The following is a 144,179-nucleotide window of genomic DNA, read 5'->3' on the forward strand; positions in this document are numbered from 1 at the left end:
ATAAAGGCATGTGCCACCATGCCTAGCTTCTCCTTCTTCTTGAGACAGGGTCTCACTACTTAGCCCTGGCTGACCTGGAACTTGCAATAATCCTCTTACCTCTGCCTCCTAACTGCTGGGATTACAGGCATGTAACTCCGTGAGGTAGAGGTTCTGTGTTCTTATCAGCCTTTCTTTCATATGTGGTGTGGGCAAATGTATTCTGAGATATTTAATACAGTCAGAGTGGCATGCATATTGAGCTGTGAGCCTCAGATTCATGCCCTTTTCTGTATGAGGACAATATCTCAATGACCAGGACTGATAATACCATGATGAGACGAGACCTAAGCAGCTTTGTGACAACCACCAGGCCCATGACAGTAAAGGCCACGCGAATGTAACTGGAACACAGGGAACTGGTTTTCTTGTGCCTTGATTCTAGGAATGCAACCCAAAGTTATAATGTTCAGAATCCAGAAGAGGCTAAAGAAGGAGAACTTGTCCACCTGGAGGTCCTCAGACCTTGCCCGCCCTACACACCCTAAGATCTTCCCCTCAAAACCTGCTCCATTCTTGCTTCCTGCCTCTAGCTTCCTCCTTCCCATCTTCCCATCTGTCTGCCTTCTCTGCTCCTTTCTTTCCTCTCTCATCTTTTTCTTTCTCCCGAGGTAAGGTCTCGCTCTAGTCCAGGCTGACCTGGAATTCACTCTGTGCTCACATGTGCCACTTTGTGTGTCTGGATTTATGTGGGTACTGGGGAACTGAACCCAGGCTGTCAGACTATCAGGCTTTGCAGGGAAGCATCTTGAATCACTAAGCCTTCATTCCTGCCCAGCCTTGAACTACCCCCTCCCGTTTTTTTTTTTTTTTTTAAAAAAAAAACCTTTTATTGATAGCTTCCTTAAGTGTAGACAATAGAACTATGATAATTCCCTCCCTCCATTCCAATTCCCACCTCTCAAATCCACCCTCCATCAAATCCCTTTTCCCCTCCAATTGGTCTCTCTTTTATTTTGATGTCATCATCTTTCCTCCTACTATGATGGTCTTGTGTAGGTAGTGTCAGGCACTGTGAGGTCATGGATATCCAGGCCATTTTGTGTCTGGAGGAGCACGTTGTAAGCAGTCCCACCCTTCCTTTGGCTCTTACCTTCTTTCTGCCACCTCTTCCGCAATGGGCCAGCCTTGAACTCTTGATCCTGCCTCTGCTCTACCTCTCGCGTCAGCATTACATACCTGACTCTATTTCTTTAATGTTATTGTTTGCCTGTTTTATGTTCACTGACCTAATTTTGGATCTATATGTCTTTCTTCCACCTTTCCACACACAGAAAGGAAGAAAATGTGATTTTTTTTCAATGCAGTCTACCAAGTTTTGTTTCATTATCATTGATCTGGATTATTGCTTAGTTTCTGTGATGGTTCATTCTGTCAATGTGGCAGTATCGAACATCACCTAGAAGACGAATTTCTGGGCATGTTTTTGAGGGAGTTTCTAGATTAGATAAGAAGAAGGGCTAGGACTGTAGTTCAATGTTATAGCAGCTGCCTGACACATTTGAGGCTTAGGGTTCCAATCCTCATGCTGAAAAACAAACAAACAAACAAGCAAAACAGCTGGGAGATGGCTCAGTGGAAAAAGAGCTTTCTGTGTAAATGTGAGCATCTGAGCTGAGTTTGGATCCTCAGAACCTGCAGAAAGTCAGATGCTATGATGCCGGCATCTATAATCATGGCATACCTACAGTGAGGGGAGGTAGGAAAGCCTAGAATCTCTCAGAAGCTCAGGAGCCAGTTAGCCTGGTGAATGGAGCCATGAACAGAAAGAAATTCTACTAAGGTGAAGACCAACCTCCTAAATTGACCTCAGACCTCTACATACAAGCTGTGGTACACATACAGGCCAGCACTCACATACATGGACACATGCATACACATTACACACACACAGCAAAATAAAATCATGGAAGAGCTGGGCGTGGTGGCACACGCTTTTAATCCCAGAGGCAGAGGTAGGAGGATTGCCATGAGTTCAAGGCCTCCCTGAGGCTACATAATGAATTTCAGGTCAGCCTGAACTAGAGTGAGACCCTACCTTGAAAAAACAAAACAAAACAAAAATTACAGAAGCAAAACCCTCCAAAAGAATAAAATTAAGGCACACTCTCCTGTTGCTGTGGTCCACCTTATGTTGGCCACGGGGTGATGTCCACCCTCTGATCATGCCTTTGTTTTCCCCTGCCATCGTGGAGCTTCCCTTTGAGCCTGTAAGCCAAAATAAATCTCCTTTTTCCCAGAAGAAAAGGAAAACCAAAAAGAATAAAATTAAAAAAATATATATATATATTGAATTAAAGCAGTGTTTTGTTTTTTGTTTTTGAGACAGACTCTATGTCAGAGCTCCAGGTGGCCTTGACCTCTGATGCTCCTGCCTCTGCCTCCCAAGTGCTAGGTTCCCGTGCACTCTGTCACACTTGTCCAGGACCATTGTTCACATGTGCGCACCATGAGAGGCCATCCACTCACTCGTTCATCCGCATGAGCTCAACGGCAGGCCACCCACAGTGGGGGTTTCCATGTGCGTGGTACTCACGAGTGCAGGGGGTATTGCTGGTATCGCCTTGTCATTATTGTAGTAGTTGGTAAATAAATCACCACCCGCAGAGACTCCAGAGTCTCCCCTGGAGACCCTCCACCATCCTTTATGTTTCATTTCATTTTATTTTTTAAAATATTTTTTATTTAAAAGAGAGTGAAGCCGGGCGTGGTGGCGCACACCTTTAATCTCAGCACTCGGGAGGCAGAGGTGGGAGGATTGCAGTGAGTTCGAGGCCATCCTGAGACTCCATAGTGAATTCCAGGTCAGGCTGGGCTACAGTGAGACCCTACCTCGAAAAACCAAAAAAAAAAAAAAAAGAGAGAGAGAGTGAGGGCTGGAGGGATGCCTTAGCAGTTAAGATGCTTGCCTGCTAAATCAAAGGACCAGGGTTCAATTCCCAGGACCCACGAAAGCCAGATGCACATGGTGGCACAAGCTTTTGGAGTTTGTTTGCAGTGGCTGGAGGCCCTGGTGTGCCCATTCACTCTCTTTTGCTCTCTCTCTGCCTCTTTCTCTATTTCTCTGTCAAATAAAATAAATAAATAAAAGGTTTTTTTTTTTTTTTTAAAAAAAAGAGAGTGAAAGTGGGAAAGAGAGAGAAAGAGAGGGAGGGGGGCTTGCCATGGCCTCTAGCCACTGCAAACGAACTCCAGATGCATGTACCACCTTATGCATCTGGATGATGTGGGTCTTGGGGAACTAAGCTTAGGTCCTTTGGCTTTATAGGCAAGTACCTTCACTGCTAAGCCCCTCATTTTATTTTATTTTATTTATTTCTTGAAACAGAGTCCTTTTTCTATATAGTCCAGAGGCTGGCCTTGTGTTCACTGTGAGCCTTAAGTGACCTTGAACTCTTGGCTGAGCCTCCTGAGTACTGGGGTTACTAGTCTTTGCACGTGTCCAGCCTGGTCCTCCTTTGGGACCCAGCAACTTAACGGTTAACCCTGGGCATGGTGGGGAGGACCCTGGAATTTGTGTTACATGTGTTGTGCCACCACGTATTGCACACCTGCTGTCCCATGGGTTATTAAAGGTATGTGCTGTCACCTGTGTCTATGGAGGGAAAGCTGTCGCAGGCTCCATTTTACACAGTGTCTTGTCAGGTTCCCGAGAAAGCTCCTGGTTTTCCTGCCTGAGTATCCGGGTTTCTGCCTAGGACAAGATCAGGCTTCCTTGTGAGTCTCTTCTGTGTGCGGTCACACATCTCTGCTGACCAGATCCTGTTCCAGTTTTGACACAGTTCTCTGTGCCAGGATGAGGTTTAGGGTAGCCAAATGTCAAGGCTTGAGAAAGGTCTTCTAAATTTACCTAAGCTTAAAATTCTACACCAAAGCCAGGTGTGGTGGCACTTGCTCTGAGTCCCACTCAGCAGTTGGGAGGCTGAGGTGGGAGGTGGTGAGTTCAGAACTAGCTTGGGGCTATAGGGTAAATTCCAGGTCAGTCCTGGCTAGAGTGAGACCCTGCCTCAAAACAGAAGAAAACCAAACAACACAACACAACACACCAAGCATGGTCTTCTCCCCTGCACACATACCATAAAGGTCTTTGTGTATTTCTCAAATTCAAGATCAACCAAATTAAATTTAGTTCAACTTGTTTGAAAAAAATTACATTCACAGCCAGGTAGTGGTGCAGGCCTTTAATCCCAGTACCCAGGGGCAGAGGTAGGAGAACTGATGTGAGTGTGGGGCCAGCTTGGGACTACAGAGTGAATTCTAAGTCAGTATGGGCTAGAGTGCCACCTTACCTTAAAAGGGGAGCTGGGCGGGGGTGGGTGCTGGAGACTCTGTGTTTAAAGGCACTTGTTTGCAAAGCCTGCTGGCCCAGATTTAATTCCCTAGTTACCATGTAAAGCCAGATGCACAAAGTGGTGCATGCAACTGGAGTGTGTTTGCAGTGGCAGGAGGCCCTGGTCCACTCATTTTCTCTCTTTCAAATAACTAAGTAAATAAAATAGTTTAAAAAATTACATTCAATCTAGGTATGGTGGTGCAGGTTTTCAATCCCAACACTTGGGAGTCAGAGGTGGGTGGATTGTTGTGAGTTTAGGGCCAGCCTGGGATGACAGAGTGAGACCTTACCTTAAAAGAAAAAAAAAAGAAAGAAAACGTCACAAGGAGACCTTGTTCCTGGTCTAAACTTGTATTTCTCTAGGTTACACTGTTTCCCGCTGTTCTCTGCAAAACTCAAGTCTCACTTCCAAATCTCACTTTGCTGAGGTGGAAGCGGGGACATTGGAGCCAGAGTTAGAAGTACCATTTTTTTTTTTTTTAAATTAAATAGGTACTTTGTACGGACACATCATGTTTTGGTACCATCCTTTCCCTCCTCCCTGCCCCCATTCCGCCGAGGGCCGTTCTTAGTGGGATTGCTGGTATTCACTTGGAGGTTGTGGGTTATTAGTTGTGAGAGCAGCAGTCAGTCATGGGGGGGGGGGGGGAGGCAATGCCTCTGGATATTCCCTCCTACCTTGTGGCTCTTACATTCCCCCCTGCCTGCAAAATTCCCTGAACCTTGTTGGTGTGAAGCACCAGATTTATTGCTGTTTTCTGAACAGGTTCTGTATCAGTCAGGGTTCTCTACAGGAACAGAATAGATAGAATGAACATACAATATAAAAGGGATTTATTAGGTATGCTTACACAGTAGGGGCTGGGCAGTCTGACAGTGGCTGTGTTGTCTGCCCAACAGAGAGTCTGACAGCCCAGCAGCTGCCCAGTCCATAGCTTGGATGTCTCAGTAGTTTCAATCTGGTTCTAAAGACCTGGGGGATTCCTGTTGCGCCCTGGTCTCCACTCCCTGCTTGAAGGCAGAAGGAGCTGTGTTCTGATGTCCATGAAGGACGACAGCCACAGGCAAGTAGTGAGGACAGCTAGGAAAAGGAGCCACTCTAGGCTGCTGTCAGAAGGGCTGCTCACTGGATTGAAGTCTCAGCTCAGTTAATCTCTCCTGGAAATGCCCTTGCAGACCTGCTCAGAGGCATGTCTCGTACCTGATTCCTAGGCCAAACAAGTTGACAATTGATGCTAACCATCACAGGGTCCACAAAATGAACTCACAAATACCAAGATGCTTCTAAGGGCCAACAAGTGTGCTGTGAAGTTCATGGTCTCCATCCGGCTCTGCTGAGTATCAGGAGGTTTGAAGGACTCCGCGTCCACCTCCTATCTGTGGGATAGCACCCCATTCTGGGTTCTCTCTTCCACTAAGAACCCAAAGGCCTAGTACAGCCCAGCTTTGCTGCTTCCTTATCTTTCTGGAAATCATGGATCTAAAAGGAGTCTGAGGCCATATGGAAATGACTACTGTCACCTTCTTTGGTTATTTCTTTTCCTTTTTTTTTTTGTTTGTGGTGCTGGGTATTAAACTGAGAATTTTGTATGCTAACAAACACTCTGCCTCTGAGCTACATCTCCAGTCCCTGTTTTGTTTTACTTATTTATTTTTATTAAATACAGTTAAATTTCATTATGGTGTTTTCAAGCAAAAATATTTTTTTTTGAGGTAGGGTCTCACTCTAGCCCAGGCTGACCTAGAATTCACTATGTAGTCTCAGGCTGGCCTTGAACTCATGGCGATCTTCCTACCTCTGCCTCCCAAGTGCTGGAATTAAAGACGTGTGCCACCCCACCCAGCTAATTGTTGATTTTCAAGAAGGGGTGGGGGAACGGGCATGCCAGCGCCCCCAGCCATTACAAACATATGCATTACTTTGTGTATCCAGCTCTGCATGGGTACTGGGGAATAGAATCCAGGTCACTAGGCTTTGTAGGCAAGTGCCTTAACTGCTAAGCCATCTCTCCAGCCCTATTTTAGTATTTATTATTATTTATCGACAACTCCATAATTATAGACAATAAATCATGATAATTCCTTCCCCTTCCCCACTTTCCCCTTTGCAAATCCACCTGCCATCATATCCTGTGCCCCTCTTAATTGGTCTCTTTTATTTTGATGTCATCATCTTTTCCTTCTGTTATGAGGGTCTTGTGTAGGTAATACCGGGCACTGTGAGGTCGTGGATATCCAGACCTTTTTGTGTGGATAGATTGCATTGTAAGCAGTCCTACTCTTCCTTTGGCGCTTACATTCTTTCTGCCTATTCTTCCACAATGGACCCTGAGCCTTGGAAGGTGTGACGAGATGCCTCAGTGCTGAGCACTCCTCTGTTACTTGTCAGCACTATGGTGCCTTTTGAGTCATACCAGGGGTCACCACCGTCTGAAAAGAGAAGCTTCTGTAACCAAGAACATTAACAAAAGTGCTTACAGGGCAGTTTGGTGAGCATGATACATGTGTTTAATCCAGCAACAGCAAGGCATTACGCTTCTAGGGCCCATGGTCTCTCCCACCATAGGCTTTTGACCAGGTTTTTTTTTTTTTCCATTATTTAATATTTTTATTTATTGATGCCCGATTTCACTTTAAATGAAAAGGAATTGTTGAAAAATCACATGGCAGTTTCTAGCTTATCCATTTTGTAGGTAAATATTCATCAGCATGCTAGCCAAGCGAGACTGACAGTCTATGCTCTAATGGACTAGCCTGTACCAGAAGAATGAACATGCTCCTTCCCTTTCTCCCTCCCTATTTTCCTCTCTCTGTTTCTGGCTCTCATGGTCTCTTCCTCTTTGAGATGGGGCCTGCCTTGGATCTTGACCCCAGGCCAGCCTCAAATTCACAACAACCCCCCAGTGCTAGGGCTGAAGGTGTATACAATCACACCTGGCTCTTTTCTTTTTAGTCATTGCATGTGTCTATTCATGTGTGTAAGCGAGAGCACGTATGTTCCATGGTCAGAGGACAGCTGCAGGCATCGGTCCTCACCTCCTGCCTTGTTCTCTGATTAGGCCGGGCTCACTGGCCCTGGGGCTTCCCGAGACTGTCCTGTCGCCATCTCTTATTTTGCTGTGGAAGCCCCGGCACTAAAGATGTGTGCTGCTACTGTGTTCAGTTTTGTGTGGCTTGAGGGGACCCACACCCAGGACTTCATGCTTGTGCAACAAGCACTTTTACCCATTGAGCCATCTCCCCAGCCCCCGAGCTCTGTTTTTCAGTGTGTGAGAGTGTGTGTGTGTGTGCACACGTGCTGGTGGGGGAGGAGGCTCTCTGTGTCTTCCAGGCTTCCCTAGAACTCCTGAGCTCCAGCGATATTCCTGCCTCAGCCTTCTAAGTAGCTGGAAACTGGCACATGCTACCACACCCAGCTTGAAGAAGTCCTTTACTAAGTAGAAAATAAAAATTCCTAGTGAGGGCTGGAGAGATTGCTCAGTGGTTAAAGGTACTTGCTTGCAAAGCCTGATAGCCTGGGTTCAAATTCCTAATACCCACATAAAGCCAAATATACAATGTTGTGCAGATATCTGGATTTTGTTAGTAGTGGCAGGATGCCTTGGAATGCCCATTCCTACCCTTTCTCTCTCTGCTTACAAATAAATTTTAAAAGTTAATAAAATAAAAACAAAAAAATTCCAAGGGCTATAATTGGGAGTACTTTTTCTTTCTAATACAAAATAATGATGAATTTGGGCTGGAGAAGTAGCTTAGCAGTTAAGGTGCTTGCCTATGAAACCTAAGGATCCAGGTTTGATTCCCCAGTACCCATATAAGCCAGATGCACAAGGAGGTGCATGTGTCTGGAGTTTGTTTGCAGTGGCTGGAGGCCCTGAGGTATCCATTCTTTCTCTCTCTATCTGCCTCTTCCTCTCTGTCTCTTTTCTCTCATAAATAAATAAATAAAATATTTTTTAAAATGATGAAGTTAAAAATTAACTGGTCTTTTGTACAACTTGGTGATCACAGTTAATAATGAAGTGTTGTATGCTGAAATTGCAGAGATTTTAAATGTTCTCACCACAAAAATGACTAAGTACATGAAGTAATGCATATGTTAATTAGCTCAAGTGAGCCGTTCTACAATGCCTGCATATTTCATGTCCAATGTTTTTATAGTCCTGGGGCTTTACACATGCAAGGTAGGTATTTGACCATGGAACTATTCCCAGTCCAACGTCTACCTATTTCAAAACATCACATTGTGTATGAAAAACTATTTTTGTCAGCTCTTTTGTACATGTGTGTATGCAGAGTATGTTTGTGATGTGTGTAAAGTGTGTGTGTGTGTGTGTGTGTGTATGTATATATATATGTATGTATGTATGTGTGTGTGTATATATACACACACACACACACACACACACACACACACACACACACACATATATATATATATATATATATATATATGCCCCCCCACATGATGTGTATGCTGTGTGTGATGTGTGTGGTACATTTGATGTGTGCAGAGTGTGTGATATGTGGCACATGCATGTGTGTGCAGATGCAGGTGCCTGTGTCTGGAGGCTGGAGGATGCTGGGTATACGCTTACTCCTCTCACATACCTGTTTCTTTGAGAAGGCATCTTTCCCTCAACCTAACGCTGCTGTTAGTCAGTGAGCCCCAACAATCTTCTGGTCTCCATCCTTCCTAGACTGGTGTTACGCACACGTGTGGCCCTGCCCATGTGGGTTCTGGGGAGTCTCGAGCCCAAGGAGCCATATGTGTAAGTGGCAAGGACTCTGACCCCCTGAGTCATTGCCCCAGCCTGGCTTTTTTGTTTTATTTTTTAGACAGGGTGTTATATAGCCCAAGATGGTGCTACTGTGTCCTGAGGGTGATCTTGAGCTTCGGATCCTCCTGCCTCCACCTTCCAAGTGCTGGGATGACAGAGGAGAGCCAGCCTGCCTGGTTTGCTGCAGTGCTGGGACTCAATCCAGGGCTTTATGCGTTCTAGGCAGATACTCTATCATCTGAGCTATATTCCTAGCTCTTTTTGTCCATTATTTATTTATTTATTTGAGAGCGACAGACACAGAGAGAAAGACAGATAGAGGGAGAGAGAGAGAATGGGCGCGCCAGGGCTTCCAGCCTCTGCAAACGAACTCCAGACGCGTGCGCCCCCTTGTGCATCTGGCTAACGTGGGACCTGGGGAACCAAGCCTCGAACCGGGGTCCTTAGGCTTTACAGGCAAGCGCTTAACCGCTGAGCCATCTCTCCAGCCCCTAGCTCTTTTTGAGTATTTATTTATTTATTGATTGATTTTATGGCAGGTTCTTGTTATCATAAAATGTAGCCTGGCTGGCATGAAATTCACGATGTAGCCCCGGTTGGCTTCTGACTTGTGGTGAGCCCCCTGCCTCATCGCCTCAAGTTCTAGGATCACAGCATGAAATGCCACATTTGGCTGAAAGATGCATATCTCTTAACCTATCAGTTAAAGTAGGTAACATGGGCTGGGGAGATGGCTGTGTAGTGAAATGTGCTTACTTGTAAAGCCTGCTGGCCAGAGTTTGAGTCCCCAGTACCTATGTAAAACCAGATGCATAAAGTGACATATAAGTCTGGAGTTTATTTGCAGTGGTTAAAAAAAAAAAGTAGGAAACGTGATCATACACATCTGAAATTCCAGCAATTGGGAGGCTAAGGCAGGAGAATTGTCCTTAGTATGAGGACAGCCTGGGTGCATAGTGAGATCCTCTCTTAAAAACACAAAGTAAGGGCTGGGGTTGTAGCTCAGTTCACAGTGCTTGCCTAGCATTCATAAAACCCGGGGTTTGAATTCCAGCACTGCATGGGAGTGCAGGTGAAGGCAGGAGAATCACAAGTTCAACGTCATCCTCACTTATATAGTGAGTTTGAGGCCAACTCGGAGTACATGAGGCCCTACTTTAAAAAAACAATCAAACACATAACCCAAAATAATAAATTAATACAAATAGCTAAGTGAGCAAAAGCTTTTGGAAATTAACAAAAAATAGCTTTCCAATTTGGGCCTGACAGAATGGTTTCTATACAGAAGGTGTTAAAAAAAAAAAAGAGCTGGGCATGGTGGTGCACGCCTCTAATCTCAGCACTGGGGAGGCAGAGGTAGGAGGATCACTGTGAGTTCGAGACCAGCCTGGGACTACAGGTCAACTTGGCCTAGAGCAAGATCCTACCTCAAACAAACGAAAGAAAAAAAGATAAAGAAGAGACTATTGTGCCATTAGTGAGGTGGTGACCTGAAGACACCAGCAACATTCACAGGCACACCCGTGGAGTGAAGACACAGGACCACAGATGTTCACATAGATACCATGCTCAGCAAAGCTGTCTGGGCCAAGTGAATAATGCATGTTCCATATTGCATCTCTCTGTGTGTCCAGAATACATAAAGGAGGTGAAGACTCACCAAATCCAGCTCTATGTTTGGTGACCTATGTGCCTGTAACTGTGTTCAAAAGTAAATTTAAATTGGGCATGGTGGCGCATGCCTTTAATCCCAGCCCTTGGGAGGCAGAGGTAGGAGGATCATTGTGAGTTCGAGGCCACCCTGAGACTACGAAGTAAATTCCAGGTCAGCCTGAGCTACAGTGAGACCCTACCTTGAAAAATGAAACAAAACAAAACCAAACAAAACCCCAAACAAACAAACAAGCAAAGTAAATTTAATTTAGTTCACAAAGCTGTTCATATCAGAAATATTTCCTTGGCCCTTTCTTTTTTTAAACTTTTATTAGCATTTTCCATGATTATAAAAAAAATCCCATGTTAATTCCCTCCCCCCCCACTTTCTCCTTTGAAATTCCATTCTCCATCATATTACCTCCCCCTAACAATCATTGTACTTACATATATACAATATCAACCTATTAAGTACCCTCCTCCCTTCCTTTCTCTTCCCTTTATGTCTCCTTTTTAACTTACTGGCCTCTGCTACTTAGTATTTTCCTTCTCATGCAGAAGCCCAGTCATCTGTAGCTAGGATCTACATATGAGAGAGAACATGTGGCGCTTGGCTTTCTGGGCCTGGGTTACCTCACTTAGTATAATCCTTTCCAGGTCCATCCATTTTTCTGCAAATTTCATAAGTTCATTTTTCTTTACCCCTGAGTAGAACTCCATTGTATTAATGTGCCACATCTTCATTATCCACTTGTCAGTTGAGGGACATCTAGGCTGGTTCCATTTCCCAGCTATTACAAATTGAGCAGCAATAAACATGGTTGGAGCACGTACTTCTAAGGAAATGAAATGAGTCCTTTGGATATATGCCTAGGAGTGCTATAGCTGGGTCATATGGTAGATCAATCTCTAGCTGTTTTAGGAACCTCCACACTGTTTTCCACAATGGCTGGACCAGATTGCATTCCCACCAGCAGTGCAGAAGGGTTCCTCTTTTTCCACATCCCCGCCAACATTTATGATCATTTGTTTTCATGATGGTGGCCAATCTAACATGAGTGACATGGAATCTCAATGTAGTTTTAATCTGCATTTCCCTGATGACTAGTGACGTAGAACATTTTTTTAGATGCTTATATGTCCTTGGCCCTTTCTTAACCTGAATTCATTTGTTCATCAAACATGGTCGTTGCATGAGCATGCTTCTGGGGACGTGCCAAGAAATGCCTGTTCTCCAGGCTTGGCACTGTCAACAGGCTGAAGGATGACCTCACCAAAGTTCAGTCAGGTGATCCAAAGAGCTTATTGAGATTCCTTACAGAGCCCGAGTGAGGGAGCAGTTACTTATAGGGATGTGGGTAAACAATGCTGCGAAGCATCATCACGTCTCGCCTCAGTGTGGATGACAACCTCCCCATAGTTGTATAGATGGAGCTCCCTGTGCCTTGTTCTTCCACCTTCTAAGTACTTTATCTTCCCCAGAGGCCAGAGCCATTTGTTTCACCTCATATAGCTGGTGTAGGTGAGGGCAGGCGTCTGAGATCTCAGGTGAGGGGCCAATGCACACCTTCGTTCTGTGAGGGAACAATCACCAGTCTCGCTCTCAAGTATAGCTCCCACATGGTCACAGCTGATTTCAATAAAGATGATGCCCATTTTTCTTGGAGGATAGTGTCACATAACTGTATATGTTCCAGCAGAAGTGTGACAGGCATAAATACTAGAAGACCTATTTTAAAAAATTGTGTTGGGCCGGGCGTGGTGGCGCACGCCTTTAATCCCAGCACTTGGGAGGCAGAGGTAGGAGGATCGCAGTGAGTTCAAGGCCACCCTGAGACTACATAGTGAATTCCAGGTCAGCCTGGACTAGAGTGAGACCCTACCTCAAAAAACAAGCAAAAAAAAATTGTGTTGGGCTGGAGAGATGACTTAGATGTTAAGGCACTTGCCTACAAAGCCTAGAGATCCAGGTTTGATTCTCCAGTACCCATGTAAAGCCAGATGCATAAAGTGGCACATGAATCTGGAGTTCATTTGCAGTGGCAAGAGACCCTTTTCTCTCTATCTCTCTGTATCTGTCTCTGCTTGAAAACAAATAATTTTTTAAAAATTGTTTTGACATAGGAAAATGCAAGATAATCAATTGGTTTACATGTTGTCACAGATCTTTTATTCTTTCTTCTTCTTTTATTTTTTTTTAATTTTTTTTTTTTTTTTTGAAGTAGGGTCTTACTCTAGCTCAGGCTGACCTGGAATTCACTATGTAGTCTCAGGGTGGCCTTAAATTCATGGCAATCCTCTTACCTCTGCCTCTCAAGTGCTGGGATTAAAGGCATGCATCACCATGTCTGGCCCAAAGGTCACAAATCTTTGTATAGATCTTACTAGAAATGATTTTGGGGGTGATTGGATATATAATGTGATGTGTGACTAGCTGTCATCTCTATAGATCTATAGACAACGGAGAACTAGTTGTTCAGCATCAAATAAAGTTATAAAACTACCAAAAAAATATGTGTGAGCAAACTAAGCCGAGTGAGATACAGCATGTGAGAAGCTAGAGCCGGGGAAGGCAGAGCGGAGTTGACATTTGAGCTTGGAACTTGCAGAACGTGTAACAGGGATACAGCCTCAGATATTGTAATCACGGGGAGATGCAGAAAGCCATGAACAGGCCTGCTCTGGGGAGAGAAGAACACTGCTCCTAGACCACTGTGGAGAGCCACTGGTTCTTAGAGACACACTGAAGAGTTTGGCTCCATTCAGAGGAGGGGCATGATCACACCCGTACAGTGGAATTAGTGTCAGCCAATGTTTGGTGGATGAGGGGCTGGAAGGCTGGGAAGTGGTCCAATAAAGAAGAGACCTGGGGGCTAGGGGTGGAGCTCACTTGGTAGGAAGCTTACCAAACACTCAAAAAGCCTCAGGTTCAATCCCTAGCACTGTTTGAATCCAGGGTAGGGGTGCACAGCAATAATTACAACTCTGGGGAGGTCCAGCAGGAGGCTCTGACGAAATTCCCGGTCATCCTCCGCCTTATATACATATACAGCTGACTGGCTGTCACGTGTCCTCACAAAGTGGCACAGTTGTGGGCTGTGGCTGTGGACAGGGGCCCTGTAGGTGCCAAGACTGGGTTAGTACACCCACCCAGGCCCACTTCAACTCGTAGGGCTGGAGCTGCATTACTTAAGCTTTGATCTATGGACACTTACATTACGTTATGTGAGGCTATAGTATAGATTGACTTACAGTGAAAACAGAAGCATTCAAGTGAGGATAACACCTGTGTTTCTGGTGTGTTTTTCCTTCTGGAAGACCTGTCCATGGGAAGGCAGAGTCTGATCATCAGGTTACCTTATGGGCCTGGGATGTCAACAGTAGAGTAACCTACTTTTCCTGTTCAAGGAGTCAGCCTCAAACAACAGGCTTCATCCGCCGGCCAATGGGAGCAGAAGGTTCAGGAATCTCTCGTGAAGCCTCTGCCCGGTGGTACTGGGCTCTGCTTCTATGCCTCACAATCCACCCTCAAACCCCAGGATAATATTGGAGTCAATCTCCATGCCATGCCAATCTCTGTATGTGATGGGATCTGCCTGTATGTCTTACCTCAGCCTTGCCGCCATCTACGAGGCCCCAGACCACCAGCTCCCTGTTGCCTTTATTTCTCTCCACTGCCAACCCTCCCAACACCAGACTCTTCACAGCTTCTCCAACACTCCAGCCCTCCTTCTCTCTGAAATTGCTACCCAGCACACTCTTTATATTATTTATTTATTTTCAGAGAGAGAGAGAGAGGAGAGAAGAAGAGAGGAGAGGAGAGGAGGGGAGAAGAAAGAGACAGACAGACAGAGGGCCTCCAGTCTCTACAAATGAACTCCAGGTGCATGCATCATTTTGTGTGTCTGGCTTTACATGGTTCTCTTCCTTACACACCCAAATAGTTCACTCAACTTGGAGCCTTTTGCTCAGTTGCCATAAGCAACCTTTTATTTATTTATTCATATTTTTTGTTGAAGTAAAAGAGCTTCTAATTTCAAATTCTATAAATGGGTAAAGGAAATCTTTTGATGGAAAGAAACAAGAAAAGACAGAAGGCTGGAGAGATGGCTTAGCAGTTAAGGCACTTGCCCGCAAAGCCAAAGGATCCAGGGTAAATTCCCTAGGACCCACATAAGCCAGATGCATAATGCACATCTGGAGTTCTTTTGCAGAAGCTGGAGGCCCTGGTGCACCTATTCTTTCCTTCTCTCTCTCTCTCTCTTTCTCAAATAAATAAATGAAAACAAAATATTTAAAAATTTGTGAAAAAGGAAAAGACAGAAGAAAAATGATTAGAATGAGAGCTCAGACTATACAAAGTAGCATTCAACCTACAAAGTGTTCATTTTCTGAACCCCCCCCTTTTTTTTTATTAAAGTAGAAACTTTGTATGGACACATCATGTGTTGGTACCATCATTTTCCTCCTCTCTGCCACCATCCCACTGAGGGCCCTCCTCAGTGGGCTTGCTGGTATTCACCATGGCGATGTGCGCTGTGTGTTGTGAGAGAGCAGTCAGTCACTGTGGAGGAAGGAGGGAGAAATGCCTCTGGATACTCCCTCCCACCATGTGGCCCTTACAATGTCCACCACCCCCCTCTGCAAAATTCCCTGAGCCATGGTGTTTTAAGTCTACTTTAGTATTGAGCTCCTGGAAGCTTCTATATTTCTGCCTTGGTACTTTTAAAAATATATTTTTAGGCTGGGCGTGGTGGCGCACGCCTTTAATCCTAGCACTTAACTCCATAGTGAATTCCAGGTCAGCCTGAGCTATAGTGAGACCCTACCTCGAAAAACCAAATCCATCCACCCATATTTTATTTATTTGAGAGAGACAGAAAAATGAATAAATGAATGGGTGCTTCAGGGTTACCTTGTGCATCTGGCTTTATGTGGGTGCTGGGGAATCAAACTTTGGCTTTGCTGGCAAGCACTTTAACCATTAAGCCATCTGTAGCCTCTCTTTTGGCCAAAGACTAGTGGGAACTTCTTGTTGGAGTCCATAATCTTGGTCTCCATAGGCTTCTGACTTGGTTCCCAGTTCCAGCTATGGGTTCCTTTCTACTGAGAGGACCTCTTAGCCAATCACAGAGCCATTGGTTACCCACCTAGGCTGGGTGCCACCATTGCACAGGTGTGTACTTCTTGTCAGGCTGGTTGCTTTCATAACATTGGCCACATACAGCTGTTTACATAGGATCTGGAGATTTGAACATGGGCAGTTTCAGACCCCCTCAGGCCCGCCTGCTTGCTCATCTCTCCAGCCCCACAAGCAGCCTTTTATTTTATTTTTATTGCAGCTTTTAATTTTATTTTTATTTAGTTATTTATTTGAAAGAGAGGAGAGAGAATGGGTGTGCCAGGACCTCCCCAGGACCTCCAGCCACTGCAAATGACTCCAGACATATGCGTCACCTTGTGCATCTAGCTAATGTGGGTCCTGGGGAATCAAACCTAGGTCCTTTGGCTTTGTAGGCAAACACCTTAACCACTAAGCCATACCCCCAGCCCATAAGCACCCTTTTAAAAAACTGCCATCATCCCTCTACAGTCCCACAATCTGTTCTTTCCCATGACAAGCTGATTTCTTCATAGCACTTACCATCCTTGACCTGTAATTTACTTTACTTAGTTATCTTTCCTTATTGTCTGACTCCTTTATAGATTAGAAACTCCATAGAAGCAGGATTCTTGTCAGTTTTCTGCACTCTATAGCCTTAGGCCTGTAATCATGCTCCACAGAGGGATAGGAATGGTGACTATATGGTGAATGAGTGAATAAATGAACTAACTACTTTTTCTGTGGGTCTGAGACTGACAATGTCCCTTCCCTTCAGTCCACCACCACCTTCCTGCTGGCCACATTCCTTCTTTAGATATATGCTTCTTAGCTCCAGCTTCATTTTGCCTATCTCTTCTCTACTGCTTTAGGGCATATCTATCTGACTCCCACCTGTGAAGGTCCTTTGACTGGCCTGATGTAGTAGATAGGAAGGTCTTACATTCAGGCCCCAGGACATCCAGGTAGTCCTCCCTGTCTCTGGCCCTGCTTGTAGGTAGAAAAAGGCTAGATGGGTTTAGGAGTTCCTGGAAGGGAGGTGAAGGAAAAGAGCGCCGACAACTGGGACCAGGACCATTGCACAGTGGGACATCAGGGGCAGCCATGTGTCACTCCAGGAGGGCTGGGCCCATGGCAGTCTTTTCTGGTGAGATCTGTACTCACTTCTGGGCAATGAATTTCATCTGAAGAGCTGGCAGGTGACATGGCTTCTGAGGCACAGATGTGGGGACCTTTAGCTCTGCAAGCCTTATCTGAAGGAACTTCTCCGGTGAGACTCAGGGGCTCTCTGAGATGCCTAGCCAGGCTGCAAATCTCACAGAGGAGGCTCACTGCCTCCAGAGAACCTTCTACACCCTGGGTTAGAGGAATTCCAGTGTGATGTTTTATCACATAACTTTGAAAATGCCTCTGTGTGCATGTGTGTGTATTTTGAGACCGGGTCTCTAGCCTTGAACTCTGTTATGTAGCCATAGCTGAAGACGACCTTGAACTTCTGATCCTGTGTTTACCTTCCATGTGCCGGATTACAGGCCACAATACCAGGTTTGTGTGGCACTGGGTATGGAGCACAGGGTTTCATGCATGTTAAGCAGGCATTCTATCAACTAAGGTACATCCTCATCCCCAGGCAAGTCCTTCTTTTTTTTTTTTTTGACAAACCCTCGCTATGTAGCCCTGGCTGAAACTTGTTATGTTGACATCAGGCTGGACTTGAACTTGTGATGATTTTCCTGCTTTTGCCTCTTGAGTGCTAGAGTTATAGGAGTGTGTCACCGTCCTTGTAATATGTATGTATTTTAATTTTTGGAATATATTTTTTAATTTTTAAAACTGGTAAATGACATAAATGACATACTGATTACTATTTATACTTTCTTAATTTTTTTCTTACAACACTAGGAATTGCATCATAGCCCCATCATGCTAGGCAAGCACTCTGCCTCTGAACTTCGTCTCTAGCCATTTTTAATTTTCTTTTGAGTCAGAGTCTTACTATGATTGCTCAGACTTGCCATTCTCCTGTCTCAGCCTCTTGAATGCTGGGATTGTAGGCATATGCTACCATGCCAGGCAGCAGAATGTCTTTATTTTTGTTTTTGGAGGCAAGCTTTTACTCCAGCCCAGGCTTACCCAGAACTCAGTCCAGGCTGACCTGGAACTCACTGTGATCCTTCTGCCTCAGCTTCTCAAATAGTAAGACTATAGGTGTGAACCAGCTCTACCATCTGTTGTTGGGTTATACCAGGTCCACAGCACTGGGTAGATATTCAGTGAATGCATAATAAATGAATGGAAGGAACTAGAATCATACCTTCGGAAGGGCTGGGGTGGAAGAGAGTTGGAGGAATCCACCCTCCATACCCTCAGAGCAAAGTTACCATCCAGGAGGGCTGTTATCACTCCAGAGCTGAGGAATGGCGAGTGGGTGACACTGCTTTGTCACTTCCCGCAGTGATCTGCACCCTCGAGAGCCTGTGGACCCATGTCTAGGGAAGATGAAGAACCCAGGACCAAGGCATGCCTCTCTCAATTACAGCCTGCTCCAAGAAGAGGCGCATCAAGGTCAAGTTGTAGAATGTAGACTTTTGCCAGATGTGGTAGTGTCTCATGTCTATAACCCCAAGAGGTTAAGGCAGGAGCATTGCCATGAATTTGAGGCCAGCCTGGGCTACATAAAGCATTACAGGCCAACGTGGGCTATAGAGTGAGATCCAGGTTAATAAAGTAGGCTAAGAGAAGATGGGTAATTGATTCTAGAAAAACAGTGGGAACAAATGGGCTATCACCCACATTATTGCAACATCTGAGTCTCTCATTGGACTACATTCCCGGCCTGGGAGGTCCAGGCTCGTGCGGCCCCACTAGCGAGGTCTTTCTGGATCAGATCTCTCCCCTACACCAACCAAGTGCAGGAAAATGAGTAGGGCTGGGCTTGGTGGCTGGTGCCTATAAATCCTAGCAATGGGAGGCAGGATAGGAACATTGCTGTGAGCTTGACGCCAGCCTGAACTACAGAGTGAGTTCCTGGTCAGCCTGGGCTAGAGTGAGGCCCTGCCACAAAAACAAGCACACAAGCCAGGTATGGCGGGGCATGCTTTTAATCCCAGCACTCAGGAGGCAGAGGTAGGGGGATCACCATGAGTTTGAGGTTACCCTGAGAATACAGAGTGAATTTCAGGTCAGCCTGGGCTAGAGTGAGACCCTACTTTGAAAAGCCAAAAAGCCAAAAAACCAAAAAAAAAAAAAAAAATCAAAAACCAAAACCAAAATCAACCAAACAACACACACACACACCAAATAAAAGAAATAAAGAAAAATGAGTGGGACAAGTTTCTATTATCCAGCAAATGGTGCTGTTGCTGTTTCAAGTAGGTCACTGATAGCTGTACAGCACTGCTTACTCATTTCAAGATCTCCTTAGTGTATTTCCCTTTCCTTCCTTCCCTCCCTCTCTTTCTTCCTCCTTTCCCTCCCCTCCTACCCTCTTTTCTTTTGTTTAGTTATTTACTTTTGACATAAGCTTTTGTTATTAACCCTGTCTGACCTGGTACTTGCTATGTAGTCCAGGTTGGCCTAGAATTTTCTAATTGCAAAGGCAGAGGCAGGAGGATTGCTACAAGTTTGAGGCCATGTGGTCTACATAGTGAATTCCAGACCCATCAAAGCTAAAGAGCAAGATGCTGTTTCAAAACATGGGGAGTAAGGAGATGGCTCAGTGGTTAACATGCTTTCCACACAAGCACGAGGACCCGAGTTTGGTTCTCAGCACCCGAGGAACAGCTGGGCATGGTGGCACATGCCTGTGACCCAAGCCGTGAGAAGGTGGGGACAGGAGCTGCCTGGGGCTCATGGCCTAGCTAGTCTCACCAGGGAACTCTAGGTTCAGCAAGAAACCCGGTCTCAAAAAATAAGGTGGAAAAAAATAATGTGGAGAGTGGTTGAGAAAGACACCCAACGTTGACCTTAGGTTTTCACACAGATATGCACGTGTGCCCACATGCACACACACACAAACCCAACCCCCAAAATATTGTATATTTCTATAATGAAAACACATGAAAACATATTATAAAGAAAACATATCAATTTTAAAGTCTGGAGATGAAAAAGACTTTTCTAGATACTTCAAAAATATAGGAGTTTTAATAGATTTTTGCTATGAAACATTTAAAACTAATATATATATATATATATATATATATATATATATATATATATATATATATATGTAAAAATCTCCCACAAAATCATAAACGAGAAGCTAGGGGTAGAGAGATGGCTCAGTGGTTAAAGCTTTTGCCTCTAAGGCCTAAGGACTGGGGATTTCCCAGTACTCACATAAAAGCCAGATGCACAAGGTGGCATATGTGTCTGGAGCTGGTTTGTGGTGGCTAGAGGCCCTAGTGCACCCACTCTCTTTCTCTATCTGCCTCTTTCTTAAATATATACACACACACACATATATATACTATTTTAAAAAATGAGAAACTGGGATGGAGAGATGGCTTAGCAGTTAAGGCATAGGCTTGCCTGCAAAGCCTAAGAACTTAGATTCCATTCCCCAGGACCCATATAGCCAGATGTACAAGGTGGCACATGCACCTGGAGATCGTTTGCAGCAGCCAGAGGACCTGGTGGGCCCATTCTCTCTTTCTATGTGCCTCTCAAATAAATAACTAAAAATATTTTTTAAAATGAGAAACCAAATGTTGATGAAAATATTTACAGTGTAACAGATACAAAGTTAATTTCTTTGCTACATAAAACATTGTTTCAAAATTTCAAGGAAATTCCAGGACAAAATAGTCAAAATATGTGCACTGCCAAATTTGAAAAAGAAAGAAAGAAACAGACAGAAATGGCCAAGAAGTACATGTGAAAATTGTAGTCCCTACCTGGCAATGGGGCTCACATCTAAAATCCAAGAATTCAGGAGGCTGAAACGGGAAGATTACCACAAATTTGAGGCTAGCCTCAGCTACTTGACAGGATCTAAGCCAGCCTGGGAAATAGAGCAAGACTCTGTCTCTATTTCCCCCAAATGCCCCTCCTCCAAAGTGTAGTCTCACTAATGTCAAGAAGTAAAGAAAAAAAGAAAAAAAGAAGTAAAGACAGCTGAGCCGGGCATGGTGCCACACGCCTTTAATTCCTGCTCTTGGGAGGCAGAAGTAGTAGGATCACCATGAGTTCGAGGCCACCCTGAGACTCATAGTGAATTCCAGGTCTGCCTGAACTAGGGTGAGCCCTACCTTAAAAAAATGACTACTACTAATAATAAATAAAAACGAAGAAAACTGAGCCAGGCAGGGTGTTATATGCCTATAATCTCAGCATTTGGAAGGTGGGAGCAGGAGACTCAGTAGTTCAAGGTCATCTTGTGCTATAGTGAGTTCAAGGCCAGCTTACATTATAGGAGGCCTATAAACATCAACAAAGAAGCAAAGATAAGGAAAACAACACACTCCATTCACAAGTCACTACAGAGGGGAACATGCCTCCAGTGTATGCTGGCCTAATCTCTTTGTCCTTTGAACCTATAGAGGGATTAAAATGACCATAACCTTGACAACTAGGACACTTCTCAGAACGTCCTTCTGATGCAATTGGAAACACATGTTGTTTGCAGTGTGTGCTTGTTTGTTTCTCTAGCCAGTCAGAACTGAGTGTCATTCCCAGGGGTGTTTTCAGACTCTAGCAAAATGCCACGCAGGGAGAAATGGGAGTGTTTCATGTCTTGGAAAAGCAGCAGAAAGAAGACAAAGACTGAAGAGAGGGCTCTGTCCTGGATGGAGAAAGCAGATGCTGCCAGCAGCTCAAAGTGCACAGGCACGGTGGTGACAGTCCTGAAGCTTCCTGGCCACCACCACCTCACTCCCCCTTGAGGCTGGGGAGAAACAAACAATGTGGGCAGATTCTATTACTTTCTGCACTGTGCTGAATCCAGTGTGAAAGAAAAACCCACCGGGTAGACAAATACTCACTTCCCTGGCAGGTATGAGCTGCTCAGTACGCTTGCCAACACTGAGTGATCCTTTCTGCCCTTCTCTTGGTGTGCAAGGTCTGTGGCAAGGTTAATGCACATTTCCCTTGCAAACCTTCTCATGTGCTGTTCACCCACCTGAATCTACAGCTCTTCTTCTCTACCTGTAGGAGAGGGTCCTTAGGACCCCGGCTGATACCAAAATCCATCGATGTGCAAGTCTCACATAAAACAGTGTCGTGTTTGGGTATGACCTAGAACATCAGAAAAAACTTAATTCCTTGCTAGACTACTTCCAATAGTCAATATGATGCAACTCGTTGTTTTTCTGTGCTCTTTAGAGTGGTAATGAAAAGATAAAAGATCTTGTATTTAGCCCAGAGACCAGAGACATCTTTTAAAAAATTGCTAGAGAGCCAGATGTAGTGGGGCATGCCTTTAATCCCTGCACTGGGAGGCAGAGATAGTAGGGTTGATGTGGATTAGAAGCAAGGTAACTTCCCTTTGCAAGTCATCAGCTAGGGACACAGGCCCAAAAGAACATGGACGCTGCCCTGGCCTGCTGAGACTAGAGCTCCTGTCTGATCCAAGATGGTGTTAAAGAGCAGCTTCCTAATTCTTCTCCCATGTGCTGGGCTTGGCACCAGTGGCTGGGCTCTTTCTGAATCTGCACGCTCTTCCTGGGGCCAGCAACCAAGCAAGGTCCTTCATATACATTTCAACTTGACAATGAGGTTCATCCCCATTGGATGCCTAATTTATCAAAGGATCTGATCCAGGTTGCCAAGGGGCTTTCCCATTAGGAGGAGGAGACTCCTCTCAATTTGGGAGCTTTTCTCCTATCCTATTTTTACTGTCTCAAATATATCCTTCATGATTCCCCCTTCTTTATGTCTGCATTTTTCAAATTTTTTGTTGTTGTTGATTTTTTGTTTTCCGAGGTAGGGTCTCACTTTAGCCCAGGCTGACCTGGAATTCACTACGTAGTCTCAGGCTGGCCTCAAACTTGCCACAATCCTCCTACCTCTGCCTTCAGCCCGTGTGTCACTAGCCTGGCTGCGTTTTTCAATTCTTTGCTAATCATAGACAAGAACTTGAAAGCCACTGGCTTGATGGATTGGAGAGTTTTTTTTTTTTTTTTTTTTAATTGGAGACAGAGCAAGAGAGAAAGAGAATGAGAATGGGGTTCCAGGACTTCCAGCTACTGCAAACAAACTCCAGACGCATGCGCCACCATGTGCACCTGGCTTCCGTGGGTCCTGGAGACTTGAACCGGGGTTCTTAGGCTTTGCAGGCAAATGCCTTAACCACTAAGCCACCTCTCCAACTCTTGGAGAGTTTTTTGAGAGCCACTAGCTTGGGGAATTCTAAGCCAACTCAGATCCCAGTTTCTCTCTTACAATAGGATCTTTGAGGCCAGCCTGAACTACAGTGTAAGTTCCATGATAGCCTGGGCCAGAGTGAGACCCTTGAAACAAATGAACAAACAGACAAACATAATTTCTTTGGGGATGGGGAGATGGCACAGCAGTTACAGCCGATTGCTTGCACAGCCGCTGGGTCTGGCACTCCCCAGCACCCGTGTAAAACCCTGTGCAAAGCAGCCCATGCATTTGTGCCAAATGTGCCTATGACAATGGGAAGAGGAGCCAGGAGAATCTGAAGCTTGCTGGTAGCTGGTGTGGTGTGTTTGCAGTGGCAAGAGCCTGGATCTCCAAGAATACGAGGCACAGACAGCGGGGCATTGTTTTTTGACTTCCACATGTCTGCCATGGTACACACACACACAAATAAATAAACAGTTAAAAAATAGTTGGAAGCTGAGCGTGGTGGTTGTTGCAGTCCGGTTCACATTGCTGGTAGAAATCACCCAACCAAGAGTAGCTTCTGGGAAAAAGAGGTTTATTTGGCTTACAGGCTCGAGGGGAAGCTCCACGATGGCAGGGGAAAACGATGGCATGAGCAGAGGGTGGACATCACCCCCTGGCCAACAGAAGATGGACCACAGCAACAGGAGGGTGTGCCAAACACTGGTATGGGGAAACTGGCTATAAAGCCCATAAGCCCGCCCCCAACAATACACTCTCTCCAGGAGGCATTAATTCCCAAATATCCATCAGCTGGGGAGCTAGCATTTGCAACACCTAAGTTTATGGGGGACACTTGAATCAAACCACCACAGTGGTACACGCCTTTAATCCCAGCACTCGGGAGGCAGAGGTAGGAGGATTGCCATGAGTTTGAGGCCACCCTGAGACTACATAGTGAATTCCAGGTCAGCCTGGGCTATAGTTAAACCCTACCTCACAAAACCAAAAAACAACAAAAAAAAAGTTGGACAAGGATCAGGAGTTCAAAGCCATCCTCCACTATCTAGTACATAGTGAGCCTGGGCTTCATGACACCCTGTCCCAACATGTCAGTCATCACGAATGATTAAGGAAGACAGACAAATAAATAAGAGAAATGCATCAAAATAAACAAAACAGTAGAGAGACTGGTTGGAGGGAAGAAGGGGTTCAGTGGAAGGGTACAGGTGACAGGGCACAAGAGAGGCTGATGGGGAAATCATGATCAACATACATTAGGTACATATATGAAAATTGCCTCGTACAAAAATTAACAATAAATTTAAAAAGCTAAGAGAGACTGTGCCCATACATTCCCTTCCTTTCTTTTTTCTTTTTTCCCCTATTTTTTTTTTTCCTATTGGTCTATCTATACTTTTTATAGCTCACATGTAGAAGGTCTTCATTTATTCTGCTTACATGTCCTCTGTTGGATACACTTTAAATTTATTTATTTTTTTTTTGAGCCAGGGTCTCACTTTAGCCCAAGCTAGCTTTGAACACAGTGATCATCCTGAGTGCTATGGTTAAAGGTGCTCCACTACTCTAGGCTATGAATATATTTTCACAATTATGTTTTTTATTCTTTGATCTGTGTCTTCAATTCCTTAATGATTTTTTTTTTTTTTTTTTTGAGGTAGGGTCTCACTCTAGCTCAGGCTGGCCTGGAATTCACTATGTTGTCTCAGAGTGGCTTGGTACTCATGGTGATCCTCCTACCTCTGCCTCACAAGTGCTGGGATTAAAAGCATGCACCACCACACCCAGTGTTCCTTAATGGAATCTTTTGATAAAAAGTAATATTGTTTTGTTTTGAGACAGGCTAGCCGTGAACTTCCAATCCTCTGGCTTCTACCTCTCTGAGAACTGTTACTACAGATGTCTATGTGGTGTGTAGCGTGGTATGTGTATGTATAATGTATGACGTTTGTGCACAGATGCCTGTGCCCCATGCATAGGGAGGCTAGGGAGGCCAGAGGAGAAGGACAGTGTTCTTTTCAACCATTCTTCCCCTTTGTCTCCTGGAGACAGAGCGTCTCTGTGGGCCTGGAGCTGTACATTGTTTTCTTGGTCAGATCAGCTGACCACGAAGCTTTATAATTCTATCTCTGCTCCCACCACAGGACCGAGATTGCAGGCACGTGTGGCCATGCCCAGCTTCTGACATAGGTAATGGGGATCTAGCTCAGGCCTTCATGCTTGCGCGACAGGCACTCTTACCCTCTGAACCACATTTCCCCAATTCCAGTTCTTGTTCTTCTTCTTCTTGTATTTTTATTTATTTATGAGAGAGTGAAAGAGAGAGAGAGAGAGAGGGAGAGAGGAGAGAGAATGGGCATGATAGGGCCTCCAACCACTGCAAATGAACTTCAGATGTATGATGTGCCACCTTGTGCAGCTATCTTACCTGGGTCCTGGGGAATTGAACCTGGGACCTTTGTCTTTGCAGCCAAGCAACTTAACTGCTAAGCCATCTCTCCAGCCTTCCAGTTCTTATTTTTAAAGTAGTACAATGTATCAATTTTATCCTTTTCTTAAAAATATTTATTTGCAAGGACTAAAAGAGGGAAAGAGAATGGGTGCACCAGAGCCTCCAGCCACTACAAACAAACTCCAGATGCATGTGCCACCTTGTGCATCTGGTTTTACGTGGGTACTGCAGAATCAAACCTGGGTTGTTAGACTTTGCAGGTAAGCACCTTAACCTCTGAATCATCTTTTCAACCCCTCAATTTTTTTCTTTTCTGGCTAGTTAAATTTTTTTGTTGTAAAATTTTAATTAATTTATTTATTTGAGAGAGAAAGAGGCAGATATAGAGAGATAGAGAATAGGTACACCAGGGCCTCTAGCCACTGCAAATGAACTCCAGACACATGCACCATCTTGTGCAACTGGCTTATGTGGGTACTGGAGAATCAAACCTGGGTCCTTAGGCTTCATAGGCAAGCACCTTAATAGCTAAGCCATCTCTCCAAACCTATGGCTAGTTTTTTTTTTAACTTAAAAATAATTTTATTTATTTATTTGCAAGCAAAGAGAGATAGAAGAGAGACAGAGAGAATGGGCACACCAAGACCTCCAGCCACTGCAAACAAACTCCAGATACATGTGCTACTTTCGGCATCTGGCTTTTTGTGAGTACTGGGGAATTGAACTTGGGTCATTAGGATTTGCAGGCAAGCACCTTAACCACTGCACAATCTCTTCAGCTCATCTTTTTATATTTACTTATTTGTTTGAGAGAGAGAGAGAAAGAATGCAAGAGTGAATAGGCACACCTGGGCCTCTGACTTGTGCATCTGGCTTACGTGGGTGCTGGGGAATTGAACCTGGGTCCTTAGGCTATGTAGGCAAGAGCCTTAACCACTAATCCATCTCTCTAGTCCTCCAGCCCCTTTATTAGGCAGTTTTTTTTTTTTTTGTGGGGGGGTTGAGGTCTGGTCTCATTCTAGCCCAGGCTGACCTGGAATTCACTATGTAGTCTCAGGGTGGCCTCAAACTTGGTGGTCCACCTACCTCTGCCTCTGAGTGTTGGGATTGAAGGCGTGTGCCACCATGCCTGGCATAGTCAGTTTTTTATTCTCCCTATGAAATTTTGCTTATTCCAAGTCATAGTCTAATATTTGTGTGTGTGTGTATGTGTACACACATACACATACACATAAAATATATAACAATGGGCTGGAGAGATGGCTTAGTGGTTAAACACTTGCCTGTGAAGCCAGAGGACCCCGGTTCAAGGCTCGATTCCCCAGGACCCACGTTATCCAGATGCACAAGGGGGCGCATGCGTCTGGAGTTCGTTTGCAGTGGCTGGAGGCCCTGGCACGCCCATTCTCTCTCTCTCTCTATCTGCCTCTTTCTCTCTCTGTTGCTCTCAACTAACTAAATAAAAATGAACAAAAAAAAATTAAAAAAAATATATAACAAAACCTCATTGTTTGGCTTGAGACATAGCAAAATCCCAATCTATAAATCCACCTGGAATTAATTTTCTTGTGTACTTCTTTTTTTTTGTAATGTGTTTATCCAGTTGACCTGACCCTATTGATTGAAAGCATCATTCTTTCTCATTTCAATGTCATCTATATTAAAAATCAAGTGGCCTATACTTGTGAGTTTATTTCTGGATTCTCTTCCAATTCACTGGTTTGTTTGTGCCAACTAACCACACTGTTACAATTATTGCAGTTTTATAATATATAGTCGTGTGAGACCTCCAGCTTTGTTCTTCAAGATTGGATTTTTTTTTTTTTGGCTCTCCTTATTTTCATAGAAACTTTCGAATCAGCCTGTCAGTTTCTACAAGCATGTTTAAACTGTCTGCTGTGGGTTGAGGCTGAAGCTCCGTCAGTAGTGAGCTGACTTGGCATGCACAAAACCCTGGGTTCAATCCCCAGCACTACATAAGGATGATGTAGTGTGCCTGACTATGATGCCAGCATTTGGGGTGTGCGAAGGAGAAGGATCAGGAGTTCCAGGTCATTCTTGGTTACACAGTGAGTTCAGGACCAACCTCGGCTACATGACACTGTCTCAAAAAAAAATTATGCATACGGGGTGGTGGCTGGGGAGATGCCTCAGCAGTTAAGGCATTTGCTTGCAAAATCTGTCCGCTTGGGTTCAATTCCCCATCACTCACATAAAGTCAGACACACAAGTGGTGCAAGCATATGGCATTTGTTTATAGCAGTTATTCAAGTAAATAAAAATATTTTATTTAGTTACTTGGCTGAGAGAGAGAACTAGAGATTCTTGCTACTGTAAATGAACTCCAGACACATGTGCTACTTTCTGAATATGGCTGCATAGGGGTACTGGGGAATTAAACCCAGGCCAGTAGTAAAAGCAAATGCCTTTAACCACTGAACAATCTCCCCAGTCAAAAGGGATCATTTCGTTGCATTTTAAGATAAGATCTCTCTCTAGCCCAGACTGACCTGGAACTCACTCTGGAGCCCAGGCTGGTTTTGAATTCATGGTGATCCTCCTACCTCAATCTCTTCAGAGCTTGGACTATAGGCATGAACTACCATGCCTGAAAAATATTTTTAAAAAGAAAACAAAATATTTCAAGGCCAGTCTCCACAACATAGTGAGTTCAAGTCTTGCTACTGAGCTATATGAAACCTTGTCTCAAAATAAAAGAAAAAAATCAGAACCAAATAATAAAATATTCTCTAACTGAACTTTCTCAGCATTGGGGAGACTGAGGTATGAAGATCACTATGAATTTCAGGCCAGCCTGGGCTACATAGCAAGTTTCAGGTCAGCCTGAGGTAAAGTGAGATCCTACCTCAAAAAGAAAAAAAAAAAAAAACTTAAAAAAATGCATGGTGGGCTGGAGAGATGGCTTAGCGGTTAAGCGCTTGCCTGTGAAGCCTAAGGACCCTGGTTCGAGGCTTGGTTCCCCAGGTCCCACGTTAGCCAGATGCACAAGGGGGCGCACGTATCTGGAGTTCGTTTGCAGAGGCTTGAAAGCCCTGGCGCACCCATTCTCTCTCTTCCTCTATCTGTCTTTCTCCCTGTGTCTGTCGCTCTCAAATAAATAAATAAAAAATTAAAAAAAAAAAAGCATGGTGAGTGGGGCGTGGTGGCACACGCCTTTAATCCCAGCACTTGGGAGGCAGAGGTAGGAGGATCGCCATGAGTTCGAGTCCACCCTGAGACTACAGAGTTAATTCCAGGTCAGCCTGGACCAGCGTGAGACCCTACCTCGAAAAACAAAAAAAAACAAAAACAAAAACAAAAAATGCATGGTGACATTTATTGAGGGTTCTCATCCTGCTCCTGTGTGAAGGTATGAATGCCAGTGGAGCTGCTTTGGAGCGAGTCCAGGGATAGAGGAAGCATTAGCCAAAGCATTCACAGAACATTATGGGAGCAAAAGGCCCACTCCAGCCCCTTGCCCGGGGCCCTGAGACCCGGCGTTGGTGACTGGGCGCTGAGTAAAACCTCAAGGCCTGCTATCAAAGAGCTGTTAGTGTTTTTGAGGCTAGGAAGTAGGAAACATATGAAACTAATGTGCTAAATTGTATTTTTAATTTGAAACAAGGTTAAAGTTTAATTTAAGCCCTGACTAATTTCCTTGGAACTGTTGGGTAGTGGGGATGTTGTAATCTGGATGGAGAATTTAAAAACTGGAACTTCGCTAACATGAGGAAAATTGATACATTATTCTCGGGGACACTGAACCAATGTCACTGGTCACATGTAGCTTCACCAGTGAAGTGGTTAAACACAGTTCCAGAAGGGCCCAAGTCATCCACAAATGCAGCCTACTCAAAGGTGAGGTTTGTGGGGGGGGGGGGGGCGGAGTGCAAAGGATATTTTGAGGCAACCAGGGAGAAGGAGATGGAATTTTCTGTCTAATCGTTGGCAATTTGGGGAAATCTCAAAGGACCTAATGTTCTGGAAGAAATTTTGTGTATTAAGAATGTCCCCAAATTAGACCACTCGGCTTAATTCAGGCCTTCTGGAACTTGCCCTGCCCCCTGGCTTCATGAAGGGGAGTTTGATTGCTCCCTTAGAAATGTAAACCAACTGGATCTTACCCAGTATGGGTGAGAGCCTGGCGGGGATGGCTTGGTTACTTACACAGTTCCCACTGGTTCCTCACCGATGGGATGAGCTGCTAGTTCAAAGCCACTGTATGGCAAAGCTTCTCAGCCTGGTGCAGTGTTTCACATAAAAAGACTCCAAAGATGCAATGATAGGAGAGAGCTCCAATGCCACTTTGATCCCTTATGGGTCCTTCTGAGGCCACATCACAATTTTTCTGTCTCTGATTCTTTAAAAAACAAACAAACCAAAAACAAACATAGCTTGAGTAATGTATACCTTATTGTGAGAATGAGCCTGAGTATGCATAAGTCACTCAGCACAGAATCGGGAGCGTAACACACCTTCCTTCAATGATCATAATATTGTTTTCACAGTGCTTTCTGACTGAGGTCATGCTGGACAATACATGCAGCACTGAGCATCTCCCTTTCTAGGTCACTGTGTCCACAGTTGGAGAGTTGAGCCAAATCTCACTTACTTGGAACCAGGCTCGGCTCTCGGGCAAACAAGGGAAATAGGCAATCGAGGAAGGAGTCCTACTGACCTATTGATTAGCCTATCTGGCTTGGGAAACTCCAGTTGAAACCATGAGGTGATTAGTATGTTTGGGGCTATTTTCCTTCCTTTATTCAAATTGTACCCACCATGAGAAATACATTTTATATTTCTATCAGTATCTATGCATTTACAGACAAAACAAATTTCACAAACTAATACTGCCCCACATCCTGTTATCTTATATTCTATGTTATCTCAATTTTACTTTTATTTATTCTTTTTTTTTTTTTTTTTTTATTTTTCAAGGTAGGGTCTCACTCTAGCCCAGGCTGACCTGGAACTCACTATGTAGTCTCAGGGTGGCCTCGAACTCATGGCAGTCCTCCTACCTCTGCCTCCCGAGTGCTGGGATTAAAGGCGTGCGCCACCACGCCCGGCTGTATTTATTCTTAATATTTAATCTTTTATTTGTTTATTTGAGAGAGTCAGAAAGGGGAGAGAGAGAGAGAGAGAGAGAGAGAGAGAGAGAGAGAGAGAGAGGGAGAGAATGGGCGCACTAGGGCTGCAAGCCACTGCAAATGGACTCCGGATGGATGCACCACCTTGTGCATCTAGTTTATGTGGGCACTGGGGAGTGGAACCTGGATTCTTTGGCTTTGCAGGCTAGCACCTTAACCGCTAAGCAATCTCTCCAACCCTTACTTTTATTTTTGCATTTGTATATGTCATGCATGTGTATGAGTGTGTTCTTGTGTGTGGAGGTATGTGTATGCATGTGTGAAGGTGTGCATATACATGATGTATATGTGTGTGGAGGTCACGGGTCAATGCCAAGTGTCTTCCTTTATCATTTTTCTTCATTAAATTTATTTATTTGAAAGCAAAGAGAGAGAGAGAAAGTGCATACCAGGGTGTTTAGCCACTGCCAAGGAATTCCAGATGCATGCTCATCTTTGTGCATCTGGCTCTACATGGGTAGTGGGGAATTGAACCTTGGCCATGGGGTTTTGTAGGCAAGCGCCTTAACCACTGAACAATCTCTCCAGCTCCCACACTTGTCTTTTGATAATTTATTAATGAATAAAAATCGCCAAAGTGAAAAACACTGCTTGCATACAGTCCCTTAGGTTGAGGAAACTGAGCTGAAGGGTTACTTAAGGTCCAGGGATGTTGGAAAAGGAAGAGCCCAGTTGTGTGAGCTTCTTAGCTGAGGCCATTTGATAAGACCACTGCATGGACTCTCCTATTGGAAAGTGTGGTTTCCAGCCGGGCATGGTGGCACATGCCTTTAATCCTAGCACTTGGGAGGCAGAGGTAGGAAGATTGCCAAGAGTTTGAGGCCACTCTGAGACTTTGAGACTACATAGTGAAATCCAGGTCAGCCTGGGTTAGAATGAGACCTTACCTCAGAACAACAAAAAAAAGAAGTGTGATTTCCAATAAAGTAAGCTAGAAAGGACTTATTACTATGAAAAGTCCTCATAGGCTCTAGGTAACAGTTGTTTTAAGAACAGGCCCAGGCAGACATGGTGGCACACACCTTTAATCCCAGCATTTGGGAGGCAGAGGTAGGAGGATTGCCAAGAGTTCGAGGCTACCCAGAGACTACATAGTGAATTCCAGGTAAGCAATAGGCCCATTGCACAAAGGAGGCACCATTATATCCTCCTCTGGGCTTCAGAGCCTCTTTAATCACAGTCTCATGTCTGGCTGGCTGAGTTGGACCTGCCCAACCTGTGGTGGTTAGAAGAGCTCTTTTTCTTTCTTCCCCCCTCCCTCACTCCTCTCCCTGTGGATTGAACCCAGGCAAATGCTCTACCACTAAACTACATCTGCAGCCCATTACGTCTCACACCTTTAATATTTGAGCCAGGATCTTTCCAGGTTACCCAGCCAGTTCTTCGAACTCTGTGTGTAACTTGGCTGGGTTTGAACTTGGGATCCTCCAGCCTCAGTCTCATGAATAGCTGAGATTATAGGCCCAGATAGCTATTGTTAAGAAACTGGATGGTGCAAGCAGCTTGGGGGAAGTGGTTTACATGTGGTCTGATCAGGATCTGTCCCGAAGCCTGCCACCATGTGTGGTGCTAGAAAAAATATGTCAGATCTTCCTGAGGCACCTTGATGTGACCTTGATACTAGCATGCTGATCTGATTACTTCTGGGATGCACTTGCATGTGTAGAGAAACTAAGTTTTTTCCTGGTGTTTATTGTAACTGGGACTTTCTACATCCTTCTGTCCAGGAGAACTTAGTACTTCATTTTAGCTCTTCTACTTCAAGCCCATTCTTCTTTCTTCCTGTTCAGAGTGTTTCTTTCTACCCAGTGAGGCAAACACTGAATCTTGCTTGTCATGACAGAGTCTAGTAAACGGGAGTGGATTGACTTGACCCAGCAAATACGGGTTCAATCAAAGTGAGCTGTGACATTTCCCCAGAATTTGTTTCCCTTGAGTCAGACTTTGTCTTTTTTTTGTTTTATATTTTGGGAACAACATGCCTTTTGCCTGCCTCGGCAGCAAGTCCAAGTTTAGCCAGCCGGTTTATGCTTATGAATGCACAGGGCTAGTATTGAAGGATTTTGCCACAAGCAGAAATCTCCAAAAACAACTACAGTCTACAGCTTGATCTTTTCTACCACTTGCTTTTTGCATGAAATGCCTGAAATTCTGCCCAGGTATGATTGCATGCCCATTTCAGCCTGCTGGGAACTGAGACTCCGATGGCTTATCCACCGCACATCATTAGCTATTGTCATTTATTCATTCATTTGTTCCTTCTTCTTAATCCCGTCCTCTGAGTGCTTTGTCAGTGTTCTATGCCGGCTGGAGATAGAGCGGCCCAGTGAGATGGACATGGTCCCTTGTCTGCTGCTGCTTATCTTCTAGAGAAAGAAAGGGACATAGTGAGCATGTAGATAAGTGAGATTGGTTTTGATAACATACCTGTGCTCTGAGAAGAGCAGATAGGAGCGAATATGCAGGGCTCTTGGAAGGAGATAACCTTGAGCAGAGAGCATGGACTCTAACAGACAGCACTGCAGGGGTGTGTGGGGGTGGGAAAGGAACCTGGGGACCAGGGCTGCGCCAGAGAGGCTTCTGGGAGGGGAGAGGGAAGAGCGGCTTGCAACTTTGAGCATCATCTTTATCCATGAAGTGGCATGTCTCTCTCTCTCTTTTTTTTTTCTTATGTAATGGGACTCTATTGCTTTAGCATCTTTCCACCTTTCTTTCTGCAAGCTGTAGATGTCCTTTTCTTTCTCTCTCTCTCTCTCTCTCTTTTTTTTTTTTTTTTTTGGTTTTTCGAGGTAGGGTCTCACTCTGGCCCTGGCTGATCTGGAATTTACTATGTAGTCTCAGGGTGGCCTCAAACTCACAGCAATCCTTCTAACTCTGCCTCCTGAGTACCTGGATGATGAAAGGCGTTAGCCACCATGCCTGGTTTGTCTTTCTGTTTTTTTTCTTTTTAAAATATTTTTATTTATTATTTGAGAGACAGAGGTGGGGGGGGGGAGAAAGAGAGGGAGAGAATGGGCACACCAGGGCCTCTAGCCACTGCAAACACTCCAGACACATGTGCCGCCTTATGCATCTGGCTTATGTGGATCCCGAGGAATCAAACCTAAGTCCTTCAGCTTTGCAGGCAAGTGCCTTAACTGCTAAGCCATCTCTCCAGCCTGTTATCTTTCTCTTTTAAAAAATCATTGGACCTGAGACAGGAGGCTTTGTAGGCAGACGTTTTTAACCTCTATGCTACTCCCCCAGACCCTAGGTGTCTTTCTCTATCTGCCTAAGGCTTCTTGTCTGGAAATTATCCTCAGGGCCAGCCACTTGACTTTAATTAATAAATTTGAGACAGGGTCTCACTTTGTATCTCAGGCTAGACCGAATCTCACAGTGTAGCCCAGTACTTCCAAGGTTAGCCACATGCCTTGCTTAGTGCTTCCCCTCTTCCTTCATCCCGTTTTGATCAGGTCGTTCTCCTCCTCTGCCTCCTCCTTCCCCTTCTTATGAGCCGGGGCTTCTCTGAGTAGCCCAAGCTGGCCTTGAACACACGGAGGTTCTCCTGCCTCTGCCTTTGCCTCATGAATGCTGGGACTAGTGGTGTGGCCCACCATGCTTAGTTTTATCTTATTTAATACTTTATTTATTTATTTGAGAGAGGCACAGAGAGAAAGATAGACAGAAAGAGGAAGAGAGAGTGAATATGGGCATGCCAGGGCCTTTTGCCACTGCAAACAAACTCCAGATGCACGTGCCACTTTGTGCATATGGCTTTATGTGGGTAATGGGGAATCAAGTTCAGACCATCAGGCTTTGCAAACAAGTACCTTTAACTGCTGAGTCATCACTTTAGCCTTTTTCTTTAATTTCTTTTTTTTATTTCGGAGAAAGAGAAAGAGAGAGAATGGGCATGCCAGGGACTCTAGCCACTGCAAATGAACTCCAGATGCATGTGCCATCTTGTGTATTTGGCTTTACACGGGTACTGGAGTCCTTAGCCTTTCCAGGCAAGCACCTTAACCGGTGAGGCATCTCTCTAGCCTTTTCTTAAAGAAAGAAAACCCCAGCTGTATCACATATGCAAACAGCTGACGAAAGATACAGCAAAGCCCCTCCCTTCTCTACTTCTCTACCCTGACTCACAGCACGTGCATGCTCATCTCTTTTTGCAGTGGTCCAGGACTTGCTGACATGCATGTTTTCTATATTTCATGTGGTGAGGATAAGTCTTGACCACATAGAAGTGATTCATTAGTAGCACATTCACTCCTTTCCTTTTCTCCAACCCACTTACCTATTAACACAGCTGCTCAGAACCTGAGACAGGCGTTGTGCAAACAATATGAAACGCACCTACCTTGTTAGAGTTGTTTTTAATATCTTTGCACATGTGTGTGTGGGAGTGCATCCATGCACATGCCTTTGGAGGTCAGAGGCCAAGCTAGGGTGACTCCTTCACTCACTTTCTGCTGTTTGTTGATTGAAGCGGAGTCTGTCACTGAACCCAGAACTCACTGATCCAGCTGGTCCAGCTAGCCATCTTGCCAGAGTGATCCTTCTGTCTCTACCTCCTGAGGATTAAAGCCAATACCACGATGCCTAGCATTTTGTTGTTGTTGTTGTTTTGAGGTAAGGTCTCACTTTAGCCCAGGCTGACCTGGAATTCACTATGTAGTCTCAGGGTGGCCATAAACTCACAGCAAGCCTCCTACCTCTGCCTCATAAATGCTGGGATTAAAAGCATGCACCACCACGCAGGGCCTGTGCTCAGCATTTTATGTGGGTATTGGGGATCTGAAGACAGGTCTGCATGTTGCATGGCAATCCTGTTATCCATTGAGCAAGAGAAAGAGAGAATGGACATGTCAGGACCTCCAGCCACTGCAAATGAATTCCAGGTGCATGTGCCACCTTATGCATCCGGCTTATGTGGGTACTGGGGAATCAAACCTGGGTCCTTTGGCTTCAAAGGCAAACACCTTAACTACTAAGCCTTCTCTCCAGCCCTCTTATCATCATCATCATTATTATTATTGTTATCATTTTTTGTTGCTTTTTTGAGGTAGGTTCTCACTCTAGCCCAGGCTGACCGGAAATTAGTCTCAGGGTGGCCTTAAACTCATGGTGATCCTCCAACCTCTGCCCCTCGAGTACTGGGATTAAAGGTGGGTGCTACCACGCCTGGCCTATCAGTGTTTTTTAAGACAGGGTTTCATGTAGCTCACGTTGTTCTTGAATTCCTGGTCTTCGTGCCTCCATCTCCCAAATTTGGGGGTTACAGGCCTGCACTACCATGTTCTGTTTATGTGGAGCTAGGGATGGCCCCATGGCTTTGTGCATACGAGGCAAGTTACATCCACAGTCCTGTTCTTTTTACAAAGAATAAAACAGAGACTCAAAAAGATTAAACAAGTGGCTTGCAATTAGGCAAATTGTTACCACTAGTGAGGCAGACAGGAGTCAAACCCAAGATCTTAAAGTTGTGCAAAATCATTGCTCAGATCTAGATGCCTCCATATACCATCAGTTCCTGGAAGGCATTCCCAAGCCTGGATGTTTCTAAATACAAACCTGGGCTTCTTTCTGCTCCTGTTCTAGGGCCTAGGATGGGCTGTTGTTGGTTCTCCTTTATTTATCTCACACTCTTATTATAAATAATGCTGATCATTACATGCAGCTTTGTAAATACTTGCCATTTACTGAAGTCTTTCAAATGCATGACCTCACTTGAAGATCAGACAGAAACTAGGTAGGGAGGGCTCCTGAGGTGTCTCCAGTTGACTGATGAAGAGGACAGGGAGCCAAGGTCATCAGCCTAATGTCATCTGAATTGCAAGGATCATTTGGTGAGAGATCGGGCAGACGGGGTGGGGGTTGAGGTGAGCGGATCTTATCAGCAGAGACTGAAATCCATTTCTGTCTGTGAGTGGATCTTGCTGAGGCCAACATTAGCACGGGAGCGGAGGAACAAATGTTCTCATAGTGGTATTTGCCTGAATCCTAGCACTCAGGAGGGAAATAAACCTGCAAGAAGAGCCAGTGGGTTGATGGACACTTATAATCCTGGCATTTGGGATGCTGAGGCTGGAGTATTGTCACAAGTTGGTGAGTTCAAGCCAATTTGGGTTACAAAGTGAGCCCTGTCTCATACCAAATCAAGCCAGAGATGGAGGGTTGTAGCTCAGTTGATAGAGCACTTATCTGGCATGCGTGAGGCCTTCAGTTCAATCCCTAGCACCATATAAACTGGATGTGGTGGCACACGCCAGAAATGCCAGCACTCAGGAGGCAGTGACAATAAGATCAAAAGTTCAAAGTCATCTTTGGCTACATAGCAAGCAGTTAGAAGCTAGCCTGGGGGAAAAAAAAAAGAGAGAGACTGTCTCAAAACAAAAACAAAATAGCCAAACCAAAACACATGCAGACAGAGCACAAGAATATTTTACTATTGAGTGTGCTAAGACTTGCCCCTCATTCTTGATTTGGGGAACCCATTTGCTATTTCCTTGTGTCTGCCTTCCTAAGATTCCTGTGAAATACATGCAAAGCGATGCAGCTGAGTCAAGGGGAAGACGGGCTGCTCCATTGGCGTGCTGCTCCCCCTCCCCAACCTCCACACAGTGATGATGTGACGATTCCATGACCCAATTTGGCAACAGTAGCAGAGTTCACAAAGAGCACTCATGTCTACTATCCCAATAACCCGCAGACAGATAGGCTGACTGTGATGGGGCAGGTCTGTGTAGCCCACGAGCTTTATCTCCAGAGACTATGCAGAACTTGGACGTTGACATGGCTCCATTCCGCACCACAGTCCAAAGGACCCCAAATTTATTCCATGCTTTTCCCACTACATCATGCCTCCCTGAAAACAAAAAAAGGCGTAAAGCATTTATGAGCCCTAACTGTGTTTGCTACTGTACCAGAAGAGCTCTCCATCTCGGGACGAGCCCCCCCACTCCCCCACCCTCATGAACGGTTCTGCAGGTAGCATCATAGCATCTGGCAAATGGTCGGCTTTATCCCAGCGGCAGCTGGAGACCAGCGCGTAAAACATTTACCAACTTATTGACATAATGGGTCTGGATGTTTGTTTAGGTATCAGGCAGTTATAGATCACTTTTTAACACTGTTTTGAAATGAAAATAAGTGTCAGGATAAGCCCAAAATGGCCCTAATAGAATGTCAAGGGTCATCAATACAGGATGATGGTGTTTACAGTCACAGGAGGCAGTCCAGCAGGGAGCTATTAGTTCATCCATTAGTTCTCCCGACTGTGATCAAGAGAGAGAAGGAGCTGCAGGAGGTGGGGCTGGGGAAGGAGTGGGGAGCAGCTGGACAGCTAATGGGTGGAAGGATCAGGAACTGCTGTCCAGGTGTGTCATCTCATGCCACTGAAAGGACCCCTTGTGGGTGATACCCAGAGGCTAGGGCATATTGTAGCCACTTGCAAATGAAGCTGCCTCCTGACTGGTGAACTCTCCAGGAGGATGGTGGGATGTGGTCAGATATGCAAAACTGAAAAGAGATAGAGCAGCGAGCAGATGAAGAAAGGTCTTCCGGCTCAGCCGGGCGTGGTGGCTCACGCCTTTAATCCCAGCACTCGGGAGGCAGAGGTAAGAGGATCGCTGAGAGTTCGAGGCCACCCTGAGACTACAGAGTGAATTCCAGGTCAGCCTGAGCTAGAGTGAGACCCTACCTCGAAAAACCAAAAAAAAAAAAAAAAAAAAAAAAAGAAAGGTCTTCCGGGAATTCTAGCATTTCTAAAGAAGCACTGGGTGAGTTTAAAGAGGGACAGGTCATTCCTGGAATCTTGGAAAATGGGGATTACTCAGGCTGATGGTGTCTGTGCCCCAGTCTTCTATTCTGAGTATGTGGAGAGGAGTGTTCCCGGCCAGGTTAGCTCAAACCCGCCAAAGTTTCAGGTCACCACGACCCAGGACTTCTGCTTGCAATATGGTTCCCATGAGCAGGTCTGTCTGTGGTGAGACAATCAGCTAGTGGTCCTCAAGGGGCCAGGGTATTGCTGTGGCTGGGAACTATGAGCAGTGAGCATCCAGCCTAAAGAAGGTTGGATATCTGGACCAACAACTAGGTTTGGCCAAAGATCACTATAACCTTGGTAAAACCTATTTTGGTTAGCAGAATGGGCCCAAGGCCAACTTGTAGACTGTGCAAAAGTTGTAAAGGAAAGTTGTGCTCATTGCAGTGAGAGATAAAACCATACCTGGAGGGAATCAGGTGAAGGGATTATTGGCCTGTTTACTTATTTATTTACCTATTCATTTGCTCCAGATGTATGCGCCACATGCAGCTAGCTTATGTGGGTCCTGGGGAATTGAACCTGGGTCCCTTGGCTTTGCAGGTAAGTGCCTTAACTGCTAGGCCGTCTCTCCAGCCCCTCACTAGAATTTGCTTTGGGCTTGAGTGGAAGGAGAACAGACACACTAATGGTCCTCATTTCTGCAAATGGCTTGAATACAGTCCAAGAACAGACCATAGTGGTGATAGCAACTTATCACTGTCCACTGGAGGACAAGGATCTTAGAGGAAGAGCAGGGTGTGTGTTCTGTCTAGACTGGATTTGTGAAAGTCATGGCAACATGTGAAAAATAATACATGAACATAGACTGGCAGGAGCATGTTTTCCCGGACTTGTGGTAACGAGGAAAGGAAGGGCCGCTTCCCCACTCTGAGATGTGCTGTGGGCCTGTCTCTTTGTTCACTACCAAGCCTTGGTACTTCACTTGGGAATGGTGGTGCTGAAACTCAGTCCTGGGGCTGTACTAAGGATCACAGTCCTGGACGTAATTTTCAGTCCAATGCAAATTGAGGCACACATTGTAAACATGAGCGCTCATACACAACTGTCCTTGCTGTGAAAAACAGCTAAACTGAGTGTGGTGGTTTAGGTCTATAATCCCAGCACTCAGGACGCAGAGGCAGGGGGATTACTTTGAGGCTACTCTGGGCTACATAGCAAGACCCTGTCTCAAATTATGAAAACAGAGACAGTTCTTTTCTTGAGTCTAGACACAGTTGCCATGTAGGTACCCTTCCTTCCATCTATTTTCTTACGATAAGCATCTTTTAAAAAGTTTTATTTGCAAGACAGAAAGGCAGATAGACAGATGGAGAGAGAGAGAGAGAGAGAGAGAGAGAGAAAGAGAGAGAGAGAGAGAGAGAGAGAGAGAGAGAGAGAGAGAGAATGGGCATGCCAGGGCCTCTAGCCACTGTAATCAAACTCCAGATGCATGTGCTACCTTGTGCATCTGGCTTTAGGTGGGTACTGGGAATTGAATCTGGGTCCTTTGGCTTTGCCAGCAAGGGCATTAACCACTAAGCCATCACTCCAGCCCAATGTCAGTACTAACTCACATCAGCTGGATACAAGAACCAGCTCTTTTGGTGTTTAACCATTTACTTAATATGTGTATATATGCATGCTTGTCTTTATGTACATATGTGACACTGGAAATTGAATCCTTTGACATGCTAGGCAAGCACTCTACTGTTGAGCTATATCCCGAGTCCCCAGAAATTTTGCTTCAATCTATACCCAAATAATGTTGATCTTTGTACTACTAAATTCTCTACTTCTAGCCCAAATCTGTATATAATTATGCATTTGGAATATACACAAATAGATTTTTAAAAAACTGATTGCGAAAACAAAGTGTCAGGGTTGGGTATGTAGCTCAGTTAGTAGAGTGCTTGCTTAGCATACATGAAACTCTGGTATTGATCCCTTGGACCACATAAACTGGGCATTGTGGCACAAGCCTATAATCCCAGTACTAGGTACGTGGAGGCAGGAGAATCAGGAATTTCAGGTCATTCTTGGCTGCATAGTGAGTTTGAGGCTATCCTGGGCTACATGAGACTCTATCTCAAAAAAAAAACACAACAAAAAAACCCAGTCCCCTAAGTCTCATTAGTTCTGCTTAAACTAGGCTGAGAGTGTAATCAGGCTATGGTTGTAAGGGAGGCATAGCTTGTTTTCAAGCCAGGTTGGCTTGAGGTCAGCCAGGTTTTGTCACTAGTGATAGAAGTTGTATCACTTGATTCCCCTTGAGCTGAGTTTCCTCATCTGGAATGTAGAAATTCCAGAAGCTACCTCCAAAGCGTGCAGAGATAGATGACATAACATGTGAAAAGTCACTTGGTTTGCTCTGAAAGGAAGAAGAATTTATAGCTGAATGAGAATATCAGTGCATATAATACATACATAAAATCATAAATTATGTATGCATATGTGTGTGTGTACATGTATTTCTTCTTTGCATATCACTCTTCCTTTGGTTCCAGATAGAAGAATTTGTCAAAGAAATCAAGGTGATACAATGAGTCATATGTAAGTCTCCTTCTCCAAGTCTTGTGACCTAAACATGTGACCAAGCAGCAGAAGTGCTATCAAATATTTGAGGAACCACAACATGATAATGAGGGGTGTGTGGTGGTTTGGATCAGGTGGCCCCCATAAACTCATGTGTTCTGAATGCTAGGTTCCCAGTGGTGGCAATTTGGGAATTGGAGGTTGTTGGAGAAGGTGTGTTATTGGGGGTAGGCTTCTGGGTGTTATAGTCAGTTTCCCTTACCAGTATTTGGCACAGTCTCCTATTGCTGTTGTCTACCCGATGTTGGCCAGGAGGTGACGTTCAGCTTCTGCTTGTACCACATTCTCTCTTACCCTCATGGAGCTTCTCCTCAAGTCTGTAAGCCAAAGTAAACCCTTTCCTCCCACAAGCTGCTTTGGGTCAGGTGTTTTGTGATAACAGCGTGAAGGTAATTATAACAAAGGTCATGGACTGTAGCTTTAGACAGACCAGAGTTGAAACCCCAGTAATTCTAAGCTGTGTTCAGCTGCTATGCGCCTTGACCTCTTTATCAGTGAGATGGATATTGTCACAGTTGCCTTCTCTTCTTGGGACAAGTCACTGAATCAGAAACAGCTAATAGAAGGGAAGAAGGGTGTATTGCCATCTTACAGTTTCAAGGGGAAGCTTCCTCAAGGCAGGAAAGCATAGTAGGAGTAGACAGCTGGGCACCCCATCTCCACAGCAGCAGGGAGGACAGAAGAGAAGAGAGAAGCTAGCTAGCAGCAGCAAGCAGGGCGGGACTACAATGTTCCCAAGGCCCTCTTCCAGTGACACACCTCCTCCAGCAAGGCTCCACCTCCCAAAGGCCCCATGGCCTGGAGGTAAGTAGGAGGTTTTAATCACAAACACATGGTATTAAGGAGGCCTTTTACATTCAAACCACTACAGATATAATACTGCAAGTCATATTTTGGTGTCCCCCCCACTTAAGAGATGGGGGTGTGTTGGCTTGATTCAGGTGTCCCCCACAAACTTAGGTGTTCTGAATGCTAGGTGTCCATCTGATGCAGATTTGGGAAATAACATCTCTTGGAGGGGGTGTATTGTTGGGGGCAGGCTTATGGGTGTTACAGCCAGTTTCCCCATGCCAGTGTTTGGCACACTCTCCTGTTGCTGTGCTCCACCTTATGTTGGCCAGGGGGTGATGTCCACCCTTTGCTCAATGTCATAATTTCCCCCTGCCATTGTGGAGCTTCCCCCTTGAGCCTGTAAGCCAAAATAAACCTCTTTTTCCCCACAAGCTGCTCATGTTTGGGTGATTTCTACCAGCAATAAGGACCTGACTGCAACAGGGGTTTTCACAAGATATGGGGGTGCATGTCTAACAATTCTAGCATTCAGGATATAGAGGTAGGAGGATTAGGAGTTCAAGGTCAGCCTCTGCTTCATAGCAAGTTTGAGGCCAGCGTAACCTACATGAGATTGTTTCAATAAAACAAAGCAAACAGGCTGCAAGGTGGCACAAAGCTTTACTCCCAGCACTCTGGAGACAGAGGTAGGAGGATCACTATGAGGTAGAGGTCAGCCTGAAGCTACATAGTGAATTCCAAGTCGGCCTGGGCTAGATGGAGATCCTACCTTGAAAAAGCAAAATGAACAAACAAACAAACAAACAAAATCAATAAACGTGATGGGGTTTTACTCTGTTGCTAGGCTGATCCTAAACTCCTGGGCTCAAGGTACACACTTTCAACCCTGCTTGATTTATTTTTATTTTTAAGTTTCACTCAAGCCTAGGCTTACCTGGAACTCACTCTGTCATCCAGGCTGGTCTTGAACTCATAGTGATCCTCAGGCTCACAAGGGCTGGGATTAAAGATGTACATCACCACTTCTGGCTTTTCATGTTGTTTTTTGTTGTCATTTCTTGAGTAAAGGCTTCGTGAGGGCAGCCTCTTGGGGTTAGAGTTTCAGACGAGGTACCACCGTACCTTGCCCCATCACTGAGATATTGATGGAATTGCTCTGAGATCCATCATGGGTATCAGGGTTTCTGAACCCTCTCCAGTTGATTTGATCATGTAGCTCAAAGTTAAGAACTTTATGGCAGGATTCTGTGAGAGCAGGGTGTACCTTATGAGTGAAATACTTCTGAAACCTTAGTGTTTTCTTGTGCTAGCTATAAATTCTCTGCTTTACTTTATTTTATTATGTTTTTTTCTTGTTTGTTTTGGACAGTCTTGCTATGTGGCCCAAGCTGGTTTCTGACTGTCATAAATATGCCTCAGCCTCCAAGTGTTGGGAACATGGTGCGTGTGTGTGTGTGTGTGTGTGTGTGTGTGTGTGTGTGTGTGTGTTCATGTCTGTCTCATAATTGCCTTTAAAGGAAAAAGAACGCATACTTTATGATTTATTTATTTGTTTGTTTTGAGACCCATATTGGCCTGTATCCCATGTCATAGCCTAGCCTGGCCTTGAACTTGAAGCACTCTTCCTGCTTCAGCCTTCCAAATGCTCAGGTGTGAATCAAAACTCTCGTACTTTAAAAAAGCAAACCTCCTTTCAGTGTAGACCTTCAGAAAGTGAAAAAAAAATTAAAATTAATTTTTTTTTTTTTTTTTACTAACCCTGCTATGTTGTCAGGCTGAACTTGAACTCACTATAGAGCCCAGGCTTGCCTCCAACTTGTAGCGATCCTCCTGCCTCAGCTTCCCTAGGGCTGGAATTATGAGCATGCACAACCACTACTGGCTCACAAGAGGCTCTTGATGCTCCATTTCTGGCTGTAAAGAAATTCATCCAGGCCTGGAGAGATTGCTCAGTGGTTACGGTACTTGCCCAAAATGTCTAATTACATGCATTTAACTCCCTAATGCCCACATACAAATAAGCCAGATGCACAAAGTGGCACATGCTTTTGGGGTTCTTTTGCAGTGGCTAAAGGCCCTGGCGTGTCCATACTTTCTCTCTCTTTGTGCCTGTGTCTCTCTGCTTATAAATAAATAAATGCAATATAATATTAAAAAAGAAATCCAGTCTGGAGAGATTGCTTAGTGGTTAAGGTGCTTGCCTGCAAAGCCAAAGGATCTAGTTTCAACTCCCCAGACCCATGGAAGCCAGATGCATAAAGTGGCACATGCATCTGGAGTTCGTTTGCAGTGGCTGGAGGCCCTGGTGTGCCCATTATCTTTCTATATCTGCCTCTTTCTTTCTCCCTCTCTTTCAAATAGATAATAAAATATATTTTAAAAAAGAAAAAGACATCCATATCAACCCTAATAAAACTCAGAATGGCTAATTTCCTAGGCTGACATTGGTCTGGTCATTAGCAGCTCTCCCCATTGCCCTCTGCCCTGTGGAAGCTCTGGAAGGCAGGGATTTGACAAGTCACTGAGCACCCTCCATGGAGAGAGGAGAAGGTGGGCAATGGAGCAGGCAGAGCTAACTTGAAGGCTGAGCCTGCAAGGAGCAAGGCAGGCTGGGACATGGCTGTCGAGGGTCCTGTGGGGTAGAAGAAAGCCCATTGCAGGGGAGCATGCTGAGTGGCACGGGGTGCCTGGGGGAGCGGGGCAATGTGTGAGATGCGGAAGTCACATTCTCTGTGTTTGAGCAGCAGTCTATGCCCTCCTTTCATTTCCCATCTATGGCTTCACTGTTGTCTCATACAGGAATCACTCACTTAAAAGATGGCTTTTGTTAGTCCCCATGAGCCTAAAGGGCCTTTTGACTTAACTCCTCTCGGCTAAACCCGGGTTAAACCCAGTGAGCCCAGCCTGATGGTCAGCAAGCCAGTGAGTCACTCATGCCATGTTGTCCCCTGCCATCATGTCGCTTCCCCTCGAGATTGTGAGACAAAATAAAATACTTTCCTCCCATCAGCTGCTTTTGGTTGTGTACTTTGTCCCAGCAATAAGAAAGCACCTGCAACACTATCTGTCTGTCTGTCTGTTTATCCTTCATGTTATTACTGTGGATGGAAACCGTGGCCTTGTGCATACTAGACAACTAGGCAACTACAACTACTCTTGAGCTACAACCCAGCCAGCAAACATTACATTTACTAGGGAGCTTATTAATGTTTCCTTAAGATCAACCTAAATACCATGAGACTGAATTTCCTAGGTTTATTTATTTATTTATTTTTAATGACAAGAGTATCATTGTGTAATCTGGCTGGCCTTGAAGATCTTCCTGCCTCTTCCTTCTGAGTCCTAAGGTTACAGTATGTCTCCCAAATCTATTTTAATTGATGCAAGCTTCTCATCCATCCATCCATGAAACCATCCATCTCATTCTCCATTCATCTATTGACTATCACCCATCTCCAGTTATCCATCTCTCCACCCCTTCATTCTTCCCATGTGACTATTTATCACCCATTCATTCCTCAACCACATTTAACTTCCTACTTTCCAAAGGGATTGTATTTTTATTACTATCCCATGTGGGTAAAGTGCATTCATGAATTCTAATTAGCTCATTTACCATTGATGGTTTTTAAAATATTTGTTGGAGGTGGTAAGGATCATACTTGAGACCTCATGTATTTTAGGCAAGCACTCTACCACTGAGCCATACTTAGTACTTTCTTATTATTTAATCAGTTGAATCATGAATTCCATAAAGCTGGGGCCCATACCTGTGCCTGCTGTTTTGTTAGTGAGCACGAAGAGTAGAGTAGCTATCCAGATTTGATTCTTGAAGGTTCAGGAAGCATTCTGTGTGAAGAGAGCAGCGGAGCAAGTGAGGAAAATCCTGGTGGAACAAGGAGCGGTGACTATAGTGCTGGTGGTGCGAAGCAGGACTGTGGTGGGGGGTGCGGGCCGCTCCTCTGTCAGGTAGCAGTGTGGGAGCTCAGGGTCCCCAGCGACCATGACTAGAGGGTGGAGGAGGTCTTGGCTTTCTGCCGAGAAGTCAGAGCTGTTGACGGCACTCTACTTTGCAGTTGCATCTGAAAGTCACTTGATCCTGTTTTCTAAGCCATAAAGCTGCTGAACGTTCTACATGTTCTTTTTTAGTTTTTTTAATTTAATTTTTTGTTTTTTGAGGTGGGGTTTCACTCTAGTCCAGGCTGACCTGGAATTCACTATGTAGTCTCAGGTTGGCCTTGAACTCTTGGTGATCCCTACCTCTGCCTCCCGGAGTGCTGGGATTAAAGGTGTTCACCCGGCTTAGATGTTCTTTTTTCAAAAAAAAAATTATTTATTTACTTGTTTGAGTCAGAGAGAGAGAGAGAGAGAGAGAGAGAGAGAGAGAATGGGTGCACCAGGGCCTCTAACCACTGCAAACAAACTTCAAATGCATATGACACCTTGTGCATCTGGCCTTATATGGGCAATGGGGAATCAAACTCTGGTCTTAAGGCTTGCAGACAAATGCCTTAACCACTGAACCATCTCTCCAGCCCCCTAGTTGTTCTTTTAAAAACTTTTTTATTGTGATGAGGAGATGGCTCAATGGTTAAAGGTGCTTGCTTACAAAGCCTGTGGCCTGAGTTTGATTTCCCCAGGACCGATATAAAGCCAGATGCACAAAGTGGTGCATGTGTCTTGAGTTTGTTTTCAAGTGGAAAGATGCTCTGGTGTGGCTATTCTCTCTGTTTGCAAATAAATTAATAAAAATATTAAAAAAGCTTTTCTGTTGACAGTTTCATACATGTATATAATTTGATCAGAATCCCCTCCTATTACTGTTTCTTGTCCCCTCATAATCCTCCTTCCAAAAACCCCTTCTAATGCCAAAGTTCCTCTTCCATTTTGATGGGTTTTTTTCTTTGTTTTGGTTTTTTGAGCTGAGGTCTCACTCTGGCCCAGACTGACCTGGAATTCACTGTGTAGCCTCAGGGTGGCCTTGAACTCATGGCAATCCTCCTACCTCTTCCTTCCCAGTGCTCCGATTAAAGGTGTGCGTCACCACACCAAACTATTTTTTTTATTTTTTTTGTTCATTTTAATTTATTTATTTGAGAGTGACAGAGACAGGCAGATAGATAGAGATTGAGAGAGAGAGAGAGAATGGGTGTGCCAGGGCTTCCAGCCACTGCAAACGAACTCCAGACGCGTGCACCCCCTTGTGCATCTGGCTAACGTGGGTCCTGGAGAATAAAGCCTCGAACCTGGGTCCTTAGGCTTCACAGGCAAGCGCTTAACCGCTAAGCCATCTCTCCAGCCACACACCAAACTATTTTGATGCTATTTTTTTCCCCCTCAGCCCCGATCCGCCATCCATGACAGAATGTTATAGGTCCAACATCGTGCAGGTCTTGTGCAGGTAATGACAGTTGCTGTGAGACCATGAATGCAATAACCACCTCATGTCTGGAGGTCGGTGTTCCATAGAAATCATCCCCATTATTTGGCTACATACTCTCTTCCAGAATGTTCCCTGAGCCTTGGAGGGGATGATAGAGATATCTCAAATAGTGCTGAGCACTCAACAGTCACTTATTTTCAGCACTTTGATGAGCTTTGTGTCTTCCCAATAGTCACTGTCTGCGAAAAGAAGCTTCTTCAGCCAATGGTGAGAACAGCACTTATCTTTGGACATCAACATTAATATTTAGAAGGAAATTTGATAGGCACAACATATCTATTTAGCCAAACAGCAGTCATAGCTTCTCTTCTAGTACTCATGACCTTCCCAGCCTTTTGCCTACGTTGTCAGTACCAGGCATGAATTCCATGCTGTGGAGCGGGCCTCAAATCTAGCCAAAGAGCAGATGGTTACCCCATAACAGTCATACCACTATTGCAGCAGTGGGCACATCTTGCCTGCCTGACTGGTTGTGTAGCTCTCTCTAAACTTTCTGAGTTTAATGGATGATGGATCTTGGAGCCAGGTCTCCAAAGCTAGTTGTCCACCACCCTGTGCTGGCAGCCATTCTTGTGACTCATTCGCCACCATATCTAATCTTCATCATCCCTCCAACTCTAATATAAGTCTGCAAACCTGGTCACAGCTCAATAAATATTTGTGGAATGAATCATACCTCTATTAAAGGTGTATATGTACCTGAAAGTCCTCTTGAATTTCTTTCACTGTACTAGGCTTACATACATTTGCATCTGTAGAAGAGGGACTAGATTAACAAGCTCTCCCCCACACACCAAAAATAAAAAAAAAAAATTCAGGCTATAGGCCCTAGCTGTCCTCCTGATTACCCAAGTCTCACGGCCAAGTCTTCATTTGCTCTCTGGGTCACTGTTGTGGAACTGGAGGTTGATGGCCTCTAACCTACCTGATGCTTACAAGGTAGTGGTGAGGTATGAACAGTTCTGTGTCTGGGAAATGGGCTTTGCTGTTTCCCTCCCTCCCTTCCGCCTTCACTTCCTACTCCTTCCCTCCCTCCCTCCCTTTCTCTCTCTTTCTTTCTTTTGAGGTAGGGTCTCACTCCAGCTCAGGCTGATTTGGAATTCATTATGTAGTCTCAGAGTGGCCTTGAACTCATGGCGATCCTCCTACCTCTGCTTCCCGAATGCTAGTATTAAAGGTGTGTGCCACCACACCCGGCTTACTGTTGAGTGCTTTGCATTGATGAGGGAATGTCTTTGCTCCTGCTCTTGCTTAGATGATTCTTATGTCATACTTTGATAATGGAATACCTCCGTGCCTCCTATATCAGGGCATGGAGTCTGCATTTGGAGATGTTTCATGAAGTGACTTTTACAAAGAGTGGCTGGAGTCTACAGAAGCCAAAACACACTAGTGGAATACATTGGGACTAGTGACAATAGACACTCTTTGCCTGGAAAGGACAAGCTAAGGGGGTGATCAGTACACCAGCCTCCTCTCTCCTCAGGGACTCCCACATGCTGAACCTGACCAGAAGCCATGGTCAAGGTTATTACTGATATGATCCGGAAGGGGCAGTCTCCTGGGGCCCCAAGCAAAGTGAACAAGTGTGCAGAGTGGACCTGGGGGTCAGATGTCTAACATCTCTGCTCTGCCTGCACCCATTGTCCTCCTTTCCAAAGAAGTGCCCGTGTGATTGTGGCCTTGCAGCCTCTGTCCCTTTCCAGCCCACCTTTCAAGGTCTGCCTCCTGAGTAGCCTTCCTGGAGCTCCTTTCTGTCACAGAACCTGTCAGATTCTGGGGATCACTTGAGCCCTGTTTTTTCTCTTTCTCTTCTTGCTATCCCTCACCCCAGCCCTGGGCCCCTGCGCCTGTGAGTTGTGCACCCCAGGAACTGTTTGTTTGCTGCCCTGTGCTGGGCTCCATGGCCTGGGAGTGAGTGCTCAATGAGTGTCTCCTTGCTGGTGGGTGACACTGTCAGGGGTTCCAGCTTTGCTTTCTTCAGTTCACAGAGATTCCAAGCCCTCCTCCGTGTCATGTGAGGAAGCCTGCCATCTGTTTGTCCTCTCCACCCTGTCCCCAGCACCCAAACTGGCCAGTCTGCTACTGCAGCTGGGTTTCCTCCCTCCTGTGGCCATGGCTTGGATTGTTCTTTGATTCATCCGCATCCAGGTTGATATTGGAAATTAACATTTCTTGGTGATGCACATGACAAGGGATAAGGGGTTGGAGGCTTAGGAAGCTCCAACAGATTCTGCGGGGGGGGGGGGGGAGGGGGCAGGGCTTAACTGCGGGACAGCTGTGACCTCCTACCCACACTCAGGTACTGACCTCTCCATTACAAAGATAACGAGCTGCCCGATTCAGCTCAGGTGTGATAACGTGCTGTTTGACCTGGCCTGAGTGATTGCCTAGCCTGGGTACTGGACATGAGACAGGATCTTACGAATCCTGGACTGGCTTGGAACTCAATATCTAGTCACAGGCTAACATCAAATTCACAACCATCTTCTTACCTGAGCCTTCAGAGTTTCTGGAATTATAGACATGCATCACCATGCCTGGATCCCCAACAGATTTATTTATCAAATAAAGGAGCCTATATGATTTTTTTTGAACACTCAGCCTATATCTCAAATTTGTTTCTGAATGTTTTGGTACAATTGCTTTCCTTTTTCCTCATGTATGTTTAATGTGTGTAAATATATTTTGAACTGAGATCCACAGTGTATACCCACACACACACACACACACACACATACACACACACCTCCAAACCCTACTAGGTAGAATTCAGTCTCAGGGGAAAGTAGGAGAACCCAAGCTGTTGACTACTGTTATCTGCAGATGTTCCAGGAAAACAAGAACAATTTTGGAAATTCAAAGCAGGGGAGATGAGCTTGGGGATGTGACCCAGGGATAGAGTGCTTGCCTAGTATGCATAAGGCCTGGAGTTTAGTCCTGAACACTGAAACCTGAAACTAAAACCAACTAACAAAACTCCCAACCACTACCAAAGCAGGGGAGAAAAACCTTTATCTTAGAAGCTGAACCAAACTGAAACCAAAGTGAGACTAAAGAGCCAGCCGTACCCTGGACTTGCCCTGGGCTTCTGGACAAATCCCCTCCTCTGGGAGTCTCAGCCTCTTCCCCTGTGAACGCTTAGGAACTTGTGAAAATAGGAACTACCTGTGGGGGTCCCTATGGCCATGAAAAGAACCAAACATGTCACAGGCTTTCTGCTGAGCCCCTCCCACCCAGCTGGACCCTGGATGGAGCGATCCCATGAACAGAGGGTAGGGCAGAGCGAGCTGGGGTCATGTAGGAAGCTGGAGGGCTGGGGAGCAGTTTCAGAAAGCAGGCCTCTCCACGCTCACGCATGGCAGCTGGGGACAGTTGCTCAGCCCTGCAATCAGGGTCTGAGGAACTGAGGGAAAGCTTGTTTTCTTGGGTGCCAAGGCCTGGGCTCTTCAAAGGACACTGGTGCCCTGAGGTGGTCAGACTTCATGGGGTATGAGGTTAGAATCAGTCTGCCTCTTCCCCACTGAGGGAAAATAGACAGTTGCTGGGCTGTAGTGGTCTGGCCTGGAATCCTAAGGTCTTGTGGGCACCTTATCCTCACCTCACCTGGGTCAGGCTGTGGCTGAGGCTCTGGAGTTCCCCATGTGGTGAGGCATCCCAGGCTGGTTCTCCTGAGGGGTTGGCACGGTGGGCCAGGCACATGGTAGCTGGTCACACTGGATGCTCAGTGCACACTGGGAGTGTTCAAAGCACGAAGGGCTCCTGGGGTGTGTGCTTTTTCACAAACTGTATTTTTATCTATCGAGAGAGAGACTGAATGGGCATGCCACAGCCTCTTGCTCCCACAAATGAGATGATGCATGCACCCCCTTGTACGTCTGGCTTTGCATGGGGACTGGGCAATCAAACCCAGGCCATCAGGTTTTGCAAGCAAACATCTTAACTGCTGAACAATTGCTCCAGCTCAAAGTAATTTTTTTTTTTTTTTTGAGATAGGGTCTCACTCTAGTCCAGGCTGACTTGGAACTCACTCTGTAGCTCCAGGCCTAGAACAGCGATCTTCCTACCTTAGCCTTAGCCTTCCTACTGGTATTAAAGACACACAGGGGCCTGAGGTGCAAGCTTTTTAAGGAAGCTTTCTCTTTCAGGGGACCATCCTGCACTGGGCACCCTGGAGAGGGAGAGCCTCCTTAAATTTTGCACCTGCCACTCCAGTTCCTGCCATGATGCAGGATAGGGGATAAATCCCAGTCAGCTTTACCAGGTCTGGCTTTACATTGGGATCACCTAAAAAAAAAAAAAAACGAAAAAAAAAAACCTGTAAAACTGCAAGATTCCTCTAGAGAGCATCCCTGGGGCTGAGGACTCACCATTGGTATGGACCAATATCTCTTCAGGTCATTATTATGGGGCCTACCTCAAGCAGATGCAGAGATATGGGCTTATCTGAATCCAACTGAGTGCCAGACCAGATGTCACAACCTCCTCAGGAGGATCTCAAGTTCAAGTTCTGCCTGGACTGGACAGCCTTGTCAAGGCTAGTTTAGGTAATTTAATGAGATTTGTGTGAAAATAAAAAGTGAGGTTGGGCATGGTAGTGGACCCCTAGCAATGCCAGCATTAGGGAGGCAGATATAAGAGGATCACTGCAAGTTCAACGCCAGCCTGGGCTGTATAGTGACTTCCAGGCCATCCACGGCTACATAAGGAGACCCTGTTTCTCAACAACCCCCAACACAAAAAGTGAAAAATAGGAGTTAAGCCCTAAGCTCAATCCCTAGCACTCCCCACCAACTAATATTTATTTTCAGTTTACAAGGCACTTTTCACACATGACACATTTGATTTTCACAAAGTTCCAGTGAGATAGGCATGTGGGAAATCACATTAGAGAGTCTCTGTAGCATATTCTTTCATCCTCCCCTCCCTCTCTCCCTCCCTCCCTCTGCTTAGCAAACATGGACTAAGTGTCTGCCAAGGCAACCATGAGGAAACACACACACCCCGAATGGAGTGGGTTAGGAGTCTGAGAAGGCTTCCTGGAGGAGGGTTTGGCCTGGCTTGTGGAGACCTGGCGTGGTTTCACCATTTATGGAAAGGCATTCCTGCAGGGAGTACCATAGGGGAAGTTGTGCCTTGTGGGCTGGTCCTTCAGGGAATGTCAAGCATGTGAGGATTCACTGAGAAGAAGCCAGACAGGTAGACTAGGACCAGATGACCAGCAGTTGGTGGCTTTCTGTAGGCAATGAAAGCTACTAAAAGGTTTAGGTGAAGATGACATCAGCCAGGTGGCTTAGCCGGGCTTCTCCAATCAAGTGTGCAGCAGGCACATGGGCATCGTGGTATAGGGTGGATGCGTCCCATGTGGCTGGGGAGGGACCTGACATTCTGCATTCCAAACAAGTTCCTGGTTTCATTCAAGTAGGCAGGCTTTAATCATTTCTTTTCATTGTGTGAGTATGTGAGTGGTCTGCACATGTACATGCATGCTCACATGTATGCATGTGCACATGTATGTGCATGTGTGCATGGAGGCCAGAGGTGGATGTTTGGTGTCCTCATCAATCACTTGTCCACCTTGCTTTTTTTGTTGTTTTTTCGAGGTAGGGCCCAGGCTGACCTGGAATTCACTATGGAGTCTCAGGGTGGCCTCAAACTCACAGTGATCTTCCTACCTCTGCCTCCCAAGTGCTGGGATTAAAGGCGTGCGCCACCACGCACGGCTGTCCACCTTGCTTTTTGAGACAGGTTCTCTCTCGGAACCTGAGGTAGATGGCAGGAAGTTGCACTGATGCGCCTGTGTCCCCTTCTCAATCACTGGGACTGCAGGCGTGCTCTGCCATGCCTGGTTTTCACATGGATGCTGGGGATTGGAACTTGAGTCCTCATGCTTGTGTGGTAAACGCTTCACCCCACGGGTCCATCTCCCCAGCCCCAGGAAGGTTGTTTTTTTTAAAAGACGCTTTTAAAAAATATTTTCTTTCTTTACTTATTGATTTGAGAGAGAGAGAGAGAGAGAGAGAGAGAGAGAGAGAGAGAGAGAGAACAGGCATGCCAGAGCCTCTAGCTACTACAAACAAACTCCAGACACATGTGCCACTTTATGCATCTGGCTTATGTGGGTACTGGGGAATAGAATCTGGGTTCTTTGGCTTTATAGGCAAGCAGGCAAGCACCTTAACTGCTAAGCCATCTCTCCAGTCTTGTTTTTTTTTTTTTTACTTTTTTGAAGTAGGATCTCACTCTAGCCCAGGCTGACTTGGAACTCACTCTGTAGTTCTAGGCTGGCTTTGAACTCACAGCGATCCTACTACATCTGCCTCCTGAGTGCTGGAATTAAAGGTGTGTAGCACGGTACCCAGCCCAGGAAGGTTTTAAGTAGCTGTGAGGAAGTTGGGCTGAGGGGATGCGAGGCTGGAAGCAGGAGAGTCATGAGACAAGGCATGGACTAGGAGCTGGCTGCGGAAGAAGACTGTGGCTTCTGTTAGTGTTGGGAAGCCTACCCCGCCAGCCCTGGGGACAGCATTCACTGCGTCCCTCCCTCCTACAAGAGCCCAGACAAGGAGGGGTCAGCTCAGCTTAGCTCACGTCTCTACAGAGGGCAAATTTCAGCAGCTGACATCACAATGCTCTGGGGGGATTGTCGGGGCCTGCTGATAGTCACTGCTCACAGCACTCAGAGCGGCTCTGCCAGCAGAAGCGATGACTCTTCCGCATTGCAGTCACACCCCGAGTGCAGAACCCATAGGATGTGATCAGCTGGCCCAGTGGTTTTCTGCTATTATTTGTGAAGTCCTCATTCTTGTCATCTGCTTGTAGAAGAGTGGTGGCAGTTGCCAGAGGTTGGAGGAGAAAAAACAAAATCATGGGAGAATTTGCATTTGAGAAAATTCCATTCATTGACTTAATTATTTCTGGGAATTCAGAAAAGACCACCATGATCCTCCAGACATGAAAATGCTTGGTTTGTTAAAAATGCTAGCATCTTGCAGGAGCAGCTTTTGAGAAACCGTGTACTATGCAAGTTTTTACCTCCCCGTCTTTTTTTGTAAGTTGCAGTCAGCTGCTTCTTGATGGGACAAAGCACCCAACCAAAAGCAGCTTGTGGGAGGACAGGGTTTACTGTGGCTTACAGACTCAAGTGGACGCTCCATGATGGCACGGGAAACAAAGGCATGAGCAGAGGGTGGACATCACCTTCTGGCCAACCTCAGGCAGCCAACAGCAGCAGGAGAGTGTGCCAAACACTGGCAAGGGGAGGTTGGCTATAATACGCATTAGCCCACCCCTAACAACACACCTCTAGGAGTCTACAATTCCCAAATTGCCATCAGCTGGGGACCTAACATTCAGAACACATGAGTTTATGGGAATCTCTAATTCAAACCACCACAGTATGTAAAGATTTTTCTTTCCTTCTCTCTTTTGAGACAAGGTTTCACCATGCAGCCCGGGATGGCCTCATCCTTAGGATGATTCACCTCCTGCTTCTGCCTCCCGAGTGCTGAGATTCTAGGCGTATATCACCAAGTAGTTTTTGAAATATTTAATGGTGCTGTAGGACTTACTAGTTCATGCTAATAGCAACACAAAGTGACATAAACCCAGAGAATGAAAGCAATTAAAACTAGAGGGAGCGGGGCGTAGTGGTGCATGCCTTTAATCCCAGCACTTTGGAGGCAGAGGTAGGAGGACCGCCATGAGTTGGAGGCCACCCTGAGACTAGAGTGAGTTCCAGGTCAGCCTGGGCTAGAGACCCTACCTCAAAAAACCAAAAGAAGAAAAAAAAAAACCTAGAGGGACTTGGACTGAGGATGTAGCTCAGTTGGTAGAGTGCTCACCTAGCATGCCTGAAACCCTCACTTCCATCTCAGGCACCACATTACACTGGGCATGGTGGTACATACCTGGCATCCTAGTACCTGAGGTGGTGGGAGCAGGAAGAACCAAATCCAAGGTTATCCGCAGGTCAGACTGAGCTAAAAAGACCCTTTGTAAAAAATTGACCTGGGCATGGTGGCGCACACCTTTAATCCCTGCATTTGGAAGACAGAGGTAGGAGGATCATGGTGAGCTCGAGGCCATCCTGAGAATACATAGTGAATTCCAGATCAGCCTGGGCTAGAGCAAGACTCTACCTTAAAACATCAAAAAAAAATTAATTAATTAAAAAAAATGAAAATAAAACCTACAGGGACCTTGACATGCTTATCCTTACATGCCAATGTGTGTGTATATGTTTTTAAATGTAGGGTCTCACTCTAGCCCAGGCTGACCTGGAATTCACTATGTAGTCTCAAGGTGGCCTCAAACTCATGGTAATTCTCCTACTTCTGCCTCCCAAGTGCTGGGATTAAAGATGTGCACCACTACGCCTGGCTACATGCCAGTGATTTTTGATTTTTTGCTTTTCAAAATCCCATCCTTATTTAGACGTTTCTAATGCTGTTTTTCTATGCAGCAGGGTTCTATTTAGTCCCACTTCCCTGGCTTTTCTGCTTTAATATTGCAGCATAATGTTTTTCCATGCTGTTCCACAGGCCTCATGATCAAGTTCATGGTCTGTATAATTCACTGGCTTGATGGATCATAGTGTATTTCGACCTTCCTATTGGCTAGCTCAGTCACATGATGCCATTAAAATGGAATGAGCAACAGTATTAGTGGGAGTGTGAAATAGTACAGCCCTTTTGGGAAAGGAATTTGGCAATCCATATCCCAGGCCTGAAAGATATTCATTGCCTTTGAGCTAGTCACTGCCCTTCTGGGAATCTGTCCTGCGGAAATAATTCAAAGTGCAGATTCAAATTCCTGCTCCAAGGTCCAGACTTCGTGCATAATGGAGGAAAGTTCAGAACAGCCTAAGCTGTTTGAACCAAGGGGAAGGGGTTACATACTTCTCAGTGGAATAGTATACAACCATTAAAAGTATTTATGAAGGGGCTAGGGTGGTGGCTCAATGGGTAAAGCAATTTCAAGACAAGTACAAGGGACTGAATTTGGCTCCCCAGCACCCACATAAAACACCAGGGGTGTTGACATGTGCAGCCATTGACAGGTGGGTCCCTGGGGCAATATTAACATTGACCTCAATACACATGTGTACACATACTGCACACATGCATGCAAAAATTTAATGAAAAATTTAAAAATGAGTTAAGCATGGTGGTGCACGCCTTTAATCCCAGCACTTGGGAGGCAGGGGTAGGAGGATCGCCATGAGTTTGAGGCCACCCTGAGACTATATAGTAAATTCAAGGTCAGCCTGGACCACAGAGAAACCCTACTTCAAAAAACAAAACAAAACAAAATTTAAAAATGGAAACTTATGAATGACATAAACTGGATATAAAATTGTATTTATGCTATAATTCCAACTGTTTAAAACTAAGCTACTAAGTATGCAAAGAAAAACATATAGGAAAACACCCAAAATGTTAGCAGGAGGTGTTGAGAACAACTGATTTTATTTTTGTCCAAGTTTTCAAATGTAAAAACAAATCCTAGCTGGGTGTGATAGTGCCTGCCTTTAATTCCAGCATTTGAGAGGCTGAGGTAGGAGGATTGCTGAGAGCTAGCCTGGGGCTACAGAGTAAATTTCAGACAGTCTGGGCTAGAATAAGACCTCAACTTTGAAAACAACAACAAAAACAATTCTGAAACAGCTTTAATTGATCAATTAGGTAACTTCTTTTGAGACAAGGTCTCATTAAGAAACACTGGTTGGGGCTGGAGAGATGGCTTAGCAGTTAAGACGCTTGCTTGCAAAACCAAAGGACCTAGGTTCGATTCCCCAGGACTCATGTAAGCCAGATGCATGTGGAGTTTGTTTGCAGTGGCTGAAGGCCTTGGCACACCCATTCTCTCTCTTTCTCTCTCTCTCTTTCTCTCTCTGTATATATCTGCTGCTTTCTCAAATGAATTTTAAAAATAGTCAAAAACAGCCCAGAAATCACTGGCTGGCTTGGTACTTTTTGGCCTCAAACTTCACACCTTCTGCCTCAGCCTCATTGTATCAGGGAGCCTGGAAAAACTTTTATTTATTTATTAGATATTTTATTTATTTTATTAGACAGAGAGAAAGAGAGGCAGATATATAAAGAGAATGGGCACATCAGGACCTCCAGCCACTGCAAATGAAACTCCAGACGCATGTGCCACCTTATGTACCTGGCTTACATTGGTATTGGGGAACTTAACTTGGGTCTTTAGGCTTGGCATGTAAGCACCTTAATTGTTAAGCCATTTCTTCAGCCTCAAATCTTTATTTTTGCTTAGTTTTTTTTTTAAATATTTGCAAGGAGAGAAAGAGAGCAGGGGTTAGGGCTGAGGGAAGAATGGATGCACCAGGGTCTCCTGTCAATGCAAATAAACTCCAGGTGCATGAGCCACTTTTTGCATCTGGCTTTACGTGGGTACTGGGAAATGGAACCCAGGCTGGCAGGCTATGTAAGCAAAGCGCCTTTATCCACTGAGCCATCTCCCCAGCCACAAACCTTTATTTTTTTTTTTTTCTGATAAAAATTAACATATTCAGGCTGGGCAAGGAAGCCAAACCTTCAATCCTAGCACTGGGGAGGCCAAGGTAGGAGGATCGCTGTGAGTTTGATGCCAGCCTGAGACTACATAGTGAATTTCAGGACAGCCTGAGCTAGAGTGAGAACATACCTAGAAAAACAAAACAAAACAAAACAAGACAAAATTTACCATATTTATTGAATAAAATTGTATTAACCACTGTTCATTATCCTTTAAAAGGCATTTCGAGAATCAATTTAGTGTGACAGTGTCATTTCAAGCTATTTGTGAAGCAACTGTACACAGTCCAGCTCCCTTCGTGTACACTTCTTTTGGTCACAAGAACACTGGCAGCCCAGGACAGTTCAAGTTTTATATAGGGCAGCTCTAGATGACTCTTCACAGGGAAGAAGAGGAGGCTTAGGTCAGCTCCCGGGAAAGCAGGCCTGGTCAGGCTCAACACCAAGCAGACATCCCTGCAGGTCCCAGGCTTCTTGCACATGGAGTAACAGCAGTTGTCAGCCAGGTCCTAGGGGTTCTAGCTTGCTTATACTCCTCCAAAAGCCACTGTAAAGAGAAAGCTAAAATTCATATGCTCTATGTAACCAAATACTCACTTTATAGTAGTTGGAACTTTGTATTCATTCATGTAATTTATTTGGTCTTTTAAATTAAATTAATTTATTTATTCATGAGAGAGAGAGAGAGAGAGACAGAGAGAAAGTGGCAGAGAGAAAGAGAGAGAGAATGGGCATGTTGGAGCCTCCCGCCACTGTAAACGAACACCACTTTGTGCATCTGGCCCTACGCAAAGAAAACGTGGGATGGAGGCCTAGGGGTATGACTTAGTTTAAGTTTAGAGCTCCAGGACCCACATAAAGCCTGACACATAGAGCCAGCCTCTGTAACTGCACTGTGTCTACAAAGAGAAGGGACGTGGAGACACCTCCAACTACCCTGGCAAATTGGGCTGCCAACAAGATCTTGGCGATCTGTGAATGACCATGAAATCGCCATGCGCAGGTGGGTGTGGCGGCTCGCACTTGTAACGCTAGCATTTAGAAGGCTGAAGCGGGAGGACTGCCTAGAGTTTGAAGTCAGCCTGGGCTCCATAGATTATACTGGAAAAACAAGAGAGAACCTGTCTCCAAGCAAGGTGGAAAGCGAGGACCAACCCTACAAGTCTACACATGAACTGTGTCACATGCATGCCTGTAATACAACATGAACACACAAATGCACACACAACTAACAAATAATATAGGGGGTGGAGAGATGGCTTACTGGTTAAGGCACTAGCCTGTGAAGCCTAAGGACCCAGGTTCTAATACCTAGTACCTACATAAGCCAGATGCACAAGGGGGCACATGCATCTGGAGTTCATTTGCAGTGGCTAGAGGCCCTGGCACACCCACTGTCTCTCTTAAATAAATAAATAAATGAATAAATAATAATAATAAAAGGCCAGGTGTGGTGGCACACGCCTTTGATCCCAGCACTCTGGAGGCTGAGGTAGGAGGATTGCTGTGAGTTTGAAGCCAGCCTGAGACTAATTCCAGGTCAGCTTGGGCTAGAGAGAGCAAGACCCTACCTAGAAAAACCGAAGAAACAAAAAAAAAAATTATACAGAATAAAATCCTACTTTTACTTTTGTCTAAAGATTTAAAATTTGCTAATTTACCATTAAGTAATTTTTGAAAATAAATTTCAAAATGGCCACATGCTGGGCTTCCAGGCATGCACCTGGAGGCTGGATGTCCAAGGCTGTTCAGCTGGACTGGGGATCCTCTGCATCACAGCACGGCCCAGCACCGGAGGGGAAGCTGCTGAATGGGGCAGAAACGGGGCACCGAGCAGCCTTGCTGTGTTCCGGCGTCTACCTGTTCTCCTGAGAACAAACCCTCGCTTCTGAGAAAGCATTTGTCTTTCTTACGGGCGTATTTGCCTCTGCTAGGAATCAGTGTTCTCTCTCTTTCTCCTTCTCTTCCTCCCTTCCCTATCTCTGTCTCTTTCTTCTCACCTTCCTTGTACCTAGACCTCACAATCTCCCACTGATCTGTGACCCCAGCCCTTGTTTCTTTCTTTCCTTCTCTCTTTCTTTCTCTTTTCTTTTTTTAACCTTTTATTTTGAGACAGTCCCATTAGGCTGGTTTGGAACTCATCCTGTAGCTCAGGCTGGCCTTGAACTTGTGCCACACCCCCAACCCCACTGGTGGGATCATAGGTAGGAGGCAGAGCACTCACCTTGGGGACCATCTTAAACCACCATCACCAGCGGTACTTAGACGGTGAAAAGAGCACTCATTTGCAGCATGAGAGCCGAAACAGGAACGCAGAGCGCCTCCTCGTTCACCCTCAGCTGAAGCAGGGGTGGGTGACCTGAAGCTCTTGGAGATCCGCGGATGGCCATGAAATCGCCATGCGCAGGTGGGTGTGGCGGCTCGCACTTGTAACACTAGCATTTAGAAGGCTGAAGCTGGAGGACTGCCTAGAGTTTGAAGTCAGCCTGGGCTCCATAGTACATATTGGACGTATTGATTCTGGGTGTCTGAGTAAGCCTTACTGGGAGGTAGATTTGTAAGCACAATCCTTGAGTGCTGTGGAAAACCAGTACCGGCAGGTAAGAACTGTTGGAGTGGCCATCAGGTGGTCTGTTGAAATCTGGGGATTTGTAAAGCTAAGCTAACGTTCAGCTCTAAGAGCACGGCTGGGCTGGCTGTCCCCGGGCTGTCTTAGCCATGGCTCCAAGGCTGGGAAGCCCAGAGGAGGGGGCAGGTCTCTCCCGGCTGCTCCGCAGGCCCTGCTGGCCTGTCTTCCTGAGCCGCGCACAGAGCACTCATAGTTAGCGTGAAGATAAAGAAGCAACAGGGCATGTAAAGCTTCGGGCCTCACCCCAAACATAAAACGAGCTATAAATCCAGGGAACACAATGTCTGCACACTCTGTAGCTGTCCAGAAAAATCTAGGCCAGACAACTGGGGTGGGGGAGTGGAGGATGCGGCTGTTCCTCGCCTCCTTCGGGGCCGTGAGTCTGCTGCAGAGCCCTGCCAGTGGCCGCCTCAGCTCCCGGGGGCTCCTGCGGCTGGGCACGGGGCAGTCACTGGGCTTTGGCCTAAAACCAAGTTGGATGAAATTGTCTGGTTGCTTGCGTACTGATATCCGAATCTGGGTGTGTGCATTCCTCAAACTCAGCCCTTTCTTTGACTTTGGGGTGGAAACAAACAATCCCTCCTGGGATATTGATACCTGCTCTCTCACCTGGGGCAGACAAGGTCATTCATCTTATTTTATGTTACCCTTTGCATCTCTGTGTGGTGTGCATGTATGGATGGATGTTCACATGTGATGCGGGCATGTGGGTGTGGAAAAGATTATTCTTTTGTAGGCTTCAAGCGAATTTTGAATTCTTTTACTTTTGTACCTGTTGTAGTCAGGTTCACATTGCTGGTAGAAAACACCCAACCAAGAGCAGCTTTGTGGGGGGGGGGGAAGAGGTTTATTTTATTTTGGCTTACAGGCTAGAGGGGGAAGCTCCATGATGGCAGGGGAAAATGATGGCATGAGCAGAGGGTGGACATCACACCCCTGGGCAACATAAGGTAGACAACGAGAACAGGAGAGTGTGCCAAACACTAGCAAAGGGAAGCTGGCTATAACACCGATAAGCCCTCCCCAAACAATGCACCCCCTCCAGGAAGCATCAATTCCCAAGTCTCTATCAGGTGGGAACCTAGGACCCAGAACACCTAAGTTTATGGGGGATAACTGAATCAAACCACCACTGTACCCTTTTACTCTTTTTACACTTTTATTTTTATAAAAAATGTTTATGTATTTTCAAGTAGAGAGAAAGAGAGAGAGATGAGGGAGAGAGAGAGAGAGAATGGGCATGCCAAGGCCTCTTGCCATTGCAAACCACAAGTGCCACTTTGTGCATCTTGCTTTACCATAGGAGGTGGGGAATTAAACCTGAGCTGTCAGGCTTTGCAAGCAGGTACTTTAACTGCTGAGCCCTACACCCCCAGCCTTATACCTGTTTCTTTTCTTTTCTTTTTGTTTTTTTTTTTGAGGTAGGGTCTCACTCTGGTTCAGGCTGACCTGGAATTCACTATGTAGTCTCAGAGTGGCCTCAAACTCATGATGATCCTCCTACCATTGCCTCCCCAGAGTTGGGATTAAAGGCATACATCACACTTACACCTGTTTCTTAAATGTCTGTTAAATATATAACAAAGGGGTCTGGAACTAGGGTCCAAAAGTAAGATCTTTTCTAATCTGGCCCTCACCAGGTGGAATTCTGATTGCTTGGAGAACATTGCCCAAGAGAATTATAATGTGTCTCATAGGTACTTTTAAGTTGGATGGTTGCCACAACATAAAACTGAAAAGAAATAGGGCAAAATTAATTTTTTTTAACTGATTTGTGTGATAGGGAGGGAGGGAGGGAGAAGAAGGCACATATACAGAAAGAATGGGCACGCCAGGACCTCTAGCCACTGCAAGTGCACTCCAGACACAGGTGCCACCTTGTGCATCTGGCTTACGTGGGTACTGGGGAATTGAACCTGGGTCTTCAGGCTTTGCAGGCAAGCACCTTAACTATTAAGCAATTTCTCCAGTGTAGGGGAAATTAATTTAATGCTATATGGTGTGTGTTTTTTGCTACAGTTTGAACCTAAGGCCTTAAGCATATCAGGTAAATGCTCTACCACTGAGCTACATCCTTAGCTCCTTATATAATATTTACTAACTTTACTTAATCTGATATATTAAAATATGATCATTTTAACATGTAATGAGAAATTTTTATTTATTTGCAAGGAGAGAGAGAGAAAGGGAGACACACACACACATATATATGTATATATATATATAGAGAGAGAGAGAGAGAGAGAAAGAAAGAGAGAGAGAGAGAGAGGGAAGGAGAGAGAGAGTGAGAGAGAGAGAGGGAGGGAGAGAGAGAGAGAGAAAGCACATCAGGGCCTCTTACCACTGTAAACCAACTCCAGATGCATGTACCACTTTGTGCATCTGCCTTTACATGGGTACTGGGGAATCTTAGCCTGGCCAGTAAATTTTTCAAGCGAATGCTTTTAACAATTGAGCCATCTCCTCAGCTGGAGAAATGAATTTTTTTAATCGTGCATGTGTAGGCTAGAGGACAAGGTTGGGTATTGCTCTTCAGGTGCCATCAACCTTTTATTGTGACAAAGTCTCTGGCTAGCCAGTGAGCTCCAGAGGGATCAGGGAGCTCCTTGGAGGATGGTTGGATTCTCCCTGTCTCCACCTCCCCAGTGCTGGGGCTGCGAATATATGCAACCATGTTTGGATTTCTTATGTAGGTTCTGGATATTGAACTCAGGCCCTTATGCTTGCAAGACAAGCACTTTATTAATGGAGCTATTTCCTCAGCCTCTGTTTTGTAGTTTCAATTTTTTTTTTTTTTTTGAGACAGAGTTTCACTTTTGTAGCCCAGGCTAAATTTGAACTCTTGATCTTCCAGCCTCCAGATCCCTAGTGTTAGGATTGCAGGTGTGTGCCACGATGCTGGACTTCATGAGAAGATTTTTAAGGGATCCTGAGTAGAGCTCTGGACCCAGTTTTTGGCATCTAAGTGGAGGGGCTAAAGGAAAGGGGCTAGCTATAGCAGGGCAAGGCACAAGGAAAGCAGCAGCAGTAGCCGGTGGTGGCATTTAATATTTTTAATTAATTAATCTATTTGTTTGACAGAGAAAGAGGGGTGGGGAGAGAAAGAGAGAGAGAGAGAGAAAGAATGGGTGCCAGAGCCTCTAGTTACTGTAAACGAACTCCAGATGCATGTGCCCCCTCGTGCATCTGGCTAATGTGGGTCCTGGGGTATCAAACCTAGGTTCTTTGGCTTTGCAGGCAAATGCCTTAACTGCTAAGCCATCCCTCCAGCCCCGTGGTGGCATTTAATCCCACATGTCGGTCCTGCCTCTGACAAAATATAGACCACTCGCCTTTTGGCATCTCAGTTTCTGCATCTGCATGCTGGGGACCACAGCCCTAGCTGACCATCACTGTTGCTATTACGATCACTGCTCAAGATCCCAATCTCCATGAAATAATTTTCCAATAGCCAAGGCCAACCAGGAGATGAGACCAGTAAGATAGAGCCAGATAAAGTGCTAATGTGGAGCGAAGTTTCTGCCTGTGCTTATGCCAGATTGCACACATCTACACACACATGCACATACATGTATGCATAGATACACACATTTACCAACACTACAACAACATTAACAAGAGCAATGTGTGATGCTTGAGTGAGGAAAAACAAACTTTCAAAGTTTACTTGTCGGCAAACCTTTTGGGAGATCAAATTACAGTCAATCTAAAAATAAGGTCCCGTGTGTTTTTTCCTTAACTGCACAAAACATTTCTCCTTTCTACCTGCCTAGGGAACAATATAATCCAACAGGCACATTTGGCCTAATTTTGTTATGCAGGACCCAGAAAAGCTCAGGGGAGAAAGAGTTCCTGAGATTGTAGCTGATTGCTTGAAGATCAAAACCAAGGAAAGTTATTTTTATACCTTAGTGGGTTGGTTAGGTTTGTATTTTTTCCTTCTTCTTTCAACTGCCTGGTATTTATCTTTACAATTAAGGGGTTTGTCTTGTTAAACAAAGTGCTTTTTGTCCTTTCCTTGATTATAAAAGATATACATGTTCATTGTAGAAAATTAGAAACTACAGGACAAAAAATAATATCTGTGATTCAAAGATAGCCACAGTCAACATTTCAGTATAGTTGGCTCTAGTCTTTTGCCCTATCCTTAAAAAACAAATTGTATTCGTTTATTCTCACAGTACTGGTGGCTGAACCTAGGGCTTTGTGTGTATTAGTCAAGCACTCTAACCCTGAGCTATGACCCCAGTTGTATTTAATTTTTAAATTAAAATTTTAATTGGTTTTTTTTTTTTTTTTTTTTTTTGTAATGTTGAGGATTGAACTTGGCCTTGTGCATACTAGGAAGGGAAGTCCTAGCCCTGGGCTGCATTCCCAGGAATGGGCTTCTTTTCTGACTCTAGGATGGGCAACAGTTCATTCCATGCAACATAATGGTGGCTCTTGTGCTTCTTTTAAATTGTTAAGTCCGGAAGATGCATCTACATTTGTAGATCACGCTTGACTATCTCCAGTGTGTGAACGGACTTTGCTGTCTCCCTGTCCCCAGTGTTTGGCTGGACAGTCCTGTCTCCCTGTCTCCAGTGCGTGGCAGGATATACCTGTGTACTTAACTCCTAGAAGCTTTGCCTACTTTGCTCACCACTCCCTCACTTTTCTTCACTGTTTGTCACAAATTTAGATGTTAATAACCAAAATGTCATTCTATGTTGCCTGGTTTTCATATAAGTGTCAGCATACCATACGTTGAAGCCCATGCTTCTCAGGAAATCTTACAAGGTCACTTACAGACCCTGAGTAGTCGGATTGATTGGTCCTGGTGGGCTTCATAAATAGAAATATGACCCTCTTGTCTTGTCTTTTCTCCTTCTTCTCTCTCTCTCTTTCTTGCAGGGTCTCACTGTAGTACAGGTTAACCTGGAACTTACTCATAACTCAGGCTGGCCTCAAACTTATCATGTCACTCACTATGTAGCCCAAACTGGCCTTGAACTCTTGACTCTCTTGCCTCTAGCTCCATGTACTGGTGGCTGTGGTGCTGGGAATCAAACCCAAGGCTTCCTGCATGCTAGGCAAATACTTTGCTGATTGAGCTACATCTTGAGCCCCCAAATAAGATTCCTTTCTTTAAGAAAAGAAAACCACTTTCTATAAACTTTATTTTTATTTCTTTGAAATTTCTAACTGGCAACCCCCATTCACCCAATGTACCCTGATGATCATTTTCTATATGGGTCAATACATAAAGATGGAGAATCTTGTTTTTTTTGTTTTTTTTTTTTTACTCTTTAAATGTAGTTCATCCAGACATAAAATGTCTGTGGTACTCATAGTGGCTGATGGTGACCTGCATCATAATAGGAGGAAAAGAAACAATGACATCAACAGAGAAGAGAGTATAGCTAGAAAGAAGGGATTCAGTGGAGAGGGGATTTGGGAAGAGGAAAAAGAGAGTGATGGGAGGGGATTATGATTATGGTCTATTGTCTATATGTTTGGAAGTTGTCAATAAAAAGTTCAAACATATACAAATGTAGTTCATGAAATTCAGTTATGGCTATGTGTTTATTTCTAATTCCTTCATTTCTCTACTGGATCGTCTTTTGGCCTGCAAGCATGTCAGCTACAGGGCTCCTCCATCACCCTGTCCATAGTCTTCAGGTCATTCCTGGTGTTGGAGCAACGCCGAAGGTTGCATTCCTGGGAATCCTGGAGGATGTCTCTGTCTCACTGGGTGAGAGTTGTTAATTTAGGACACTTGTGTATGCTAGCTCAGAGAAAGTGCGCATTTTCAACTGTGCCAGAAGTTACAAAGAGTTTTTCATAGCAATTGCACAAATAATTTAAACTTCTGGGAAGTGTGTAGGGTCTTCTGTTGCTCCAGACCTTTGGCATGGCTGAGTATTGTCAGACTTCCATTCTAGTGATTCTAGTGAATGGAAATGGTTTCTCTTGTTTTCAGATAAAATTCACTACCTTCAAATATATATTTTTTTTTTTGGTTTTTCGAGGTAGGGTCTCACTCTAGCCCAGGCTGACCTGGAATTCACTATGGAGTCTCAGGGTGGCGTTGAACGCATGGCAATCCTCCGACCTCTGCCTCCCGAGTGCTGGGATTAAAAGCGTGCGCCACCACGCCCGGCTATTCAAAGATTTTTTTTTGCATTCAATTTTCCTTTTGCAGGAGAGATAGTTGCTGTTTTATTTATTTATTTAGTTTTTATTTATTTATTTATTTATTTTTGAGATAGAACTTGCTCAAGATGGCTTCAACTCTCCTGTGGACCAAACCTGGCTAGAGAGACTTGAGTCTAAATGTTATTCCTTGTCTATATTGTAGACATAGTCTCTCAGTTTTGCCCTGGCTCTTTTGCCTTTTTTTCCCCCTTCAGTGCTAGTGATTGACCCAAGGACCTAGCCAATGCCATGCCACTTAGCCACAACCCCAGGCTTCCACGCTGTATTTTTTTCTCAATTAAAAAAAAATTTATTAGCATTTTCCATGATTATAAAAAAAATCCCATGGTAATTCCCTCCCTCCCCCCCACACTTTCCCCTTTGAAATTCCATTCTCCATCATGTTACCTCCCCATCACAATCATTGTAATTACATATATACAATATCAACCTATTAAGTATCCTCCGCCCTTCCTTTCTCTACCCTTTATGTCTCCTTTTTACCTTACTGGCCTCTGCTACTAAGTATCTTCCTTCTCACACAGAAGCCCAGTCATCTGTAGCTAGGATCCACATATGAGGGAGAACATGTGGTACTTGGCTTTCTGGGCCTGGGTTACCTCACTTAGTATAATCCTTTCCAGGTCCATCCATTTTTCTGCAAATTTCATAACTTCATTTTTCTTTACCGCTGAGTAGAACTCCATTGTATAAATGTGCCACATCTTCATTATCCACTCATCAGTTGAGGGACATCTAGGCTGGTTCCATTTCCCAGCTATTATAAATTGAGCAGCAATAAACATGGTTGAGCATGTACTTCTAAGGAAATGAGATGATTCCTTTGGACATATGCCTAGGAGTGCTATAGCTGGGTCATATGGTAGATCAATCTTTAGCTGTTTTAGGAACCTCCACACTGTTTTCCACAATGGCTGGACCAGATTGCATTCCCACCAGCAGTGTAGAAGGGTTCCTCTTTTTCCACATCCCTGCCAACATTTATGATCATTTGTTTTCATGATGGTGGCCAATCTGACATGAGTGAGATGGAATCTCAATGTAATTTTAATCTGCATTTCCCTGATGAATAGTGATGTAGAACATTTTTTGAGATGCTTATATGCCATTCATATTTCTTCCTTTGAGAATGCTCTATTTAGCTCCATAGCCCATGTTTTGATTAGCTTGTTTGCTTCCTTATTATTTAACTTTTTGAGTTCTTTGTATATCCTAGATATTAATCCTCTATCAGATATATAGTTGGCAAAGATTTTTTCCCATTCTGTAGGTTGCCTCTTTGCTTTTTTCACTGTGTCCTTTGCAGTGCAAAATCTTTGTAATTTCATGAGGTCCCAGTGATTAATCTGTGGTTTTATTGCCTGAGCAATTGGGGTTATATTCAGAAAGTCTTTGCCAAGACCAATATGTTGAAGGGTTTTCCCTACTTTTTCCTCTAGCAGTTTCAGAGTTTCAGGTCTGATGTTAAGGTCTTTAACCCATTTGGACTTAATTCTTGTGCATGGAGAGAGAGAAGAATCTATTTTCATCCTTCTGCAGATATATATCCAGTTTTCCCAACACCTTTGCTCAAGAGGCTGTCTTTTCTCCAATGAGTATTTTTGGCATTTTTATCGAATATCAGGTGGCTATAGCTACTTGGGCTTACATCTGGGTCTTCTATTCTGTTCTACTGATCTACATGTCTATTTTTGTGCCAGTACCACGCTGTTTTTGTTACTATGGCTCTGTAGTATAGGTTAAAATCAGGTATGGTGATACCACCAGCCTTCTTTTTGTTGCTCAGTATTATTTTAGATATTTGAGGTTTTTTGTGATTCCAAATGAATTTTTGGATTGTTTTTTCTATTTCCATGAAGAATGCTTTTGGAATTTTGATGGGGATTGCATTAAATGTGTAGATTGCTTTTGGTAAGATTGCCATTTTCACAATATTGATTCTTCCAATCCAGGAACAAGGGATATTTCTCCACTTTCTAGTGTCTTCTGCAATTTCTTGCTTGAGTGTTTTAAAGTTCTCATGGTAGAGATTCTTTACTGCCTTGGTTAGGTTTATTCCAAGGTACTTTATTTTATTTTATTTATTTTTTTTTGATGCAATTGTGAATGGGAGTGATTCTCTGATTTCATCCTCTGTGTGTTTGTTGTTAGCATATATGAAGGCTACTGATTTCTGTGTATTTATTTTGTATCCTGCTACATGGTTATAGGTTTTGATCAGTTCTAACAGTTTGCTAGTAGAGTCTTTAGGGTCTTTTATGTATAGAATCATGTCATCTGCAAATAATGATAACTTAATATCTTCCTTTCCAATCTGTATCCCTTTTATGTGTGTCTCTTGCCTTATTACTATGGCTAAGACTTCCAAAACGATATTAAATAAAATTGGGGACAGTGAACACCCTTGTCTTGTCCCTGATTTTAGTGGAAAAGCTTCCAGTTTTTCCCCATTTAGCAATATGTTGGCTGTAGGCTTGTCATAAATAGCTTTTATTATAATGAGATATGTTCCTTGTATTCCCAGTCTCTGTAGGACTTTTATCAAGAAGGGATGTTGGATTTTGCCGAATGCTTTCTCTGCGCCCAATGAGATGATCATGTGATTTTTGTCCTTCAATCCGTTTATATAATGTATTACATTTATAGATTTGCATATATTGAACCATCTCTGCATCTCTTTGATAAAGCCTACTTGGTCAGGGTGAATGATCTTTTTGATATACTCTTGTATTCTGTTTGCCAATATTTTGTTGAGAATCTACATTGTATTTTAATGAACATAACTAGTTGAATGTATCAGTTTGATAAAAGTTTATTTATTTTTGGTGTGCCTCACTTAAGAAGTCCTTTGCTATCTTGAAGTCATCAATATATTTACTATTTTTTTTTTATTTGAGAGAAGGTAAAAGGCAGAGAGAGCAAGACAGAGAGAGAAGGGTCACGCCAGGGCTTCCAGCCAGTACAGATGAACTCCAAATACATGTGCCACCTTGTGCATCTGGACTGCATGGGTACTGGGGAATTGAACTGAGGTCCTTTAGCTTTGCAGGCAAGCGCCTTAACTGCTAAGCCATCTCTTCAGCCCCAATATACTCTTTATTATTGTTATTATTATTTGAATTTGAAAGTTCTGTCTCAGCTTCCCAAGTGTTGGGATAGTTGTGTTACTGCATATAGCTATAGAAGTTTTATTTATTTATTTTAGGCAGGGTCTCACTAGCTCAAGCTGACCTGAAATTCACTATGTAGTTTCAGGGTGGCTGGCGATCCTCCTACCTCAGCCTTCTGAGTTCTAGGATTCAAGGGGTGCACCACCACAGCCGGCGATAGTAGATTGCTATGTTTGGCAAATTTACCTAGTTTGTTATTCTTTTCTAAGTTTATTTGAATACCTGTTGACTTCCTGCTCTCTCTTTTTTTTTTTTTTTCCCACCAGAACTAAATGGTAAGACGCTACTGCAAAAGACAGCACCTGCTTTGGCCGCAGGACACTGAGCCGTCCAGGCGGGGCTGGGCTGGAAGCCTCCTCTCTGCTGCCTAGCCGACCTGGCGCTGCAGTGCTGGCAGGTTGTTGGGGAAGAAACGCCGTCAGCAGTCTTTCCCGAGGACCCTGTGAGCTGCGTGACTGACAGCCAGGCAAGAGGTACAGACGTGTGTGCAATAGTGGCATGTTCTTTTATCTTTTCAATTTTTCAAATTTTTTTTTGTTTATTTTTATTTATTTATTTGAGAGCAACAGACAGAGAGAGAAAGAGACAGATAGAGAGAGAGAGAGAGAGAGAATGGGCGCGCCAGGGCTTCCAGCCTCTGCAAATGAACTCCAGACGCGTGCGCCCCCTTGTGCATCTGGCTAACGTGGGACCTGGGGAACCGAGCCTCGAACCGGGGTCCTTAGGCTTCACAGGCAAGCGCTTAACCGCTAAGCCATCTCTCCAGCCCTCAAATTTTTTTTTTAAGGAAGGGTCTCATGTAGCTCAGGCTGACCTTGAACTCACAGCAATTCTCCTACTTCATTCAACCTCCCAGATGCTGAGATAAAATACATGCATGGTCTACTCTACTTGGCTTCTGCTTCCCTTTTACAAATGTCTTCAAAAATTTTATTTATTTATTTATTTTTGATTTTTCCAGGTAGGGTCTCACTTTAGCTCAGGCTGTCCTGGAATTCGCTCTATAGTGTCAGGGTGGCCTCGAACTTACAGCAATTCTCCTACCTCTGCCTCCCAAGTGCTGGGATTAAAGGCATGCGCCACCATGCCCCACTTATTTATTTATTTATGACATAGAGAGAGAGAATAGACATGCCATGAGCATCTGGATTATGTGGATGGGGAACTGAGCCTGGTCCTTAGGCTTCGCAGGCAAGTACCTTAACTGCTAAGATCTCTCCAACACTCTCTCCTCCTGTTTTTTTTTTTTTTTTTTTTCTGTGTGTGTGTGTGTGTTTTGTTTTGGTTATTCAGGGTAGGGTCTCACTCTAGCTCAGGCTGACCTGGAGTCTCAGGGTGGCCTCGAACTCACAGCGATCCTCCAACCTCTGCCTCCCAAGGACTGGGATTAAAGGAGTGTGCCACAACACCCCAAATATCTTTTGGCGCATGCCTTTAATCCCAGCATTTGGGAGGCAGAGGTAGGAGGATCGCCGTGTGTTCAAGGCCACCCTGAGACTACAGAGTTAATTCCAGGTCAGCCTGGATCAGAGTGGACCCTACCTCAAGAAAACAAAAAAAAAAAGATAAATTTTCTGATTCTTAAAAATTTATTTATTTATTTGAGTAAAAGAGACAGACAGACAGACAGACACACACACACACACAGAGAGAGAGAGACAGAGAGAGAAAGAGAGAGAGAGAGAGAGAGAGTGAGAAAGGAAGAAAGAAAGAGAGAAAGAAAGTGTATAGGTGTGTTAGGGCCTCCTGCCATTGTAAACAAGCTCTCCTGATATGTGTGCCATTTTATTCATCTGACTTTACATGGGTATACTGGGGATTCAAACCCAAGTTGTTAGGCTTTGCAAGCAAGCACCTTTAATCTGTGAACCATCTCTCTTGCCCCAAACTTTCTGGTTTTTTTTTTTTTTTTATTAGCTTTTTGAGGTAGGGTCTCATATTAGCCCAGGCTGACCTGGAATTCACTATGTAGTCTCAAGCTGGCTTTGAACTCACAACTATCCTTCTACCTCTGTCTCCTGAGTGCTGGGATTAAAGGTGAGCACCCCTAGACCTGGCATAATTTTTTTTTTTTTGAGGTCAGGTCTCACTAACCTGGAATTCATTGTGTAGTTCCAGGCTGACCTCAAACTTGCAGAGGTCCTTCTATTTCTGTTTCCCAAGTGCTGGGATTAAAGTCATGTACAATCACACCTGGCCTTAGAATAATTTTTTTAAGTCAAATTAGTAGGTTATACTTCTATAAAAGTATATGTTCTCTTTTATTTATTTGAAATTTGTTTGACATACAGTCATTTATAATATCTCCCCCCCAAAAAAAATACTGGGGATATAGGGCATCATCCATGCTAGGCAAGCAGTCTACCACATCCCTCACTCATAGCACTTTTATTATCTTTTTAATCATTACCTCATCTATATAATTGTTTTCCCCTTTTAGTGTTTATTTGGCAGATAAGAAAGCTGAGGTTCTGAGAGTTCAGTTTCGCTTAAACTATTTTTTGTTATGTAATTGCTTATTAAGTCACCTGGAAAATAAGATAAAACAGTAATATTTTAAAATTGTTAGTGAATAAGAATTTAAGGACATTCTGGGGATTTCCTCCTGCACATTAGTGCTAGCTCTCTCTCTCTCTCTCTCTTTCTTTCTTTCTTTCTTTTTTTCTTTCTCTCTCTCTTTCTTTCTCCCTCCCTCCCTCACTTCCTTCCTTCACTCCTTCCTTTCTCTCTCTCTCCCTTCCTTCCTTTCTTCTTTTCCTCTATTCATTGTATCTGTTGAGTGCACAGGGCCAGGTTCTGGGTTGGACTGGATCTGGGTTTGACTGTAAAGTTCATGCCTGCTGCCATGCCAGCTAGCATGGTGAGGTCATTTATTCTTTTAGTGAGACATAAAAAGGACTCATAGAATGCACTTGGAGGGAAACGTTGAATAAAAGTTGCTATTTCTGGGATGATTGTCGTGGTGACAACTTTGCTATTATTGTCGGTCATTGTGTGTATTCAGTCTGTGCCCTTCCACATCTCTTTCCCTAGCTCCTGGCTCGAAGTCTCTTGCAGGCTCTGATCACGACCTTTTTCCCCTGGAAAGCTTTTAACCTGTTCCTCACTTCATAGTACCAGCTCCCCCAGAGCTTCGTCCCCAGCCCTCCCTTTATTTCTACACCTTACCTTGCTTGATCCTTGCCTTTTTAATTAATTAAGTTATTTATTCATTTGCGTGTATGTGTGGGGGGTTATGCCAGGGTCTCTTGCCTCTGCAAACTAACACCATGGGTGTTGGGGAATCTAGCCTGGTTTGACAGGCTTTGCAAGGAAGTGCCTTTAGTGGCTCAGCCATCTCCTTAGCTCCAGCCTTTCCTTTTAAAACTATTGGCAAATTAAAAAAAAAAAAAAACTTTTAGTAATGTGAGTTGAGTATACGTCCCTCCCTTCCTCCCTTCTCCCTCTCTCCCTCCCTCCCTCTCTCCATCCCTCCCTCTCTCCATCCCTCAGCTCTTCAGTTCAGACTTCCTCTCTAGGACCAGGGACAAATGCTTTCTCATGAAGTGGATGTCTCAGCACATCTTCCCAAAGAAGCTTACATGAAAGTCTCTGTCACCTCTACTTTACATATGAAGAAATCAGAAGCTTAGAGAGGTAGAAATTTGCCTAAAGGCCTTGGCTGCCCACCTGCCCTCCTTCCCTCCCCCTCCCTCTTCCTTCCTTCCTTCCTTCCTTCCTTCCTTCCTTCCTTCCTTCCTTCCTTCCTTTCTTTCTTTCTTTCTTTCTTTCTTTCTTTCTTTCTTTCTTTCTCCTCTTGAGTGCTAGGATTAAAGGTATATACTACCATGCCAGCCTTTTTTCTTTTTATGGTATCTCTCTGTGTGTGTGAGAGTGTGCCAAGGCACGTGTAAGGAGTCAGGGAACACTTTTTCAGGGCTGGTGCTTGCCAGCCACCTCCTTTGAGGTAGGGTCTTTTGTTTTCATGGTTCACTGCTGTACCCACTGAATGAACTGGTTCCGAGCTTCTGGGAAATCCTCCTGTCTCTGCCCCCCTTCTCTCCACAGGAGCACTGAAATTACAGAAGCCGCCATCAGTCACACTTTTCACCTTTTACATGGGGTGAGGTGATTCAAACTCAGGCACTCCCTCTTGCCATCTACCCTTGGCTGCGGTTTGGAATGCAGACCCCCTCCACGTTTGTTTTAGTTCCCCATACATACTCTGCTATCTTGGGAAGCTTTAGACTATGTCTCCACTGGTACTAAGTCACTGGTCATCTAAGGACCACAGCTTCTTCATCTCCAAACTGGGGTGACTCTCAGCTACCTTCCCTGTTCACAGGACTGTTGGAAAGCTCCTCTAGAGGATGCTTGTGCTCAGGAAGGCCAGCTGAGACATCGCATCCTGAGCCTCACACCAACTCTGTGGCTTGGTCTCTGGGAGGCCCCTGTTCTGTGTGGGTGCTGAGGACCTGGGGCGCAATCTGGGCTGGGTGCTGAAGTGAAGACCTGGGCATTGGGAAAACTGGAAGGACTGTGTGGCTGGATTGGGGAGGGCTGGGAAATGGGGAGGCCTAAGTCTGAGAGGCAGGCAGGCGCATGAGGTGTGAGGTGTCTCATACGAGAACACTGAGAAGGTCTCTTGACGAGGGCGATGATGATGACGATAGTGGAGCTGATGCCAAGTGTTCAGTGCTGAGCATCTTTTCAGTAGCTCACAATGCACGCCAAGACTGTGGGAGGGACACGTGCTAGTTTAGGTTCCTTTTCATAGACGAGAAAGCTAAGGTTGAGAAATGTTATTCAACATAGCCAAGGCTATGCAGGTGGTCTGTGTCTCTACCAGACTTCCAGTCCAGGTTCTCTGACTCTAGGGACCACTGTCTAAATTACAACTTTTCCTTCAGTGGTCAGAGCTGGAGGATTACCTCATTCTCTCTTTCAGTTGCATGGGTGCGTATGTGTGACTTTGGAGTTGGGCAAATTTGAGAGGCTCTTTACTGACGAAGCCATCTCCCTAGCCTTCGAGAGCCTTCGTGACACTACAATGAATGGCTTATCCGTTCACTCGTTTAGCAACCACTGTGATGTGTGCTGGATCCAGAAATGGCCTGGCCAAGCTGGACATGTTCTGGAAAGATCTGAGGTCTGTGAGTGGGAAGAGTTGAGTGTCCTCACTGCTTAAGGAAGGATCTTTCTACAGTGAAAGTTCATCTCATACCACTGCCCAGGACCAAGCGAAAATTGCTAGAAGGTTCCATCCTGCAGGTGGGAAGTGAGAGCATCAGCAAATGGGCTTCCTGTAGTTCCCTCCTGGCTGAGATGGGTCTCCCTTTAGCTCAGACTGAGGTTTGCCCTTGGCTTTGATTCCTCATTAATTACACTCAAAGGTAATTCTGTAAATGCCAGTAATGACCAGGAGTTAATTTCTCTCTCTTCTGTCTGCCTCACTTCTTCCATTCCCCTTCCCCCCCTTAATGGGCCATCCAAGCTTGTTGGAATGTTTACCAAAGCAAGATGGTTAAAGACGTAAATAAATGAACTCTCCTTGTCTACAGGATCTGGAGATGGAATTAAGACGAGAGGAGTCATTTACAGGTGAGTAATTACTTGGAAACCTCGGTCGGGAGACCGCTGGGCTTCTCTAATTATTTACCTTCTTCCAATCTTCTCTTCTTTGAACTGCCAAGCGCGGGGGCGTGCGGGGGCGGGGTGGGGAGCCTGAGATGGTGTTTTGGATTTTCCCTCTCGATTGTGAAATATCTCTTGGAGAGGACCTCATCAAGACCCAAGGCCGGCCAGGGGAATACTTTGTGCCTGTGTCCATGTCACGGCTTCCTTAGGACAGCACTTCAGTGCGCTTCGAGCCAGATGATACAGCCAGCTCCAGTTATGGATGGAGACTGTGGATGTTCCTACGGGTAACACTGCAAAGGGTGACTCAAGTCAGCTTTCTGACTGTCCCTTTGTCTTACAGCTGTCCACCAGCCAGCCTCTGCTGTCCACCTGCTCTGTGCTACCCCGCTCGCGGGGGGTGACTTCTCCTAGCAGAAGTCCCAGGCTGCACAGCTCCCTCTTGCTCCAAGCCTAGAATACTCTTCCAGCAACCTGCTCCATCGGCCGCGCCCCTTCCTTATGAAGCTCATTTTCCATTTTAAGATTTCCTGTTTGAACTAAAGGGCAAAGATCTCGCTGTATCAGCCTGGAGCCGAGCTTCTGTGTGTATAAAGGGGAGCCCTGGCCCCTGCCCTCTGTTTGTCCACTAGGCCTTATCGATGGAGCCCAAGTCCCAAGTTCAGAGGCTTCAGTTCCTTCCCGATTTGCCGGGTAAAGTCCGGCCCTTCCGTGCGGGCAGCCAGGGAGGGTGGCCAGCCTGGAGCCAGTGGTCATTTATGGCCGGACAGTGCTTCCGTCCTGCTTGGTGAGAGCCACCAGCTGCTGCTGACCCACAGCTGGACAGCCACAAGGACTAAGGGCGCCTTTTCCTTCCCCTTTCTTTCCCCCTGCGCTTGGGGCTGACTCAGCAAGGGCTAGGGGAGTGTGGGCAGCCGTACGCCCTTGGGTTAGGTCCTTGGAGTAGGCCAGCCAGGGAGGAGGCCGGCGTAGCTGAAGGCTGCTTGAAGCTTCAGAGTTTCTTTTGGTATTGAGCTGGGGTTTCCTGGCCACGCTTGCACTCACGCTCACACACAAGTCCACACTCCAGATAAGAGCAGGGCCTTCCCAGCCAAGTCTTGTCACAGAGCAACACTTAACTGGTAACAGCTTTTTTTTTTTTTTATGGGGGATAATAAGAACAATATCGTTGCTGGCATGTTGGTTCCAAGGTCCTTTCATCTCCTATGTCTCATCTGATGGGGAGGACAGTGGAAAGTAGTCCAGATGGTTATCACAACTGTGTCCCAGAGCAGCCACCAGAGTCCAGAACCCATTGCTTCAGTGAGCCATCCTTTCATGTTGCAAACGCTCAGGTGCTGGGGACCAGGAGGCAGTGGTTCCAAGAGTTAGTGTTTTCAGGGCAGTGCACAGAGGACCAGGAGAAGCATGTGTGTGTGTGTGTGTGTGTGTGTGTATGTGAATAAGGAGTTAGGGTACAGGTGGAGGGGTACTCAGGAATGGTTTATGCAAGGTTTGTTCAAAACCTCTGGGAAGTGCCTGAGGACCATGAAATGGTTGTACCTCTTGATAGCATTCATGGGCCATCCCCACCTAACACAAGTCTAGGTACAGACTTACCTGAAGTGCCCCTGCTATATTCCCACAGGGCGTTAAGTTCCTTCCCAGTAGGATGGTGCCCTCCCCCGAAGAAACGGGAAACTTCTAGCATAGTACAGATGACTAGCTGCGGCCCAACTTCAAGTCTCTGTGTGTTCTCTTGAGACTGGGAGTAGGCATTGGGGCACACGCATTCTGGTCTTGTTGATAACATCTTTCAGTTTCGTTTGACCTTGTCTTCCTCCCCTACAAGCTACCAGACAGTCTTGGCTGACCTCAGGAAGCCCTTTCCTACCTAACATTTGGTGAGTCTGGGAATGGGCAAAAGGTCCCAGGTGGGAATTTTCTAAACACAGACGAGACTTCTCTCTCCCATCTGAGGAGGGAGGTTTCTGTCTGCTCTCTCTTGCCAACCCCTGTGGCCAGGAAGATGGCTGGGCTGTGGTCACAGCTTCCCTCGGCTCCTGTCGGTCTACCAGGTGTTGGCAGCTTGCCCTGCTGGATTCCAGGATGGGTGGTCAGTGGCTGCTGGCTGCCTCAGGGCTCTGCCCCCTCTGGGCAAAGTCTTTCAGTCTGGTCAGTCGTGATGAGAAATCTGGAACCTTGGGAGCCTAGGGATGACAAGGTGTGCCGAAGCTTTTCTGAGCCCTGGTCACCTTGGACTCCAGGGCTCCTATAGTGTCCTGCCTGGGCCTGCCCCTTCTGCCCATCTCTATCTCCTCTCATGACTACTGGCCTTTGTTATGATCTGTAGGAGAATTTCTGTTTTTAAAAATTATTATTATTATTTTTTTTTTGATTTTTTGAGGTAGGGTCTCACTCTAGCCCAGGCTGACCTAGAATTCACTATGTAGTCTCAGGGTGGCCTCGAACTCACAGTAATCCTCCTACTCTGCCTCTTGAGTACTGGGATTAAAGGCGTGCACCACCACACCTGGCTAAAATTATTTTATTTATGTATTTATTTGAGAGAGAGAGACAGAAAGAAAAATAGGTAGATAGAGAATGGAGAAGCCAAGGCCTCCACCATGGCAAATGAACTCCAGACACACACGTTACCCTGTGCGTCTGGCTTAGGTAAGCACTGGAGAATTGAACCTGGGTCCCTAGGCTTTACAGGCAAGCACCTTAACCATTAAGCCATATCTCCAGGCTTGAGGAGGATTTCTTTGGAGACCCAGTGACTACAGCATTTATGCGAAAGACTCAGAGGTCTCCATTGGTCCCTAGCTTAGAGCCAGCATCCTCCCTGGGAGCTGCTCTTAGGGTTCAAAGTGAAATGCTATCTTCTTTCAGCATGCACCATGGCCAGCTCTCCTGCTCTTCCTGGTAGCGTCTGTATCCCTTCCATATCTTTGAAATTCCCTTCCCGCTGATGTTGTCCTTCTCTATTCTGTCTTCCTGGGAGGGCGTGTGGTACAGGGCAATGGAAGTTAGCAAGAACAGAGAGCCTTTCAACTCCAGTGCTGCTGCAGAGCAGCAGGGTGATGTGAAGCTCGGGTTTTTCATGTATGGAATAATTACTTCTTCCCAGGCTTGTGAAGATTCTATGAGATAATGACGTGGATAGAGCTCTGGGCCGTAGGGAACAACATCGGATGAGCAATGGGCTGGGCACTCTTCCAATCATTCCTCGACCCTGGATGCCAGGTGCTGCTTAGTGCTACCATTTTATAGGTGGGTAAGTCACGGTCCAGAGTCAGGTAGCTTGTGGGTGGCAGAGCTGGTATCATGAAGCCAGGCAGCTGGTTCTCAGCGAGGCCCCTGCCTGGTGGAGATGTAGGTGGTGGGGGCTGAGCACTCCTTCGGGTTAGTTCTTCCCAGCTGATACGGTGCTTGCTAGCTATCTGGCTATGAGACTCATCCTGAAACCATCATGGGGGTGTCACCATTCCTTGCTCTTTCTTTCCCGTTCTTCCCACACCTGGCACACACCTCACGCTGGGGACCTGGAGCTGTGCTTTAGTTTGGCACCGAGGCACAGGGGAAGAGCATCTTCAAAAGATGTTTTGTTAAGAGATATGAACTAACCTTGTAACTATCCTTGAAAAGAACATCGGATTTCAGCTTCTAAGACATGGAATACTTAAAGGTGGATATTCCATAATATCTACAGGCCTCAGGCTAGGCTGGAAAGGAACCAGGAAGCTGTCCTGGAGCTTGGCACAGGATAGGGCTACTTTGCAGATGGAGGATGAAGGGCATACCTGGTACCTCGTGCCCTTCACTCTGAACCAAGGAATTTCTTTGATACTTTTCTTCCTTGTACTTTTTGTTGTGTTTTTATTATTTACTTACTTTAGTTATGAATTTTAATACATGGCATATTGTAATTATATCATATTTCAGTCTGTCTTTCCTTCCCCTTCCTCTGTTTCCTTTCTCATTCCTTTTGTCCTTCTCTGTCTTCCATATCGAAATGTTGATGGACTTAGGATACCAGTCAGTTCAGGTCTTGTGAGAATGAGTGTGGGGTCATGAAGGTACCTGTCAGTTCATGTCAGGAGGACAGTGCCCCAAAGTACTCCTCAAAATTTACTTTACTTGTGTGTATGTGTGTGTATGTATGTGTGCAGGCATGCACCACAGTGCACATGTGGAAGTCAGAGGGCTGTGCTCCACTTTTTATTTATTTATTTTATTGACAACTTCCATAATTGTAGACAATTACCCATGGTAATCCCCTCCCTCCCACCAACTTTCCCCTTTGAAACTCCCTTCTCCATCATATCCCCTCCCCTTCTCAATCAGTCTCTCTTTTATTGTGATGTCTTCATCTTTTCCTCCTATTATGATGGTCTTGTGTAAGCAGTGTCAGCCACTGTGAGGTCATGGATATCCCAGCCATTTTGTGTGTGTTTGAGATATTTCAGTGTTGAGCACTTCTGTCACTTCTTCTCAGCACCATGGTGCCTTCTGAGTCATCCCAAGGTCATTGTCATCTGAAAAGAGAAGGTTCTCTAACCAAAAGTGAGAGTAGCATTAATACATGGGTATGAACATTAAAAGAAGTGCTTACAGGGCAGTTTGGTGAGCAGAGTAGATACACTGGGCCAGACAGCAGCAGACGCTCCACTTTCTTTGAGGCAGGCTCTCTTGCTGCAAATGAACTGACAGCCTGTAAAGGAACATCACACTGGCTCTGCCTCCCACTGTCATTGGCACCTGGAATCAGATATTGTGTTATACTTTGTTTTTTGGGTTTTTTTTTTTTTTTTTTTTTTTTTTTTTTTTTTTTGGTTTTCTGATTTTTCGAGGTAGGGTCTCACTCTAGCCCAGGCTGACCTGGAATTCACTATGGAGTCTCAGGGTGGCCTTGAACTCATGTCAATCCTCCTATCTCTGCCTCCCGAGTGCTGGGATTAAAGGTGTGCACCACCATGCCCGGCTTATGTTACACTTTGTATCTGGCTTTAGGTGGATGCTGAGGAATTGAACCTGGGTTGGCTTTGCAACAAGAGCCTTTAATGATTGAGCCATCTCTCTAGCTCCAAAATTAATGTATTATTATTGTTATTACTGTCATTATTATGATTATTATTATTATTATTATTATTATTATTATTTTTGAGGTAGAGTCTCACTCTAGCCCAGCTGACCTGGAATTCATTTTGTATTCTCAGGGTGGCCTCGAACTCATGGCAGTCCTCCTACTTCTGCCTCCCAGGTGCTGGGATTAAAGGCATGTGCCACCACACCCGGCTTGTTATTATTATTTTGCTTTGTTTTTGAGGCAGGGTCTCACTCTAGCCCAGGCTGACCTGAAACACATTCTGTAGCCTAGGCTGGCTTTGAATTTGTGGTGATCCTCCAGCTTTCAATTCCCCAGTGCTGGGACTAAAGGTGTGAACCAGCTTGTGTTTGTGAAACAGGATCTCACGCAGTAGCCCAGGCTGACCTTGAACTTGTAGCAATCCTCCTGCTTTAACCTCTGAGTGCTGGCATTACAGGTCTGCGCCTACTTTTCTGTCCTTATTTTACATTTTATCCCAACTTTTATTATTTTATTTTATGTTTATTTATTTATTAGATACAGAGGGAGAGAGAGAGAGAATGGGGGCACCAGGGGCTCTAGCCCCTGCAAACGAACTGCAGATCCATGCGCCACTATGTGCATCTGGCTAACGTGGGACCTGGAGAATTGAACCTGGGTCCTTAGGCTTCACAGGCAAGTGCCTTAACCACTAAGCCCTCTCTCCAGCCCTTATCCCATATTTTAAAACTCCAGGAGAGAAGGTGACCCCAGTGATGCACGATGACCACAGCCCCACATCTAGAATGGAGATGTGTGTGTGGCATGCCGTGAGGTGGAGGGGATCCGGGCACAAGGGAAAGGTGAGGTGACCTGCCCCTGGACACATGTGGCTGTGCTGCTTCTAGGAAGGCAGCATCCCCTCCTCCCTCTCGTCTAACAAGCCCAGGGCTCCTGGGGCAAAGAGCTGTGAGTGCAGAGAGGAGGCTGCCCAATGAGCAGCTCCCATTCTTGGAGCTCAGGGCTGTGGCTCTACGTGAAGCTGCTGCGTGGTCCGCACTTATGTCCCTGCCGCACAGAGCCCTGCTCTCCAGAGACCATGCTACTGCCTCACGTCACTAGAACTAGGCCAAGTCAACCATTACCATTCCTCACATTAGCGGTCAGGGTCTGGGGTGGTCCTGGGCTGGGAGAGAGAAGTTCTCTTTCTGCTTTCCCTAATGACTTCATTCTTCCACAAGTCTGCCCCTGCAAGACCCAGAGCAAGGAGGCCTCGTACCTGGCTATTGGTTAAAACCTCTTAGGAAGGCACAGTGGGCTGGAGAGATGGCTTAGCGGTTAAGGTGTTTACCTGCAAAGCCAGAGGACCCACATAAAGCAGATGCACAAGGTGACACATACATCTGAAGTTCATTTGCAATGGCTGGATGCCTTGGACACCCATTCTCCCTTTCTCTCTCTCTCTCTCTGGCCTCTTTCTCTTCCTTTCTCTTAAATAAGTATAAATACAAAAGAAGGCATGGTGATGCTTGTTTTTAATCCCAGCACTCAGGTGGTAGAATTGCTATGAGTTCAAGGCCAGCCTGAGGCTACAGAGTGAGTTTCAGACCAGTCTGGGCTATAGTGAAACCCTACCTTGAAACAAACAAACAAAAATAGCTGTGGGCTGAGGAGATAGCTCAGTGGCTAAAGGCACTTGCTTACAAAGCCTGTTGGCACAGGTTTGATTCCCTAGTACCCATGTAAATCCAGATGCACAAAGTGGCACACGCATCTGGCGTTCATGCGCAGTGGCAGGAGGCCCTGGCGTTCCATGTGTTCTCTCTCTCTCTGCCTTGGTGCTTTCTCTTTGTCCCTCTCCTGTCTCTCAAATCAATAAATTTTTTAAAAAGAGGGCTTCTTCTGACAAAAACAGTGGAGGACCGTGGGGGAGGGCAGGGCGACTTTGCCTAGGACAAAGGTGACCTTGGAAGGGGGACCTCAAGTCTAAAGCAGCATCCATTGGAAGTCACATTCTTGCTCTCACACTGTCCTTTCAGAAGGAAGCAAGACACACACATGGTCGATGTACCCATCTGTGGTAAGTTGCACCCAGTCTACAGAAATGGCCAAATGTGGAAAAAAATAGGTGTGTTAGGATGGAGGAAATATGATATTTACTTAGAAATGAAAATCGATTGCCTTTAACTTATGATAAGATAATTATGTTCCTCTGAGTCATTGTCATGAATTTGTGTTCATAAACCTCCCTCATTAAGTACTAAGGGTATGTGTTTTATCTTAATTCATTTTTTATAGGGCTGTGAATTCCTGCATTTATCTACCTTGGTTTTCCTGTGTGGACACAAGGCTGCCTGGCCTCCCAGGGTAAGATAATTTATTATCTAGTAACTATTTCTCTGAAACCCAGCCTAGCAATGAAGTGGGCTTGAATTTCTTTTCAGGCTGCCTGATGATATAACCTGGGCTAGTAGCTGATGTGTCTTCCAGGTCTGCTGAAAGGGTTCAGTGAAAGATGGCTATGTCGCCTCTCTGCACACGGGGCTGGAATTGCCAAAAGCCACTGTGTGGTCTTACTCATCTTCTACACTGGCCAGTCACCAAGTGTGGACAACTGAGCAGGAGCTGGTGTGGGGCTGATGGGATGGTTTCCCAAGGAGGGGCACAGGAGGTCTCTGGAGAATGGAGCCAGGTTAGACAGAGGCTCTGAGACCACATTACCAGGTTCAAATCCTGCCTAATGACTTGCTCGTCTTTTGCCTTTCACCATGGCCTCGAACGCCTGCTTCTGCTTCCCAAGTGCTGGGTTAAAGGTGTGTGCCACCACCATGCGCCATTATGTGCATCTGGCTAACGTGGGACCTGGAGAATTGAACCTGGGTCCTTAGGCTTCACAGGCAAGTGCCTTAACCACTAAGCCCTCTCTCCAGCTCACCATGCAATCTTACAGCTACTTTTCTCTTTTTCTTCATCAGCAAAACAGGCCAAGCTTTTTTTTTTTTTTTAAATCTTATACAGCACTTGAGATGATTCAAAGAGTATAGCACAAGTGTATATAAAACTTAGCACAGAGCTGGACATGGTAGTGTGGGCCAGTAGTCCCAGCCACTTGGGAGGCTAAAATGGAGGATCACTTGATCCCAGAAGTAAAAACCAGCCAGGGCAGCATAGTGAACCGTGTCTGTGATAAAAATGCCCGATACGGTGGTGTGCTCCTATATTCCAACTCGGAAGGAAAAGGCAAGAGGTTGATGAGTTTGAAACCAGACTCCTGTGAGCACACTGGTTGATGAAGACTCACCAAGGACCTGCTGCCTCACATTTGTTTGAGGGGGACAGTCCACACGCCATCGTAGGTTAATTCGGTAGCTTACGCTATGCAGGCATTCAGGGCCACACATGAAGCTCCTCCTGTTGTCAGGAGAGCCGTGTGGACAACGCTATTACCTTTGTGGAGTTTTAAATGCAATCATTGTCCTAGAGAGGGGAAGAAAGGAAGACTGTGCAATCAATGCAAGCTGGAGGAGGAGACTCTCACCGACACGTCAGGATGATGTGCGGGTTTGGTGCTGTGCTGGTGCTTCTCAGTTCTTTGTGTTTTGCTCAAAGAATTTGAACTTTATTAAAAGCAAAGCACTAGTACAGTTCTGAATATGCCATTGAAAGGGGCAGTGTGCCACCTGAGCAGAACGGAAGGGCCCCAGATAATTGCTCGGGAATTGATTCTCTTTAAAATAGTCTATGAGAAGGAGGGGCCAGGTTCTTAGGTGCATGGTCTGGTAGTTTCTCTATTTTGATTAACAGACTTGAGTTTTCTCTACTGCTCATGTCCCTTCCCATGATACATCTGATTTTAATCATATGTGCATCCAATTATGCAAAGGCATAAGACGCTAAGTAGAGGACTCTCCCTAAAGGCACACTTACGGGACCCAGTCTGTCTTACTGTGCGTGCACCCTAAGCCAGCCCAGGCTAGATGCTCCCCTGTCTTCCAATCCTGGACATATTGAATAGAAACTGACCCCAAGTGGGTTGCTAATGGTCTCTAGGGAGGAGATCCTTATTTCACTGTTTGAAATGGGGTATAGCAAGTGGGTGTCCCAAGTTGCCTACAGATTGCTAAGTGTGTTGTTAGGAAAAGGGTATATTTATTGCCAAGTGGAAAGGTGTCCTGGGTTACTAAGCTTCCCTGTTTCCTGTGCTTGCCTGCTTAGAGAGAAGGAAGGAAGGAAGGAAGGAAGGAAGGGAGGGAGGGAGGAAGTCATATTTGGGTGCCTATGCTATGTCCAGCTTGGAGCATAGTACTTCCAGGAATGAATCCTCTCCCCAGCATATTACATAATGCCTCAGCTGGTGGGACTTGTCCAAGGTCACACATAGAGAAGTGATGTCCAAGCTGTCCTGGCTTTATTTCAGGGCCTTTAAAAACACCAAGATCTTTCCTACTGCATTCCCTTTGGGCATGCTGGCCTCTGCCTGGAGAGACCCCTCCCATTCTGGGTGGGCTTCTCTGCATTCTCATGATTCATTCCTTAAACTCTATACATGCACTAGAGTCTCGCTGCACTTCCCATATTTGCTTGTGTGTGGGTGTGTGTATGTTTGAGGCAGGGTCTTACTCTAGCTCAGGCTGACCTGGAATTCACTATGTAATCTTAGGTTGACCTCAAACTCATCGTGATCCTCCTCCCTCTGCCTCCCTGTGCTGGGATTCAAGGCATGTTCCATCACACCCGACCAATATTTATATTTGTTTAAAAAATATTTATTTTTTAATTTTTTTGTTTATTTATTTATTTAAAAGTGACCGAGAAAGAGGCAGATAGAAAGAGAGAGAGAGAGAGAGAGAGAATGGGAGCACCAAGGCCTCCAGTCACTTCAAACGAACTCCAGATGCATGCACCAACTTGTGCATCTGGCTAACGTGGGTCCTAGGGAATGGAGGCTTGAACTGGGGTCCTTATGTTTCACAGGCAAGCGCTTTACTGCTAAGCCTTCTCTCCAGCCCCCAAATTTATTTTTTTGTTGTGTGTCCACGTGTGTGAGAGTGCAGGTGTGCATGTGGAGGTTAGAGGGTGCTTTCTGGTCAGTTACACCTTCGCCTGTGTTGAGCCCTGTCTCATGATTCACTGCTCATTTGGGAAACTTCTGGGAAATTCTCTTGTCTTCTCTCTTCTTCCAATAGGCTCTTGGAGATTAGCAAAGCACAGTACAGCTTCCAACTTTTACACGGGGCTTGAGAATCTGAATTCAGGTACTCAGAGTTGCAAAGCCAGTGCTTCGGCCTCTGAGCCATCTTCCTGGACCTTATTTACTTTAAAATAATTTTGCAGTTTCCTCGGTGAAACATAAAAACTGGGCTGGAGAGATGGCTCGGCAGTTAAGGTGCTTACCTGCAAAGCCTAACAATCTGGGTTCAATTCCCAGTACTGACATAAAACCAGAGGCACAGGGTGGTACATGTACCTAGAGTTTGTTTGCAGTGGCTAGAAGCCCTTGGCATGCCCATTCTGTCTGTCTGTCTGTCTCTCTCTCTCGTTTGGCTTGAAAAAAAAAAATCCAGGCATGGTGGTACATGCCTTTAATCCCAGCACCCAGGAGGCAGAGGTAGGAGGATTGCCATGAGTTCAAGGCCACCCTGAGACTACATAGTGAATGCCAAGTCAGCCTGGGCTAGAAGACCCTACCTCATAAAACCAAAAAATAAATAAAATAAAACACCATAAAAACCAAGAGGGCAAAACATCATCTGTTTTGTTTAGCATCATGAGCCCAGCACCTAGGATAGTGGTCAGTGCTCAGTAAGTACTTAATATTTTCACAAAGGGGTGGAAAAAATCTCAGGGCTATGATTCTGACGGAGTCTAGGTGTGAGCTAGTAAAGCAGCTTGACTAAGACATAGCTGACACGCCACAAGTTCATCTATTTAAAGTACAAAAAGTGGGGCTGGAGGGATGGCTTAGCGGTTAAGGTGCTTGCCTGCAAAGCCAAAGGATCCCGGTTCGACTCTCCAGGACGCTCATAAGCCAGATGCACAAGGGGGCACATGTGTCTTGTGTTCATTTGCAGTGGCTGAAGGCCCTGGAGTGCCTATTCTCTCTCTCTCTCCCTCTCTCTGCCTCTTTCTCTCTCTCAAATAAATAAATAAAATAAAAATATTTAAAGTAGGAAATGTAATTTTTTAAGTCTAAGTGCACATTTTTGGTCACTCCATCAGGAAACTCTGCACCACTATTCCCTTCTTCCACGGCTCCTGACAACCCTAATCTACCATCTGTTTGCATGGATTTGCCTAGCTTGGACATTTCATATAAATGGGTCATATACGTTCCTCAGTGGATTATTTTTGTGTGTGTGTGTGGGGGGGGTACTGGGCATAGAACCTAAGACCTCGCACATGCTAGGTAAGCGCTCTACCACTGAGCTATATCATCCCCAGCCTATGTTCTTACTTTTTATTTTGAGGCAGGGTCTCAGTAAGTTGCTTAGGCTAGCCTTGCAATCATTCTATTCTCCTAGGCAGGCCTAGAACTTGTTATTCTCCTGCCTCAGCCTCCTGAGTTGTTTCCCCCTTTAGGCTGTCGTGAGCAACACTGCTATGAACACTCATGTTCGAGTTTTTGATGTGGACGCACTTTCATTTCTCCTGGGTATCTATCTTCACCATGCTTTTTGCCGCTTTGCTAACCGGCTCCAGGAGACTCTTGGATGGCCTTGCCCAGTCTCCTGCAGAAGCTAATCTGCCTGCTCTCCTCTGCCACCTGCACTGACTCAGACCCCCTCTCCAGGGAGTCCAGGGAGAATGGCAGGGGTTGGGGAGCTGGGGGGTGGGGCAGGCATGTCATCCTCTAGGCTGGGTCTCAGGACTAGTCACTTTCAGTAGCACCTCACCTTTCATCTTTATAGAGGGAGAACAAAGATCAAAATGCCTGGTTCCCAGACAAAAGCAGACACAGCATTGTGATAATTAACACCGTAACGCTGTTATTGGCCTGCACAGGTGTCTGCTGTCAATCGTGAAGTGGCCGCAGCCTTACTGCCTCGCGCTGTGGATCCCAGAGCAGAGGACGCTTTAATGCAGACAGTACCTGCCTGTGAAAGGCCCCTGCAGAGGTGCCCCTCCTGCCGTGGGGTCTGGCTAGTTCTGAAAGTTCTCCTGTGACGCAGAGGACACAGGCCCTTATGACCTGTCTCAGGCACTCTCTGGGCGTGCGTCTGGTGGCATCATTATTCCTTCCGCCACACAACAAAGCCACTGTCATCCCCATTTTACAGATAGGGAAACTTTAATCTGGGCTTCCTACCTGCCATCTCTGGAAATCCAAAACCACCCAAGGAAATATCTGGAAGTAAAAGATGCTGCCACTTGAACATAGTTCACCACTTCTCTGTCTCTTCATTTGGGGCAAATAACTTTCTTTTTCAGTTTCCTTGTAAGATCTTCCTATCTCTTAATCCTACCTCACCTCTCTGACCCTGACCTTGAAGTTCACTTTAGTTTATCTTAGAATAGCCCTTTTCACCCACTCCACTGAGTGCTCCTCTCCAGGCTGTTTATGGAGTGAGTCTGTGCCCGGCCAAGATCCATACTACATGCCAAGGAGACTGAAGTGGTCCAGGTCGAGGGTCTGTGGAGGAAGGCACACAGCAAGGAGTTTCCGCTCATGTGGCAAGAGCTCCTTCCAAGGGATTCATACTGTCCTGTAAGAATATCAGAAATAAAATCAACCCAGGGGAATTATGGAGGATCTCTCACCAAGAGAAGGTGTCACTTGGGTGGGGAACTGCAGCTTAAGTAGGAGTTTATTAGTGTGAATGGACTTGGTCTACCTGCTCCAAGTCTCCTTTGTTTAAGCAGAAATTCTCCAAGCCCTATACCTGTCTTTCCTGGCAATAGCTTTTGAGACTTGCACTTGGACTTCAGAAGATCTGATTTGTAGGGATTCTGGGAATTCTTATTGTCTGGTCTGTAAAAATGAGATCAGCCAACTGGATTCTTTAAAAAAGTTTATTATTGTTAACAACGTATTTTGTATGGATACATCATGTGCTGGTACTCTCTTCCCTTGTCCCTGTCCCCATTCCACTGGAGACGCTCCTCAGTGGGCACTTCCTATGGGCTTGTGGCTATGTGTTGTGGGAGCAGCAAGTTATTTGGGGCGGGGGAGGGGAAGTCTTATTTTGTTTCTGGAAGTTGGACAGGATCAGAGGGCTGCATCTGATGGGTTCTTGTGGTCCATTTACATAGTTAGCAGGTGGAACTAAGGTTGGGAGGGCACAGCAAAGACAGGAAGAGAGCAGCTGAGGTATCATGGAGGGAAGTGTTAGAGTATAAGCTAGCATCTTAGATGGAGGATGCTGGCAACCTAGTCCCCAGTGTGAAAATGTCCATGGGTGAACATGGATAGCCCTTCCCTTCCTTTTTTTTTTTTTTAATAATTTTATTTATTTATTTGAGAGTGACAGACACAGAGAGAAAGACAGATAGAGGAAGAGAGAGAGAATGGGCACGCCAGGGCTTCCAGCCTCTGCAAATGAACTCCAGACGTGTGCGCCCCCTTGTGCATCTGGCTAACGTGAGACCTGGGGAACCGAGCCTCGAACCAGGGTCCATAGGCTTCACAGGCAAGCGCTTAACCGCTAAGCCATCTCTCCAGCCCAGCCCTTCCCTTCTTTAACAACAAGCTCCATTAAGCTGGGGATGTGGTTGAGATGGTAGAGGTCTCAGTCAGCATGCATGGGGTCCTGGGTTTGATTCCCAGCACCACAAACTGGGCGTGATAGTACACAGCCGTAATCCCAGCCCTCAGGAAGCTGAAGCAGGAAGATCAAAAATTCAAAGTCATCATTGGCTACATAGTGAGTTGGAGCCTAGCCTGGGCTACATGGAACCAGTCACAACAGCAACAACAAAATAAACTTGATTATTTGTTCTTAAAACCCAGAGTCTTAACCATAACAATACCCTGTTCCAAAACTCTTCAGAGGAGCTGGGAATTTCTGTGTTGGCTGAGCTAAAGAGGTTTTTCTAGAACATTCTAGAAAGGGCCAGCATCAGCTCTCAGGAGGTGGGAGGCTTAGTCTGGCTGGTTGCAGAGTGAGTGATGGGGCTGGTAGATTGTCCAGGAGTCTTTGGAGGTTGGTGTCAGGGAAAGTACAGGGGCACTTAGTGTTTCTGCATGGGCAGGGCTGGCCTCTACCAGGAAGGAGCTTCCCCTTCCTTCTCACGCCTGCCCTGGCTTCACAGGTGGTTCTTGTCAGGAGCAGCGTATCTGGGCTGGGCTGCGCGCTCTTCCGCCAAAGCCAAGCTGGGGAGATGCTTTTTCTTTCCTGTAAGCCTCCACCTTTTTTTTTTTTTTTTTTTTTTTTTTACAGCCCTCTGCTGCCAACGTGCTTTCTGGTATCAGTTGCTAAGAGATTTCCGAGCTCTCCTCATCTGTCATTGAACTAGTACAGTTTTCTATCCAGCCTCTTGCCAATGATGTTGGCCTTTAGCAAGTGACTCCTTGTATCTCACTTGTAAGTTGGAGGGGGGTCTGTCCAGCTAGCTGACTTGCAGGGTGAGGTTTGTTCGGCTTTCTGTGGAGAAGCACTAGAATTTAAAAAAAAAAAAAAAATATATATATATATATATATATATATATATATATATATATATATATTTGTCCAGTTTTGTTGAGATAGGGTCTAGTAGCCCAGACTAGCCTCAAACTTGCTACATATCCAAGGATGACCTTGAACCCTGACTTCCTGCTTCCACTTCCCAGTGCTGGGGTCACAAATATGCATCATTACATCCATGTTCCAAAGTTTTCTTTTTCTTTTTTTTATTAACAACTTCCATAATTATAAACATGGTACTCCCTCCCACTTTCCCCTTCACAAATCCACTCTCCATCATATTCCCCTCCCAAACAGTCTAACCAGAATTTTTAAATAGGGATTTAGATAAAAACGACAGGCCATATTTTGGGAATATTAGAGATAGTTTTTTTTTAAAAAAGCTACTCTTTTCAGATAATTTCACTAACTCTTCTAGGAAATAACAAATGAAAACTCTCATTCATTACACCATCCATAGGAACTAGCACACACTATAAATTGCTTTAGTGAATTCCTTATCAAATAAAATGTCACAATGACCACAAGATTTTAGTGAGTGACCTCCAGGAAAATAAAAGGGAAACCCCTAACAAGGCAAGTATTTTTTTTTTTTGCATGTACATATATGTGTAGTATGTGTGTGTGCATGGATGCATGGGGGTGGGTGGACATACGTGTGGATGTACATGCATGTGGAAGCCAGGGGTTGATGTTGGGTGTCTTCCTGAATTACTCTCCAGGGCTGAACGATTGCTCAGCCGTGAAAAGGTTAAAGGCTCTTCCTTACTCTCCACGTTACTTACTGCAGCAGAGTCTCTCGCTGCAACCCAGACCTAGTCTAGCTAGTCCTGCCTCAGATCCCTGAACTCTAAGATTACAGTTTTGTTCTGTTTCTTTGGTCTTAGTTTTGTTTTTGTGGAACTAAGGTTCACACTCAGGGCTCCAGTGCGAGCTGGGCAAGCACCGACCGACCGAGCTACTTCCCCAGCCCCAGCTGCCCGAGGCTTTAACTTTCCAGTCCATTATTGGCTATACCAGCCTGCGGCTTGGGTCATGTGTGTTCTCATTTCTCTTCTTGACCCTACTGTAGGTAACCAGTTAACGTCACGTGTGACTGTCACAGTGCTGCTAAGGTTTAGAAGGGCTTGGGCACTCTCACTCTTGTCCAGTGATGCTGTGGACTGGACACGACGCAAGTGTGTGAGCCCCGCAGCCCTGGGGCAGCATGACGTCAGCAATCAATATCTCAATCTTGGCAGAAGACGTGGGGTGCCTCACGAGAACCCCCCCGTGCTCATGCTCTATGTTTAGGGGTCACCGTGTGCTGCAGATCTCATGTTTCCTGAGTGTTCTTTCTTGCATGTCTGTCTAGGTGTGTGTATATGCACACACGTGTGTGTGGAGGCCAGAGGCTCACGTTGTATATAGTCCTCAGTAGCTCTCCACCTTATTTTTATATTTTTAAGTATTTTATTTATGGGGGGGGGAGAGGAAGGGGGGGGGAGGGAGGGAGAGAATGGCCATTCCAGGGCCTCCAGCCACTGCAAACGAACTCCAGATATGTGCATCCATCACCTTGTGCAGCTGGCTTTATATTGGTATCAGGGAATCAAATCTGGGTACTTTGGCTTTGCAGGAAAGCACCTTAACTGATGAGCCATTTCTTCAGCCATTTTTAAAACAAATGTTTGTTTCTGAGAGAGAGAGAGAGATAGTGAGTTAGTTAGTTAGTTAGTTGAGTGTGGGTGTATCAGGGCTTCCTGCTGTTGCAAATGAATGTCAGACACATGTACCACTTGTGCCTGTATGTGGGCACTAGGGACTTGAACCTGGGCTGTTGGGCTTTGTAAGCAAATGCCTTTATCCACTGAGCCATCTCTCCAGCCCTCCATCTGACTTTTGAGGTAGGGCTTCTTGCTGAACCTGAGCTCACCAGTTTGGCAACACCAGCTAACCAGCTTGCCTTAGAGATCCCCTTGTCTCTGTTTGCCAGCACTGGTATTATAGGCACGTGGTCCTCGTCTGTGTGGCAGGCACTTTACCCAGTGAAGCATCTCCCGGACCCTCTTGAGCATTGTTGAGAGTCCTTGCTTTTTTAGTTATGTTCCCATGAAGCACTGTTTTCTGGTGTGCTCATCTTACATTATTTACGAGGTGTCTGCATAGGAGGGCCCTTGCTATCTCCTACCACACAGGCTTGCAGGCTGTAGAATCAGGAAACCTCTGCTACTTCGTAGCCATGGGATGATGTTAGGTGATTGTTTAACCATGCTCCAGTTTCCTCATGTAGAATAGGGTGTCAGCCATCTCTAGGAGACAGTGACCATAAGAATCAAATGATCTAGTGTGTAACATGTGCCTGGCTCTGGTAGGTACTAAAGAAATGCCTCTGTGCATACTGTTTGACTATTGCATCCCCTGAGAACTGAAAGCCCAAGAAGGTGACAGGCAAATAAGGCCACCCCCATGCCCTCTCTGAGAACCCATGGTGACCCCAGTTCTAAGGCCTTTCTCTGTAACAGCTTCTCTGCCTGAAGGCACCTCTGACACCCAAACAGCCATGGTCCGTGACAAACCCCTGTAGTGGGATGTGAGCTGGTTTGTGAGCAGGAGGAACATCAGTCTGGGAACAAGGCATGAAAATAAAACCATCTAGATTCTTGATGAAGTGGTCATTCAACCCTGAAGTCTCTCTACTTCTGTCTTTTATGTGGCACTAATTGGGGAAATGAACTTGTAATCATTGTGCTAGCATTCTCTCTTTAAAAAATCTGCCAATAAAACACGAAGAAATGAGTTCTCTGGTACGCTGCACTACTGGAGAGAGTCCCATTTAGAGTATCTCTGGACATGGATTCTATTCTCTTCCTGGAAATGGAGTTATTTGTGCTGTGGGCCAGCCTGCAACTCACTGTATGGACTAGCAATCTTCCTGCTGCTGCCTCTGCACTGTGGCCATTACAGGTCATACCACCACCATTGGCTTTCTGTATTTAACCATTTCCTTATGTAGAAGCCCTGGAGGGTAGGGTAGGTTCTTCTAGCTTAGTGGCAAGAGCCTTCAGCTCTTTGAGTCTCATTGGAAGCTTGGTAGAAGTCTGGGGCATAAGCTGTGACTGTCACCTGCATTGTGTGGTCAATAAAAATTCTCTACATCTAGACAATGAGAATGATAAAACGGGGGCTTATACGGTAAGTGCGTATAAGTTGGTGTGTGTATGAGAGAGAGAGAGAGAGGAGAGAGAGCGCACTCTTTTGTAACTGACCCAGAGGCCCTGCCGTTGCTGTGTTTAAACATGTTGTGTGTTAAAATCCTACATTAGTACGAGTGGTTCTTGATCCCCAAGTGCACATCCACTCAGCTTTCTGCCCCACCCTAGAGACAGCAATGGCTAGCCTCAGCACCCCTTTACAGGTCCCCATGTATTTGTCTGGTAATCTTATCCAAGGCCTGGCAGAGGAGCACCAGACGACTTGACCCTCAGGACAGTGTCTTTGCAGGTGCACCGGGCCAGCGTATCAAGCGTGGGAGCATCTGATGTGGGAGGCATCCTGATGATAGCTGAGTCGCAGATGTCCATCTTCATTTCCATCTCGCTGGAATTTGCCCTTGCTCCTTTGGAGAATCCAGATCAGCAGCCCGTCCCTTGCTCATTCCTGCATGTTGAGATTGCGGAGCATCGGAGCCAGGAGGGAGAGAGAAAAGTGCTTGGGGATGGGAACTGGGGAAGAGTTTGGCCTAGGGTAGGCAGTTGCTTATGTCCTCTTCCTTCAGCCTTAGCCCAGGAGAGCCAGGCAGGTAACGAGAAGACATGAAGTTCTCAGTGCAGGTCGTCTGCAGAGGCAGGGGCTCCACTCCACCCCAAAATCTGGAGCTGGCCTGGCTGCAAAGATCCAGGGCTGGCGGGGCGAGGTGGCACACACCTTAAATCCCAGCACTGGGGAGGCAGAGGTAGGAGGATCGCTGTGAGTTCAAGGTCACCCTGAGACTACATAGTGAATTCTAGGTCGGCCTGGGCTAGAGAGAGACCCTACCTCGAAAACAAAACAAAACAAAACACAAAAATCCAGGGCTCTTTGTGAGTGAGTGTGGGACCTGTGTAGCCTTGCCTTGACATTTGGTCTTTGAAAGTTTCTCATTCATTCCTTTGTATATATCATTAGTATTATTTCTCTCTCTGTCCCCGTGTCTATCTCTCTTTCTGTCTCTCTTTCTCTGTGGTACTAGACATTAAACACAGGGCCTCATGTATGCTAGGTAAGTAGGGCCTTTAGCCACTGCAACTGAACTCCAGGTACATGTACCACCTTGTGTATCTGGCTTATGTGGGTACTGAGAATCGAACCTGGGTCCTTTGGCTTCGAAGGTAAGTGCCTTAACCTCTAGGAAATCTCTCCAGCCATCAGGCTGTCTTTAATCTCACTTTGTATCTCAGGCAAGCCTTGAACTTGTATTTGTGCCTCAGGCTCCTGAGTAGCTGGGATTATTGGAATTCCTCTCACCAGGCTCAGATTACTAGTGTTGTTTCTACAGTACAATGGATAGTTTATTTTATTTCCACTCGGTCTAACACATATTGAAAGAGCTGGGGAGATGGGGTCCTTGTACAGCCATGGGAGGGGATGGTGATTTGGTGGAAACAGTTAGGAGGTCAGTATGACCAAGGGAGTGTGGACATCTTAGAAGCTGTGATGAAAAAGCAGCCACCGTGTGGCTTAACAACACACACTTGCTCTTCACAAATCTTGAAGCTGGAGTCCCCGGAACAGCGAGCCAACATGGTGAGGCTGTCGCCGTCACTGCACATTGGCAGCTTTTCATTATGTCCTTGTGGCTGAGAAAAGATGAGAGAACACCCTTGGGGTCCTTTTCCTAGGGGTGCCATCTTGGGTTGCTATCTCAAAACACCACGAGCTAGGAAGGGTTATAAAGAACAGAATGTTATTTTCCCTGGCTGGGGACAAGTGAGTTCCAGAATCAAGGCTCCGGCGGGGGAGGGTCTGCCGAGAACCTGTCTTGTGCCTTCTTGCTGGGACCCCACCAAGTGGAAGAGGGGAGCAAGTCACTTATAGGGATGCTGATTACTTGCCATAGGACCTCCCCTCCCCGCCTCGTCACCTTTGGGTTAGGATGGCGACGTGCTGCTTTGAGCAGGTGGAGGGTAGGGCACAAACATTCAGCGTGTGACTGTCCACTGGCTCTGCTAGCAGAAGAGCGGAGGCTAGCAGAGGCTTGGGCTGTGCCATGGGGAACTTTGCATGGATGTGGGAAGAGCACAAACTTCATCCTGGGGGCAAATGAGAGGCTTGAATCAGATTGATGTTTTGTGCTGGGATTTAACCCAGAGCCTTGTTCAAGCTTAGTCTATGGTCCACCATGAGCTACAACCCCAGCCCAGCTGAAGAGTTGTTGTGTGTGTGTGTGTGTGTGTGTGTGTGTGTGTGTGTGTGTGAACATGGGTGGAGGTCAGAGACCAATGCTGGGTGTCTTCTCAACTGGTCTGTGACTTATTATTTACGACAGGTTTTCTCACTGCACCTGGCACTCACTGGTTCGCTGTGCTAGCTGCCAGTCAGCTCTGGGGCATCTTCCTGCCTCCTCCCCAGGGCTGGCATTATGATTGTGTGCTTCTGCTGCTGTACCTGGCTTTTTAAAAAAAATATTTGCTTTTGTTTATTTGTTTGAACGAGAGAGTGGCAAGAAGAAAGAAAGAGACAGATAGAGAATGGGTGCTCAGGGCCTCCAACCACTGCAAACGAACTCCAGATGCATGCACTCCCCGCTTGTGCATCTGGCTTACATGGGTCCTGGGGAGTTGAACCTGGTCCTTTGGCTTTGTAGGCAAGTGCCTTAAAGGCTAAGCCATCTCTCCAGCCCTGCACCTGGCTTTTCTACAAGCCCCTAATGACTGAGCCATCTTCCCAGCTCCAAGAATTTTATTCTCTCCACATAGGCTCAGATTTTCTCCCTTCCATTTCTTTAATTTTTTTGGTTTTGAGGTAGGGTCTCACTTTAGCCCAGGCTGACCTGGAATTCACTATGGAGTCTCAGGGTGGCCTCGAACTCACAGCAATCCTCCTACCTCTGCCTCCCGAGTGCTGGGATTAAAGGCGTGTGCCACCATGCCCAGCCATTTCTTTCATTTTTTAAAAAAATAATTTCTTCACTATCTTCTCTCCAGTTCTTACAATAGTACTACTTGTTTCCACTTTTTTTTTTTTTTTTTGGTTTTTCGAGGCAGGGTCTCACTCTGGCTCAGGCTGACCTGGAATTCACTATGTAGTCTCAGGGTGGCCTCGAACTCATGGCGATCCTCCTACCTCTGCCTCCCGAGTGCTGGGATTAAAGGCTTGTGCCACCACGCCTGGCTTTTGTTTCCACTTTTTGCAGTGCATATCCAATTGCAGGTGTGTGCTAAGCATTCTGCCAATGTCTGTCTCATTTAATCTTCACAATAACCTCCATGGGAAACTCAGCCTCAGAGAGTGTAAACAACTTGCCCAAGATGGCACAGCAAGAAAAGGGTCATGGTCAGTGCCCCCTAAGAAAATGAGGAAAAGGATAACTAATATACAAGAGTTAGAGAGGAGAGAAAGAGAGAGGGAGAGAGACAGAGGGAGGAAGGGACGATGTCGAAGGTTTAGGTTAGACTTGATCCTACCCTCTCCAGTGTCTTGTGGTTCAGGTGTTTCCTGTAAGGGCCTGGTGAAGGTTCAGCCATTTTGTCTGCCTTTTAGGAAGTAGAATTTTATGGTACCATTGCCGTTTGGGTCTAGATTAGTGTTTCCCACCCCTTTGATACCCTCCCCTCCCTCCCCATCCCTCCTACTGTCTGGTCCATGAGATGCTTGCTGGGTGTGTAAGGTATCTTGGGTAGATTCAGGTTAGGTGCTGTAGATGAGTGAGACTATGTGGCGATATTTTTTTTCTGTGATTGAGTAAGTTTACTGAGAATGATCTGTTCCAGGTTCAACCATTTTTCCTCAAATGTCTTAGTGTCATTTTTTCTTACTGCTGTATAGAATTCCATTGTGTAGATATACCACATCTTAGTTATCCATTCTTCTAGTGATGGGCATCTGGATTGATTCCAGCTCTTAGCTATTATGAATTGAGCCACTAGAATCATGGTTGAGCAAATCTCTCTGGCCTGTGGTTTGAAGGTTTTAGGGTTGATGCCAAGTAAGGTAATAACTGGGTCTGTTGGTATCTCTATAGTCACCTTTTTCAGGAGTCTCCATATTGCTTTCCAAAGTGGTTGTACCATCCTACATTCCCATCAACAGTGGATGGCTTTTGATCAGAGAAACCTACAAGGTTTCCTAAAAGAATGACAGATTTCTGTCAGAGTATTTGATGACCCACCAAAGGTTAGTGGTAAGACCCTATTGCTGAAGACACCATAAGCAGCTGACACATAGAATGGAATGGCATGGCTGGAAGCCAGGAGAGAGTCAGTCCCCAGACAGTCAGCACATCTAGTGCCAGAAGATGCTACATGGGTGACTGGGGGAAATGACCAATATCTGTCCAAGCAAGTCATGGTCCAACCTATTTAGCAGCAAATAACCTGGTGTGATGCCCACACAAGTGCAATAGTGGCACACAGCCATGGTGGGGAACCAGCCGCTCTTGATTTGGCTAACTGATCCCCTAGCTGGAGCTGGGAAACAAGTCAGAACCATATCCAAACATAAGCCCACTCTCCAATATCAAGCTACCATCAATCATGGGTTACAAGAGGGCCTACACTTATTAAACTCTCTATAAAAAAAGTAAGGGTTATCTCATTTGTCCTGGTGCTAACTTACTCTCCATTGTAGAATCTGCTTCTCTTTTTCAGATAGATGCAGATCCTAAGGAGAGAGCCACCCCATCATACCTCAAAAGGGCCCTGGCTGAAACTAAGGAAAATTGGCAAAACAAGCAAGGGTGCTGTTTTCCTGATGAACTGATACCAGAACAAGGGGCAAGGAGACCATCAGAGAGAAAAATCAACACCTACCAAATCAGAGAGCCAGAGCCTCAGAGGCCCCCAACACCTCATCACTGAAGCAGACCAAAAATGAACACAACATGGCTCAGGGAAATTTTGTGGAAGAGGGGGCGGAAAGAATGTCAGAGCCACATGTTGGGTCATGATATGCAGAGACATTTATAGTACCAATAACTGTGGGCTAACTCCACAATGCATGACCCATATACCTCAACAAGGAGGGGCCGATGGGGAGGGGGTAGGTCACGGATGAGCCTAATAATGGTACCAAACTGCCTGTATTTGCAGAATAGAAAACTAAAAAAAAAGAAAAGGGTCATGTTAGAACTTAAATACAGACAGAGTTTGATTATAAACCTCTTCCTATGACTAGGAGGGGGCTGTCTGGGGCCTTCCTGCCTGTGTTTGGAGTGAAGGGTTGAAGAGCAATAGGAAGAGACACTGAGGGGGATGAATCATCAGTACCTGTGTCCCACCGGCAGCTTTCTGAGTCTTGTTTGCTGCCTGACAATATTGTCCTTTGCTGCTCCTTCAGTTGTCCATAACTTGAACTTGGAAGGTAGAACCTTTGTGGGCACAGCTGGTATCTGACCTGTCAGCTGTCCAGAGCCCTGCGTGTGCAGCAGGTCATAAGAAGAGAAAGAGTAGGGCTTAACTTCTCTGACATAGTGCCTTGTGAGTAGTCAGTAAGTGGTTGCAAACTATTTTGTAGCTATTAAGTGCCCCTTTGATGTTACATAGGAACAATAATTATTTTAAAAATCCCCTCTCTTGAAGGACACTATGATTCATTTCTTTCTTCCCTTCTTTGCTTAGTAAAGGCCTTTCCCTGGCTCTCCGGACAATCAAGGAGTTGTCAGCACTGACCAGATCAAGGAGCTGAATAAAACAAGGCTTGATTAAAGCTTTTGTTTTCTTGACCCTTGCTGTGTCATGGCGATGACAATGACAGTGGCGAGAGCTTATGAGTGCTACAGCTCAGGCACCTTCATAAGCACTCTGTAAGGTCCATGCTTCCATCACTATCTTTGGGGCTGGGATATAGCTCAGTTGGTAGAGCTTTGGCCCAGCATGCACAAAACCCTGGGTTTTATTTCCAATACTGTGTGATACAGGTATGGTGATACACGCCTGTAATCCCAGCACTCAGGAGGCGAGGACCCGAAGATCAGAAATTCAAGGTGCTCCTTAGCTATATAGAGTTCTAGACCAGTCTGGGATCCAGGAGACTCCACCTCAAAAAACAAAGGAAAACAAAAAAGATAAAGACATAGACTATTTCTCCATAGTCACATAGGTAGTGCCAGCAGCATTTGGGCCATTTTCTTATCATTGGATAAGGATGCTTATGAGCTTCTATTGTATTATCATCATCTTTATTAATTGTGCTCATCAAACATTTCTACCAGACCTGAACCTAGCCCTTCCTTCATAGGGGGAGGAGTCGTTAAGACAGGGTTTCATTATGTAGCCTAAGCTGGTCTTGAATTCGTGATTCTTCCATCTCAGCCTTTTCAGTACTAGTGTGATAGGCATGCCACCTCCACGCCCGGCCACTGAACTGGGCACTTCTAAGGCCAGGATCCCAATTGACCTTCGCCCGGCTCCTCGAGGTTGGCTTGACTCCCACAGCCCCAGCATGCTATGGCATCTTATTCTGAGTCAGCACGTTGCACAACTCCGTGGTGCCTACTTATTGTTAAATCAACTTGTAAGAAAATAAAGAGCGCTATAAAAGAAACCCCGGATCTATTCACTTTCCACATCACCTGTTTATTTTTGTACCTCCCTTCCTGTAGTTATCTGTGTGTATTTAGATTTTGATTGTGAGCATATATTCATTTTTAAATATTGGTACAATCCAAGCAGTGTTTTGTTCTTTTATCACCTGACATTGTTTTGGGAGATTTCCTCCCAAACTTGATAATTTTAATTTTTTTTAGACTATAATAGCCTTCTGTGGATGTACTATTGTTCCTTCACTCAGAGTTCTATTTTTGGACAGCTTTTACTTGCAGTGATTATCTTTGTATACATTATTAAAATTATTTTATTATTTTGCTTTGAAAGGAAGCCTAAAAATGATACATTTTTAAATTTTTATCTTTATTTTTTATTGACAACTTCCATAATTGTAAACAATCTATCATGGTAATTTCCTCCCTTCCCCCACTTTCCCCTTTGAAACTCCACTCTCCATCATATCCTCTTCCCCTCTCAATCAGTCTCTATTTTAATATCATAATCTTTTCCTCCTATTATGATGTTCTTGTGTAGATAGTGTCAGGCACTGTAAGGTCATGGATATCCAGGCCATTTTGTGTCTGGAGGAGCATATTGTAAGGAGTCCTACCGTTCCTTTGACTCTTACATTCTTTCTGCTACCTCTTCCACAATGGACCCTGAGCCATGAAAGGGATGATAGAGATATTGCAGTGTTGAGCACTCCTCTGTCACTTCTTCTCAGCACCATGGTGCCTCCTGAATCATCCCAAGGTCACTATCAGCTGAAAAGAGAAAGTTCTCTAACCAAAAGTGAAAGTAGCATTAATATGTGGGTATGAACATTAAGAGAATTGCTTACTGGGCAGTTTGGCAAGCATAGTATATACATTTAGCCAGACACCAGCATACATTATACCCCTAGGGCTCATGACTACCCCTGTTGTAGGTTGTCAGTATCAGGGATGTATTCCCTCCCATGGAGCGGGCCTCCAGTCAAATTAGAGGGTGGTTGGTTTCTCCCATCACAGACATGCCACTATTGCACCCATTGGCTCATTTGGCCTGGCTGGCCAAATATAAGGCTTGCAGTGTCCACTGTTGAGTATCTTCACTGTGATTTCTCTCTCTCCCATTGAAGTGCATGCAGCATGGCTTTTTCTAGCTTTCTGTCAGCTGATCTACATGGAGAAGGTTTTCAGCTCAGTTCCAGTAGGGTTTCTCAGTGACTTTGCAGCCCAAGTATATGGAGTCTTCAGCAATAGGGTCTTATCATCTATTCCTGGTGGGAAATCAAGGGCCTTGACAATGACCTGTAATGTTTTGGGGGTATCAGGGACCTCCCTGTCCAACAACCCACTGGAAGGTATCCCATCCCTGGCACTGAAAATTTTCTAGTAACAATCTATGTCTCCTGAGTGTTCCATTGTCCGAAAAGGTAAGTTTCCATATGATTTATTTATATCCTCTTAGATTTTGATTAGCCCTCCCTCCACCTTTCCTTTACTCAGTCTCTTCCCCTGACCTCACTTAGGCCTTTTCACCTCCATTAATCTGTTCTTCTACTTACATGTATACAATACCATCCTATTAAGTCTCCCCTTCCTCCCCTTTCTTTTCCTTTTATATCTCCTTACTAGCTTACTGGCCTCTGCTACTGAGTTTTCTTCCTACTCACACAGAAATCCAATCATCTGTAGCTAGGATACATATATGAGAGAGAACATGCAGTGTTTGGCTTTCTGGGCCTCAGTTACCTCACCTAGTATAATCTTGTCTAGATCCATCCGTTTTCCTGCAAATTTCATAACTTCATTTTTCTTTACTGTGGCATAGAACTCCATGTGTTCCACATCTTCATTATCCACTCATCAGTTGAGGGACATCTAGGCTGGTTCCATTTCCTAGGTATTGTGAATAAAGCGGCAATAAACCTGGTTGAGCAATTATTATACATATTTATGGAATATCGTGTGCATTTCCTCCATCTCTTTTTTCTCCTTTTTATCTTCTTTTACTTCCTTCCTTCCTTCCTTTCTCTTTCTTCTTTCTACAGTATCTCATGTAGCCCTGGCTGGCCTTGAACTCACTATGTAGCTGAAGATGATTGCACTTCCTATTTTTATGCCTCTACCTCCCAAGTGCCACGATTACAAACATATGCAACATACCTAGCTATTTTAAAATTTTTATTTATTTATTTGCAAGGCAGGGGGCGGGGACGGAGAGAGAATGGGCACATCAGGACCTCTTGCCATAGCAAATGAACTCTACATGCATGCACCTTTGTGCATGCGTCCACGTATGTACTGGGAAATCAAGCCCAGGCCATTAGGCTTGACAAGCAATTGACTTTACTGGCTGAGCCATTTCTCCAGCTCCATTGTTCATTTTTGAGACAGGGTTTCCCTATGTAGCCCAGCCTAGCCTCAAACTTGTAATCCCCCTACTTTAGCCCCCTACGTGCTGGGATGACAGGCATGGACCATCGTACCTGGCTCTCTGTACTGTTTCAATACGTGTATTCATTGTGTAATGGTCAAATAAAGGTAATGCAATCGTTTCCTTATGGTGGAAGCATTTTTTTAGCATATGTACATGTGCATACAATACATTACCATCATGGATAGTATTATTCTTGAATGACTTAGTGGCCATGGCAGAAGTGGGCTTATGCAGATGAAGAAGTCGGGATGGAGGAGGTGTAGGAGGGATGAGATCAATTAGCCAAGCATAGATGGCCGTTCCATCTCTGGTGCTGGGAGAGAGAGAGGTCAGTACCATCCACGCCTCATGTCAAAGGAAAACAATATTCTGCTGCTGAAGAAGGAGGCAGGAAGCAGGGCAGGGAAAGCGAGATGCTGTGCATCTGGGTCTAGTTTGCCACGGCGTCTGCAGTCTCTTCTCGCACACTCCCATCACATTAGCTTCCTTTCTCACCATGGCCTCTGAATTCCTCTCTGCTTCCTGTCCTGGGCATGTGTTCCTTTCCTCTTCCTGGATTGTTGTCAGAATGGCTGATTCATCCCTGCCCTTTAACTTTTTTAAAAAAATTAATCTTTTAAAAATATTTTATTTATTTATTTGAAAGAGAGAAAGAGAGGGAGAAAGGAAGAGGAATATATACAGAGAGAATGGGCACAGTAGGGCCTTCAGCCACTGCAAACTCTAGACACATGTGCCACCCTGTGCATCTGGCTTATGTGGGGCCTAGGGAATCAAACCTGGGGCCTTAGTCTTTGCAAATAAGCACCCCTAACCACTAAGGCATATCTTCAGCCTAGTTATTTATTTATGATAGAGAGAGAGAAAGAGGCAGGTGGAGAGAAAGAGAGAGAGAGAGAATGGGTATAGTAGGGCCACCAGCTGCTGTGAACAAACACATCTGGCTTCTAGAGGTTCTGGGGAATCGAACCTGGGTCCTTCAGCTGGGCAGGCCAAGTGTCCTAACTGCTAAGTCACCTCTCCAGCCCTAACTTATTTTTTTCTCTTGGTACATACATGTGTGTACAGGTGCACATGTACATATGTGAATGTATGTCGAAACCAATGTCTTCCCTAATTGCTCTATATTTATTTATTTTTTTTTTGAGGTAGGGTCTCGCTCTAGCACATGCTGACCTGGAATTCACTATATAGTCTCAAAGTGGTCTCAAACTCATGGATATCCTCCTACCTCTGCCTCTGGAATGCTGGGATTAGTTATTTTTATTTTTAATTTTTGCCATTTAAAGTTGTTATTTATTTATTTGAAAGCTGGGAGAGAGAGCGTGTGAATAAAGGTGTGCCAGGGCCTCTTGCAGCTACCACTGAACTCTAGACACATGCACCACTTTATGTGTGGGGATTTATGTGGGTATTGGGGAATCTGACTCAGACTGGCAGGCTTTGCAAGCAATTACCTTTAACCACCGAGCCATCTCTCCAGCTCTGTTGCTTTTTAAAAAACCTTCATTGAGAACTTTAATATGTGAACATACTGCCAATTGGTTATGTTTCCATCAAAATATCTTTTTTTTGTCCCCTCTCCTCTGCTTTCATTCTGCTGAGGAGTAACCTTTTCTTTTGGGACAGGGTTTCTCATTGAATTGGGAGCTCAGCAATTTGGCTACACAAGGTCTCCAGCAAGTCCCAGGGGTCATTCTCTACCTGCCTCCCCAGGTCCTTGAGCCACTGCAGATAAACTCCAGATGTATGTACAGCTGTTACAGTCAGGTTCGCATTGCTGGTAGAAATCACCCCACCAAGAGCAGCTTGTGAGAAAAAAAGAGGTTTATTTTGGCTTACAGACTTGAGGGAAACTCCATGATGGCAGGGAAAACGATGGCATGAGCAGAGGGTGGACATCACCCCCTGGGCAACATAAGGTGGACCATAGCAACAGGAGAGTGTGGCAATGGGTCATTGGCTATAACACTCTTAAGGCCACCCCCAACAATGCACTGCCTCCAGGAGGTGTTTATTCCCAAATCTCTATTAGCTGGGAACCTAGCATTCAGAACACCTAAGCTTACGAGGGACACCTGAATCAAATCACCACAACCACCTTGTGCATCTGGGTTATGTGGGTACTGGGGAACCAAACCTGGGTGCTGTGCCTTAACCACTAAACCATCTCTCCAGCCCTCCCTTCACCTTTTTAGTGTGTGTGTGTGTGTGTGTGTGTGTGTGTGTGTGTAGGCATGTGTCACAATGTGTATGTGTGTAGGTCAGAAGACAGCCTTAGGATGTCAGTTCTCACCTTCCACCTTGTTTTTCTTACTGCTGTGGACATCAGACTAGGAGGCCTGCAAGCGCCTATGATTCTCCTGGTCTACCTCCCAGCCTGCCTATAGGCATGTGGGATTATAGATGTGTGCACTACCGAGTCCTACAAGTTCTATATGGGTTCAAGGTAGGGTCTTGCTCTAGCCCAAGCTAACCTAGAATTCACTCTGTAGTCTCAGGGTGGCCTTGAACTCACACGATCCTCCTCCCTCTGCCTCCCAAGTGCTGGGATTAAAGGCGTGTGCCACCACGCCCGGCTTCACCAGTAATTTCTCTTCTAACCCCTTGGCTATTTCTTCATCACATTCATAAGAGTCTATAATTATTTTGTTCATCCCTTTGTTTTGGGTCTCTGTTTCTCCCACTAGTTTCCCCTTAGGAAACCTAAGGATCCATGACTACTTGCCCTGTTCCTGCACTCTCTCTAGTGCCTTGCTCACAGCTTGTGATGTACAGGTGCTCATTAAATGTGTAGAGAGTGAAATGAAGGGATGGATGTTCCGTTTCCCATCTTTGGGGTTGTAATGACTCACTGGGCTACATCTCCAGAGCTACATCCTTATTTGCCAGTCAAATTTATGTGGCAAATATTCACTGAGTAGCCTCACTTATGCCACCCCAGCGTTGGGGGTCAGGGTTACGCAGGAGAACCATTAGGGTGGATTCCCACCAGGCATCCCTAGTCCACAGACCCTGGAGCCTAAAGGGCTCAAACCTTGTCTCCAGAGGGTTCAGTTCCTGACCTGCTGCCATGGACTTAGGACCAGCCAGGAAAACTTTCCCTTGCTCCATTTTCTTCTTTAGCATCAGGACCAAGAGTCTTTTCTTCCTGGGGGATGTGAGAATCAAAAATAAGTGGGATGTGGCTTGGCTCAGCAATCTGCAGGGTATTATGCCAATGTCACCTTGTTGTTGCCAGAAGATCATTAGCTCTCTGGGGGGTAGGTAGGGTTCCAAGCCACAACTGCTTTGTACCCTCTTCCCTGCATGCCTTATTGCTAGTTCCTAGTTCCTGTGTGTATCCTTTTAGATATCTGCCCCCCCCCCCACACTTCTTCAGTGTCAGGGATGGAATTCAGAGCCCTACACATGCTAGGCAAGTACACTACCACTGAGCTATGCCCCCAGCCCTACATATTTATTATTCAAACTTATTTGCTAAATACCCCAGAGTAGCTGCACTATTTCAGCCCCAGGGTTAGGTGCTGGGTTATGATGGTGAACAAGCCCAGTTTGAGGAGTCACAGGTATGTGTGTGTGTGTATGCATATGTGTGTGTATTCATGGGAGCAGGGATAGGAACAAAGGCCCCTCCATTCTTCCAGAGACCGTTTTGTCTTTTTACACAAAGGGGGCGGGGCTCTGACTTTCAGTGATTAGTATGTGTGTGAAGAACTGGCAGGTCATCCACTGTAATGTTTTTTCTCAATTAAAAAATTAAAACGACCTTCAAAGGCACAGAATTAAAACCACCAGGAATGGAAATCACTAGGTTTCTCACTTGGTCTGGACACAATGGTCTACTTCCTTTTTATTCCTCCCCAGAGGCCCTAGGATTGGGCAACCACAGGCCTGCCCATTTGACTCTTCCTCATTCAGACAGGCTGCAGCTAAGAGGGAAGCCTTCTCGTAGGGCCCCGCATGTGAACAAACTGTACAACAGCCGTCGATTTCATCACAGCCTTGAAGGGCTCAGGGCCCTCCAAGTGTGCTTCCCAGTGGGGTGATCTTTGTTCTCTTGTACATTTCTGTTTTTGGTTGACCCAGGCCTGATCACTTGGATCACAACACAAGAGGGTTATCAAGGATCACATTAAGAGTCTGGTGGAGACTTGAATGCATGCTTTGTGAAGGATGGCACATATGGGTCCTCATGGAGATGTGGTAGTTATCTTAGAGGAAGTGTGTTCCACAAGGGGACTCCCCAAAATCTGCATGCAGAGGCACGGATGGGGACCATAATAATCCCATGTCAGAGTAAGCCAAAGGATGAGGAGGGGAGAATGCTGCTCTTGAGCGCAGCCCTGGCCTTGTCAGCTTGCTCCACTCATGCATGCCGCGTTCGGTTCTGGTGCGCACTGTAGATGCTTCTGGCTTTGCCTCTGTTCCAGAGTTGCTCAGCGCCAGGCCTTTGGCTGTAGTTTTCATTTTTGATCTTTCTCTTGTGTGCCTCTTATACTTGCCAGCGTATTTAGGTTATGCCCACTTAGTCCCGGGTGCCTGCCTTGGGCTCCCATCCCGTTGACTGATGTCACTCTGAAAGTACTGATACGATTCTCTGCTCCTGGAACTGCTATCTGGGCCTGGGGCCTTCCAGAATATTCAATTGTCTCATCAGGATGGGGATGTCTTTTAGGGACCAAATGACCTGGCACTGTGTGGTTTGTTTTACCTCGCTGGATCACGTGAGGGCACCTTGTTCTTCCGTGGAATTACATTTTCTGAAGTCCCAGAGGGCTTATGTCCCACCTGTCCCTCCTGACAGGTGTCCGGTGTGCTAGCTGCCTGTGCTGGGGCAGTAAAACGATTCTTTGCTGCTATAAACCTGAAGCTTGGTTGCTGAAGGTCAGTGTGCTCAGAGACGTTTTTACAGCCAGCAAACACAGCAGCCATTTACCGGGCACGCACTGGGTTGTAAATCATTTCACCGATAGCACTAGCTCCTCATCTACAGAGAGGTGGGGGCGGGAGGGAATTGCACACCCACTCGCACAGTGAGAAAATCCAGTTCTAGTTTTACCCATGAACTTTCTATCATATTGTGATAAATTATTTCCTCCCTTTAGCCATCAAGTAACATTGGGCTTTTTGGTTTATAGGCTCTGGTCATATTAGCCAATCCGTCTTTTTCATTTGCCAAAACTGTAACCTTTGGGAGGCATTCCTTTGGCTCAAGCAGGGTGAGTGGAGAGGGTTTCCCAGACCTGAGGCTCTCTCATTGACATTGAGGGAGCGTCGGAAGTCGTGGTTATTTGGGGCATTGGTAGGTACTGCTCATGTGCTATTTATTTATTTGTTTGGTTCAGGCTTACCTTGAACTTGCTATGTAGCTGAGGATGACCTTGAACTCCTAACCTTCCTGCTTCTACCTCCCAACTCTGGGGATTATAGGTGTGTATCACTACATCCAGGTATTTTTGTTTGTTTTTTGAGGTAGGGTCTTGCTGTAGCCCAGGCTGACCTGGAATTCACTGTGTAGTCTTAGGGTGCCCTTGAACTCACAGTAATCCTCCTTCCTCTGCCTCCTGAGTGCTGGGATTAAAGGTGTGCGCCACCACGCCTGGCCCCAGTTTTGTGTGTGTGTGTGTGTGTGTGTGTGTGTTCATATGTGTGAATACATATGTGTAAAGGTCTGCATGGATGCGTATGCACATGCATGAGGAGGCCAGAGGCCAGCATTAGCTATCTTTCTTAATTGCGCTCCACCTGATTTTGTGGTCCAGGGTTCATTGACCTGGCTAGACTAGCTAACCAGCAAGCCCCAGGAGCTCCCTTGTCTCTGTCTCCCCAGCACTGGGATGAGAGACATGTGCCACCATGCCTAGCTTTAAAAAATATTTTTATTTATTTGAAAGAGAGAGAAAGCGAGAGTATGGGTCCACCAGGGCTTCTTACCAATGCAAACAAACTCTAGACACATGTATCACTGAGCATTTGGCTTTATGTGGGTACTGGGGAATTGAACCTGGGCCATCATTCTTTGTAAACTAGTACTTTTAGCCATTGAGTAATCTCCCCAACCCATGCATGGCTTTTATGTGGATCATGGGGATTGAACTCAGGTCATCAAGCTTGCATAGCAAACAGTTACCTACTAAGCTATCTCCCCAGCCACTGCTCCTTTGTGGGACAGGGTCTTGTTACATGGCCCCCGCTAGCCGGGCACTTACTATGTAGGCCAAGCCTTGAATTCCCAATCCTCCCACTTCAGCCTCCTGAGTGGTAGGATTACAGGTCTGTGCTGCTACATCCAGCTCCGTATGCCCCTTCCTGCTACAGGATGCCTTCTGGGAATCTGATCATATGTCTGCCACAGGCAAAGTCTAGTTGTCTTCCCCCCCAACCCCCCCCCCCCACTGCTGCAGAAGCAAAGCCTCGGCCCTCCTCAACAAGTGCTTACTGTGACAAGGCACCTCATTCCTTCTATGTTTGCCCTTGAAGTTGGACCCAGGAAATTGAAAACTTTGGTGGAAACAGCCTGAAAAGTTATAAATAAGGGATGTGGTTGTCCTATAGCTCCTGGAGATACGTGTGGCAAGGCCACTGGAGATGAAGTCAGCTGTATTCACTTAGGCACCTCATAGTCTGCCCTCTGTTCATTTGCCAATGGGCAGAGTAGGGTCTTCCTTACAGGGGAGAGGAGAAATGAGACTGTGAAAGACCCTGAGAGTTACATGTGCAAAATTGGGGTACATGGCTCCCATATAGGCTTTCGTCAAGCTGTTCAGAGCCACACAGCATTGCTTCTGTCTCTCTTCATCCCAAGAAGAACTGAAAGCATGGGAGACGTCCTCACGCATTTCAGCCTGAGCTGCGACATGGCAGAGTAATGTGCTGTGTTGTCAATGGGTGATGGTCTATCTGGCCCACGGAGCTGGGATTCCATGGCTTAACAGAATCCTGTCATCTCACTTCTGCTTTTCTGCTATGAGAGCTCATGTTGGTCACAGCCTTCCTTCCCATGATTTTGTCTGAGTTGAGAGTTCTGGACAAAGAATTCTACTTCCAGCACAGCTGCCTTGAAGCGAACAGGTGGGAAGAGAAGGATGGATATCATGGGCTGTTTTGAGAACTGCTGGCCCTCCCAGTCCAATCAGACTCCTAGCCCTTGGGGAAGGCGCCAGGGCCTCATAAAACACCAGGATGTTTCTATAGACATGTGCCTAAAGGGCTTTCAACCTAAGACTGGTTTGCATCTGGGAGTTTATCACTTGACCTAATTCCTGAACAAATGAATCAGATTCATTTGAGTTCCTTCTGCTAGGACTGCCTGTCCCCCGCCCCTCCCCCATACAGGAAGAGAGACACTAGATCGGTCAGCCCTGGTTCCCTGAATCCTACCAGCAGCTCCCAATTCTAGGTTAGAGCGAGTGACAGGGGATCTGAGACTCCTAGAGGTGAACTGACTCACCCAAGTCTTGCAGCCAGAAAACAGAAGTTGGGATCTGAACTTAGGACTCCAGTCCAGAAGCCCTGTACAACTTTCTCCCTCTTAGCTGAAAGACTCAAGCAGTGGCTATGATGAAGGAAAGAAAATGGACCGGTGAGGAGGGAGGGGTAGGGACGGAACAGGGAAATATAGAAAGAAATGCATGCAGTTATTGCTTCATCGACGCAGATGAAATTTGCTCATGTGGTGGAAAATTGTGAAACTTGGCCTGGACAGCCTTGTGTTTGGGAGACTGGGGCCCACATGGCGAGGGCTCTACCAGCACCCCCAGCTTCTTCCCAGTCTCTAATTAGAGATCTGGCTGTGAGATCACACTTGCCCCACAACTTAATCAAATTGACTGAAATTGCCATTTTTTTAATTGACCATCTGTTATTGGCAGTTCTGCAAACTTATATGTGCCATCCAGTAAAAAGAGGGCCATAATTTAAGTGGCTCCTTTCTATCCTCTTGGGGTGTGTGGTGGGTGGTTGTTGCCATCTCCTGTATCCAAAGGAGATGGCACAAGCCATTTGCCCAAGGTCTTGTAACTGATAATGATGAATGGAGAGTTGGAGCCCAACGCTGTCATATCTTAGCTCCCATCTCCTTCCATTGTCCTGCTTTCTATGCAAATGCTCGGCAATGTTATCATCGCAGTAACTATTGCAGTCAGCAGCTCGCTGGGAGAAACCACTTGGGCAAGAGCAGCTTGTGTGAGAAAAGGGTTTATTTTGGCTTAAAGACTTGAGAGGAAGCTCCATGATGGCAGGGGAAAATGAAGGCATGAGCAGAGGGTGGACATCACCTCCTGACCAACATCTGATTGACAACAGCAAAAGGGGAGTGTGCCAAACACTGGCAAAGGGAAGCTGGCTATAACACCCATAAGTCCACCCTCAACAATGCACTCCCTCCAAGAGGCGTTAATTCCCAAATCTCCATCAGCTGGGAACCTCGCATTCAGAACACTTAAGTTTTCAGGGGACACCTGAATCAAACTACCACACCATCCATGATGTAAAGTGCAATGCAGTCAGTCCAATTTAAAAAGAACCCTATAGTTTTAATTAATGCTAATGCTATTCAAACATCCCCATATTCCAAGGTTTTTTAACAGGGCTGTAACTTAAAAATAATATTAATAATGGCACAGAATAAACATTTTACACTGCAAAAGATAGCATTGGACACAGCAAAGAAATATTCACCCAACGTAAGATTTAAAACAAAAAGAGCAGCTGGGCGTGGTGGCACATGCCTTTAATCCCAGCACTCAGGAGGCAGAGGTAGGAGGATCGCTGTGAGTTCGAGGCCACTGTGACACTCCATAGTGAATTGCAGGTCAGCCTGAGCCAGAGTGAGACCTTACCTCAGGAAAAAAAAAAAAAAAAGAGCAAACATCAAACTCTGTAGTTCCAAGTCTGACAACTGTAATCAGTGACAAGTCTCCAAGTCCGATAATTCTAACCAGCGACAAGTCTCTGGAGTTCCAATTCTGCCCCTCCAGCTAGGCTACTCACAGTCCTGGAAAACTTCATCCAGTGCAGGCAGCTCTCCTTAACAGCTATCCTGTAGTCCTGACATCTCCATTGGGTCTCCACTGCAACCCACAGTTCATCCTCATGGCTCCATTGGGCTCCACACAGGTAATCCAGCAAGTCTGCTTCATATTGCCCATAGCTGTTTCCAAAACACACCAAACTATGTTGCAAATCCAAAGGCTTTCTCTTTCCTGACATTTATTATACTCCATAACACCAGGTGGGCTAGCAATTTGTTAATGGGGGTGGGGGATAAATCCAACTTTGAAGAGTAGGACATACCTTTAGCATTCAGGCCTCTGATTTCAAGAGTCTGTATTCTTCCTGCTGTTCCAATGCAGATTAGCTGACTCAATCTCAATGGTTGTAATCTCTCAAACACTTGCAGCTGAATGGGCAGCAGTTTGGGCCCAAATATTTACTTTTTTTTTTTTTCTGTGCCATATTCCTCTGCTCACACCACTCCATTTCTATGCAATGCAACCCTGCATAAGTTCTCAGGACATGGGAATAACAGCAAGCCTCTCTGCTTCTAGCCCAGACTAGACAAAGCCCTTTCATCCCCTAATAAGCCAAACCTCATAGTCCATACTTCTTACTGCATCCAGGTCTTTCCACTTTGACCAAAATAGTCCATCAAGCTGTACTTACAGCACTGCAAGGCATCTCTTAGGCCAAGGTTTCAAATCCTTCCATATTCCTCTTGAAAATCAGCTCCAAAAGGCCAAAAGCCACACATTCAGGTTTCTAGCAGCAATGATTCATTTCTGGCACCAATTTACTGTTGTAGTCAGCTCCTTGTTGCTGGCAGAAAACACTCGACATGACATGAACAGCTTGTGGGGAAAAAAGCTTTACTTTGGCTTACAGACTCAAGGGGAAGCTCCATAATGGCAGGGGAAAGCAATGGTATGAGCAGAGGGTGGACATCACCTCCCAGCCAACATCAGGTGGACAACAGCAACAGGAGAGTGTGCCAAGCACTGACAAGGGGAAGCTGGCTATAACACCATAAGCCCGCCTTCAACAATACACTATCTCCAGGAGGCTCTTTTCCCAAATTGCCATCAGCTGGGCCGTAGCCCTCAGAACACCTAAGTTTACTGGGGACACCTGAATCAAACCACCATAGTAGCCTTAGGAACTAAAGTGCTGGTTCTTAATACCTTCTTTTGTTTTGTTTTACTTAGTGTGTATTTTTATTGCTTTAAAATTTCTTTTCTTTTCTTTTTGAGACATGGTCTTACTGTGTAGCTCTGGCTGGCTTGGAACTCACAATATAGACCAGGCTGATCTTGAACTTGTGGCAATATTCCTGCTTTTGGCTCTTGAGTATTGGCATGGTAGGCCTCTTCCACTATGTCCAGCTTATTGTGTTATTTATTTTTAGTTTTTAAAAACAGGAATACATTTTATCAAATTTTCCTTGGTAGCTATAAAAATAAGAATAAAGGGCTAGAGAGATGGCTTAGCAGTTAAGGCACTTGCCTGTGAAGCCAAAGGACCCATGTTCTACCCTTTAGATCCCATGTAAGCCAGGTGCACAAGGTGACACAAGCAAGGTGCCATGTGCACTAGGGCACAAATGACTAGAGTTCAATTACAGTGGCTGGAGGTTGTGGCGTGCTAATTCTCTCTCTCATTCTCTTGCATTAAAAAAATATAGGTTTGATTAAGTTATTAATGTTCTGCATCACCTTAACAGCACAATTTTTTTTTCTTTTTTTGTTTTTAGTAACTCCTTGCCTTTTAAAAATTTATTTATTCTTATGTATTTATTTTACAGCGACAGAGAGAAAGAGGCAGATAGAGAGAAATAGAGAGAATGGGTGCACCAGGGCCTTCAGCCACTGCAAATGAACTCCAGATGTGTGCGCCCCCTTGTGCATCTGGCTAATGTGGGTCCTGGGGAAATGAGCCTCGAACTGGGATCCTTAGGCTTCACAGGCAAGCACGTAACCACTGAGCCAACTCTCCAGCACAGCAGCACAATTCTTAAAATGTACCACTCTTACCCTTAAGCTATATTGATAAATTTTATTTATTTCAATTTTTAAGATAGTTATAAATTAATGGGTTTCATTATGGCATTTCCATACTTAAATATCACTACACATTGTTCTGTTTTTACAAATTTTTTTAAACAGCTTCTATGACTATAAACAATATCCCATGGTAATGTCCTACCTCCCCCCACTTTCCCCTATGAAACTCCATTCTCCATCATATCTCTTCCCTATACATTGTTCTTATTTGACCCCTCCTCACTACCTTAGTAAATCTATTTTTTAATTATTTATTTGCAAGCAGAGAGAGAGATAGAAGAGAGGCAGAGAAAATGGGCATTCCAGGGCCTCCAGTTGTTGCAAATGAACTCTAGATGCATGCACCACTTTGTGCATCTGGCTTAACATGGGTACTGGTGATTCAAATCTGGGTGGTTAGGCTTTGCAGGCAAGTACCATAACTGCTGAACCATCTCTCCAGTCCAGGAAACCCATTTTATACAGGAAGTTCAATCCAGGTGTTAAATGCCTTCACTACGCCCTTATACTTACATGTTTGGTGTATGGTTGAACTTGACTTGTACTGTCTAGATTTGAAATTGTGATTCTATTCTACCATCTTTGCTTAAAAAATAAAGTCCCCATTTCCATCTAACCACCTACCCATCTATCCATCCATGCTTCCTTCCACATATCCACCCATTCACCTATCCACTTGTCTACCCATCCGCCCATCTATATACGTATCCATCCACCCACCCATCCACCCATCCACCCATCCATCCATCCATCCATCCATCCACCCATCCATCCCCCAGTCATCTTTTTAGAGCCTACTTTCTAGCTGGTTATGTTTTATGTCTGTATGTAACACCACAGTCATGAAAAACTCATTTGCCTCCAGGAACCTGTGGTCGATTATATGAACAAAAACCAATGATGCCATAAGATACTGAAATGGACATGATGATGGAAATATGCAGTTGGCAGGAGGTTAGGTCTGACCGCTTGACTGGGGAGGCAGTGATCCTCTGTCCCTGCTTGTTGGGTGCTTTGCTGTGAGGTGCGCTCCGTGCTTAGTTTTCAAATTCTCTTAATTGAAAAAGGCACCTGCCTTGGTGGCATTCTTGTGGGAAATGATTAAGCAGGAAGTCATTTTCCATGTGAATTAAGCTAATCTGGTGGAAATGAAATGTGATCTGGGATGATAGGGAAGCCCAGGGAGACAAAGCTGCACTGGCTGCAGAAGTTGCTAATTGAGTCATGACCTTGGTCTCCACTGGTTACATAAATCATCTTAGGTGAGAACTAGGCAGGTCTCACCCAGCTGACAGGAGCTGGGTGCCTCTTCTTATTAGGATGTTGAATGCATTTTTGTAACTGCCCAGACATGCAGACAAGGCTCCTGTTCTGAAGTTCACAGGTCCTAGGAGGTCTCTCGGGGTGGGCTTCAGTGACCTGTGACTCTTTGAAATTGAGTACAGATTATGTGTGTGTGTGTGTGTGTGTGTGTGTGTGTGTCTGTATACATGATGTATATATACCATAATTTTAATCATTTTCTTAAAATGATCCCTGAGAAAACTCAGTAAGGCAGCAATGTGGTTCTTAGTTTCTCCCCAAGCAATATTTGCTTTAGTAAGTCTGGGGCGAGAGCCTCATCTCAGTTTTTTCTGTCTTTCTTTCATTTCATTTTATTTTATTTTATTTTATTTTATTTTATTTTATTTTATTTTATTTATTTATTTTATTTTATTTTATTTTATTTTATTTTATTTTATTTTATTTTATTTTATTTTATTTTATTTTATTTTATTTTATTTTATTTTGCTGTTTACTATAGATTTCCAGGTGTTTCTAATGCTCAGGAACCATTGACCCAGAATGCAGCTTCTCCAACATCAATGAGCACATGAATCCCCAGGGATCTTGTTAGTGTGTGGATTTTGACTCAGCCTGGGAAGGGACAAGAGAGTGTATGTGTGTCTAACCTGCTCTTGGCCACTGCTGCCGCTGGTGGTGACTATGGTGGCTGCCCCATGCTCTGAGTGGTAGGTTTTGGCTAAAGGCTTATATTTCATCTGGGTCAGTCACAGGGCATTGGTTAGATTCAAACCACACCCAATTCCTTTGTTTGGGATTAAGGCTAATTAGTTAAGGCACTTCCCTTGAAATGGGGAGGGGAGAGACACAACTAGAGGGAAGTTAAGAGATTTCTTAGGAAGTGTTGAGTAACTCACAGCCTAAACTTTCATTTCCAGGGGTATCATGGAGAATGTAAACAATTAGTCTAAACTTAGATTTAGGTATAAATCTTGGCCACAATACAGATTAGTCTTGTGTATCAAAAGGAATCATATCTACTATAAACAGCAGAATGATTGATTAATGGCCACTGCCAGCCCATGGGGTTGTGAGAACATACACACGGTTATTTTGTATGACATTGTGACAAGGTATTGTCACCTACAAAGTTGATGCTCTTGAGAACTGCACAATTTAACAGCTGTTGGGTGTATTCTTAGCTATCTGGAGCCATATGTGTCTTAAGGACCACAAGTTGGAGTCCTCACTGTAAACAAATAGGGGTCCATTTTTCAACAAGCCCATTGGAAGTGTTAGGATCACTGTGTTCAGCTTTATACCTTGTATTCGTTACTTTTCTCATCACTGTGACCAAATACCTTACAAAAAGTCATGTATGGGCGGAAGAGTTTATTTTGGCTGACAGTTTAAGAAAGTTTCGTATCATGGTGAGGAAGTCACGATGGGATTGTGAGGTGGCTTGCCACACTGTGTCCTCAGGAAGCAGTAGATAGATGAATGCTGGTGACCAGCTGGCTTCCTCCTTTTCCTCTTTTATATTCAGTCCAGGACCTCAGTCCATGGGATGGTGTAAGCCACACTCAGGGTGGGTCTTCCCACTTCAGTTAACTCTCTGAAAACACCTTCCCAAACATGCCCAAAAGTATTATCTCCAAGGTGATTCCAAACTTAGATTGACAATGACCATCACAGAACCCAGAAAAAAAGGCCAGACTTGGAGCCTCTGAGATAGGAGGATCCCTAGGGCTTGCTGGCTAGCTAGCCTAGCCTAACTGGTGAGCTCCGGGCCAGTGAGAGACCCTGTCGCAGAGGGGATATGCGTGTTCCTGACAATGACAGCTGAGGTTATCTTCTGGACACCACACATATGCAACTTCATATATGTGAATGTGCACACATGCAAAAGCACACACACGTAGGCACACACAGCACAAATTAAATAAAATAAAAAGAGAAGATTAACCATCCCATGTTCCTATCATGTTGTTCTCAGGGAAGAGGGGAACACCTCTCTGTAGGATCATGCCTGTATTAGAGGAAGAAGAGGATACTGATGGAAAGCACATTGTCTAGCCATCCCCAATTGCAAGAAATGTTGAAAAAAGATCATGATTAGCCGGGCGTGGTGGTGCACACCTTTAATCCCAGCACTTGGGAGGCAGAGGTAGGAGGATCACTGTGAGTTCAAGGCCACCCTGAGACTCCATAGTGAATTCCAGGTTAGCCTGAGCTGCAGTGAGACCCTACCTCAAAAAAAAAAAAAAAAAAAAAAAAGATCAAGACTGTTTGCAAGCACTATCCTGAAGAGCAGTGAGAGAAAAGAGGTCTGAGAAACGCTATGAGGCCTACTCACAATAGTGCCAGCCACATCACATGCTCTAGGTGGTTGACTGAATCATGCTAGGGTCAGTGCCCTCCTTGTGAAGCAGAAAGATGGTTCCTTTAAGCAGTGGTTTACCAAGTGTGTCCTGTGGTTCCCAGAGCAGCATCAAAGCATCACCCGGAAACTTGCCCCACCGAATCAGAAGTTCAGAGGGTGGAGCTCAGCAACCTGTTTTAACAGGTCATCCAGATGATTCTGATGAGTGGTGAAGCCTGAGAACCACTACCTGAATGACTTCTGGGAAGAAAAGGTGAGGTGATTATTTAAGGCGCTTGACTCTGAAGCAGCACTCCCAGCCTGGGAGGTCATACCTGTGACTTCAACAAGCTGTGATGGCATCCATGGTTTTGAAGGCTGAATAATGGACTTCTGGGCAAAAGGAGTTTAAAACGACTGTCCAAGAAAGAATTTTCAAGGTCTGTCTCACTAGTGATAGCTAGCCCTTGTGGAGCCAGGGCACGAAGGGATGGCGACTAAGCTACAGAAAGTTGGAGAGACTTGACTCCATTTCCTTATGTTCTAGAAAGTATAGCTTTGTTGATATGTGATTCACACGCCATAAGATTCATCCTTTGTAAAGAAATGTTTCCGTGGTTGTTAGCATGCTCACTGAGTTTGGTAACCATTACCATGATAAAATGTCAGAACATTTTTATCAGCCCCCAAAGAAACTTCAAACCCACTAGCAATCTTCTCCCCTCAGCCTCTGGCAATTGCTAATGTACTTGATGTTTGAAAAGATATCCTTTATTTGTTCAATTTCTTTCTTTCTTCCTTTTTTTTTTTTTAAAGTGTTTTGAGGTAGGGTCTCACTCTAGCTCAGACTGACTTGGAACTCACTATGTAGTCTCAGGGTGGCCTCAAACTCATGGCGATCCTCCTACCTCTGCCTCCCGAGTGCTGGGATGAAAGGCGTGCGCCACCATGCCCTGCTTTTCAATTTCTTTTTAACTGACTTGTTTACCAGGGGGACTTCTAAGATTAATACTGACATCATCAAGGAAGACATCCAAATGCCTAGACTAGAATTTACCATGAGTTTATTCTGCCATACTGCTAACAGTGCAAACATGTACCACAACGATGGTACTGTGTATTGTTGAGGTCAGCTGTGGTTGTATTCTATCGGATGTCAGGGCATTTGGGAAAATATTGAATATCTCATCCACAAGGTGGGGGTGCTGAATGTATCTGGGTGATCTCTAGGATCTCTGGTTCTAAGAGAGTTGTGTTTTATGCCTATCTGACATTCCGCCTACTGCTCTGGGTCCCGCACTGTAAATGGCAGGGACTGAGGAGAAGTGGTTGAAATGGAAGATGATGACCAGGCCACAGAGTCTTAAAGCCTTGGACTCAGAAGAAACTGAGTTTCTCTAGGGGAAGTAAGGGGCAGAGGATTTAAGAACCTAGTCCCAAAATTTCTCTCCTAGGAAGAGGAAGCAGTTGGGGGTGGGGGGGTGTGCGTTTTGTGGAGCTCCAGAGCATGAGCATGCTGAGGAGCTGTGGATCAACACATGGAAAACCCTATAATGGTCAAAGATCAAACAGGGCATGGGTTATTTTGGCAGGTAGTGTGTGCCCTGTTACTGGAGTTCTTCTTTTAGACTGATGGGTTCTTCAAGCAACTAGCAGGGAGGCTGGGCTTTGAAGGCCTTTCATGTTTCTTTTCTAAGCTATTTATTTATCTGACAGAGAGAAAAGGAAAGAGAGCGGGGGGAGGGGGGGGGAATGGGAGCACCAGGGGCTCCTGCTTCTGTAAACTCCAGTTGCATACACCACTTTGTATATCTAGCTTTGCATGAGTCCTGGAGACTTAAACCTGGGCGTCAGACTTTCCAAACTAGTGCCTTTAATGGCTGAACCATCTCTCCAGCCCCAGACCTTTCATATTTCTGGCTGTGGTGGCTGGAATGTGAAAAGTTCAGCACGTGTTTGAATACTTGGTCCCCACCTAAGTGGTGCTCATTGGGAAGGCTGTGAAACCCTTAGGAGGTGGAGCCTTGCTGGAGGAAGTGCACCACTGGGGATAGGCCTTGAGGTTTTGTAACCAACCCCACTTGCTCTTCACCCTTTGCCTCCTGTCTGATGATGTGATGATGTGAAGGCTACCGCCATGCCTCTCCTGCCGTAATGGACGCTACCCTCTAGAACTGCAATCTAAAAGAAGCTCTTCCCTTCCCTACACCCAAGATCAAGGCGAATGGACACTCACGAATGGTTTACTTAAGCCTGTTATCTACTCCCTTTCTCACTGGAGTTTTGTTTTGCCATTAGCCAGTTTCTGCAGAGAAGGATGGGAAGAAAAAAAATTCTAATCTATTTCCCTGTTGATGTTATTTCCTTGTCAAAGTGGCCAGCATTTGGGCTCAGAAATAGCTCCTGTCAGTGTAATGCGAGCCAACTCCCTTTGGAGTCCTTGGAAGTCAAGGTGGATGAAGTGATGATGACAGTTCATACATTAGGTACCGGTTGGTCCAGGTCCAACCTTAGCACTAATTTGTTCCATCTCTAGATCCCTTATGACCACCCCATGAGAATGGGACTATTGCTATCTCTAATTTGAAAGATGGGAATAGAGTCAGAGTGAGTGGCCAGGTATTTATGTAGGGTCATGGGCACTGGCAGATGGAAGGACCAGGGGACTCAGGAACTTCTTACCAAGGAAGTGATGGCGGCCTGGCCTTGAGCGCTGGCACTGGCACATCATGGGCATGAGCAGAGGAGCCAGGCACACAGGGATGAAGCCGGCAGCACCGCTCCAGGATGAGCAGAGCCGTGGGAGCTAATTCGCCTTCCCGCCAGCCTGAGTTCCGGCCAAGGGCAGGTGGCGAGGACTGGCTGGGCGATGTCTGCCCTGAGTGACCGCTCAGCTCTCAGAGCACCCATGTGTTCTGCGTTAGGCAGCCTCACTCCTTTCCTCTAAGGCTAGGCCATGTGAGATCCATACATTCCTCTGGGACTGGGATTAAAGGCATGCACCACCATGCCTGACTCACTACAGTTTTTTTAAAATATATTCCTCTGCAGGATGGGAGATGCAGTTTCCCTTGATAGGCCTGGTCCAGCTTCACCCCTCAGGGTCTTGCTTCCTCCTCTTGGCAAGAGTATGGCTGTAATGGTTCCAAGTCTGAACAGTCACCAAGGGGACCCAGCTCACTTGATCTGGCCCCACGAAACATTGAAGACAAGGATTTAAATAAACACTGTTAGCCGGGCATGGTGGCGCACGCCTTTAATCCCAGCACTCGGGAGGCAGAGGTAGGAGGATCGCTGAGAGTTTGAGGCCACCCTGAGACTACATAGTGAATTCCAGGTCAGCCTGAGCCAGAGTGAGACCCTACCTCGAAAAACCAAAAAAAAAAAATAAATAAATAAAAAAATAAATAAATAAACACTGTTGCCCAAGGGCCAGGGAGATGGCTCAGTTGGTAAAGTGCTTGCCTTGCAAGCATAAAGACCTGAGTTCACTTCCCCAGAAACCAGGTGGCTGGTGGACTAGAATGGGTTGAGTCTTTGGCACCAGCTGGCCCAGGTCTAACCCTGTCTGGTTGAGTGGCTTTGGCTAAAACACGGTTTATGTTTCAGAAAACTTGGATGCTAGCGTTGGTAGGCTGAAGCTAAAGGAAGCAGAGACAAGCCGGTGTCTCTGGGACAGTGGGTTAGTCCCTCTTTGTACTGTGCTCCTATCCTTAGCAGAGCCTGTAACAATGAGCCTTGAAGAAGCCCGTCGTGCCGGGGGCTCCCGGTGTGAGAGGGCTCACAAAGGACCCTGGCCATTCGCCCCGCCCCGTGATTTCTTCTGTGTACGAATGTTTGCACTGTACTTCACCCTCGCACAATGAGGAAACATGTTTTAAAGGCCCCACTTGTCAAAAAAGAGTTATAAAACAGACTTAACGAGACTCCTGGACATAGCTGGGCCCTGAGATTGGATCAGGCCTTGATGGCTCTTGTGCCCTTCAGGCTCTGACTAATTCCTGGCCTGGCCCAGCCTGGTGGAGGCTATGAGCTTTGCCCACCTCAAGTGGCTGGAGGCCTATACCTCCATCCAAGGGACACACCTGGAGGCAAAGCAGGGTGACCCATGTAGGCCAGTCTGTCCTTGCTGAATGGGGAAATGGAGGACCAGAGGGCAAGACTTGGTAGAATATGCATGTTTCAGTACTTTTTGTTGTTGTTGTTTGTTTGTTTTTCCAAGGTAAGGTCTGACTCTAGCCCAAGCTGACCTGGAACCCACTCTGTAGTCCCAGGCCTCAAACTCACAGCAATCCTCCTCCCTCTGCCTCTTGAGGACTGGGATTAAAGGCATGCACCACCAGGCATGGCTCACTACAGTTTTTTTTAATATATTTTATTTATGTATTTGACACATACACACATATATATAGAGAGAGGCAGATAGAGAATGGACAAGCCAGAGCCTCTAGCCACTGCAAATGAACTCCAGACGCATGCACCATCTTGTGCATCTGGCTTATGTGGGTACTAGGGAATTGAATCTGGGTCTTACGGCTTCTCAGGCAAGTGCCTTAACTGCAAAGCCATCTCTCTAGCCATCACTACAGTTTTTAAAAGATAAAAATGGGGGCTGTAGAGATAGCTAAGTGGTTAAAGTCACTTGCTTGCAAAGTCTGATGGCCCAGGTTCAACTCCCCAGTACCCCATAAACCTGATGCACAAAGTGGCACATGCATTTGGAGTTTGACTGCAGCGGCAAGAGGCCCTGGCATTCCCATGGTCTCTCTTCCCACTCCCTTTCCTCTCTGCAAATAAATAAATAAAAATATTTAAAATTTTAAGAAAGGATAAAAATGGGCTAGGGATATAGCTCAGCTGGTCAAGAGCGTGCCTACCTACCACACATGAAGCCGTGGGTTCAGTCTCCAGCACCACAGAGATGGAAGACAGAAGGATCAAGAAGCGTTCAAGGGCATCCTCAGCTACATGGGAGTGTCATGTCAGCCTGCGCTACATGAAGTCCTATCTCAAATAAGACATAAAAAGGCACAAGTAGGAACAAGATATGGAGGAATAAATAGGCAAGGCTGTTCATAGGCAGTGAAGACACTGTTTGTGGGGGTTCCAGCTGGCTAGAGAGTGAAAGAGTGAGAGAATATAGATGCACCACGGCCTCTTGCCACTGCAAGCCAACTCCTAATGCATGTGCCACTTTGGGCACCTGGCTTTACATGGGTGCTAGGGAATCAAACCTGGGCTAGCAGGCTTGCAAGCAGCTGCCTTTGACCCCTAAGCCATCTCCCCAGTCCCTTATAGACCCTTTCTAATTGCATCTCATTGGTCAGAACTTAGTATGTTGTTAAAATATGGTAGCAAGGACGGCTGTCATGATCTTAGGTGGTGGCATACTCAGTGAAGGTCCGAGTTCCTGTGATTGAGAAAGGAAGATCCCTGGAAGGTAATTGGAATCGGCACCACACCTGCGAACATGTCCTGTGTTCCACCTTTCCAAGCCCCTGGGCCAGAAGGGTTAGATGTTATTGTCGATACAGTTTGCTTTTTGCTTTTCAAAATTTTATTTTGAGACATTATATTGCTATGTAACCCACACTAGCCTTCAACTCCCCACCCTCCTGCCTCAGCCTGTTGAATGCTGGGATTCTTGACCCCAACTTAAGTTTTTGTATTTTCATGGTTTTAGTGCTGAAGATCCAACCTAGGGTTCCACACCCACACTAGGTAAGTACTCTACCACTAAGATATATGCCTGGTCCTTTAATTTAGTTGTAAGAAAACACAAAGATCAGGGAAGAACATGGTTTGCTCCAAGTCACAGAGTTAGAGTAGAGGAGATAGGATTTGAACTCACATCTACCTGCCTGCAAGATAACACCCGAGATAAGCTGGGTGTGGTGGCTCATACCTTTAATCCTGGGCTACAAGGAGACCTTCCTTCAAAAACCAAAAGGAAAAAAAAAAAAAAAAGCTGGGCGTGGTGTCGCACTCCTTTAATCCCAGCCCTTGGGAGGCAGAGGTAGGAGGATCACCATGAGTTTGAGGCCAGCCTAAGACTACATAGTGAATTCCAGGTCAGCCTGGGCTAGGGTGAGACTCTGCCTTAAAAAAAAAAAAAAAAAAAGTGAGAGAGAGAGAGAGAGAGAGAGAGAGAGAGATTGAGAGAGACAGCAAGCAAGCAAGCCGGGTATGGTGGCGCATGCCTTTAATCCTAGCACTTGGGAGGCAGAGGTAGAGGATCCCTGTGAGTTCAAGGCCACCCTGAGACTACATAGTGAATTCCAGGTCAGCCTGGGCTAGAGTGAGACTCTACCTTGGAAAAAAAAAGAGGCTGAGGTAGGAGAATTGCCATGAGTTTGAAGCCAGCCTGAGCTACATGAGACCCTGACTCAGTAACAAAAATAAGTAAATATAAAGTTAAATGAAAACCTACAATGTTCACCTGCCATACTTAAAAATTATTAATGTATATTAATTATAGGAAATCATGGTTTTCCTTGATATTTTCACATGTGCATACAATATACTTTGGTAATAGTCACTCCCAACCCCAGTTACTCTCTGTTCTCCCCCACTCGTCCCTCCGCTCCATTTTCCAGTCTACTTCGTGTTTGAGGCTCACTGTGTGCAAGCGATGTTTGTGCACAGAGAGATGCTGTCTGCCTGTGTGCGCATTCAGCTGCGGTGCCACTGCGTGTGCCGTGCCCCCTTTACCCTCTGCAGGATGATCTGGTAGCGCCCAGCACTTCTGTTACCCCTCTCTGTATTCCCTCTGTTCCTGAGGGTCCACACAGAGCAGATGCTCCACACATTTTTTGGGCAGGTTAATGGATGGATGATTCTAAATTATCATAGGACCATTTCTCAAGACTCCCTTCTGCATCAGAAGGAGCAGACCTTTTTGCATTAGACACAAAATTGCAGAAACCAGGCCCTTAGGTGCCGTGTCTCGTCTCAGCCATTCTGACTGCCAGCACCAGGATAGATTCCAGAGTCCAAGTAGGGTCTCACTCTAACTCAGGCTGACCTGGAATTCACTATGGAGTCTCAGGGTGGCCTCGAACACACGGCGATCCTCCTTCTCTGCCTCCCGAGTGCTGGGATGAAAGGAGTGTGCCATCACGCCCAGCTGTCCCTGATATTTTTGAGAAGAGTGGCTCCCCTGTCCTCCACTAAGCACTGTGTCTAGTTAGTCCTGTTTCATATAGCGCTTGAAGCAGATTTTGTAGGAGGTGGCATTCTCCCTTTAGAGAGGGGACACCCAGATGCAGGTGGAAGGTGACTTTCCAAAGCTGGCCATACTAAGACAGAGGCGGGAAACCAGCTTGGTGTGTTGGATGTAGATATTTCATTTAACATCATCCATCCATTCATTCATTCATTTGCTTTTCAAGGTCTTCCAGACTGGACAAGCCAGCCATGGGAAGTGCTGCTTACCTTAAGAAAAAGTGCCTGGGTCTGGGTAACGGATAGCAAGAAACCTGGTTGGCTCGGGTCACAGGTTATCCAGGCATCTCCTCTTTGATCTCTGACCCTCATGCCAGCACACCTGTGTAGGTCCCCTCCCCCTGCTTTCTGGTCCGTTCCCTGACTGCTGCTTCTGTTTCCTCTGCAAACGAGGTCCTTGTGTACAGTGAAGTCTCCAGGGCTTAACCCTGGTCTCTCATCGCCTCAGTCCACTGGCCCCCTTTCCTACGGGTCCCGTGAAGAGGAGGTTCCAGTCCTCCAGGCCCAGTGAAGTCCACTGTGTGAGGTTGCACCATGAGTCATCCTGGCTGGGAGGGACTCCCTGGCTTGCTGGCTAGAGTCTGGGGACCGCTGGCTCCCAGGCCCTGCAGCTGTCCAAAGTCACAACCTCCCAGCTCGCTTCAGCACTCACGTCAGGGCCACCCGTCCTATCCTGGGGCTGCTGTGCTTGATGCAAAGGGCTTTTCCGTCATGTGTTTTATGGCTGGCCGCTGACCACGCCAGTCCCAGGAGGGTGGCCCACAGTGACAACACACTTCACAGCTCAGGGGAAAGAGGCCCTGCCAGGGGAGGGAGGGGGCTTCAGTTTCTTCCAGGCCCACGTAGCTTACAAGTTTGCAGGAAGTCTTCTACACCAGACTCTTCTGCCCACACTCCCTGCGCCCACCCAAGGCTCCAAGCATGCTGGCTTCCGATTTGTTCCTGGACCCCTAGTGCTAACCCCCACCCCCCAAGGGATTTTGTCTCAGCTGGTCTTCTGCCCGGAAGGAAGGCTGTTCATTGGCCCTGTGACTGGCATCTTGTTACTCAGATCTAAGCTTAGTGGCCTTTCAAACACCTTCTCTGGGCATTTAGTTCACTCTACCATGTCAAGGGTCTTTTGGATATATGTTTAAAACTCGTGTGTCCCTTAGGCTGGTACAAATTCCATGAAAGCAGTGAACATATGCAGGCAGGATGCTTGGAACTGTGGTTAAGAGTAAGTGGGGGCAAATCCCCTCTCTCCTCTCCCCTCGCCTTTATTCCTTTCTCCCCTGCCATTTCCCCCTTTCTCTCTCTCTCCTTGAGACACAAATCTCATTCTGAACCCAGACTGGCCTTGACTTTGAAGTAATCCTCCTGCCTCAGCTTCCTGAGTATGAGAACTATAGGTCTGAGTCACCATGCCAGGGAAACATTTTCTGTGAAGGGCTCTTAGCAAATACTTTGAGGGGCTCTTATGTTTCTGTTGTATCAACTATGCAGCCACAGACGACCACCCTTGGCTCTTCTGTCTTTCAGGGGTGATTAGAGCCAACTGCAGAGGCCTCGCAGGAATGCTGTCCCAACCTTGCTCCTTGTTCTCTTTCAGTTCATCTCATTACACCCTCCTTTCCCGCCCCCAGCACTGTCTTCTGCTCTTTCTTGCCTACTTTCCATAGCTTTGACATTACTGTCAAGCCTCTTAGTGGAGGAGCCTGGGGCTTAAGGGTCCTTCTACCCATCACCATAGTTGACCCATAAGAGGGAAGCTGAAGGGTGGCCTAAAGATGCAGCTTCCTTCCTCAAGGGGTGGGCACTGTTGAAGTGGACGTAGTTTTTGGATACTGACAGACTTAGATTGGAAACTTGGCTGTGTGGCCACTTATCACCTGGGTGACCTTGGAGCAGTTCCCCATCTCTGGGCTTCAGTGTCCCAGTCTTTGAAACAAGGGTCTGCTTCTTGACTCAAGCGTAATGGTAACGCCTATAATCCTAGCACTTCGGAGGCAGAGTCAGGAAGCTCAGGACTTCAAGGCTATCCTCAGCTACATAGGGAGTTTGAGGTCAGTCTAGACTACATGAGATCCTGTCTCAAAAAAATAAAATCTATTCTTTGCAGAGTTGAGAACTGAGTAAGATAATAATGTGTATTCCCAGCTGACCCATGGACTGCAGTGCCATGGACACTCCCCGGTTTCCTTCTGTCTCTCCTCCCTCTCCCTCTTTGCTTGTCCTCTCCTGCTCCCAGCCTGGTCCTGCTTCCCCGCTGTGGCTCTCTTGCCGAGATGCCCAGAGAAGTTTGTGGAACCTGGGTGGGTCTTTGCCCCTGCATCCCCTCTCCTGAGTGCCAGGCCTGTAAGGGAAGGGTGTGGACATAAATTACACCCATCTGTTTGCTCCCTGCTGAGGGAGAGGAGGAGAAGGAATGGGCCTGGTGAATGTTGTGTTTGCTCCTGCAGTCCTTGGGAACAATAGAAGGGAAGAAAGTGATCTATCTCTGTGAGGAGTCCACCCCACCCGGCCTCCTGTGGCATGTTCCCTTCCAGGCATGGCAGGAACCAAGTGCTTTGTGGCCTTGCCCCTGGGGGAGCAATCCAGATGGTCCTCATCGGCTACCATACACATCTCTTGGCTCACTCTTCATTAGGGACACCATTCATTCATTCATTCATTTCTTCATTCCACAAATGTTTCCTGAGCAGGTGCTCTGGGCAAGCCATGGGTGGGTGAAGATTTGACGTGTTTCTTATCTTACTATTCAATGGGAGAGATGCCATGGAAACCAGCCATATTTGGACACTGTGGTAAGACATTTGTGCTGGGGAGGGAAGGCTTCCTGGGGGTCACCCAGTGATATCAGAAGCAGTCATCGCCTTGTATGTAGGTGGGGTTGTGGTCAAAGGGAAAGCACCCTCCAGACAAGGACTGCATGGAGTGTTTGGTGGAGCCAAGTGCTGCGGTGGCTGGTGCACTGTGAAAGTGCTGAAGAGCCTTCCTTCTGGGTCACTGGATTCTTCCTCTCTACGGAATCCCTCCATCACCATGAACTATACTGGGCCCTCTCACCTTAAAGCTCATCCTCCCTGGACCACGTGCATCTCTACAGCTCCTGCCTGATCAATTTGCTTTGTAGTTAAGCCAAATTTCTTGAATCTCTTTTCTTGCAGTAAGCAGACTCCATTCACTTCTCTCCCACTTGCTCTCCGTTGACTTCTACCTTGACTGCTTCACAGCGTTGCCACAACCCATGACCTCCACATTCCTAAATCAGTAGGCATCAGACCTGATGATTCTATCCGGCTAGCCACTTGTTTTTCATGCTTCCAGACCCCACAGCCTCTCTCTGTCTCAGCTTTCTTTGTTGGACTTTACTCTTGGCTTCTAGTTCTTTACCTACTGGCATTCCTTGTAGCTGGAGTATAGATCCTCTTGTCAGCTTTCCTTCTCACTCTCTCTCTAGATTGCTAAATCCACTACCAGCATTCCATTCCCATCTGTATGCACGTAACTGCCAAGTCTGAGTCTTTCGGCAAGACATGGAAATAATAGCCTAGCTAAGTAATGTGTCCACTTGACTATTGCCCTGACTTTCTAAACTCGACTACTGAGTCTGTCACAGTGGAACCATGTTACCCAGTTCTGGATCCTGATGAGTTACAGAAAGAGGGAGAGGGAGAGGGAGAGGGAGAGGGAGAGGGAGAGGGAGAGGGGAAGATACATACACACACACCCCACCCCTTTGGTCAGAGAACCTCCTTTTTGTAGATGGCAATGACTACTAGGGAGATTCAAAACTCATCGAAGTGCTCAGAATAAGTGACTGTTGAGTGCTCAACACTAAACAAGACGTCTCTGTCACACCCTTCACGGCTCAGGGGACATTGTAGAAACAGGAAAGACTGCAAGAGTCACAAGATCGGAAGGAGTGCTTTGAAATGCTGTCTCCTGGACATAAAATGGCCATTGCATTTATGACCTCTCGGCAACTGTCATTACTTGCACAAAATCTCCATAATATTGAGTCCATCCACATTTTGTTATGGATGAAGGAGGGGAAAAAGACATTGCCACACAGGAAGGACCACCTGGAAAAAAAGGGACTTGGGAGAAGGGGGATGAGGGAAGCAGGATAAAAGATGATAATGAAAGGGAATTAAGATCAAACTGCATTATGTACATGTATGAAAATTACTAATAAAAATGTTTTACAGGGATGGAGAGATGGCTTAGTGGTTAAGGTATTTGTCTGCATAGCCTAAGGACCCAGGTTCCATTTCCCAGTACCCATGCAAAGCTAGGTGGACAAGGTAGTGCATGTGTCTGGCATTCATTTGCAGTGGCTGAAGGTCCTGGTGTACCCATTCTCTCTCTTTCTCTCTTGAGTAAATAAACAAAAATAATAAATAAAAAATTAATTAATAAAAACTTTGAAATCCTATCTCACCCCAGTCAGAATGGCAGCCATCAAAACAATCAAGTCACAAAAAATGCTAGTGTGGGTGTGGGGAAAGAGGAACCCTCATTCACTGCTGGTTGGAGTGCAAACCTGTACAACCGCTATGGAACTCAGTATGTAGACTCCTCAAGAAGCTGAAAATAGACCTATCACTTGGTCTAGCTATACCATTCCTGGGTATATATCCTAAAGACTCCACTATAGAAAACACTTGCTCAGCTATGTAGCTGCTCTATTTACAATAAGTAAGATCTGGAATCAACCCAGAGGCCACCAACAGATGATGGGTTAATGAAGATGTGGTACACATGCACAATGGAATTCTACCCAGTGGTAAGAAAAACTGAAATAGTGAAACTTGCAGGAAAATGGATGGAGTTGGGGGAAATCATACTAAATGAACTCACACAAGCACAGAAAGACAAACACCACATGTTCTCCCTCGTCTGTGGTTCCTAATCTAGAACAGCTTGAGTTGCAGGATCTGACAGGCAACTCAAGGGACAGATAATAGGGATGGAAGGTTTGCAGGGAGGGGAAAGGAAGGGTTGGAGGAGATACACACAAAACTAAAGCCAACATAAATTAATACCAGAGAAACCTTTATCTTGTATAGCAAACCAAAAGGTATAATCCTCAATAGGAGTGTGGGGGCATTTTCTGGGCAAGGGGGCTCTGGAGAGGGCAGAAGGAAGCCTAATCCTAAAACTATTGGTTCTGGCTTGTAACTTCAAGTGCCAGAAATGGGTTACACCTCACTTTGAGTTATTGGTTGGGGGGTTGTCCTATGAGGTTCCCTAAAACAACGTAGGCTTTTGTCAAAGCACTTAATTATCCACCTGAGCTAAAAGGCAAGACCCTATTGCTGAAGATACTACAAACTGCCAACATACAACATTCAGACATCATTCTGGAATTTGGAAGGAAGCCAGCTCCCTAATGGTTAGCCTTTGTAGAGCTGAAAAGTGCTACACGAGCTGCTGGGGGAAAACGGCCACCAATGTTGTGAACAAACAGTGGATCCTGCTGGAGAGGAAGTCAACCAGTTACACAGGGTGTACACACTGGTGCAGCAGTGGCACTCTGCCTAGGCAGGTAACCAATGGCTCTCTGATTGGCTAAGAGGTCTGTTCCTTGGGAAGGAATTCATGGCTGGTACTGGGATCCAAATCAGAATCCTATGAGGATAAAGGTCATGGTCTCCAGTGAGAAGCTCCCACTAGTCTTTGGCTAAAATAAGGGGCTACATGCATCAAAATCTCTTTTAATTAGCTGTCTATCCCTTTAACCCCATATAGTTCCCACTTTGTTGGAGAATCCATTTTCTCTTACAGAAAGCAGTGAAAACAGGGGAGAACCAAAATCCATCAACATGACAAGAAAAGATATCGGACTCCACATTACGAGAATGAGCCCTCTCTTACACTTCGGCCAGGGTCCAGGTGAAACAACAGAAAACATTTCCAGTTAAGCAAAAGTGCTACTGTCTTGGGGACCCTGAAAACTTGCACCAGGGAGAAGATAATAGACACCGAGGACACTCGAAATGTATCACAGCAGAAATCCAGGTGTTGCTGAGAGACTAACATTTAAGTAGACGTATAACTCACCTGCCAAGGCTCAGGGAACATTGAGGAAGAGAGGGAAGAAAGATTTTAAGAGTCATATGGTGCGAAGGAGTATCCAGAGACATTGCCCCCGCCATACACAATGACTGACTGCTGCTCTCATAACTCATAAGCCATCACCCCATGGTAAATAACCACACTGAGGAGGGTCCTCAGTGAAATGAGGGCAGGGAGGAAGAGAATGGGACCAACACTTCATTTGTCCATACAACAAAGTTCCTAATTAATAAAAACTTTAAAAAAAACGTTTGAAAGAGAGAAAGAGAGATGGGATTTTAGACTTGCCCAGAGTGTTCTTATCTCAGGAACATGGACAGAACTCTGGACTGGGGGTTGGGATGTCTGGGTTCCATTCTGACCCTGGTATCTCACCAGTTCTGTGACCTTAGGCAAGTCTATGCCCCTCCCTGGGCTCCCTCATCCAACAGAGGGAAGAAATTATTCTGTGGTTCTCAACCTTGGCTATTAGATATTAGAATTGTCTGGGGAGCTTTAAAAAATTATAAACAATCAGCTCCATTCCTGGAGGTTCAGTTTGACTGGACTAGGCATGGTGGAGTGCCAATGTTCACACTGTTTCTCAGGCTCACCAAGTAATTCTTCAGGCAGCCAGATTGAGAACTGCTCATTGAGGGAGGTGATCTTGGACACCTCTATCTAGGCAAGTCAATAACCAAAGAATGGCCCTGGCAAGCCTCTCCCCCAAGAGGCTCCTACTTGGTCTTCCATCTCCATGCCCTAAGTTACCTGCGTGTGCTTCATAGTCCTGGCCTTGCCCTTAGGCTCTGGGGCAGCCGCAGGGACAGTTTTCAGCCTAGGCTAGGAGCAAGCAGTGCGCTATGCTGCAGGGGGATGGGACGGGAGCTCAGCTAGCAGGAACAGATTGAAGCTATTAACATTTGATCAGTTTGGTATTGTTCTTCTGGAGACCACAGCTCATGAGGCTGCTTAATAAATGTCTGGTCAGGGTCCAATCCAGAGTCGCCAAGTGGGTGTTGCTATGGTTTCTGAGGAGGTTGTTTCCCACACATTTACTGCTTCCCACCCGAACTGTGAAAGACCAGAGACGTCTCCCTCTGCCCTTAACTCTGTGTCTTCCTAAAGCAGCCAGTCAGCAGTGGCAGATCATCTTCCAGGATCTGGGGCCCCTCTCTGGCCCCTGTAAGACAGACTGGTCATTGGTAGCATGTGTCTTTGACTGCTCCTGAAAGCAGGTTCCATACTTCCTCGCTCTGCCCAATTCCAGGTGGTCCCATTGCTCACTTGATGTCATTTCAACACCTAAGGTTTTAGGTTGCCCTTGACTGAGGAGGAGTGGTGGTCAGAAGCTGTGGCTAGCAGGGCGTGTGTGTTTTGTAAAGCGTGCTTGCCAACAAGCGCGTGCATGGCTTCTTATGACACAACACGTTCAAGAAAGTGTATTTTGTGTAACAGTGGGATCATGTGTGTACTTGCTAGAGCTTATGTGCCCAGTGTGCCTCTGTTCATGGGTGTGTGTTTAAGGATGTGTATGTGAATGTCATGGGAGTGAGCACTAGGTGATGCTGCTAAGTCTTAGTATTGTATATTGTGACACATTGGTGACAAATGAGCACTTACAGAATACAGCATAATCCCCCATGCGAATACTCACAAGCATGGGAGATAAGTACAGCTGAAACGTTCTGTCCTCTTTCTGATGGCGCCCCCACCACAGTGGTCATCCCTGCTTTAAGGTTCTTGTGTGCCTTTCCCAGATTATACTCACCCTTGTTTATTTCATCGATTGGCCTTTTCCAGCCTTGGGCCTTTCCGTCAAACGACCAATTAAATGTATATGAGTGTGACTGCACACACACATACACTCACATGTGTCGGGTGGCTGTGGGGGGAGGGTAAGGTTGGAGAAAACCTGTGAATTGAAAGTGTTCTTACAATGAGGCGGCATCATGTCGATGTGTCACTGGAGGCAACTTCCTAACCTCTCCGAGCCTGTTTCTCATCTGCAAAATGAGATGTGGATGGAATGATAAAAGATGCGCCAAAAGAAATGGCACATAGTTGGAACTCAGTCATCTTGGAATTTAACAAGAACAGTTAACTATTAAGAAGGAGGCAGAGAAGCCTGGCCAAGCTTGTGGCAGGAAACCTGATAAGTCACATTTATTTTTTTCAGAAGAGGTGGAGGTGCTCTGGTTTAGCTGGCTCCTGTCATTTTTCCCTTCCTCTTTCTCTCCATCCCTCTCTCCCTTCCTCCATTCCTTCCTTTTTTCTTGTTCACTTCTATAGTGCATTCCTCTTTTTGACCAGTTGTGTACCTATGTAGTAGGAAATTTGACTGGGAGCAATTTGGGGCCTAACAAGGGAGTTTTGGAAGTCCCTGCCTACTTCCTGCTAAATAGAACTGTATGGGTGCATAAGATGACCTGAGATGTGGCAGATCTTGACAAACACCAACATTAAGGCAAGTGTGCATTCCAGACAAACCCCGGCTCTCACACAGCCAAAGTTAAAATAAAACTTGCTTGAAAATTAAAGCGCTGAGCTGGGGAGATAGCTCAGTTGGTAAGCACTTGCCTTACAAGTATGAGGTTCTGCATTCGATCCCCAGCACCGTGTAAATTGCCTGGAGGACCCCTGGAGCTTACTAGTTAGCCGGTCTACACTAGCTGATGAGCTCTGGGCCAATGACAGACCTTGTCTCAAAGAAAAATGGCGGGGCTGGAGAGATGGCTTAGCAGTTAAGGCACTTGTCTGCAAGGCTAAAGGACCCAGCTTAGATTCCGTGGTACTTACCAGTAAAGCCAGACACACAAGGTAGTGCATGTGTCTGGAGTTCATTTGCAGTGGCCAGAGGCCCTGAAGTGACTATTCTCTCTCTCTCTTTCTTTCTCTTACTTTCTGTCTCTTCCTTTCTCTCTTAAATAAATAAATAAATAAGTAAGTAAGTAAATAATAAGAGGTGGCCCACATACTTGAGTATGAAATAAGAGGTTAGCCTTTGGCTTCCAGATGCATATGCACACACATATATGTGTACTCAAACACACATGCACTCAAACACACGTGTGCCTACATACACACAGGAGCACACATATATACACACACAAAACCTCATGTCCATGCATACACACGAGTGAGAAACAGACAAATAAAATTCCAGCCCTGATCAGAACCCAGAATGTGCCAGTTATTGTAAGGTCCTAAGTTGTCCATTCATTTGTCCATCACAGCTCCCTCCTGAAGTTTCAAAGGTGGGAAAGCTCCTTCTAGGAGAGGAGGATACAAGTATCATTGAAGAAAACACATTTACTGGTATCACTGGAAAGAGCTATCCGGGATGGAAATGTGCTATCAACCTTACCTTGATTCTAGAGTTCACCATGAGTCTCCAATTGGACAAGACATTCTGAGGGACTGAGAGATTGAAGACACAAGGTGCCAACCAAATGGCAGGATTCATGTGAATGACGGAGGAGAATGAAAGGGGCACTACCACTTGCTGAGCACTGATCTTTGTACCAGGACTGTTATCAAGAAACATTTGGTCTAAGTTAATTGTCATAAAAACCAGTGCATCAACTTCATTATTCCATTTCCCAGGCAAACAAACTGAGTCTTAGAGAGACTATGGGATTTTCCTGGTAAACATCATAGCAAAGAATAAAACCTAGGTCTTTCCAATTGTCCAGCTCAGGACGACTTTCTGAAAATAATTTTGCTGGGCATGGTGGTGCATACCTTGCATCCCAGCATTCAGGAGGCCAGGGCAAGAGGATTGATGGGAGTTTGAGGCCACCCTGAGACTATCTAGTGAATTCCAGGTCAGCCTGGGCTACAGTGAGACCCTACTTTGAAAGACCAAAAAAAAAAAAAAAAAAAAAAAAAGAAAAGCAGCTAATATGTAAGTCCAAGGTAGTTTCCAGTGAATAAGAAAGCAAGAATCTGATTCTGACCAGAGTACTGAGAAAAATCTAATATAAGATAAAATATTTTGGTTAGCATTTGTCTAAGAAAACTTTGGAAAGCAAGTTGTATGTTTGGCTTTGAAGGAGTGGTCCTTTTATTCCAGGAACCTCAGCTTGGTTATTTTCTGAGGCTATCATTCAAGTTGTATATTCCTGGTACAATGTTGGAGAAAGATTCCTGAGACAAAAGAAAGTGGGAAATAATATCGTATGTCATGGCATAGGAGCTGAAATCCAAGTTTTATAATCCTTTTTAAACAGCGTTGAGCTTTTGCAATTTGCTAGAATCACAATACAACCTATGTAGCCCATGTGTGTGGGGGGGAAATACCCTGATTGCTAAGGCTGCGAAGAGATTTTTCAGTTACCTTTTAGGATATTTTTAAATTAATTTTTTTGAGCCCCAATTGATCTCCACAGTTTCCTTAGATGGGATTAGATCTGAGTTTCAGTTTTTCAAAGTTCAACTGAATTGGTGTTTCCTGTGTACTAAAAATGTCTTCAATTAAAAGCAAGAAAAAATGTATTTTTTTTTTTTCATCCTCATCAAACTAAAAAATGGCTGAAGGGATTTTATTCAAACTTTTCCCCAAAATTCACCTTTTGCCAAGACCCAGCATGGAAAATTTCAGCCCCAAAGGATCACTCTCTGGCAAGTTACCCGAGCTAATGAAAACAGAGGGGCATAAAGGGAGCCTGTGTGCTGCTCTAACGATAGTGGTCACTGGAGCCCACATTGTACGAGAAGAAGGCCCTTATTCAACAACCCCACTTTCAAGTCCTTTTTATCATCAATATGGATGATTCTTGGATTTGGAGTGGTCACAAACAAAAAAAAAGGCACTTTATGAATACAATCTGGGGACTCACATTTATTCAAGTTGCTTTGCACAGTTAGGACTGACTTTGGAATAAACTTACTGTAAACAGAAAGATAAGGCTTAATTCAAAGAGTGTTGGTTCCCTCATCTACCCATCTATCTATTCATTCACTCTCTCATTCATTCCCTCTGTCATTAATTTCGTTGCTTATTTCCCAAGTGTTCCTTTAGGGTGGCATGTGTGTGGTACTTTAAGCCATGTGGGGAATCCTATGGCAGGCCAGCAGAAGTGGTTCGTGCTTTCATGAATTTATGAGGGAGGAGAAGGAAGCAAATTACAACTGTGACGAATTCTATGAGGCAGCAGATGAAGTGTTGAGATAGGAAAAAATCAAGGGGATCAAGGGTGGTGACAATGAGGGGCCACTGTTGATCCCTGAGTAGGGTAGTGAAGGACTGGGGGGTTGCATTTGGTCTTTATCCAACAACTATTCATTGAGTGGAACCGGTCCCTCCCATGCTGACCTGGCCTGTCACCATTGCTGCCCTCAGGCCAGTGTAAGGGCAGGCAGGTAAGCCAGGAGCTGTGATACCGCAGTCCAAGCCGATGTGGGGAGGGACATTGGCTGTGCAGGGGGCAGCTTCTCTCAGGACCAATCTAGTCAACAGGTATTCCATGAGTCAGCATGCCAGGGCTGCTTCCAAGGAGCTTGCAGTCTGATTCTGCTCACTGACTGACCTCTCTTGAGATCGTGGAGCCCACCATGATGTAGCCACGTCTCTGGGAACCAGCACAGCACTCACAGCAAGGAGATGGTTAGAAAATACAGGGTGTTACTCTGACACCTCGTAAGTCACCTTTTGAGATTTAGTCTGGTGGTTAAGAACTTGGCTACCGGAAACATCATATCCTGGGCTCAGACTTCCTTGGTGTGACTACTCTGTTCCTATAGCTTCCCTGCATACACAGCAGGCATAGAGAGGACAGCGCCCAGGGATTCTGGCAGAGGTCATGCTTCCACAATCACTAAAGATATGACCAGCACGCACCATCCCCGTGTGTCTTCAAATGTGCCTCACACTTGTCCACCAGTGCAACTGCTGTGGGTCAAGTATAGTAATAGGCACTGTGCTGGGTGCTGGGGCTTCAGCAAAACCATATCAGACCACGGAGTCTCCATCCTAAGGTGGTTCAATTCTCAAACATCCTTAAGCAAGAATTTTTTTGTCTTGCTATGGAGTAGTGGCTCACACTTTTAATCTCATCACTTGGGAGGCAGAAATAGGAGGATCACTGTGGGTTCGAGGCCAGCCCAGGACTACAGAGTAAGTGCCAAGTCAGCCTGGGCTAGAGTGAGGCCCTGCCTCGAAAACAAACAAAAGAATTCTTTGTCTCTTCTACCCAGATAGTTACTTGCTATCTTTGTAATACCCACCCCCCCCCAAAAAAAAAGAAAGAAGGGAAAAATTAGGGGCAAGTGTCCATTCCTTTTTTCATCAGCACATCTGGCTTTACAGTGAAAACTCTGCCAGAGATTTTGAAATCTCTTGTTACTGTAGACATCGGAAGGCAGAGAGACTTCCCATTATTAATTGGAAGTAAAAACTTGTTTGTGGCCCAGAGCAAGGGCAGAGCTGAGATTCCACAGGTCAGTGCAAAGCTCACCATTGGTGGTTTTTGTTTGGGGAGGAGGAACAACAGAAGGGAGTTAGTTTCCAGAAGGAGGAATCAACGTGGCACTGTGAACGCAATGGTAGGAGGCCCCTGAGGTGATGGGGAAAACAACTCCCTGTATCACTTCATCTCCCCAGCCTCAGTTTCCCTTTGTGTAAAATAAGGTTGGTAGAACCTCCTGAGCAGGGCACAGATTAAGGTTTAAACGAGGGCATTAAACATGGAAGCACACCAATGTCACGGGGGTGGGGGCACAAATGCAATTCAAAATGGGTTTTGCTCCTGAGATCTGGGTTCACCTGGGACACAGAAAACACCTCCTGGGTCGCTCGTTAGCGGCGATGGCCGCAGTGAAAGGTTGGAGCATCAGCTGAGTAGGCAGACATGTTACTGAGAAATCTATATTCTCAGAGACTACCAGACTTTTTGCCTGTGTTTTCTCTTATTTTTCTTTGACGAGGGTGCCCTTAAGAGATGCTTATTGTTTTTTTTCTATCCCTGCCACATGTTTGCAAATCTTTGCAATATGCAGCTTGAATTTGTTAAAGCAGGCTAGAAGAGACTTGATTTGAGAACTGAGGATGTGTGCACACATCCAGTCTTATGTCTGAGTGTGTTTGGGGGGGTGGGTGGGAGGGGAGATTGGCTGGGGACAGATGGCATTTTGAGTGGCAGTTTGTTGTCACCTTCCCCTGAGGCGAAGGCTCACACTCCCCTGGGCGCATCAGGCATCCGGTCACCCTCCCTTTGCCCCTCATCCTTTCTTCCAATCTCCAGGGAGGCAGGCCACAGAACCCAGGCACGGCCCAGCGCAGGCAGGGCCAGGGTGCCGCGAGGCTCTGGGCTGCCAGATGCAACCAGGGTCTCTAGGTCAAGGTCGAGGTCAGGGTGAGCGGGGCTCGCTGGCCAGGCCGGCGTGTGCATTGCAGTGGCTCGCTGCTGGCGGGCCCAGGGAACTGACCAGGCCGGGATTCCTGCTCGGGCCTTAAATATGCCGGTTATTTTTATCTCCCTACGTCAGGCAGCGAAGGCCATCCCACCAGCGGCCGCGGCGGGCCCGCTACACAATGTTTCCCTTCAGTCGGGAGGGGAAATGGAGGGAGGCCAGACTTCCTGATCACATGGTGCTGAAGTCAATGAAAAAAAATGAAGGCGGACCCCTCCCAGGCTGCAGCGTCCAGGCCCCGCGCCCACCCCCGTGGGCCGCGCGCGGAGGGCAGCGCAGGCTCGGGCGGGCGGGCGCGGGGCCAGGCGGCCGAGGGGGAAAACATAAACACGAGATGCTCGCAGTAATTGGTGGCTCCGAAAACACTGAGGAAATGAGAGGCTTGTACGAAACATCAGCCGACAAGAAACGGGGTGATGTCAGACAGCCTTCCAGGATTAGAAACCCTTAAAAGCTCCGAGCCCGCGGCGGCGGCGGCGGAAAAGCGCTCGGCTCTCCCGGCTCGGGGTAGGAAGCCCGGATCTCGTGCACTGGGGGCGCTGCCTGGCTCCGTCTTCCCCCCGCCACTTCACTCTCCCTCTCCACGCTCTCTCTTCTCCCTTTTTATTTCCTCTCCCTTTTTCCTACCCCCCCTTCCCTTCTTTCCTAAGACGAAAGGGAAAGACACCACACTTGCATTTCGGAGACACCTCACGCTCACTGTCCCTCACTTGCAAACAGTAAACCCGACTCAAGTCAACAAGCCTAAAGGGGACCAGCACAGCACGAGGGTTCGCCCTCACCCCCTTTTTGAGGTTAGAACTGCAGGTTGCAATACTTCACACGCGCTCTCCCAGCCCACAGAACCAGGTAGCTTAACAGCCAGTCACAGCAACGGTGGTGGGGACAGCCCCCCGCCCCCCGCCCCCCCCCCCCCCCCCCGCATCACCCAGGGAACCTTCTGTGTCTTTTAAATTGGAGGCCAAGCCTCCGTTTGCTCAGTGACACAAAAAAGTGCCACCTGTCCAGGCTTTCACTCCCCTGTGTTTGTGAGGATTAAAGGAGGCAATGTTTGGCAAGGGATTGAGCCCCTTGCAAGGAAAAGGCACCGAGACACCCTCTCAAAGAATGATTTATGTCCAGCTTTGCTCAAATAGGAGCCCAAAGAGCCCTGCTCCGTCTGACAGCAGGTGAACGCAGCACCTGGCTGTGTGGGATGTTTCAGAAGCCCTGAGCTCGGTTTATTGATGGTTCCCCACCTCTTTTCACCTCGAAGCAGATTTTATTAATGGCTCTGCCACCTCCGTACCTTGAGGGCAAGTTTTCTGCCCTGCCCCATTTCTTCCTGAGACAAGGTCACATCAAGGCTAAGTTTGTATAGCCTCAGAGGAATGGGACTTGTTCCAGAGACCTGGGTTCAGCTCACTACTGCTCATTTTGAGAACCATGTCCCCACCATGAACTCCCTCCTCTGCACACTGATCAATCTTGTGGACGTCCCTTCCCCTCCCGTGGTTGGCTCTCATAAAATGAGAATTTGAACCCAATATACTTTTTGGCCATATCCAACACGAACTGTGGCAATACCACCCACCAAGTGGTAGATGACAACTTTGTGATCCAGTTCTGGACATGCATGTCATCTTTGTTATTTTTGTGTGATCAGAAAATCCCGCGGGGAAGCTTACTTTCTTCCCCATTTATTGCTAATGTCCTGGTGTTAGTAATGTAATGGTAATGGTGGCTGCACCATCTCCATTGCTTGACCTCAGAGTTGGACCTCCGTTGTCTATGGTTGCTGCCTCTGTAGACAAAGTAGGGTGCACAGGACCGTGCACGCATGTGCGCATGTTCAGGGGCGTGGGGGGGGGGAGGGGACTCAGGCTCTGAGTTGTTCTCTGGCATGAAAATTCACTGCTGCTCCTCAGGTACACTGTCTCCCTTTGAGTGTGTGGCCCTCCGCTGCTAGAGCTGGAGCCTCACTCTCAGCCTTGCTACTAGTAGCTTCATGCCCTCAGAGAAGTCACTTTTCCTCTGTGAGCCTCAGTTTTCTCACTATGAAGTGGGCCTGGTGACCAGGCTGCTCACTAGAGCTACGTGCGAACTTCCTCTAGCCTCTCTTCACGACCTGCTGGCCTCCTTCTCCGTCAAGGCCCAAAGCTTGTTTCCTCCTCTATGAAGCCCAGGCGTCTTTCCTCCCACAGCCAGGCTCCCACCTCTACGCTCGGTTCTCTGCCGTTGCTTCTATGCTGATATTAGTCAGAATGCAGAGTTCTCCGGGTGTGCCTGTCTCCCTCAGTGGTCAATGGGCTTCCCCTTGCAGGGCCTGGTCTTTCCTGACTTGTGTCCCAAGAATGTGCACAGCTTTCACTCGGGAAGGGGCTCAAGGAATGTTGTTGAGTAAGTACGAATGACCTAGCAGTCTGCTCTCTAGGACAACCAAGACCTATATCTTAGGACGGGTTTGTCTGGGATCTCATTATGCCCTTGCAGTACCCCCTAGACCCCAACTTCCAGGACTCCACCTGTGACCTGACTAAATGTGAGAATGAAGTGATTGTGTAATTAAGCTCCTCCTCTAGCCACTTATCAGTGTCCTCCCCACCCTCCACCAGAGGGTGATGGGGCTGGGGGAAGAGGAAGAGACAAAGTTTCTTTCCATAGGTATTTTATTTTTATTAATTAGAGAGAAAACGGGTGCACCAGGACCTGTAGCCTCTGCTAACAACTCCAGATGCACGTGTGACCTTGTGCATTGTGCATATGGCTTACATGGGTACTGGGGAATTGAACCTGGATCCTTAGACCTTGCAGGCAAGTGTCTTCACTGCTAAGCCATCTCTCCAGCCCCGGTATAAAGTTTCTTAGTGCATAAGTGGAGAGCCGGGTTCAAATGAACTTGGACATCCCTGTCCCACCAAGCATACATGTACACACACACACACACACACACACATGCCCCTCACCAATCTCTCTGGAGGTTCATGCCAGTGGCCAGCTGTAAGTACAGCTTGGCTAGAACATTCCCTGTGGTAGGTGGCTTAGCTGGTTCCTGTCATGGCTTCCTGCCCAATCAGCCTGTGGCTCTCTGCTTGGAGCTCCCTAGTAGGTTGGTACCCAGGACATCTTCCTGGCCTCAAAACCCAGAAAGGCATCAAGCAGGTTGCTTCTAGCTGGGCGTGGTGGTGCACGCCTTTAATCCCAGCACTCAGGAGGCAGAGGTAGGAGTATTGCCATGAGTTTGAGGCCACCCTAAGACTACATAGTGAATTCCAGGTCCGCCTGGGCTAGAGTGAGACTCTACCTTGAAAAACAAAACAAAACAAACAAACAAACAAACAAACACAAAAAGGCTGCTCCTCAGCCAACTCTGGAGAGGGAGCAAGGAGATCAAAGGGGCCAATACAACCAAAGGCAGATTCAGCGAATGACCTGACTGCTACAACCCATCTGGCAGAGACCCTGGGGTAAGTAAGACAATGCTAATATATACTCTATGGTATATATTATAAAAGTGACCAAGTACTTTCCAAGCACTTGACACTTGTCATGGGCTTTAAATATGACTCACTCTTTACTTAGTCTTCTCACTAACCTCGTAATACACATGTTATCCTATTGTGTATGTGAGGAAGCTGGAGGCCAGAGGGCCTGGTGGTTGCTTGAGATCCCAGCTAGTAGGAAAAATACATTCTCATTGTCATCTCATTGAGAAAGCAAGCAGGGCAACCCAGCATTTAGAAGCAGAGGAATGGAAAATATTCAACGCTGGTAATTCAGACACAACATGTCAGGCATGCCTGGTGGTACCGGTGATACAGAGATGCTGAAGTTAGGGTTCTTAGACTATATGGGGTGGAAAGACTGGGATATTACCTTACCTTCATCCTACCTACTAGGTTGACAGGTGCCCGGCTTGAGGTACGGAATGGGCTAAGTATGTACCTAATACCACACAGCTTGGGAATTAATATCTAAGCTACACACCAGGCAGATCTGTTTTCCCCCTGTTCTCCCCCATTTCTCCTGTAAAAAGAATTTGTTTTGAGTGTTGATTACATCAGACTAGGAAGTCATAGTTTTGAGATCATTTCCCATTTGACCTTTTTAACCATGACAAGAATCTGAAACTAAAGCTTCAGTTATGAGGTTTTCATCAGTCATCCTTGGAGGGGTGAGGTGGGCAGGTACCCGAGACCAGTCCAGGGGAACGAATGCTGTGGGGCCTTCACTGACAGTCTGGCTCACAGCAAAGACAGGCGCCATTCTGATCCTTGCAGGAACAACGTTTCCTGGACAGATCTCATATTATTATCCTTTCGAGAACACTGGGCATCCTATTTTGGGGTTACCCTGTGTCTACACATTAGAACCTAGGGAAAGCCAGTAGCTTCATGAAGCATACCAGGTAAGTTGGCTTACAGGTAGTGGTACCTCTCTGGGCTTCCATGTATCCCTGCGCAAAAAGGAATAAATGAAGCACCCACCTGCTTCCTTCACTGGGCTATGGGTATGAGAGAGATGGGTCTGTGAGTGTGAATGAGGTCTAGGTATCATGACCACATGCCCGTTGTCAACATGACCATGACTAGCTTTGGGCGAGTTGTATAGCCAGCACAGATGGTCAGCTTCCCAGGGCGTGCTATAGGGAGTGGCAGGGTGGGGGTAGAAGGGGGGGGAAGAAAGGGGGAACTAGGTCTGAACAGTTGCTGGTGCCCCTTCTGTTTATGCTTTCATTTCATGACACCATTACCCCATGAAAGAAGTACTAGGCCTTCCCCTCGTGTGTGTGTGTGTGTGTGTGTGTGTGTATGTGTGTGTGTGTGTGTGTAGATAATTTGTACGTCTCTTCTTTTCATCCATGTATTTGTTATTGCTCATAGGGGTCTCTCTCAACCCAAAGCTGCTTTCTGTCTGTGAGCCCCAGCAACTGTTAGGTCTCCCTGCTCTCCTACAGATTGGGGTAAACAGACATGCATGGCCATGCCCAGACTTTTAAGAAATATTTATTTATCTATTTATTTGAGAGACAAAGACAGTAAGTTATGGGCTCGCCGGGGCCTCCTGTCACTGCAGATGCACGTGCTTTATGTGAATACTGGGGAACCAAACCTGGGCCATCAGGTTTTGTAAGCAAGCACCTTAAATGGCTGAAGCATCTCTCCAGCCCCATGCCAGCTTTTTATGAGGTGAGTCAAACTTGGTGGTCTCTAGCAGAGAGGCTGTCATGTTTAAGAAGCAATAGCTATTTCCTCAGCCCTGAAGAGGGTATTTGTACTGGTTTGAATGGTAGCTTCCAAAAAAATTATGTTCATGTTTTACCCACCCCACAAAAACTGGGAACATATGTTTATTTGGAACAAAACCTTTATAGATGTCATTAATTTGAAGCTCTTGGAATAGATTACCCTGAGTTATCCTGTGGAACTGAAATGTATTGACAAGCATCCATATTAAGAAGCCCACAGACGAGACCGACAGAAAGAAGAAGAGGTGGTCATGTGTAGATGAAACTCACACAGGAGACCCAAGATAAAGAGGAGGTGGTCATGTTCAGGCGAAGCTCACAGAGAAGAACAGGAAGTAGAGGAACATACCCCTACAATCATTCTGTTTTTCATTTTTACTAAAGTGCATAAGATAGTCAATACTTATTATAACATAGGTTTTATGTGAGATGATTTTGCACTATCCTAGGCTCATGTACATGTTCTGAGCATGTCAGAAGATGGCTAGGCTGAGCTATGATGTTCACTAGGTCAGTTGTATGAGATGCATTTTGGACTTTCAGTCAGTTTACAGTGGGCATGGGAATGTAGCTCCGTCCCATGCTGAGGTTCAGCTCTCTGTATGCTTCAGGGGAGTGTGGCTCTGCTGATTCTTTGATGGAGAGCTCTGGGATGCCAGAACCATGAGAGAATATGTTTCTGTTTTTCTGAGACAGGGTCTTACTATGTACCCTGTCTGGTCTGGAACTTGTTTTGGAGATGGGGCTGCCTTGACTTTGAGGCAATCTTCCCGCCTCTATTTTCTAAGTTTCTAATTTCTAAGGGATTTTAGGCATGCATTGCCATGCCTGGGCTGATGTTTATTCATTTTTTTTCCTCCCCAGGGTTGAATCTCACTCTAGCCCAGACTGATCTGGAACTTACTCAGTAGTCCCACACTGGTCTCAAACTCATGGGGATCCTCCTACCTCTGCCTCCTGAGTGCTGAGATGGAAGGTGTGCCCTGGGCTATGTCTCTCCTTTTTAAGCCATGCTATTTGTATTCATTTGTTAACAATAGCTTTAGGAAGCTCACACTGACCAGTCTTAATCTTTCTTTTACAAATAAGAACAGTGCACCCAAAAGACATCCAACTCATAATGAACTACAATTCAACTTCAGGCTTATCTGACACCCTAGC

The sequence above is a fragment of the Jaculus jaculus genome, chromosome 1, assembly GCF_020740685.1.
Source record: "Jaculus jaculus isolate mJacJac1 chromosome 1, mJacJac1.mat.Y.cur, whole genome shotgun sequence".
Taxonomy (NCBI): domain Eukaryota; kingdom Metazoa; phylum Chordata; class Mammalia; order Rodentia; family Dipodidae; genus Jaculus; species Jaculus jaculus.